This window comes from Callospermophilus lateralis, chromosome 3 (assembly GCF_048772815.1).
Source record: "Callospermophilus lateralis isolate mCalLat2 chromosome 3, mCalLat2.hap1, whole genome shotgun sequence".
In the NCBI taxonomy this organism is placed as follows: Eukaryota; Metazoa; Chordata; class Mammalia; order Rodentia; family Sciuridae; genus Callospermophilus; species Callospermophilus lateralis.
This window is the reverse complement of record NC_135307.1, coordinates 175,526,288-175,670,466: the sequence shown is the minus strand read 5'-3', so window position 1 is coordinate 175,670,466 and position 144,179 is coordinate 175,526,288. Positions and strand designations below refer to the sequence as shown.

General features: G+C 39.8%; 2 protein-coding genes and 1 non-coding gene across 6 annotated transcripts; 1 reads left to right on the top strand and 2 right to left on the bottom strand.

Moving 5' to 3' along the window:
- Window positions 1-32,263: 32,263 nt before the first annotated feature.
- On the top strand, window positions 32,264-51,018 carry Eif2s2 (eukaryotic translation initiation factor 2 subunit beta). The gene is made up of 9 exons (XM_076851709.1): window positions 32,264-32,412; window positions 37,605-37,782; window positions 39,390-39,493; window positions 43,200-43,335; window positions 43,825-43,925; window positions 45,252-45,400; window positions 47,379-47,435; window positions 49,782-49,867; window positions 50,543-51,018. Exons 1-9 carry the CDS (start codon window positions 32,398-32,400, stop codon window positions 50,716-50,718), a joined length of 1,002 nt encoding a protein of 333 aa, XP_076707824.1. The 5' UTR covers window positions 32,264-32,397; the 3' UTR covers window positions 50,719-51,018.
- Window positions 51,019-63,646: 12,628 nt separating this feature from the next.
- Raly (RALY heterogeneous nuclear ribonucleoprotein) lies at window positions 63,647-141,586 on the bottom strand. Of its 4 annotated transcripts, none has more exons than XM_076851706.1 (10): window positions 141,568-141,586; window positions 109,626-109,708; window positions 71,939-72,203; window positions 70,516-70,588; window positions 70,292-70,339; window positions 68,140-68,306; window positions 67,343-67,456; window positions 66,848-67,134; window positions 65,299-65,347; window positions 63,647-64,005 (listed from the first exon to the last, which is right to left on the bottom strand). In XM_076851706.1, exons 3-9 carry the CDS (start codon window positions 72,192-72,194, stop codon window positions 65,303-65,305), a joined length of 990 nt encoding a protein of 329 aa, XP_076707821.1. In that variant the 5' UTR covers window positions 72,195-72,203; window positions 109,626-109,708; window positions 141,568-141,586; the 3' UTR covers window positions 63,647-64,005; window positions 65,299-65,302. The 4 variants fall into 4 exon arrangements, with proteins under 4 accessions (XP_076707821.1, XP_076707820.1, XP_076707822.1 ...); XM_076851705.1 differs by lacking the exon at window positions 141,568-141,586 and adding an exon at window positions 141,123-141,503; XM_076851707.1 differs by lacking the exons at window positions 109,626-109,708; window positions 141,568-141,586 and adding an exon at window positions 141,123-141,506.
- Trnaa-ugc (transfer RNA alanine (anticodon UGC)) lies at window positions 119,597-119,669 on the bottom strand. Its single transcript has one exon. It is a non-coding gene; the product is annotated as a tRNA-Ala (tRNA).
- Window positions 141,587-144,179: the final 2,593 nt, after the last annotated feature.

Sequence of the window (144,179 nt, the reverse complement as noted above, 5' to 3'; positions counted from 1 at the left end):
TCCAAGTGGATCAAACCCTTAGGCACTAGAACAGAGACACTGAACATAATAGAAGAAAACGCAGGCCCAAATCCTCACCATGTCGGCCTAGGATCTGACTTCCTTAACAAGACCCCTAAAACACAAGAAGTAAAATCAAGGATCAATAAATGGGATGGATTCAAATTAAAAAGCTTCTTCTCAGCAAAGGAAACAATCAATAATGTGAGGAGAGAGCCTCCAGATTGGGGAGAAAATCTTTACCACATGCACCTCTGATACAGCATTAATCTCTAGGATATATAAAGAACTCAAAAAACTTAACACCAAAAAAAAAATAATAACCCAATCAATAAGTGGGCTAATGAACTGAACAGACACTTCACAGAAGAAGAAATACAATCAATCAACAATATATAAAAAAGTGTTCAACATCTCTGGCAATTAGAGAGATGCAAATAAAAACTATACTAAGATTTCATCTCACTCCAGTCAAAATGGCAATCATCAAGAATATAGGCAACAATAAATGTTGGCAAGGATGTAGGGAAAAGGTACACTCATATATACTGCAAATTGGTCCAACCACTATGGAAAGTAGTATGGTGATTCCTCAGAAAACTTGGAAAGAAACCACCATTTGACCCAGCTATCCCACTCTTAGGTTTATATCCAAAGGACTTAAAAATCAGCATACTAGAGTAATGAGCCACATCAATGTTTATAGCAGCTCAATTCACAAAGCTAAACTATGGAACCAACCTAAGTGTCCTTCAATAGATGAATGGATAAAGAAAATGGGAGATATATATATATATATATATATATATATATATATATATATATATATATATATTTCAATGGAATATTGCTCAGCTTTAAAGAAGAATGAAATTATGGCACTTGCCAGTAAATGGATGAAGTTTGAGAATATTATGCTAAGCGAAATAAGCCGATCCCAAAAAAACCAAAGGTCAAATGTTTTCTCTAATATGCGAATGAATATTCACAAGAAGGGGGCCAGGGCACTAGAGAAGGATAGAGTTACCTTAAATTAGGAAGAGGGAAGTGACGGGAGAGGAGAGGAGGGGATGTGGGCATAGAAAGGATAGTAGGACAAAATACACATTATTACTTTATGTAAATATGTGATTGCATGACCAATGTGATTCTACAACATGTGCACTCAGAAAAATGAGAAATTTTATCTCATCTATGTAAAATATATCAAAGTGCATAAATGCATTCTATTATCATGTATAACTAATTAAAACAAAATTTAAAAAGAAGAATGGGAAATTTAATACAGTGAAAAAAAGTTCTAGTGTATGCTGTGAATGGGCCACTGGTTCACAGACCATGATACGCATTGTGGATAGTCCTGAACAGGTGTAAATAATATTCCTAATAGTTTGCCAGCAGCATATGTACACTCTGAGTGATTTTCCTTTCTGGAAGTGATCAAAAGCATACCTATCTTCTTTTTGGAAATGGGACGTGTTCCATGCTCATTCCTAAAAGAAAACATCACATAATTATGACATCCAGAAAACAGCAAATCTCAGGTAGATTAGTGAATGCTGTTGTTCTAAATGATATGATTTTAATAGATTTTCTTTAAATATAATCATTCATTAAAATTTATCAGGAAACTCTACATTTAATCAAGTCAATGATAAATGTATCAAAACCCAGGAACACCTGATACTGTGAAGAAATGTCTCTGGCTTCTGGAAAGACAGTATCTCTTCTGTCTAGTTGCATTTGTGCATGACAACCAACAGCTTAGACTGTTGGTCTGTGATTTTTAAAAAAATTTTTTTTTTTAGTTGTCAGTGAACTTTATTTTATTTATTTCTATGCGGTGCTAAGAATCGAACCCAGTGCCTCACACTTGTTAGGCAAGTGTTCTACCACTGAGCCACAGCACCAGCCCTATTGGGCTTTTATTAATTAAGAATATTTTTAAGTGATTTTTTTCATTCACTGGAAAACCTGCCTTGAGCTAGTTATCAGGCATGGTAGAGAACAGTCAGTCCCTACCTTCCAGGAGCTTACAGAGAGTGGGAGCCACAGCTTAATAGACCAAGGAGGAGATGGGTTTTCCCAGACAGGGGCAGCAGCACAAATAAAGGCTCAGAGGCAGAGGCAGCACAGCTCTTTCCACAGTGGTTCCACGTGGCTAGAGGATTGGGGCAGGTGTTGCGCAGAAGGCTGTTGAGGTTGAAGAGAGAAAAGGGTCAGATATGCAGGGCTTAAAGGGTCTTATTTGCCATGCTGAGAAATTTGAATTTTATTCACTGTGATGTGAAGAATTCTGTGATATGAGAGAATCCTGGATATACAAGCCAGAGAATCTTGGGAAAAGATTTTTCTTGCACATCTGAAAAGTTATTTTCGATTCAAACATTACTCCTAAGCTCATCTTTTTGGTAACTCACCAGTAATATTTTCCTTTGACAAATAGGAGTGTGTAGTTCCTTAATTTGGATCTTTTTATATAAGGATGAGTAATGAGACAATGTAAGCTATTCTTCAAATATGATGAATATATCCTTTAACTCCGCATACTCTTTCAGAGGCAGCTTTCTTTGTGTAATAATAAGAAGCAACTAGTTGTCTCCAGTGCATTTCTAAAAAGCAGAAGCTCCAAATTTCCTCATTCCACATAATCCTGAAGTAGTCAGATTTCAGCACATCTAAGGAGGGAAAGACAAGACAGCTTAGAAAGCAAGAAAAACCCAAGATTTCTATTGGACCTTTGTTATGGCGCTGTTGTTGCCCTTCAATGCCCCTGACTTGGCCACAGGAAGAAGGAGGAAGCTGTCAACAGCTCAGAGTTGCCTCAGAGAAGGCACCAGTACAGTGGACAAATGCCTTCAAGTAGACCTTGAAGACCAGCTCTTTGCTCAGATATTTGTTAGTCAAAGAGAATTTCTAGCTGGGCGTGGTGGCACACACCTGTAATCCCAATGGCTCAGGAGCTTGTAGCAGGAGGATTGTGAGTTCAAAGCCAGTCTCAGCAACTTAGCAAGGCCCTAAGCAACTCAGTGAGACCTCATTTATAAATAAAATATTAAAAATGGGCTGGGTTTGTTGCTCAGTGGTTAAACAACCTGGTTTCATTCCCAGGTGGAGAGAGAGAGAGAGAGAGAGAGAGAGAGAGAGAGAGAGAGATTGATTGGATATTGATTCTACATTCCTTTAAAGAGCTGCAGCTTTCCCCTTCTGTAAGGGCGGGAACTACTCCCAGCTTCTAGAGAGGACAAAGTTTAAATCTTTAGACTCCAATATATCAGAAGAAAGGAATATGTCTATACTTTGATGTGTTCTGTTTCTAGGCCTTCCCTACTTGCTCAGAAACTTCATCCCATCCACATGTCCCCTCCAGAGCAGATGTCTGTAAGAAAGAAGGCAGATAGCACAAAGACACTTTTCAAGTGGAAATTCCCAGATGTGAGTAGCCCAAAATGATGAAGTAGAGCCCTGCTGTCACGTTCTAGGACAATCATGCTGAGTTCCCCTGACACATGCTTTCGTGCAGTTTTGACCAAAGAAACCTAAATTAGAAATAAATGACAAAGCTCTGTTCTCTCTACCACAACCTTTTTTGTTGGGCTAACATGATTTTCTTTCCCCTAAATTATACAAGATTTGTGTATGGGTAGTAAGTAGTTCTAGTCTATCTACCTTAAGGCAATGAAAATGTAGGTATTTTATTTTGTTTTATCCTGATATATTGACCAAATATTTCTGTGGAGGAGACAATAAGAATATAAAAATATTGTATACCCTTGCTTGCTAATTGCTATGAAGAATCACTCATAGAAAAACCTGTGAAGTTACCTTTGAAAATGACTGAGAGGGGTATGAGCAAGTGGCCAGGCTATATAATGTCAAGGGATAGGCTAGTTTGTACACTGATCTCAGACAGATTTCTAAATGGTTTCTTAGTAGTTGAGGTTCAAGAGACACTGAAATAGGAATTTTAAATGGTGTTTAAAACTCATTATGCTGATATTCAAGGCCTTCCATGAAAGGTCTTCACCTCTCCAACCTAATTTACCTTTACTACCCTACTCTATATCCGTGATGAATAACTTGTTGTCCACTAGTTTCTCAGTCTAATTTCATATGGAATCTTTTAGTATTCTAGGAACTTATCTAATCTGCTGTGGCACTTTTTTCTTGTCTTACTCTGGCTTAATATATATTTCAGTTTAATCTTTACCATCCTTATGCAAAAATGTCGGCTCTACAAGGTAAGGACTCTATCTGTCTTACTAACTGTATATCCACAGTGCCCAGAGCTATTCAACAATTATATACTCAATAAATATTTATTGAATGAATGAATTAAAAAATGCTTTAAAGCACTGCAAAACTGTGGGATGGGAAGACCAAATGGGTGAGGGGGTAAGTACACTAGACAGACAGAAGAACAAAAGCTGAGCTAACTGTAAGGATGCTGCTTTCCAAGGCCTAAGGGTGAACCAGTTAAGGGGATTCCTTCACAGTGAAAATGTTCAGAATTGAGAAAGGGGCAGAATTAGTATAGTCAAAAGATGACCATGATAGAAACTTGAAGGATAGATTGAGATTGATGAAGCTGGAGAGAGAACTGAGCAGACTGGCATGGTCATTAGCCATGAGAATGAACCAGAGGCAACTCACTGGAGAGACAGTGCTTTACTCTCAAGAACTTAGTGTTTTTGACAAATGACAGAAGAGTCTAAATTGGGTCTAAGGTGCCTGGTCTGGAAATTGTCATGGGGTGATGATGGCAGTAGAAGCATCAAACACAGAAGTAGGGGACAAAGGAATCAGGTCATCAAATCTTTAGAAAATTTTGCACAGTAAAAAGGTGATGTGTTAGAAAAAAATTCAGACAACTGTAGTTTAAGCAGTCCCCCTCTGAAGACATACTGAATAAAGTACAAATATACTAGATCCTGAAGTTCAGTTTATTCTCCCTGAATCTCTTTGTTCTCGCCCCACAGAGGCTGTTTGGCCTGGCCTCAGGGGTAGCTATTTGAACTGTTGGCAGTTGCTTCAGCCTTGACCATATCTAAGACATTAGAAATTAGTCAGGATGAACTCTGAGAATATGAGAAGCAAGAGAAGGATCTTTTTATTGAACTTTGCCTAGATTGACTCATGAGCCTGCTTTAATGAACCACATGAATCTGCTTTGATGAACTCCACAACTGAACTCTTTCCTGTCTCAGGGCTATAAACATGTCATTTCGTCTGCCTGGGCTATTTTTCCTCATTCTTCTCAGGTCTAAGTCTTCCTCATCCTTCAGGTTTCAGTTTAAAAGTCATTTCCTTAGCACTACCACATCTGAGGGATCTGAATGAGGTATACAATTCATAAAAATATGAATTATTATATATAATGACAACTCAAGCCCAAATATCCTGGAATCATTTCTTGCAACCAACAATATTAGGAACAATGAGTTGACATTGACCAGGCATAAACCTTAATGATATTAAAAAGAAGAGCTTCTCTCCTCTCCCTTGAGATTCTTGTATTTAAGAAGGAGACATGAATACAAACTGAAATAAGAAACATTTGGGGAAAGCTTTTGTTTTTGCTTTTCTAGTCTCTTTCCTGATTTCTCCTTTTGTTTTCATATTACCTCTTATGGCTTTCTCTCATTACTTTTTTCAGTGCTTTTGTCTATTTGTTTTCTTCCCTTTGTTTTAGTGAAATTAAACACGTCCCCAAATTCTAGCATTTACTGAAATCAAACCTCTTTTTTCCCCCCTTTCCTGGTAATAAGATTCAAATAGACCAGAAAAGAGCTTTGTTCTTCTCAAATATTCATTCATATAACTAGTAGTTAACCAACTCCTGTGATCTGGGAATCCCTTGCTACAAGAAATGGGTACTCAAGGGCTCACAGCCAGGGCTCATAGTAGCAACTCAATGAATCACAGCCACTAGTATGCTCTGTAAGGAATATCTGCCTCCCACACACACCTATAGACCTAAAAATATCTTTTGGGAATACCAAGTACAATGAATAACAAGTATACAGCTTTTAAAAAATTCTTTTCATGAATAATCTCATTTTATTCTTTTACTAAACTGTAAGATAAGTATTAATTTCATCCTCATTTTATATGCTAGGAAACTGACGTTCACACACACACACACACATTGGTTTTTGTCCATGGTTTTTAGTTTGCAAGTCCCTCCAAAAGGCAGGATATAGAAGCTAGAATTTCTTTTCTAGCTTAGAGTGTCAGTAACTCTAATCTTCTCCCAATTTGGCCATAATGAACTTCTCTTCATGTACCTTGTCTGATAGTAGGCTATAAGATCCTTCTCATTACAAAGGGCTCTTTTGCCATCCTCTGGGATATTCAGATTATTCATGACAGAGAAGCTATAAATAATCTGAATAGATGGGATTTGCTGGATTTCCCCACTCAGTCTATTAGCAATCATGTCTATATAATGAAGTTTCTGTAAAATCCCAAAGGACAGGGTTTGTAGAGCTTCCAGAGAGCTGAACATATGGAATTTTTTGGAGAGTGGCATGCTTAAAGACATCATGGAAACTCTATGCACCTTCACTCATACCTTCACCAGTCATCTCTTCATTTGTGTCCTTTATAACATTCTTTATAACAAACTGGTAAACCTACATGTTTCCTTGAGTTCTGTGAGATGCTCAAGCAAATTCATAGAATCCTAGAGGGATTTTTAGGAGTCCCCATTTATACCAGACCAGTCAGAACCACAGATAAAACAACCTAGGGCTTGCAAGTAGCACCTGGATGTGTGTATGTTTGCCAGAGGGTTGGGAGGGTACTCTTGAAATTGAGCCCTCACCCTCAACCTGTGGGATCAGATGCTGTTTCCACATTGATAGCATCAGAACTGAACTGAATAAGAGGACATACAAATGGTATCCCATGCTGCAGAACTGCTTGCCTGAGAGAAACCCTTATACTTTCTATGGTCACAAAAGTCTTCTGTGTTGATTGTAGTGTGACAGAAGATAGACTGTTTTCCAAACATATCTTGCCTGGAATAATTTCAAAAACCTTGAATAAGGCTCAGGTTTCTTGTCTTGTCCTCCCTCAGGCTGTCCTTCATATTATTGCCAGTAATACTTCTGAAGTATAGAATCTGTTCATACCCTTCCTTACTTAAAATCCTTTACTTAAATCCTTCCTTACTTAAAATCCTTACTTAATCCTGCTTCTGTTTTGAACTGAATTGTTTCCTCCAAAATTCATATGCCAAGGTCCTAACCTTATATCTTATAACCTTATAACAGTATTTGGAGGCAGGGTCTTTTTTAAAAGATATTTTTTAGTTGTCAATGGACCTTTATTTTATTTATTTATATATGGTGCTGAGAATCAAACCCAGTGCCTCACACATGCTAGATAAGCTCTGTACCACTGAGCCACAACCCCAGCCCTAGAAGGTAGGGTCTTTAAAGGGGTAATTAAACTAAATGAGATCTTTAAGATGAGCCCTACTCCAATCTGATTGCTGTCTTTATAAGAAAGAAAACGTGGACACAGACACATACAGAGGGAAGCCAGTGTGAAGATATAGGGAGGACATAGCCATCTTCAAGCTAAGAAGTGAGGCCTTAGAAGAAATCAAATCTCCCAACAACCTGATCTTAGACTTCTTCTTCTCCTTTCTCCTCTCCTCCTCCCCCTCCTCCTCCTCCCCCCCTCCTCCTTCTAACATTTTTAATGCTTTTTACTGTAGTAACATAAGTCAAGGTATATGCACATATTATAAGTACTGAATATTTTTAAAATTTTTTAATTTGTTATATATGACAACAGAATGCATTACTGATCTTAGACTTCTGACCTCAACACTGAGAAAGTACAGTTCCATTGTTTAAGCTACCCAGTCTGTGGCACATTGTGATGGCAGTCCTAGAAGACTAATACAAGTTCCCAGTGCCTACTAGAAGCTAGGCTACATGAGATATACCTCCTCCATTAATGTGTGAGGTCCTGGAAGAGACAGACTGTCTTATTTTCTTTGTATCCTCAGACTCAATCTTACTGGTATAGTAACAGGCAGATATCTATTTATATGTATATGTATATGTGTGTGTGTGTGTATATATATATATATATATATATATATATATATATATATATATATATATATATATATATCTGTTGAACTCAACTAAGGATAGGTGGAGACAAAGGTGGTAAGGGAAACTGTTCTGTGTCTTCATGGTCTCTCTCTGCAGATGAAGAGCCAGATTCATCCTCTTTGTCAGGGCCTCAGCCTGGAAGCTTCCTTGTCTAATATCAAAATTAAGAAAGGGCTGGTCCCTTGGAAATCAGGGCACTGAGACTATGATACATGATTTTCAGTTGCCTCCTTTATGTCCCTTCTCCTCTAGCCTCCAGTTTCTTCTTCACTGGGTTCCTCAGGGTCCCAGTTCCATCTGAACATGGATGTGGTCAAGTTTCAATCTAATTCCTGGAGAAGGCAGGGAGTCTTATTCTCTCCCCCTACTCTCTTTTTCCTCTGTGTGGTTCCTGTTCTCTCCTACCACATAAGGGCTTCCTTATGCAACCAGGGTAGAAAGATATGGCAGTTCAAGCTTTCACAGTCCCATTTTAGCAACCCTAGTGAAAAATATTTCTTTCTTATGAGAAAAGCCTCTAACTTTGGGTCAATGACTGCTCCTTGGACCAACTACTTTTGCCAGGATAGGAAGAAACTATTTGTCTAGGTTTGAGGCAAACTTTCATATTTCTGCCTGCCACCACTCATATTTTTTGGCTAGTGGTGGTAGGGTGGTAGGATCTGCCCAGATTTATTAGCTACAACACATGTTACAGTAAATGTTGATACAGATTCATACATAAATGTCCATAGCAGCTTTATAAAAGCCAGAAACTGGAAATGACTCAGATGTCTATCACTAAGTGTCAACAGGTAATATCCCAGTGGCTCAGATGGCTGAAGCAGGAGGATCACAAGTTCAAAGTCAGCCTTAGGAATTTAGAGAGGCCCTAAGCAACTTAGAAAAACCCTGTATCAAAATAAAAAAAAAATGGCGGGGGGGGGGGTGCAGCTGGGGATGTGGCTCAGTGGTTAAGTGCCCCTGGGTTCAATCCCTGGTATTAAAAAAAAAAAGTCACCAAGACATGTACTTGAAATGGGTTCATTTATTGTACATAAATTATGCCTCAATAAAAGTTATCTTATGTCTGTGTAAAGTGAGGGCTGAGACACTGTGATGACAATCACAATATTGATCTTTCAGGATAAAGCCCTATATCCCTCTTTAGTTGGGACTTGAACTGGCCCTGCAACCCCAACTTTAATGTGTCCTCCTCTCCTGTATCATGGCTTCCCACTTTAAAGGCACTTCCTTAAAAATTCCAAGCTGTCTTTCTGGCTCTGAGTCTCCACAGGTGTTGCTCCCTCTGCCCAGCAGAGTCCACCAGGCAAGCAGCTCTTCCTTTAGGACGCAGCCCAAACTCTCATCCTGCTGCCTTTCTAGATGCCTTTAGGCACAATGTACTAACTCCTCTTCTTTCTGCGTCAGACCCTGAACATCCTATTGTTTTTATTTCTTTGCACATTCACTCCTCTACCAAACTATGAACTCCTGAGGGCAGGCATGAAAGAAGTTTCTTCCCTAGACATAGGCTTAGTGATGTTTGAAACATTTGTAAAATAGAGATTAACCAGAAACTCCTTAATTGCTTATTACTCAGAAGAAACTGTGCCAGCATTTTTTAAATTAATTAATTTATTTTAATTAGATATATACAACAGCAGAATGCATTTTGATTCATTGTACACAGTTGCAGCACAACTTTACATTTCTATAGATATACACAATGTAGTGTCACGCCATTCAGTCATACATGTACCTAGATAATGATGTCCATTTCATTCCACCAACTTTCCTGCCCCCCCATGAACTCTCCTTATCCTCCCTCCCCTTTGCCCAATCAAAGTTCCTCCATTTTCCCCATACTCCCCCCCTTATGGATCAGCATCCACTTATCAGAGAGAACATTTGGCCTTTGGATTTAGGGGATTGGGGATTGGCTTACTTCACTTAGCATGATATTCTCCAACTCTATCCATTTACCTGAAAATGCCATAATTTTATTCTCTTTTAATGCTGAGTAATATTCCATTGTGGGTATATATACCACAGTTTCTTTATCCATTCATCTATTGAAGGTCATCGAGGTTGGTTCCACAGTGAATTGAGCTGCTATGAACATTGATGTGGCTGTATTACTATAGTATGCTGATTTTAAGTCTTTGGGTTATAGACCAAGGAGTGGGACAGCTGGGTCAAATGGTGGTTCCATTCCAAGTTTTCTAAGGAATCTCCATACTACTTTCCAGATTGGTTGCACCAATTTGCAGTCCCACCAGCAATGTATGAGTGTGCCTTTCCCCCCACATCCTCGCCAACATTTACTATTGTCTGTATTCTTGATAGCTGCCATTCTGACTGGTGTGAGATGAAATCTTGAGTAGTTTTGATTTGCATTTCTCTAGTTAGTAGAGATGCTGAACATTTTTTCATATATTTATTGATTGAATATATATCTTCTTCTGAGAAGTGTCTGTTCAGCTTGTTAGCCCGTTTATTGATTGTTTTTTTTTTTTGGTGTTAAGTTTTTTGAGTTCTTTATATACCCTTTATATATCCTAGAGTGTGTGCGCAAGCGTGTACACACACACACACACACACACACACATATATGCTCTATCTGACATGTGTGTGGCAAAATTTGCTCCCAAAATATGGGCTCTTTGTTTACTTCATTGATTGCTTCGTTTGCTGAGAAGAGGCTTTTTAGTTTGAATTCATCTCATTTATTAATTCTTGATTTTAGTTCTTGTGCTTTAGGAATCTTGTTAAGGAAGTTGGGGCCTAATCCAACTTGATGAAGATTTGGGCCTTTTTCCTCTATTAGGCACAGGATCTCTGCACTAATTCCTAGGTCCTTGATCCAGTTTGAGTTGAGTTTTGTGCATAGTGAGAGATAGGAGTGTACTAGCATTTTTTACTTCCTGTTTCTCTGGCGGGGACATCATTGTTTCAGAAAAAAATTAAAATCTGAGAGGACAATCCAGCCATGTTTCCCCTTTCTCAAACAATATCCTAATAATTTATTTTATTATGAAGAGCTTTCCTGCTAATTATTAAGTCCATATGTATTTCAATGAAAATTTAATTCCTGTTTACTTCATTCACACTCAATTCATCAAATTTTACTTTCAAGAGCTTTTTTGATGTTCAAAAAGCCATTAGAACCCCCATAATGCCCATTTTGGAGAAAAAGGATAATGGGTAAAATTAAACAAAACCAAAGTTAATAAAATCCTCAGAGATTAAGAAGAATCTTAATGAGGAAAGCTATGCTACACTGTTTTGGCTTTTTAGACTCCAAGTAAGGCTATGTTGACTGGAGAGGCCCTCACATCTCCATTATATGTTTTCTCCCAAGAGACTGTGAGGAGATGAGAAAAAGAAGAGTTGATAGCACAGAAATGTTTGGCATTCTGTTTCCAGCAGTATTTCTACTTAGATTTTCTGGAAACCCTCTGCTTTCTCGCCCCTAAAATTGCTGACTCAAACATCATAAACATTATTTTAAATGTACATTGAGCTCTTAAGAAAGTAAAAGTTCAGGATATTTCTGCCTGTCTTTCTGTCTGACTCTGTCCAGAGGAAAAAAATACACAGCTACCTAAAACTGGAGGAGAAACTCAAATTGAATCGATAGGGAAGTGAAGGACATTATTTATTAACTAATCAAGAATATGGTATTTGGATAGATATACAGGGATAGAGAATGAAGCAGGGAATTGGAATTCAGATACCCAGGAAGAACTTGAACCTTCAGTGAAAAAATAAACTAGAGTTTTCTATCATCATAGAGATGATGGTGCTTTATTTAACCTTGCTCTGCATAAAAAGATCTTTATCAAGAATTTGTTACTCTCAGATAAGTTTGAAGATCATATTCACATGCTTTTAGAGCCTTCAAGCCAAAATTTTTACATAGAAAGTGGTCTTACATGGAGGCATTTGATAAGAACAAATACTAATCTTCCCTAGAAGAATCCAGTTTCAACCCAGGTCACACAAAATTCAGACAAATAACTACCAAGATGTGTTCTTAGCCATCATAAAATATAACTTAAAAGTGAAAAATCTGTTTGGTGCAGTACTGCATGTCTGTTATCCCAGTGACTCAGATGGTTGAGGTTGGAAGATCACAAGTTTGAGGCTAGCCTTGACAACCTTGTCTTTTTAAAAAGGAGGGGTAGGACTAGAGATATAGCTCTATAGTAGAGTGCCCCTGAGCTCAAGTCCCGGTACCATGAAGAGAAAAAAAGGAAAAATAAAAGTAAAATTCACAACAAAAAATTTCACAATAAGTGAATCAGCCCAGGAACTGTTTATAAATCTGGAACAGAAAAAATAGGAGATACACCTATAATACTTTGTCATACCATCTAGCAAGGATGCAATCAGATGCTTCTAGGATCATGTAAAAAACAAAACAAAACAACAAATTTCTGGGGCCAATGCAGTGGTACACACCTGTATTCCCAGTGGCTCTGGAAGCTGAGGCAGGAGGATCACATCTTCAAAGCCAGCCTCAGAAACTTAGCAAGGCTCTAGGGGCTGGGGATGTGGCTCAAGCGGTAGCGCGCTCGCCTGGCATGCGTGCAGCCCGGGTTTGATCCTCAGCACCACATACAAACAAAGATGTTGTGTCCGCAGAAAACTGAAAAATAAATATTAAAAAAATTCTCTAAAAAAAAAAAAAACTTAGCAAAGCTCTAAACAACTCTGTGAGACCCTGACTCTAAATAAAATCCAAAAAACAAAAAAAGGTCGGGGGGCTTTGGATATGGCTCAGTGGGTAAGTTCAATCCCTGGTACCAACAAACAAACAAACAAACAACTCTAGAAACTGCATAAAGAAGTTCTCAATGAACTTCTTCAACTGGGACAACTGGAGTGTTGATAGAAATAATAATGGCAATGGATTAAAATTAATTCCTCAAGTATACTTAAATTCTTGAGCTCATAATGAAATTTTAAATTTCATTTTATTTTAATTTTTAAAGATTTTTTAATTGGTTCATTATGACTGTACATAATACTGGGTTTCATTGTTATGTATTTGTACATGCAATTACATAATTTGATCAATTTATTTCCATAGTACCTCCCCTTTCCCTTTTCCTGGTCCATTTCCTCTACTTACTGGTCTCCCTTCCATTTTCCTGAATTCCCTCCCTTTTGTTCTTTTTTTCTCTCTAGCTTCCACATAGGAGAGAGAAAATATATGAACCTTGACTCTGAGTCTGGCTTATTTCACTAAACATAATGCTCTCGCCTTCCATTCATAGGTGAATGACATAATTTTGTTCTTCTTCATGGCTAAGTAAAACTCCATTGTGTATATATACCACATTTTCTTTATCCATTCATCTGTTGACAGTCACCTAGGCTGGTTCCATAATTTTTCTATTCCTATAGTATGCTGACTTTAATTCTTTTGGATAAATATCAAAGAATGGAATAACTGGGTAATGGTAATTTTATTCCTAGTTTTTTGAAAAACCTTCACACTGATTTCCATTGTAGTTGTACTAATTTACAACCACATAATGTATAAGAATTCCTTTTCACCTACATCTTCACCCGCATTTATTACATTTCTATTCTTTTTAAAAATGTATTTGTTCATTCTAATTTGTTATGCATGATAGCAGAATGCATTTCAATTCATAGTACACATATAGAGCACAATTTTTCATGTCTCTGGTTGTACACAAAGTAGAGTCACACCATTTGTGTCTTCATACATGTACTTAGGGTAATGATGTCCATCTCATTCCACCATCTTTCCTACCTCCATACCCCTCCCTCCTCTTTGCCCTATCTAAAGTTCTTCCATTATATTTCTATTCTTGATGACTGCCATTCTAACTGGAATGAGATGAAATCTTAATGTAATTTTGATTTGTATTTCCATGATTACTAAAAATATTGAACATTTTTGTTTATGTTCATTGTCTATTTGTATTTCTTCTTTTGAGAGGTGTCCATTTATTGATTGGATTATTTGTTTTTGGTGGTTGCATTCTTTATATATTCTGGATATTAATCATCTGTTGGAAGACTAGCTGGCAAAGACTTCTCCCATTCTGCTCTCTTCACACTTTTAATTATCTCCTTAGCTCTGCAGAAGCTTTTAAATTTGATGCCATACCATTTGTTAATTCTTCTTCTTCTTCTTCTTCTTCTTTTTTTTTTTTTTGGTACTGGGGATTGAACCCAGGGACACTTAACCTCTGTGCCCCATCCTCAGCCCTTTTTATGTATATTTTATTTAGATACAGGGTCTCACTAAGTTGTTTAGGGCCTCACTAAGTTGCTGAGACTGGCTTTGAACTCAGAATCCTCCTATCTCAGTCTCCTGAGCGGCTGGGATACAGGCACGCACCTTCATTTTCTTGATTCTTAATGTTATTTCCTGAGCTTCAGGAATCCTGTTGAGGGATTTGTTGCCTGTGGCTCTATGTTGAAGTGTTGATATTACATTTTCTTCTGATAGTTTGCCAAGTTTCTGGTCTAGTTCCTAGGTCTTTGATCTATTTTGAGTTGACTTTTGTGCAGGTTGAGAGATAGAGATCTAGTTTCATTCTTCTGCATATGGCTATCCAATTTTCCTACCAATTATTTGCTAAAAAGGCTGTCTTTTCTACAATGTATGTTTTTGGTGCCTTTGTCAAGGACCAGATGACTGTATTGTGTGGATCTGTCTCTGTGTCCTCTGCTCTATTTTATTCTATTCCATTGGTTTATATGTCTGTTGTTGTTTTTTTTTTGTTGTTGTTGTTGGTGTTGTTTGTTTGTTTGTACTGAGAATTGAGCCCAGGGGTGCTCTAGTCTTTTTTTTTTTTTTTTTGGTGGTGTTGGAGATTGAACCCAGTACCTCACACATGGTAGGCAAGTTGTATATCACTGAACTACATCCCCAGGCTCCAACCATATTTATTTTTTATTTCTATTTTTGGTACTAAGGATTGAACCCAGGGGCACTTTATCATTAAGCTACATCACTAGCCTTTTTTAAATATTTTTTTTTAGTTGTCACTGGATCTTTATTTATTTATATGTGATGCTGAGAAATTGAACCCTGTGCTTCACACATGCTAGGCAAGTGCTCTACCACTGAGCTCCGACCCCAACCTTTTTTATTTTTCATTTTGAGACAGAGTCTTGTTAAGTTGCTTAAGGCCTTGCTAAATTGCTAAGGCTGGCCTCAAATTTGCAATCTTCCTGCCTCAGTCTCCTGAGTTGCTGGGATTACAGGTGTGCACCACTGCATCTAGCTTATTTTGTATTTTGAGATAAGGCTTATATTGCTGAGGGTCTTGTTAAATTACTAAGGCTGGTATCAAACTTGTGATCCTCCTGCCTCAGTCTCCTGAGTCACTGGAATAATAGGCATGTACCATCATTTGTCTGGATCTCAATTTATTTATTTGTAAAATGTTGAATTTAGAATACATGACATAGAAAGTCTTCTCAGCTTTTTTTAAAATATTTTTTTAGTTGTAGATGGATATAATACCTTTATTTTATTTATTTATTTTTTTAATGTGGTACTGAGGATCGAACCCAGTGCCTCACACATGTAAGGCAAGCACTCTACCACTGAGCCACAACCCCAACCCCTCTTCTCAACTTTTTAATGTTAGGTTTAACTTTAACACAAAAGGTTATACACAATTTTCAGCTACTAGAGTGGTATGTTGGAAACTGTTTAATGATAACTTGCTCTGGGTGGGGGAAACTTCTGTTTTTTGTGTAACAAAACAATGGTGCAGATATTTCTACCAAGGTCAATTTTCAATAGTTTAACAGTCTGTTAGCAAAATTCCTGAGAATTTAACCATCAGTACTCAGAAGCCAGGAAGAGCAGGCTCACTAGATAGGACTCCATTTATTCATGTGATCATTTATTAAATCATTCAACAAACACTCATTGACTATTTCCTCTGAGCAAGATCCAAACTAAATGGAGTGTACAATTATGGGTATGACCTGCTTCTTGTCCCCAAGGGACTTGGACTCTAGTAAGCAGAAAATAAATACAGATAACTTTGATGTTAAAGACAGCATGACAAATAATATAAAGAATGCATAAATAAAAGCAAAAATCAGCAGAGAAAAAGACTATTTCCTACCGAGGATATATGGGTAAAAATGACCTTGGGGAAGGAAAAAGGAAGATTTCTCAAAAAGAACAAGACAATTCAAAGTATTTTTTTGTGTGTATATGTGGTGCTAGGGATTGAACCCAGGGCCTTGTGCACATGAGGTAAGCACTCTACCAACTGAGCTATATCCCAGCCCCAAAGTATTTTTCAGAAGACTTATCTAATACCAGTAATACTGTATGTGAAGAAATACTTAGAGGAAGCTAGAAATAAAAGGACAAGAGGTGATTATATATGTGAAAGAATTGGGGCTGGGGTTGTGGTTCAGTGGTAGAGTGCTTGCCTAGCAAGCACAAGGCACTGGGTTCGATCCTCAGCACCATATAAATGTAAAATAAAGATATTGTATCCACCTAAAGCTTGAGAATAAATATTTTTAAAAAAGAATAATAAAAGCCAGAAGCCTCCACTAAGAACAATCTTAAACTGGAGTGACTAAAACACCATTACAAAGAAATTAAAACAATTTATGAAAGAAGACAGTAAAAGTGCCCATGGTCATTTCAAAGGCACCCACCTACATTTTATAGTTCAGAATTTCATCCCAGGATACTTAAAGGTGTTACTAGTGACATTTGGATTTACTTCCAGGACTCTGTAGGAAATCAAAGAGATGGAGTCTAGAAACGACTAAAGATGGTCCAAATTTTTACATTTCAGAAAATAGTGATCTCTCAGGGCTGGGGCTGGAGCTCAGCAGTAGCACAATTCCCTAGTATGTGTGAGGCATTGGGTTCAATTCTGAGTACTGCATATAAATAAATAAAATTAAGGTCTATCAACAACTAAAAAAATACATATTAAAAATGATTTCTGGAAACAATAGCCCAGTGAGTGACTTACATTTTATGCAATATTATAAAATGAAGCCATGGTTTGGGAACACACTTGGAGAAATATGAAATAGAGAAATGGGTATGAGTTAACTAAAACAAGCCATATCAAATGAATTACATTTCCTTTATGAATATGACTGGTAAACAGATGAAGTATATCCTCCCTTTCATCCTGATTTCAGGTTCATATTTGACAGTCTCCCATGGTAACAATGGAGATACAATGGGTGCCACTGAAGAAGTAAAATGAAATGAATTTGCAGTTGCCTGCATAGTTGATTGGATGTCTAGGAACCTAGACAAAGGTATATTAATGGGCCAAACTTGGCCATATCACTTCAATATTTTTATCAACAAATTTGAGAAAGTCATATAACTTGTGTCTACACAGTTAATTTTTTAAAACAAAGATGGGAGATATAGCTAAAATGGTAACAGAACCACATCAAATTTTTTTTTCAGAGAATTAACTGGTGTTATGATATAGCTACTATCAAAAGAAACAAGGGCTAGGGATGTGGCTCAGTGCTAGAGTGCTTGTCTTGCATGCATAAAGCCCTGGTTTTGATTTCTCACATGAAGAAGAAGAAAAGAAGGAGAAGGAGAAGGAAAAGAAGCAGGGTGCAGGGGGAGTTGTCATATTTTAAATAAGGTATCTATTATCTGCTCAAATTACATCTGGAGTATGATATTACTTAATATCTTTGAGCCCATTTTTCTATTTGTAATGCAGAGATAATTCCAATACCTAATTTACAGGGTTGCTTATGGTAGGAAAATAAGATGTTTAAAAAGGAAGCACTCAAGTACTAGCTACAGGGCTGGGGTTGTAGCTCAGTGGTAGAGTGCTTGCCTAGCATGTGTGAGGCACTGGGCTCAATCCTTAGTGCCACATAAAAATAAATAAATAAAAATAAAGGTATCATGTTCATCTATAACTAAAATATTAAATTTAAATATTAAATTTAAATATTAGCTATAATAATATAGTGTTAGTTGATAAATTGTCGTGCTCTAAAACATATTAAACAACCAGACAAGTAAGTTCTATAAATTAAGACTCCCTTTATAGAGGGCATTTTTATTGTAGTAAAGTGTATTTTAAATTTCCAAAGGTGATCTGCAGTTCTCTAGGTATTGGTGAACACACTGTCTCACACTGTTTATATTTATCAAGATCACAAAATCTCTTACTTATGTACCCCTCAGCAGGCTTTATCTTTCCATGCTATCGTTTTGTTTAGATGGCTCACAGATTCTACTCCACATTTTGTAAGAACATGGATAAAAGTAAAAATAAGAATCAAGGGGCTGGGGATGTGGCTCAAGCGGTAGCGCGCTCGCCTGGCATGCATGCGGCCCAGGTTCGATCCTCAGCACCACATACAAACAAAGATGTTGTGTCCGCCGATAACTAAAAAAATAAATATTAAAAATTCTCTCTCTGTCTCTCCCTCTCTCACTCTCTCTTTAAAAAAAAAAATTAAAAAAAAATAAGAATCAAATTTTCCAAATGTGGGGGGGTACTTTATGCCCCAGATTTACTCTGTCTATACTTTGAATAAAAATACAAATCATTGGGGACTGAGACTATAGCTCAATGGTAAAGCACTTGCCTCTCATGCGTGAGGCACTGAGTTCGATCCTCAGCACCACATAAAAATAAATAAAGATACTGTGTGTTCATCTACAACTAAAAAATATACATAAAAATATTTTATAAAAAGCACAAATCATTAAGACATTCTTTCTTTGGGATGAAATAGACTTTTTTTTTTTTTAGCTCCAATTCAATTATCAGTTTAACAACAAAAACAGAATTTTCCTGGGGCAATATAACTTTTTGTCATTTCTAAAAGGGAAAAACTTAATGGCAATCACTCTCCTCAAAATATCTCTGGAAACATTTAATTGATGCCTGTGAGAAACAGACAACAGGAATATGATATGATACGTGGGAAATTTCAGAGGCAAAGGTATAGTTGGTACTTTTAAAGTTCTTGTAGTTTAATAGAGAAAACATAATCATCCCTAGTTGAGTACATTGGGGCATATTTGCTATTGAAAGGGATTTAGCACACAGGAGTTCTTTTTGGACATTATTAATTGCAATTTAGCTTCTGGGGTAAACACAAGAAATGGGAGGGCCAGAGACAATACAGCTAAGGTCACAGAGCCAATAAGTAGTAGAAAGGGACTTAAACCTAAATTATTGCAATTCCAAATATAAGACAGTCTCAGGACACTGCCTTGAGGAAAACATCTCATTGAAATTTTGTAATATCTATGACATTTATTTAATTCTCTCTCCTACCGCCCCTCCACATTCAGCCAATAAGAATGATTAAAACTTAGAAAACAGCAGCACTCTAACATTGCATTTTGTTTCTCTCATTTTGGGAGGATGACAGCACCTGTGACACCCCAAAATAAATGTGATTTCTCAAAGAAAATGGCATAATTATGGTTTATTGTTCTTGGATATCTGTGGTTGTAAACTTCTAATATTCTACCCCCATTTCTCTTTAAAGAAAATTTATATCATTTTTTTAAATTAATGGTCTGGATGGACACTTAAGATATTCTTCTCCTCCTGCTGCCTCTCTCTGATATTTTAAATATTTATCAAGATAATACTTGTACAAACTTTTTTTTTTTTTTGCATACTGGGGAATGAACCCATGGCCTGTCATATCCCAGCCTTATTGTAAATACTTTACAAAGTCACGATTTAAAAAAAAAAAAGGAAGGAGGAAGAGGACAAAGAGAGAAAAAAAGAAAGAGAAAGAAAAGGAAAGGAAAGGAAAGGCAAGACCCATGGCACTACCAGGTTCATAACAAAAAAATAGCAGGAGTATATTTACCATACCTATACACATATAACCTTACTCACAAAAATGCATGCACAAATTTTAAAAGGTGGGGGCAAAAGCAGTGATCTCCCCCAAACCTGAAACACCCTCCAAAACTCTTTTACTTCCTTGTTTTTTAAAAAAATATTTATTTTTTAGTTGTAGTTGTACACAATACCTTCATTGTATTAATTAATTTATTTATTTTTATGTGGTGCTGAAGATCTAACCCAGGGCCTCATACGTGCTAGGTGAGCGGTCTACTGCTGAGCCGCAACTTCAGCCCCTTACTTTCTTCTTTTAATTTTTACCAATATTTATCAAATAAAACATTTCTATTGCTCTGTTGATTTATAAATATTAAATAAGATCTAATATCAAAGATTTTTTATTAAATCAATGTTTCCCATTAATCTGTGATAGTTTTACAAGTATGGTTTACTCTGAATCCATTAGTCATTATTGTGATTAAACTTCCTTTCTTATAGAATTTTTTGTTCTTGAAATTAATAATTGTCTCAGTTTTTTATTTGACAGATTTTGTATGTCATCATCACTAATTCTTCCAGATTCTCCAATAGAAATGTAAAAATGCCTAAACTATTTTCAACACAAATATGACAGGCATTCTATCAGGTTCACTGGAACTCGCCCTCCAACCCCCAGAGTACTCCATCTTCCAATTTGTCTGTCCCTTGCTAGGCTGACTGTAGAGCTGTCATGTTGGAACTTCTTTTGCTTCTTTCCGACATTGATGTGTTCCCTAAAACCTACGTCTTTTAAAACCTTATTTTAGTAGATCACATCCTTTAGTGGCTTCCTGAGAGAAATTATGTGTATGTGAGGGAGGCAAATTTTTTATCACTGCATGCCTGAAAAGATCTTTATTCGTCCTTCATATTTGATTGATGATATAGCTTAGCAGAGTTCTAGGTTGAAAATCATTTCCCCTCAATTTTGAAAGCATTGCTTCATTGTCTTCTAGCCACCAGTATTACTGGTGAGAAATATGTAACTCTTAGTAACTACTCTTTTTTCAGGTAATCTGTTTGCTTTTCCCTGCTCCTTCTTTTTCCCCAACCACCAAGTTGTTTTTATCTTCTCTTTATCTCTTGTGTTTTGACATTTTATGATGATGTGTCATAGTGTTTGTTGTTGTCATCTTTTTTTCTTCATTATCACTCAGCAGGCTCTGCCAGTCTGGAAACTCATGTTCTTCAGTTATCAGACATGTTCTCAGTTGTTTCTTTAATAATTTCCTTCCATCCATTTATTCCCTAGTTCTAGAATTCTGATTAATTTAATGTTGGACCTATGAATTAACCCTCTCATTATCTTCTTTTGTTTTCTATTTCTGCTCTTTTGTTCTATTTTCTGAGAGATTTTCTCAAATTCATATATTAAGACTTGAATGAATATATTTAAAAATAAATATATTTTTACTACTACATTTGTAATTTCCCAGAGCTATTACTTATTCTCTGTTTCTTTTGGAGCATCTTGCCCTTACCTTATGGATGCATTATTTTCTACTAGCTCTCAGAGGATGCTTATTTTTTAAAAAAATATTCTTCTGCTTGTCTGTTTCCTTGGGTTTCTTTTTTCTTTGCCATTTCTATTTGATGTTATTTTTCTTGATATATATTAAGCATCTGGTAATCCTTTGCTGTCTCTTCTGTATTTAAGAGTGAGTCACCAAATAATTATTTGGAAGCTTTGTGTTAATAGAAGAATTTGTCACTTGGTGAGTTTCCTTGTAGGATAATAAAGTGGAGACCCAGGTGTATTTTAAGGGACCCTCAACTATCAATAGCTATAGAAATTCTCTCTGGGGTTATTCAATTTTAAGTTCCTACTAAATTTATCTCTTATATCCTATCTGGGGAATGTAATCCTTGCTATCAGCTTTCTTAGAGCAAAATGTAGCAAGAGGGTATGGGTAAGTTTCATTGTTCAATATGTAGACAATTCGTCTAATCTCTGTTTTCTGCATAATTTCCTCCTACCTTGGCTTCATTGGCTATTATCCTCAGCATGCTGGTATCTCAGAGTCTGACGCTTCTCTAGTTTGATTTTTTTTTTTCCACAGAAAAATGTCCAGGGTTCTATTAGGAAATGGAAGGAAAGTAAGTAGGATAGAGGAAGAAAACTGATAGTTTAACTTCCTATTCCTATAAAGGCTTTTGGCCAATCCCCCTCTTTTCCACCTTCATATCAACCCTGTCTCTGAAACATTTGCACCCTCCAATTCCTGACATTCTAGTATTCTACAATATGAAGCTGCTTGTCTCTTCTTAGTATGTTCTTGGTATACCCCTCTGAAAACATTTAGAACTCAGTTTTCTCAGCTCAACTACGGCTTTCTGTTTTCTATGTGTTGATGTCTTTCATTGGCTCTTATCTTCTTTTTTACTCTCTTTGTCCTATTAGGCTAGTAACTTTAAAAATATTTGTTCCCCATCATTTTACTGATTTGGGGATGTGAACAGGGATAAACATATATGCACAGCCAGAGTAAAAGATGCTCATCCTTTGCTACAAAAAAGCCCCAAAAAGATCAGAATCAGAAAATGCAGAGATAAAATTTTGTTCCCATGAGGTTGATTTAGAAAAGCAAGAGTCTGAGAACTGCAGTACCTCTGTCCAAGTTCTGTTATTATTTATTAGTTGCTTGATGTTAAATTTTCTTACTTCTTGTTACTTCATCTACAAAATGATAATAACCATCTCTACACAGTCTCTTTTACTTGTTTGATGAAGAAAGATAATTGATACAAATGTACAAATATACATCAAATGCATATCATTTATCATAGACTATATTTTATATAAGTATAGTCAAATATATTTTGAGGAGCAGTATAACATAGTAGAAGAAGTATGGATATCAGAATCATACATATCTGAACCTGTTGACTTCACCTTTCTGATATGTTCTCCTTTTATAAAATAGGTAAAATATTATTAACCTGACAAGTCTGCTCTGAATATCAAATGAGACAGTGCTGTGGGCCTGACACTTAATGGTACTCAACAGATATTATTCCCTTTTAGCCCCCAATTTTGGACTAGCATCCTTATATTAACATGAAAATCTTGAGCTGTATTTCCTCAGTTAATGCTAAACCACATGGATAATTAGCATCTTACATCATTAATAGGCCTCATAAAAGATGTTTATTTGCTGCTTTCCTGGAGCTGAATTATAAGGTGAACAACCCAAATTGAAAGGGTTCAGCATACAAATCCTTTGAGGTGGTAACAAGCTATTGCTGAGGCATCTTCAAGAACATTTTGTTATGAAATAAGACGCGAAACTAGTAATAAATATCAAGAGACACGGGACACTGGAATACTGGGAAAAGTCCCAATCAAAACATTGTCCTAAGAATTGTTTTGTTTTTTTATATGAGTCTCATACACACCCAGAGTTGGCAGGCTTTACTGTCCTGATTAAAGATAAAGGAACAGGGACACTGAGTAAAGAAGAAACTTGCTCAGGATTTACTAGTTGTCAAGGAATAATCAAGAACTCTAATCATGGCCTTTTGAAGTCCTGTTCAGTATCCTTTTAAAAAGAAAATTGTGGAAAAATACATGTACCATAACATTTTTTAACCATTTTTAAGTGGTGTACAGTTAAGTACATTTACATTGTTTGCAACCAATTTCCAGAATTCTTTTAATCTTGCAAAGCTGAAATTCTGTGCTCATTAAACAACAATATCCCTTTCACTACTGCTACCAGTCCTTGGCAACTGTCATTCTACTTTCTTTTTCTATAAATTTTACTATTATAGGTACCTCGTACAAGTGGGATAATATAATATTGTCATTTTATGACTTACTTATTTCACTTAGCATAATGTCCTCAAGCTTTATCCATAGTGAAGTATCTGTCTTAATTTTCTTCCTTTTTAAGGCTAAATGATATTCCACTGTATTATATACCACATTTTGCTTATCCATATGGTAATGAGCACTTGGATTGTTTCTACTTCTTGGCTATTGTGAATAATGTTGCTATGAACTTGGGTGTACAAATAAATACCTCTTAAATACTCAGTTTTCAATTCTCTTGAATATATACCTAAAAGTAGAATTGTTGGATCATGTGGTTATTGTATTTAAAATTTTTTGAGTGGACTGGGGTTGTGGCTCAGCGGTAGTGCACTTGCCTGGCATGTGTGAGGCACTGGGTTCGATTCTCAGCACCACATATGAATAAATAAAATAAAGGTCTATCAACAACTAAAAAAAAAATTTTTTTTTTTTGAGGAACCATCATGCTGTTTTTCACAATGGTTGTACCATTTTACATTCCCACCAACTGTGCACAAAGGTTCCAATTTCTCCACATCCTTAAAACATCTGTCATATTTTGGTGTGTGGATCTTTTGCTTTTGTTTTTACAGTAGCCATTCTAATCAGCATAAGGTGGTATCTCACTGTGGTTTTGAGATGCCAAGATACTAAGTAACCCTGGGTAACTTTACCAATAATTTATAATATTCAGCTCTTACTAGGGCTGCGGTTGTGGCTCAGCGGTAGTGAGCTTGCCTAGCATGTGTGAGGCACTAGGTTCAATTCTCAGCAACGCATATAAATAAATGAATAAAATAAAGATACTGTGTCCATTTTTTTAAAAAAAAAGATCCTACTAGATTTGTAAAAATATTTTTTTCAGTTGTTGATAGACCTTTATTTATTTTTATGCGGTGCTGAGAATTAAACCCAGTGTCTCACACATGCCAGGCAAGTATGCTACCACTGAGCCACAACCCAGCCCCCCTACTAGTTTTTTTAAAAAATATTTTTAGTTATAGATGGACATAATACCTTTATTTTGCTTATTTAGTTTTTTATGTGATGCTGTGTCTCATGCATGCTAGGCAAGTGCTCTACCACTGAGCCATAACCCCAGCCCAGATTCTACCAGATTTAAGACACTGTATGAGACACAATTTTAATACAAGGCCTCTGTTCTCAAGAATTTTTAAACTGAGAAATTAAAAAAAATATCTTTAGTTATAGATGGACCTAACTTTATTTTATTTATTTATTTTTATGTGGTGCTGAGGATGGAACCCAGTGCCTCACATGTGTTAGGCAAGCACTCTATCACCAAGCCATTAACCTGAGAAATTTTTAAAAACATGAAAAGAAGAAAAAATTTTAAAAGGAATCTTAAAATCTTGCTTGGAAGAAAGGAAAATGCATTTAAAAATAAACAACAATGCAAAATAACATAGGCTAAATGTTTATCCAATATTTATCCAATAAGTATTAAATGACAACAGAAAAGGGTAATATTATAATAGGCTAAGTTGATTATAAAAGGTTATAAAGCCATAAATAAGGATGAAATTATATCTGGGCTGGGACTGTAGCTCAGATATAATTTCATTAAAATAAAGGCATTCTGTCCATCTACAACTACAAAAAAAAAATTTTTAAAAAGAATGAAATTATATCATTTGCAAGAAAATGGATGGAACTGGAAAGCATTTTTAAGTGAAATATGCCAGACTCAGAAAGTCAAAGGTCATGTTTTCTCTCATAAAAGTGGAAGCTGGAGAGAAAAAAAGGGATCTCATGAAAATAGAAAGGAGATCAGTAAGATAAAGGAAGGGAGTCAGGGAGAGAAAGGAGGGGAGGGCAAGAGAGGTTTCTGGGGAATGAAATTGATCAAATTATGTTATGTGCATATACAAATATGCCACAATGAAACTCATTATTCTGTATAATTATTACACACCAATAAAAATATTTTTAAAAGGAAAAGGCTATATGGTATGTTGGCATACACCTGTAATCCCGAGGCTGAGGCAAGAAGATTGCGAGTTCAAAGCCAGCCTCAGCAAAAGTAAGGTGCTAAGCAACTCAGTGAGACCCTGTCTCTAAATAAAATACAAAATATGGCTGGGGATGTGGCTCAGTGGTTGAGTGCCCCTGAGTTCATTACCGAGTCCCCCCTTCCCAACAAAAAGGAAAACGCTACAAAGAGGAACTGGAATATAAAAACATTTTAAGAGGGAAGGCTTAAATTATCTGACAGGAGACAGGGGAAAGTTTCATTTTTGTTTTATTAATTCATAAGTCTTTCAACAAACATTTATTGAGCTCCTAATAAGTATAGGCACTGTGCGGGGTGTTGATATTACAATGCCTTTCGAGAGCAAAGGGGAAAGATTAGCAATTAATAGTGAGAATCCAAAAAATTTTTAAAAACAGTGACAATCCACAGTACTGAGTATGTACAAGGTACAATGAATCACTCCTTTGAGAGCCTGCTGATGTCAAGAAGAATGTTATTACCTCCTTTTATAGTGAATCATAAAGGGAATACGTAAAATACATTTCTTTCCTGACTGTGTTCACACTCTATTATTCCAAACAGAATATAGCTGGGAAATTTCCCATCCTCCCTTGGGAAGGAGGCTCTGCTCAAGAAGCTAAGTCTGTTGGCAAGTTAGTTATTAGTGCTCTTATCTCTCACCTCATATAGGTTTTGCTTTCACAAACATGTGCTAGGTGTTGGAAAAGACAGAAAGTTGAGTAAGACACAGATCCTGCCCTCCATGACCTCAAAGACAGCTACCCATGATATGGTAAGGACTGTGATAGAGTAGTAGAGAGAAAACAAGAATGAAACCAAAGCCTTCTTCAAAAGTAACATCTAGCTGGATTTTAAAGGATGATAGGAATTCATCAGATGGAAAAAGCAGGAAAAGACATTCTAGCCAGCGGAAATAGTAAGGAAAAAATTAAGGAGCACAGCATGTTCATGAAATATTAAGGGATATAGTACAGCTAGAACTTAGCATCTGTGAATGGGGAATGGTAAGAAAGATAGGTAGTAAAATTGTAAGGGGAACTGGACATAGAGAGAGACTTGGGCTAGCTATTATTCGGAAGGTAACAGAATTAATTGATTTTTAATCAGGAGAACAACACAATTAGATTTCTTTTTATTTAAAAAACTTTATGGGCTAAATGGAGGATGAACTGGAGTTACAAAGGAGGAGGTCAACTGGCTAACCAAATAATCTCAAGGACCTTTAGGTGGAATACCAGAGTTCAGGATCTCATATTTGGCCTCCAAAATCAGAAATCTAATTTTCATAATGCATGTAGTACAGAACACATACTTGAAGATTGACTCACAATAAAAAAATGCATAAGAGACTGTGGTATAAAATATAATCCTAATTTACTAATACACATTCATTCATTCACCAAGTACTTATAAAGAATCTACTTTGGGGGGATGTGGCCCAGTGATTAAGTGCCCTGGGTTCAATCCCTAGTACCCACCAAAAAAAAAAAAAAAAAAATCTGCTTTGTGCTTAGCATAGTTCTCTAAAGAGCTAGGATGTAACTGTGATGATCAATTTTCTGTCCTCACAGAATTATATTCTAATGTGAAATGCATTTTTCCAGTGACTAGAATATTTACGTTTGTTATCTAAATCATTTCTTTCCCAGTATGAAGGTACCAAGGAATCTAAGTTGATAATCAAAACACTACTTGGGAATGATCAGAAAAAAGGAGGTTGATGTTATTAAGGTCTATTTAATTCAGGTCACAGGTAAAGCATAAGAAATGATCTATGCTCTAGAATAAGTGTATCTCTCTAATAACTAACTTAACAATGTTCTTGGGTTCATAGTTTCTCAATCCTGAACATGCTGGATGGAAAACATGGCCAAATCCTGAGTGTTTCCTTTCTTTCTGGATTCCAGGTGTATAGTTTTAATTTCAACACACACTTTCAAATATACTATAATACAATTGATTTTAATTATGATAGGTAGTTTCAGTCAATTTTACCAGGTTTGATTAAATAAAGGCCTCAACTTCAACTATTTCACTATAAGAATCATGCTATAATTCTGGACTATTAAATTTTCATTGATTAATTCAACAAATATTCTAAAGTATTTATTAATTTCCTATGATGAGCTAGGTCCTCTGCTAGATGCTGGGATTATTACAGTGAACAAGACAGACTCTGTACCTATTCTCAAAGAATTTCTGTATAGTCTAGTAGTAATATAAGATTAAGAAAATCACAAGTAAATAGCAGATCAGTAAATTAAACAAACTGTGATAAGTGTTGTGAAGGGACAAAAGGAAAATATTACAGTATCCAAGAAAAATATGACAATCACTTAGATTAGGCTAGTGGTAGTGGAGACAGAGATAAGCTGTTTGAATTTCAGATTTATTAATACTCGATAATGGATTGGAGGACAAAGGTAAAGGAAAGGAAAGAGAAAAAAGGTAAAGGAAAGGAAAGAATTGAGGGTAACTCCTGGGTTTCTAATACAAGCAACTGAGCAGAGAACATTGCCATTAACTGATGTGAGGAAAATTTAATGTGGGAAATAATAAAATTCTTTTTAAACCTCTGTAAGACAACCAAATTCAAAGTAGGCATTATGTGAGGTTAGAACTCAGAGGAGAGGTCTGGATTGGAGTTACAGATTTGGGAATTATTAACATAATGATGCTATGAAATATAGTATTTCCTGGGCAACTTTCTTAGAACTGGTGATTACTGAATCTCCTCAGTGACACATTTTTAAAGACAATTTTAGTCATTTTCACATATCACTAAATTTGATAATTAAGAATTTATTCCTATTAATCTATTTCTCAAAGGCTAACCCTATGCAAGACTTCTTTAGGGGAAAACTCACTACACCTTCTGAAGTCTACTACATCAACCCAAATATAAATTTAATTTTATAGTTACTAGTTGCTTTTCTTTAATAAATACTATGTCTTTTTTAAAAATACTTTTTAGTTGTCAACGGACCTTTATTCTATTTATTTATTTATATGTGGTTCTGAGAATTGAACCCAGTGCCTCACACATGCTAGTCAAGTGCTCTACCACTGAGCCACAACCCCAGCCCTACTATGACTTTCTTTTCCTCATTAAAGCTAACTTTTTTAAAAATATATGTTTTTTTAGTTGTAGTTGGCACAATACCTTTATTTTATTTATTTAGATGTGGTGCTGAGGATTGAACCCAGGGCCTTGCACGTGCTAGGCAAGTGCTCTACCGCTGAGCCCCAGACCCAGCCCTAAAGCTAACTTTTTAAGACCTCTATGTAATGAAGTACTCAAAAATGGTTGGATAAGTCTGGATTACTATGTGTATTAGAGTTTCTATCTTAATTATTTTTTCTGTAAGCTAAGTATTACCAAGTGAAAAGTGTACTAGACTCAGAATCATAAGATCTGGGTACTAATTCAAGTACTGTCACTATTGTTTTAAGTCAAAGTTTCTATAGGCCTGCTATTTTATAGGTCAAATGAAGAGACTATGGAATATTTTAAAGCCAATAAAATATTGGCTTTAAACATAATTTAGCATTCAATTGAAGTATCATCATCTTTAGCTTACTATTAGGTAGTTGAAGATCTGGGGTGGTGCTAAACATAAAGAATGATCCAGAGTGAAGATCCCTGTAGGCTGTTTCCAGATTTATCACTATTTTTTGTGGACTCCATATTTTGGCTTCTGTATCTATAAAACAGGAAAATCAAAATGATTTCCTTCACAGGTATGAGATGAAAATTAATAAACATCATATGCTTTGTAAAAATTCCTACATGAAAGAAGTTATGAAAATAAAAGTGATTATTTGTGATAATGCTAAGTAGAATCTAGCTCTTAGAAAACCTGAAAAAAACTTAGTTATCATAGCTTTGTGACAATGGCCAGCTCACTAGGGAATCTTGACTTTTCCTGGAACATAAACTACTACCTTGGAAGAAGTGATATCGCTGAAGGAAGACTTCTTTCAAGTAGCCAGTTCAAGGAGGTTATAGCTGGTACCATGCTGTAAAGAAAAAGAAATACTTTCACAAATTGATCAAGACTCTTTGCTAAGTATACCAGCATTTTCCAAATAGGGAGTAGAAGTAAAATAAGGTCTCATTAGAACTCCCTTAGTGTGTTTTTGTTAGTGTGAAATAACTTTGCTAATGTGAACTGAGTGAAGTAAGGCTACATTCCTCGAGTTCCTTTTCTCCATCTTTATCTCTTCTCAGTTCTCCCTTTGCATTTTCCACTTGATTTGTTTTTCCCTTCTCTATCTTCATTTTCCTAGAACAGACTTTTCAAGAACTTAGTACACAGTGTCCTCGTCTCCTCTTCAAAGCCTCCCCATTCAAAGTTATTTGGGGACTGTCAGGTCTCAAATGTTTGTTTTATTTCAAAGGCCCAGGAAGAGATAAAAGGCATATGCCAGTGCTTCTCAACCGGAGATGATTTTGCCCTTCAGGGGACACTTGGCAATGTGTGGAGGTATTTTTTGGTTGTTATTAGTAGAGGGAGATCCTATTAGAATCCATGAATAGAAGCCACAGATGCAGCCAAATGTCCTACAGTGCATAGACCATGACCCCATAATACAGAATTGTTGGTCCAAAATGTCAATAGCACTGCTGTTGAGAAACTGTGATATGTACAGATATCAGTAGCTGAAGATGACAACTGAGGCTTAGTGGCAGCAATTTAGGATCCTTAGGAATTCATATTCTTAAAGTGATAAAGGAACAGTCACCTGTATCAGATTGTCTGGACTTGGATTCCCAGATTTCCTGTTTTGCTGACTGTATATGACTTTAAACTAATTATTCAATGAAACAAAAGCAGTTTCCTAATCTGAAAAAAGGGTTACTAAAATATCCATCTCACTAAACTAGTAGGTCCTTGGAGGCAAGAATCAGCTATGGTTAGATTAGAGAGAAGTATACAGTGAGGAGTGCTAAATATTTATACTAAATGTTTGATTATCAAACACCATTTGTTTTGAAACTAAAACAGAGATCATATATTACATAATATGGAACATAATGAGGAAAAAAGCAGCCCCTGATAGTGGGGTTGGGGGGTAGGCTGGCACCATCACCTAGCATATGCTGACCTGTTTAGTTAAATAATTTCACAGAACACCAACATCTGACAAGGCTACTCTATGATCACAATGAATCCAAACAAAACAAACAAACAAACAAAAAAAAACCCACTCTGTAATCATATTTGAATACAAACAAAAAAGCCTTGTTTCAACCACAAAAATTGACTAAATATTCCCTTATCATCTGTCATATGAAGGAGTATTGCTTCTTCACCAATCAGAGCTTTAGTCTCACTCGGATCTTCTCCCTTTTTATGGAAGAATTATTAAAATACCCAGTCACAGAATTACACCCACCTTCTGATAAACATCCGATTCGGAGAGAAGCCCAGCCTCCTGAACTCTCCCACAAATTACCTGAGAAGCCCAAACTGTAAATTCTAACACTGTCCCTGAGATGTCCTGCTGTTTCCTACAGGTGCCTCCCTCCTTGCAAGGAGTCAATAAACCCAATTTGTCCAGCCCCAGAGGAGTTCTGGGTGATCTGGAGAGCACCGACAGTAGTGACATCGCCCTAAATGTTAGTTAACTATTGTGCCCCAAAGGGAACTGCAGGTGCACCCTGTGCAGTCAAGCGGCGACTTCATAAACAAGTACAGTCCTGCGCCACCTAAGGAAGTTTCTGTCAAGGACCGACAGGACACACGGTGGTGGTCCCACAGGGACATTGTAGCCCATTTCGTTGTGTGATGATGTTCCACGACGAGGAAATTGCCGAATCACACACTTCTCAACATGTATCTGTCATTAAGCGAGGCAGGGCTGTTTCGAGGCTTCCGGAGCCTCTCTCGCCGGTCCGTTTCTCCTCAGGGAACGCCTTCTTTCCTCAGTCCACCTCTGGAGAGGCAGGGGGAGAGGCTTTCGGTTTCCTGTCTTCCAAGTAAAAAGTTAACACGTTAAATGTCTCACGAAGTAAAACCTTCTAGTGAGGCGCGAGTCTCCAGTTCCGACTTAGAATTCCTCAAATACTAGAATACCTCAGGGACAGGGGGAAACAGCACGACGGGTTCATACTACTGTCTCACCTACCTGCCTATCTCGGGAGAAATGGCCCCAAATTCACTCTACAAGCAGACTAGCATAGCTCTACGAGCAATACCGAACTCTCCGAAAGGCTCAGGCAATAGTCACAACAAGAAACCGAATCTCTAGGATAGGCTTGCTCAGACTCCGCGCACCGATTGCAGGACGGTTGCCTCTTCCAGGAGAACTACAAGTCCCGGCATGCCCGCGCCGCAGCGTCCCTTGGTTACTCGCGCCACATGAAGCGCACTGGGTGGGCTCTTCCGCGCGCCTGCGCCTCGGCGAGCTCTGCGCAGGCGCACTTCCAACGTTTGGGAGGAGGGCGGGGTGTCGTTCCCTTTCGCTGATGCAAGAGCCTAGTGCGGTGCTGGGAGAGGTGTTGGTGGGAGCAGCGCTGCCGCCGAGGCCAGGGGCTGACTCGTCTGACTTCTCTTTCCTGCCGAGCCCACTCGAACCGCAGCCATGTCCGGGGACGAGGTGAGGGCCTGAGCCCGGCGCTAGGGCTGAGGACTAAGGCAGGAAGCCTTACCCACCCAGTGGGGGAAACCGGGCCTGCGGCCTAGCGGCCGGCCGCCGCCATGTGGGGCACCCGGGCCTAGGCAGCCCGGAGCGGTGGAGCCGGCGAGGATTCTGGATCCGCATGCTTGGCCGCTCCCGGCTCTCCTCAGAGCCACAGCGCCGGGGCCGGCTTCTTCCTGGGGTCGGCGTTCCGGGAGTGGAGAGCACGCGTTGGGGCGCCGGTCCTGAAGGGACTGATGCCCCGACTGAACGAGATTGGGGCTGGCGATTCCTGCACTCGTTTCCGCTGGACACTGATCAGCTCGCCTCTCTGGGCGCCCCAGGAGCCTCCCTCGGCTCCGATGGAACACTCTAGTTAAAAAGTTTGTAGTCTAGTTTTTCCAGGCAGGTATCCCGCCCTTGTTTTCCTCTCGTGCATTATTCTTCAAAAGACGAGACGATAAGGAAGTTAGGACTCGAGGAAAAGACCCTTCGGCTTCAAAAAGTGAGCAGCCTTCTCGGAAAGTTTCCGGGCGGGTGTCCCCGAGCTTCCTTTAACAGTGCTCACAGCGACCTGAGCGAGAAGTTCGGGCTGCGAAGCTGACTGAGCCCCTTTCTCCAGTCGTGCTTGGATCTCAACCCCCCCCCCCCCGCTATTTATGCTAGTTCATGTAAAATCAAACGACTTAAAATGAAATTGGTGTTAAAAGAGCTCTCACTCGGTATTGCTGAACAGAGGAGGTATAGTGCCCCCCACCAAAACTACACCCCATGTAAAAAAAAAAAAAAGTATGAAGAATTTGTAGTTTTTTCGGTCTAGAGGGCCTTGGAAGGGATGATGAGGAAGAATTCGAGGTTCTCTAAACTAGTGTTGGCTTTTGAGTAGACCCTGAACGATGCTTAGAATTTTCTCCAGCAGTGGGAAGGCTTGATTTATTATAGGACAAGACAAATAGCAATTAAGAGTGCTTACACAGAGTGGAGTGTTCTCCAGTTTGGTTAGAGTTAAGCAATGAAGACTTGAAAAATAGGTAGTGGCTAGTTATTGAGTACTTTCAAGTTAAGAAATTTGTAATTCTAGAGGGGACTTCGTTTTCATTTGGGTCTCAGGATAACCCTGTAAAATTGGTCCTATTCTACCCATTTTACAGATGAAAAACCGAGGTTCACAGTTGTATAATGCCTACTGATCAGATTCTCAGCGCCCTAGCCAGGAGTAGAATTCCAAAATGCTGCTTTCATCTAGGTGATAGGAATCAGGCTTAGAGAAACAGTCTGAAGGAGGTAGATGGTTCTAGCTTGGAGGTCATGGTAAACATGGCTCTCGTTTACTGTATTACTGAGAGGTAGTGTTTCACGCTTATTTTATTTCTTCTACTTTTTCAGATTTTCATAATGTTTAGCAACTGTAGTACTTATGTAGAGCAATGTGCTGTGGGGAATTCTGGGTATGGTTTCAGTGATAAAGTACTCATACTGTCATAAGGGATATAACTGTAATGCAATGTAGAAGAGATACAATAGTAAGATAGCTGTAATGAAAGGTAGAAATTGTCATAAGAAGTAGATATAGGGCCATCAACATAATAATTTGGGAGTGCTGGCAGGATCATTTTTGTAATAGGATCAAGGTGTTTTTTTAATATTTAATTTTTAGTTTTAGGTGGACACAACGTCTTTATTTTTATTTTATGTGGTGCTGAGAATCAAACCCAGTGCATGCTAGGCAAGTGCACTACCACTTGAGCCACATCCCCAGCCCAAGATCAGGTTTTTTGAAAGAAGTGAAATTTAAATACATAACTGAAGGATGAACGAGATTTTGTTCAGCATAGGTAGCAGAATCAGCATTCCAGCAGTGGACTTTGGAAGCTGATATAGTATATGCAGCTTGGCACTTCCTAGACTTACCAGTGCTACTTCATTTTATAGATAGGAGAGTAGGCCCAAGGAGGTTAACTTGCCTTAGGACATGCACCAAGTTAGTGGGACTAGAACCTAGAACCTCTGTCAGGTGGAAGTTAACTGGTGAAGAGAGGTCTGAAGAATGGGGTGTAGGTTCTGGTTCATGTAGTGTTGTTGACAAGATAATTATTAGAAAAGTCCTTTCTGACCGCTTTACAGACTTGTGAGGACCAAATGAAAACGTGCACTTGGAAATGGCTTATAAACTATCAGTAACTTTCTATAGTTTCTTTTTACTTTAAATGTCTCATTGAAATATAATTGCCATAAACGGCACATGTTACTTTTTAAACCTTGTAATTAAGCCAAAAAGATCACCAAAACATGATCCTTTTTAACCTAGTGGAACTATGAAAAAGCAATAACCTAATGTGTTACTTGATAAGGAAAAAAAAAAATCCCCTAATTTGCAGGCACTCAGAATTTTTTACATCTTTTTTTTTTTTTTTTGGTACCGGGGATTGAACCCAGGGGTACTTAACCAGTGAACCACATCCCCAGCCCTTTTTATTTTGAGACAGGAACTTGCTGAGTTGCTTAGGACTTCACTAAATTGCTGAGGCTGGCTTTCAACTTGGAATCCTCCTGCCTCAGCCTCCCAGATTGCTGGGATTACAGGGGTGCATTGCCACACCCAGCATAGAGTTTTTTGTTTTTAAGCACTGTTAATGTCTTCTTAGACTTGCTTAATACTAGACACTAGTCACAAGGTGTTAGAACATTGAGTTTTCACAATATGGTAAGGTGTTTTTCCAAAAGAAGTTTTAAATTAAAAGAAAAAAAGTTTCTGATTAAAAATAGAATGTGTGTTATGCAAATGAAGTTTATAAAACACAGAAGAATACAAGAAATAAAAATTTCCCAGAATCCTGTCACCTGGAGATGAAAAATGCTGTTAGCATTTCAGCCCTGAAAGGAACTTCAGATCAACACCTTTCTTTGCAAGTTCTTTTGAGAATATACATGCCTTCTGGGTGTAGTATGGACAAAAAAGTTGATTTCTTTGTAAGGTATGCTGGAGACAATTTGATGAAGCACTTCAGGCTGTAATCAGGGTAATTTTAGCTGGAATCCTCTTTTCTTGCCTTCTCCACCCAACAAAGATGAGTTGAAAATGGAAATTTTATGCTTTTGAAGGCTTCATCGTAGACTTAGTAACTATTTGCTTCTCAAACCCAAACTAAACAAAACATAAACAAAACATCTGAAATGTAATCAATAATTTGAAAGTCAGATATAAAAGTCTTAAACCATGATCTTAGTCAAAACTGACATGGCCTTATATTTTGGTGAGTCCCGCTTTGGGTGCTACTTCAGAATTTCTGGTTTCCTTATTTGTAAGCTACTTCGCAGGGTTGTGTGAATGAGATGAGGCATTGAGTATTTTAAGTACACAAGTATTAAGTATCCAGAGGTAGTAGTTGAGATGTTAATTATTTCAGCATATGATTCCCAAATGTTTATTACCTTTGATAGGGCCATAGTCTGTTTACCTGTAGACCTAAATAAGAATTTTTTCCTGGGCTAAGGAGGCTGCTGGGAGGTTTCAGGATTTCTTCTATCTTTTGTCTGGCTTGCTGAATAATAATAATTAAAAGGCAGTTAATATTCCAGGGAACCTGAAGCATGAAAAAAAAATTGCAATGAATGGATTATAAACTTTGCCAAAACCAGATTTATAGTGCCTGGAGTGCTGTGTGTCCTTTTGCCAAGTCTCCCTATTTCAAGAATGATGATGAACTGTACCTACCCATGTACAGATTGCAGTATTCCATGTAGGATGACCCAAGGCCCATTATAGGTCAATAGTGGGGAATTCCTTTTCCTGACTCATCTATCCTGGAAGGAATGCTTCTTTAAGTTTCTCAGTTAATGTTCTTCCAACTGACTGCATTTCAGAATTACTCATTTATACAGTTGGATTCAAGAGAATAACTTTGAAATGTTACTATAAAAATTTCCATAATGCTTTGTATATATTTCTCTACTAGATGAGGACAATAGCTACCCTACCTTATTATAGACTATAGCTTAGTTTCCTTAATGTGCTTGGGACATAAAAAGAAAATTAAATTAATTATAATCAGTTTGGGGAAGTTTTGAGAGCTTCATGATACATCTGGCAAATTAGATCACCTGAGTTGAGGATGTTTCAGTGATAGGAATCAGATACCATGTTTTGTGAACTGTAAAGCATTATATAAATTATAATGTAAGGGCTTTATGCTTGCTTATTTGATGCTTGCAGTAACCTTGTCAGGTTTGGTTTTAGTTCAGCTTATCTCCATTTTACACATGAGGCATGAGGTGACACAGAGTCAGAGCCAGAGTCTGGATTTAAATCCAGGCAGTTGTGCTCCAGATCTGTGTTTCTGATCACTACACGGCAGATCAGTGGGCAAAGATTGGTAAGGAGCTCAGGGGAAAAAATACTTGGATTTGAATCTAATTCTGTTTGACTTAAAGACTTTGCTCTTTCTGCTCTGTCAGGTGCCTACCCTGTATGTGTAAACTATTACCATCTAAAATAACTTTTCAAGTAATCAGTGTAGTCTACAAGTTAGAAATTACTTTTCTACTTACTGTATAGTGAACATTTAGATAAAAATAATATAAGCAAATTTTTCGTATTCCACAAACAAAAAGCAGTGTAAATACTTCTAAGGAAATTTCTCAGAGATTTACTGATTTGCTGATGGATTTTCTTAAAATTTAAGGTTTGTCTGGACTTCACAATAAATTTTTTAAAAAATCAAGATCTAGTCTCCACATATAGCCACTCCAGGTTATCAACCTTAATAAGATGTTCTAAACTTTCCAAGGTATTGGTTTTCTCATTTATGAATGAGGGACGTCTGACCATAGCTTGTTGCTAAAGTTCCTTCCCTTAATTCCATGATTCATTCAGGATGTCCAAATTTGCTTATGAAGTTAAAAGTGAAGTTCCTTTATCTTATGATAGATACCTTACAGATTGAAAGGCATGTGCACATGTTTCAGACACTCACTCTCCCTGCACTCCATATTTAGTAGTACAAGGAAGGTTGGATGGACAGTTTTATTTTTTTCCTACCTTTTACCTTTAAGAGTTTGCCCTTTTTTTTTTTTGTTTGTTTGTTTGTTTTAAGAGTTTGCCTTTTGAGGATAAAACATCATTAAGAAATAATCACTTGGTCTCTTTTTCTTCTTTATTGTTTTTTAAACAGATGATTTTTGATCCTACAATGAGTAAGAAGAAAAAGAAGAAGAAGAAGCCCTTTATGTTAGATGAGGAAGGGGATGCCCAGACAGAAGAAACCCAGCCCTCTGAAACAAAAGAAGTGGAACCAGAACCAACTGAGGATAAAGATGTGGAAGCTGATGAAGAAGACAGTAGGAAAAAAGGTAAGTGGTTGATGTCAGAGTCACTATTGTGCTGGGAGCCCAGGTTCTTTTTATGGTTTAGATTTTGTGTATGTAGTGACCTCCTAGCCTGATAAGGCTTTTCCATTAAAGTTAAGGCCATTAGCAGTCTGTTCATTGAGCCTTACCAGATACATGATGGGTTTGTTGCAGGAAATTCTCACTGAATTCACAAGTACAAAAATGATGACACTTCATCCTTCTGGAGCTGGTTTTCCAGCTTTAATGGGATTGTATTTGAGTATGAGCAGAAAGGAATAGAATCAAGGATAGGTGTTTTTTGAAATTTTTTTTTAATAATTTTTTTCAGTTGTAGATGGACACAGTAACTTTACTTATAATTTATATGTGGTGCTGAGTATCAAACCCAGTGCCTCACACATGCAAGGCGAGTGCTCTACCATGGAGCCACAACCCCAGCCCGCCCCCCCCCCATAGGCAGTTTTTGTATTAGCAAATCTGAAAATGCATATAAAATATTAATTAGTCTGAAATGTTTGGGGTTAAGTACTAACTTTTTTTTTTTTCACTCATGTTAGTACTCTATCATAGAAACAATTTGACTATTAGAAATAAATGATTCAGTAAATATAGTTTGTATCAAATATAAGATTCCTGGAGTAGAGAGAACTGATAATCGTTGAGCAAATACCTTGTGCTGTCTTGTACATGTTTGAAACCAACTTTAGAAAGTAAATCATTTCTGTTTTAATAAGATAAAATGAATTCATAAATAGTTCCTTGAAAAACTATGTAGTAGAGGGATCCTAAATACACAAAATGGCAGAGCAAATAGAAAACTTTCTGAACAGAACCTATTCTTGCTCATTAACGATAGTTTCATCAATATTCATATTTGTTGTACAGCCTTATTTTAATTAAATGTGAAGTAATTTATATAAGACCTTTCGATAATTGATTAGTTAAATAAAATGTTGAGGTAGGCACTGGGATTTAGTTGAATTTAGGTTTATCCTCTTAGTATCTAGAAGGGAGACAGGTAAAGCAAGCTTGTAGTATTATCTCAGTATGCTCAAGTATCCTGAGAATACCTAATCCAGTTACAGGCTTAGAGAAGACTTCTTGGTAGAAGTAGCTCCTAATCAAGGTGGTGAGATGGAACAAATTGCTATATGAGAGGGCTCATGGGAATGCTTGAAGGTGAGATTACACATACATTGCACTAGGAATTGGAAGAAGTTCTGTAGGCCTGGAGCAGGGGTTGCGGTGTGGAAGGTGGGATATAGGGCTAAGTAGAAGTGAAGAAATAAAGGTGAAGGGTCTTAGAACTTGTGTGAGAGCTGTGACTTTGTTTTGGAAACAAGAATGATATGGTCAGAGATTACTAAATAAATATTCTTAAAATGTCCCCTAACCAGATTCTTTGCTAGAAAGCTTGGAGTTGACCTGTCATTATACTTTTTAGTACCACAACCTTTACTTTTGTGGAAGGTCTACTGTACTAATTAATCTATCTGATCTCTCTTTTCTGGTGACTTAGTTAATAGTTGGAATGTGTAACACTTAATTTGATGCTTTGCCTTCTGCTAGCTGTTAATAATTGATAATCCTCAATCTGTCTTTTATAGATGCTTCCGATGATCTAGATGATTTGAACTTCTTTAATCAAAAGAAAAAGAAGAAAAAAACAAAAAAGATATTTGATATTGATGAAGCTGAAGAAGGTGTAAAGGTAGTATTGCTTTCTTGTTGAAGGTAAAATTTGACCTCTTGAAAGGTTGCTAAATGGCTGTTTCTCACCCATTGTCTTATCTCTTAGCAGCTTTGCTTTATAGTTGTTAAGCACTTAATCACCACTGTTAAGGTCATTTTCTTGTATCTCTGACCTTTTTTTTGGGGGGGGGGGTTACTGGGGATTTTAACCCAGGGGCACTTGACCACTGTGCTATATTCCCAGGCTTTTTTTTGTTTTGTTTTTAAACTTTGAGACAGGCTCTCACTAAGTTCCTTAGAGCTGTGCTAAGTTGCTGAGCAATCCTCGAACTGCCTCAACCTTCCAAGTTACTAGAATTACAGGTGTACACCACTGTACCTGACATGACTACATATTTTAAAGAATATTATTCTAGGAATGTAAATTTAGGTCTTAATATTATATTGTGTACCATTGAGATGATCATGAAGTGTCCCTGTCTTTAACCATACTGAGATTGTTTGGATGAAGAGAGATTTATCTAAGTGAGAAATCTTATGGAGCACATATTCCTGTGTGGTTTTTTTTTTTTTTTTTTTTTTAAACTTTTGGTAGCAGTAAAGAATAGTTCCCAGGCTTCAGTGTTTAGTAGCTGTTGATAGTGTATCCTGTAGGAAAACCAGAACATTCAGGCTACTTCTGTGGAATTCTTTGATTTCAATTCTTAGGGACTTGAGACCTCATGATTGTCTTGCCACTACTGAATTGATTTCTAGTTCAAATACATGAAAAAATTTTTGAACAGGAATCAGATACATAGATGGTAGGTGAATAAAAGGGTGGATAAATGAGGAAAGAACTGATAGTCTGTTCTTTCCCTCCCTAGAGCTACTACTTTAAAGAACTTTTAGAGAAATCGCTTTAGCAGAGCCCACACATCTATTTTATACACCCCAGCATATAGCAGTTTTAATGTGTGCGTGTGTGTATGTGTGTGTGTGTATTCACAGAGAAGAGTAAGAACACGTATGCACATAAAGACACACCAAGAATCCCATTTTGTGCCTTCTACTGAAACTTTTCTTTAGTAAATAGTTAATTTGCTCAAATATGAGTAAATAATTTCACATGTATCGGATATTTATATCATGTTCCATTGAGTTTTGGAAATAATGTCTTAATTTTGATGGCTGTTAATTAAGCAAATGCATATTAGTGTTACAGTGAATCAGGCATTGTTGGTAATAAGTTTTTTCTATTTTCAGATTCATTTTAGTTCAGGGGTAATTTAGAATCCTTTAGAACAAGATGGTTTTTACCTGGATTTGACTTTTTATCTCGCTGTTTGGAGAGTCTCATTTCCTCCTATTACTGCAGGGGAATTGAGAAAGAAATGCTCATATTGTACTGAACAAATTGGGTTTTAATATCCTGATAACAAGATGAAACATCAGAGATGTGCCACGGAAATTAACAAAGTTCTGTTAGTTCATTTTTTTTTTTCCTCTCATGTTCTGTATGGATTATATTTTGTTATTCACGTCAGTAATGTGTCCAACTTTAATAAAAACGGGGTCATTACAGATGGAAGGACAAAACGCTTCATAGGCTGTTAAAGCAGTTTATTCTTTGAGTCATGAAATGCCCTTGGGACATGAGTGGGCATATTTGTTACTTCTAGTAGCTTTTGTCCTCAAGAGTCACTAATAAGCTCCACTTGTAAGTTCTTGGATACATTTTTTTCTCTGTTATTGAAGTCATAACCTTAGGAAGATGTTACAGGTATCCTGGTCATGAAGCAAGAAAGGCATGGATATCGATCTTGAAGCTGAAATGTTTTTGAGGTCATGGGTTATGCTTCCACCTGAATTTTCTGACCATTCCAGGACTTTTGAACCACCTGAGAAACAATTTTTGCTTGTGTCTGCCTCTTACTGTTTCTTGGCCTTACTTTAGAGGTAGATCTAATTATTAGGATTAAGTCAATAGGAGCATAGGACTAAAAGCTAGCCAGTATGTGCTAATTTATATTCAAATTTCTACATTTCTCATTTACTGTCATCTTAGAGACTAGATCAATATCTAGTTTCCTGTTTTAGTATACCTAGCTAATACAATGGGTTGATTAGTGTGACACCAGATTACAGAACTGGATTTGGGATCCCAAGTCTGAATTTTGTTTACTCATCTCTTCCAACTTTTCTGCTGATAAGATTTCTGAAATTACCATAGCATTGTCATAGTAGTTCAGAGTATAGGTACACAAAAAATAGAATTGTGGCTAATGTTGACAGTATACTTGGAATAGGAGTTAGGTAAGCTGGTGAGAAGAGGAAGTAATTAAAAGGCTGGAGACTGAGGTAGGCCCTTTTTTTTCTTCTGAGGTGTTTATGATTCATCTCTAACATGCCCTATTTAACATCCATACCTATAGCAGCTAATCTTGGTCAAGCTGTACCTTATCTGCATCCATTCATCATATGATCCTAATTCCCTGGGGCGGGGGTATCTTTCCCTCTTTCATGATGTCATCTATAGAAATGCTGATAAGGACTTCTCTAGCCTGTTGCCAAGCTGAAGTGGTGTAATAAAAGAGATATTTGTCTTTTTGGCTCCTGGCATACAACTCCTAAAACTGTTGGCAGTCTTCAAAATGATAAATATCTTTTGTACGCTAATGAGAAGACTGATGACTAGGAGGCCCCAAGATAGCTTGAGATAGGGGCTGGTCATCAAGCAGATCAAGCCATGATTAGAGGATTGGAACTTTCCTTGACCCCTGCCACTTCTGAGGATGGAAGGTCTAGAGATTGAGTTCTTTTGGCTTGCCAGTGGCCATTGATTTAGTAAATCACACATTGTTAATGAAACTTTAAGTAATGGAGTTCAGAGAACTTCCAGGTTGGTGACCTCATTGAAGTGCTGGGAGGGTGGCATGCCTAGAGACTTGCCTTCCTTGACACCTGCCATGTTCCCATCTTCCCACATTTTGTCCCTATGGATTGCTTCCCTTTGGCTATTTTTTTTTTTTTTTTAAGTTGTATCCCTTGTAATAAAACCGGTAAATAAAGCACTTTTTTTGAGTTCTGTGAGTCATTTTAGCAAATGATTGAATTTAGGGAGGGCATTGTTGGAACCTCTGAATTTGTAGACAAGTCAGTGTGGGTAACTTTGGGAACCTGATACTTGTTACTAGCATCTGGAGTGAGAAAATAAACTATGAAACTGAGCCTTTAAACCTTTGGAGTCTGACAGTAACTCCAGATAGTATCAAAATTTAATTGGAGGATGTCTAGTTGATATTAGAGAATTGTTGTGGAAAAACATCACGTATTTGGTTTCAGCAGGAGAATTACCCACTAATTGCATCATATTCAGTCAGAAACTTATTTAAAATACTCCTCAGTCCTTCTCCACTAAAGATTGTCAGAAGATTTTAATTTTCTTTAATCTTTTATCAGAACCAGATGGTTCTGATAGTAGCCTGTTTTGGAAACATGAATAATAAGATCCCAAGCCTGAAGAATAAAAGAGGGAAAAGATCCCACTTAAGTATTTTGAGAAATTTATGGTTTTAATGATAATCCCTGAGCCAATTTTTCCCACTTGTGAGAGGTATTTCTTATCTATAACTTTAGCTTTGAATATTTGATTGTTTTTGCTCTAAAATGATGGTAGGTCACTGTCTTTTTAATTAAAAACTATTGCCCTAGTATCAAAATTGAGACTTTTCTCAATTTCTTAGGATCTTAAGATTGAAAGTGATGTTCAAGAGCCAGCTGAACCAGAGGATGATCTTGATATTATGCTTGGCAATAAAAAGAAGAAAAAGAAGAATGTCAAGTTCCCAGATGAGGATGAAATATTAGAGAAAGATGAAGGTAATATTGGGGACTCAACATCTCTTCTAGACACTTGGCTCTTCATCTCCTTGATTGGGGCTAGGGGACTTCTTTTAAAGTTCAGTTTTATCAGTTTTTAAATACTATAGAGTTTTTAGAGAACTTTTCATATAGTCATCAGATGGGTTTTTATGGATGTGGAAGTTTCTTAAATGCTTTCAAAGTTAAACTCTTCCTTCTAATTATTTATAGCTAGCAATTATTCTAGCAATTATTTCGTTGTATTTGTTAAGTCAAGAAACATTTCACTATGTGTTAACATTAATATATATATATTAAGGGTCTTATGCATTTCATAACATGCTTGCCTTTAAGGGAAAGGGGATTGTTTATGATCCTTGGTCTCTTTATGCTTACGGCTGTCATGAATGCCATAGTGAAAGGGACCACAAATGTCTTTGAAGCCCCCTTCCCCTCTGTTGGTATAATAGAATCCACCCCCATTCTTACAATCTTTGTTATCTGTAGCTGTAGAAGATGAAGATAGCAAAAAAGACGATGGGATCTCATTCAGTAACCAGACAGGTCCTGCTTGGGCAGGCTCAGAAAGAGACTACACCTATGAGGAGGTAAGACAAATTCTCTTACAAGAAGGGGATAAGCTGTTCACTAGAACTTAAAAACAAGATAGCTGGTCACAGTGGTGCACACCTATAATCCCAGTAACTTGGGAAGCTAAGGCAGGAAGATCACAAGTTCGAGTCCACACAGAAACTTATTTAAAATTCTCCTCAGTATTTTAAATAATTTGCAAATGAAAAAGATCCTGTCTCAAAAATAAAAGTAAAAAGTGCTGAGGATGTGGTTTAGTGGTAGAGTGCCCAGATTCAATCCACCAAACCGTCACACAAAGAAAAACAAGGTAAATATTCCTCGAATTGGAAGGGCCCTTGAGATACAGGTTGATGGTAAAACAGAGGCAGAGAGGTCACAGCCAGTTCATAGCATTTTCTGATGCCTACCTGTGGGCAGCCTGCCTAGAATGTGACAGTCATTGTAAGACTCACTATTCCCATCTGTGTTCAGGGACTTCTGAGGTATGGAGCCTGGGGATTAGAGTGGCATTGGTGATAGAATGACTAATTTGGAACCAGGGTAGTCTGGAGTTGCTTGAATCTTCCACAGATCATATACTTTTCTTTAAACATAGCAGAATTAGTTGTGTGCGTTTACTTTGGACAAGAAAGAATCACTATCTGTAATGGAATCACTCACCATCTGTAGTGGGACAGATAGATCCTGGTTGGTGATGAGTTCCTGCCTTCAGGGAGCTTCTAGAACATGTAGTGATGTTTGTGTATATTTAGTAAAAAGTAAAATACGTCCATCTGTGACAATGTGGATGAACTTGGAGGAAATTATACTCACTGAAATAGGTCAGATATAGAAAGATACATACTGCATGATCTCCCTTATATGTGAAATTTAAAAAAAATCAAACTCATAGACATAATAGAAAGGTGGTTGGCAGGGTTGGAGGATGGGTGACATGGAGAGGTGTTGGCAAAGGGGCAAATACCTTTAATTATAATAATGTCTAGAGATCTAATGTATAGCATGATGACTTTAGTTAATCATATTGTGATGTTAACTTGATTTTGCTAAGAATAGGTTCTAAGTGTTCTTACGTGGGTGAGTGGTAAGAGGAAAGGTAAATGAGGTGATGGATATTTTAACTAACTTGACTAGGGTAATCATTTTACAATATATATATCAAATCATCACATTGTATACCATAAGTATGTACAGTTTTATTTATCAGTTATAGCTCAATAAACAGGGTGTACACACAAGAAAAGTAAAGAAATATGCTCCATTAAAGCAGTGACTCAAATGTGAACTTTATACCCCTGCTGTTACTAAGAATGTGCTTAAATATCACTTTATCCCTATAGCTACTGAATCGAGTGTTCAACATCATGAGGGAAAAGAATCCAGATATGGTTGCTGGAGAAAAAAGAAAATTTGTTATGAAACCTCCACAGGTTGTCCGAGTAGGAACCAAGAAAACTTCTTTTGTCAACTTTACAGATATCTGTAAACTGTAAGTTGGTTAATGGAGATCCTCCATCCAAATACCAGATTTTCAGTGAATTTTTCAGGATGTTAAATATCCTTATTGCAGGTAAAAAATAAAATGCACAGGTGTAGGGATTAGGTTGAGGGGGATCACAATGTAGGTCTGTCAAGTTTCAAATCATAGGTTTCGGGGCTTTTTTGTGGTGATGATGAAAGAAGTCAATTCATACTAGTCTATGAGAATGGGTCCTAAACAGATGGAATGAGGAGTGAGGGGCCTGAATGTAGTTCTGAGACAGGAGTCTAGGGAGGTAAAAGTCAGTGGGGCTGGGCCTATCAAGCCAATAGTGAGCTCTGAAAAGTGGCTCAATATGATATGCCTCTTCCTTGGATGGTCTTTGCCAGAATGAGATTTCTACTTTCTTATTACCATCACATTCTATGCCAGTGTCACAGGTGACATTTGGGCCTTGTTTTTCTCAGAGCTCCTCAGCAATGCCTTTCATTGTTCTTAACCTACATAAGAGAGATACATGCTTGCTGCAGTAAAAAGATAACCACTTGTTTTCATTACTTACAGGCATTACTTTTTAAATTTCTTTGTTAAAACAACAGTACTATATACTTACTAGAAAACAAAGACACCCTAAAGAAAATGAAAACTCATTCGAAGTTCACCATTGAGATGGATGACCATAGTTTAATGCACATATCTTTAAATATATTGGTATCATACTGATTTTTAACCTGGTTTTTCCAGTAGTTATAAAACTTTTGCTTATGTCATGAAATAGCATTCCTGTGTTTTAAATACCTTCACAAAATATTCTCATAGTTCTTAAGCTGGACATGGTTGCTCTCAGATTTATATTGTTGGAGGCAAAGCTTCAGGGAACAAAGATGTTCAGGGACTATTTTCATCAACTCTCACCCATTACATTTTGGGAAAATATTCCCTTACATGTCTGCTTATTAAAACACATTTAAATGATGCCAAGTGTATAGATTTAAAAAGTGAAAATAGTGAGTGGCATTGCTCTGCCTGTTATCTGTGTACTTTAGGGAAAAAAGAGACCTATCTTGTTCTAAAAGCAGGATGGTACACCATTGAATAAATGTATCATATATACATTTATGATACAAATATTTCATATTGGTTTGTTTTTGTGCTATTGTGCTACCCTGACAAGCCTACATGTATATATAGTTTCTTTTTATTTTTAAAGAACAGCGTCAAACAAGAAACAGGAATTGGCATAACAAAAATCTAAATAGACATCACCTAGATTTAGTATATTTTAATCTTTTGATACATTTGCTTCAGATTTTTTGCTTCTTTGTTGTTGTTGTTGTTGTTGTTGTAGTTGGATACAATATATTTTTATGTGGTGCTGAGCATCAAACCCAGTGTCTTACACATGTGAGGTAGGTGCTCTACCACTGAGCTACAGCCTCAGCCCTTCTTTTTACTTCTTTAAAGAGAAGTTTTACAGCTGGGCATGGTGGGGCATACCTCTAATCCCTATGGTTCGGGAGGCTGAGACAGGAGGATTTCGAGTTCAGACCCAGCCTCAGCAACCATGAGGCGCTGAGCAACTCAATGAGACCCTGTCTCTAATATAAAGTAGGGCTGAGGATGTGACTCAGTGGTTGAGTGCCCTTGAGTTCAATCTTCAGTACCAATAAGTAAATAAACAAATAAATAGTTTTATAATTAAGGCCTTTGTATCATTTTGATTCCTTTCTTCTTTCTTCCCAGAGAAAGATACTATCCTCAAAAGTTCTTGTTCCGATCCATGTTTTTCTGTATGTATGTGTTCATAAATAGCATATATAGTAGTGTCTTATAGTATATTTTTATTTCAAAGCTTAAATGAATTATGTCCTGAAATTCAGCTAAAAGCTGAGTAATAACAAATTGAAATACTGAACAGGGTGGCTTTTTAGAAGTTTAGTTAGATTTCCATGAAAGCTACAGTTCATGTATTTGATTTTCTTTTTAGATTACATCGTCAGCCCAAACATCTCCTTGCATTTTTATTGGCAGAATTGGGTACAAGGTAAGAAACTGTATCATATTTATGTACTACCAGACATTTCGTAAGAACTTCTCTACTTAAAAAGATATGTAATGTGCTCAGAAATAACATTTACCTGATATCCAGAACTTTTAGAGCAGTAGAAACCACTTCATTTCTATGGAAGAGCTTGGCTGGGGCTCAGTGGTAGCGCACTTGCCTAGCATGTGTGAGGCACTGGATTCAATTCTTAGCACCACATATAAATAAATAAATAAAATAAAGGTCTATCAACAACTAAAAAAAAAAACAGGGTACAGAGTTGACTGGCTCATCTGATCAGGCCCACTGATGTACCAAACTGAAAGCAACAAGTACCCCCATGTTTAGACTTCCCTGTCACTAATTGGAACTCTCAGTCTTTTTTGTGGAGCACATATTAGATTTCAGAGGCACCCATTTTCTTGAGTCAGAACTTTTTTTCTAAACTGACAACAGGGTATTGGAGAAATAGTTTGTAAGGTAATGAGTAGCATAGGAGAAACCATTGAAGTAAGGATCTGAGTTCAGTAGCTACTTCAGGGAAGTAGATAAACCCTACAATCAATTGTATTGATTGTAGGGTTCATCTATTGAAGGCACTGAGCCAGTCCATCCCCATTCAGAGAGGCCAGGATCTCATGGAGCCCAGGCCAATGAGTTTAATTACTATAAGTTCAGGAAGTCCCTTTAAAATAGATAATGTAGACTTCATTTTATAATAATGATGACACACGTAGAGCACCTGTTGTGTGCAGTGCTTTTTGGTTACAATCTCAATCTTTACAATGTTTCTGTAAAGTAGAAAATAATACCAGTGCTCAGATTTGGAAACAGATTTAGTGAAATGGTGGTTCCTGTGGCTAGTTAGTGTTACAGTCAAGATGCAAACTCGGATCTTACTTGTTTCTGGAGCTTGAGTTCTTCAAGGGCTTAATTGCCTGTGCCTTACTGTCAGCACAGAGATAAATAAGGTGTTTTGTGCTTTTACTCTCTAAAAAAATCACAAGTGGAGTTTGCTATACTTGCTGTGGGGTTAAGAACTAATTTATTGACCATGATAGATAAGCAAGCTCTGTTATAGAATTATAGTTTTTAAATAAATTCAATACAATCATTGTTTATTTTTAAGCAGAAAAAAAGTGTGACAGTGTTTTTTCTACTCAGAATAATTAGCATTTTTGTAGAAGTGAACTTGTGGTCATTGGGTTAAATATCTTAGGGTTTGAGAAAATTCCATTTCTTTTAACAGTGCATGAAAAAAATATGCCTACATTGGAGTCACCATAGCTTAGAAATTAAGGATTATAGTTCATGGAGGGTGATATTAAACCCTTATAGTTAAAGAAGAATCACAGGAAATATTCTTGTAAAAGTTAGTTTTATGATAAGATACAGAACAAATATAAACTTAACTCTTTAACTGAATTGTTGTTTTATTGATTTGTAATTTTGGGAGGGAGAAGGGTACCAGGGATTGAACTTAGGGGCACTCAACCATTGAGCACTTCTCCATCCCTATTTTGTATTTTATTTAAGAGACAGGGTAGTGCCTTACTTTGGTTAAGGCTGGCTTTGAACTCTCGATCCTCCTGCCTCAGCCACCAGAGCACTGGGCAAGAACTTTAAAATATCATTAAGTACCATTGACAGTTTGTGGCCTGTAATTTCAAGTATATTTTATTATTATTTTTATTTTTTGTGTAATGTGATCCCACTATGTTGTCCAGGTTGACCCTGGACTCCTAGGCTCAAGTGATCCTCATAACTCACCCTTCCGAATAACTGAAATTACAGGTGGATACCACCACATGCAACTTAGAATTTTTAAAAATACATGTAATCCTTTTCATATTTTTATATTTATAGCTCACATTGCTTTGCATGTGCTGTGCATTCAGTAAAAGTTTGTTTTCCTTTATTTGATGAATGGGCTCAAATGCAATTAATAATTCAGTTATTAATTAAAATTAGTTATGAATCTGTTGTCCCTACAGAAGTATTTGGTTAAAATTAGATTTAATGTTAGGGAAGATAGGTAGGTCATCAGGCTTTGATGACTTGATTAAAAAGAAAATTTAAGGGCTGGGGTTGTGGCTCAGAGGTAGAACACTCACCTACCATGTGTGAGGCACTGGGTTTGATTCTCAGCACCACATAAATGTGTGTGTGTGTGTGTGTGTGTCTTGCTGGGGATCAAACCCAGGACCTTGCACATGACAGGCAGGCAGGTGCTAAATCAACTGAGTTACATCCCTAACTATTTTAAATTGATGAAATATAAAGATGTTAGAATTTGATTCTTTGAGGGAAAAATAAAAATAATAAAGCTATTTTTGTTTTTCTTAGTGGATCTATAGATGGAAATAACCAACTTGTAATCAAAGGAAGATTCCAACAGAAACAAATAGAAAATGTCTTGAGAAGATATATAAGTAAGTGTGTAACTTAATTTTATTACATCATTCTAAACTTCTCATCAGGCTGCTGTGTTTTGGGAGAGCCTTTTGTTTGTAATGAGCCTGGAAAAGCAGTCTTTTAAAAGACCAGCGGGGAAATGATTGTAAAGAGAAAGTTGGACAGAGGCACAAGGGAAAAGGACTTGAATTTCCTAAGGCCCAGCTGATTGAGCCTGCTGGTTGATTCTGGAGCTGAAGGTGAAATCTGCCTATGATTCAGGCTAGGCCTGGCCTGCTTTTGTGACCTTACTAATCACTTAAAATTGCTATGGCATGCCTGTTTCCATGTAGGAAGGTATGGGGTCTCTCATGTAGACAGAAGCAAGAAGAGGCAGCTTCATCCTATCTCTTCAAACTCAGCTTCATCCTCTTTTGCTCCAGGATGAAGAATTTAGAATTTTTTTTTTTTTTTTTTAAGAATCCCCCCATTGCCCAACCCATGTTTTAGTGCCAGGACATTACAGAAGACAACTTGTGTTTTCTGATTGCTGCCCCAATAGCTGAAATTCAGTTAAGCTTCCCTGTCTGGATGCACAATTAAATTGCAGTCTAGGCTTATTGAGTCCAACGTAGATGCAATGTAAATGCAGAGGAGAGCAACCTCTGTTTCAGGGTGGCTACCAGTAATGCTATGTGTTGCTTTTCCTGCAGAGGAATATGTCACATGCCACACATGCCGATCACCAGACACCATCCTGCAGAAGGACACCCGGCTCTATTTCTTACAGTGTGAAACCTGTCATTCTCGATGCTCTGTTGCCAGTATCAAAACCGGCTTCCAGGCTGTCACGGGCAAGCGAGCACAGCTCCGTGCCAAAGCTAACTAATTTGCTAATCACCACTGATTTTGCAAAATGTGTTGTGGAGATTTGGCTGGACAGGTTTACCATCAGAGTGGATATACCATTATATTAAAAACAAGATAGAAAAGCTGCCAAGTTCTTTGGTGAGTGGTTGGTTGATCTGAAATCCTTGCAAGATGCCGATGCTCAAGCTGTTGACATACTCATTGCCTACTTTAACAACTGTCAGACATGATGGGGTAAGGAGGTGCTTTTTTAAAATCGTTCATAGACTTCTGTAAAATGCAAGATAAATTAAAGTTATTATAACAGTGATTCTTTCAATTTGGTTTGTCCTTCAGTTTTCTCTTCTATAAAAAAAATGTACTTGGTGAATTCAACAGAAACAAAGCAGTTTGTGCCTGGGCTCTGTTGAGCTCTCTGGATCTTTGTTCTGAGAAACTGGATACTGGGAGGCACTTCATTCAGCTAGGAAGCCATTTTCCTTCTCAGCTTCTTTGGAGATACAAGGCTAACGTGACATGGCTTCCCATGAGAGGGTGGTTGGAGCATGAGATCTAGGACAAATACGGCTTATTTTCAATGTCCAGGGAATGTCTGTAAAATTCAATTCTTTTCTTTATGTGAGGGTTGTTGCTGCTACCTCACTGCCAGGTCCTCCTCCAACTTTACCACATGAGGGAAATATAAGGTGCTAAGTACCCTCCCTCAGAATTTTCTTCCTTTATGGCCTATAAATCTCTTGTAACTGGCACATTACTTGGGTATCTGTGTTGGCAAGGAAGTGGTGTGGTATATGCAGTAGAGAACTCTTCTGAGTCTAAATGGTGATACTAGAAGAAGCTTCTCCCCTCCATCCCTCACTTAGTGTTCTGGGTCTCAAAAAAGGCCAACCACAAAAGCTTTTCTATTTTCTGTAATAAAGTAACTTTTAAATGGGACCATGAGAAAGAAACCAAGATATGCTGCTGCTGATGTGATGTTTCTGGGGTACCTCCAGTTCTGCCTCCTGAGGACTTAGCTCGAAGGGTTTCTCTGTTGATGCACAGGGAGAAGGCTATCTCATGGGTCTCTGCTGTGATCTTCCTTGCCCCAATCTGCTAAGGATAAGGCATACACAGTACTCAATTTCTTATTGCCAGGCTGTTCCTACTAAGTGGCTAGGAGCAGTTACTTGACCCTGAGTGTCTCGACCATGCTGTATTGAATCACTGTGACCCCTAATTTAAAGTATAGGCCAAGTGTTGTCAAAGTACCTTGGCTATGTAGTGGTAGAGGGAGGCCTCCCCTCCCTCAACCAAGTAGGTCCTGGGGGAACCACACACTGGTTGAGCTATCATCACTGCCATGATGAACCCAACTATTGTTTATGATCCCATTTTCCTTTTTTTGTATCTATACCCACACAATTCCCAATGTTGGATATTACTACGTGAATAAAGCAAGGATCAGTGCCTCTTGTATAATTAGCGCTCCTTTGCTTTTGTGTGTATGTATGTGTGTTCATTTCTTTAGTGGGACCTCTTAAGGGAAGGTATGGGATGTTAGGTGACAGGTTCATAAACAGTAATGATTTAAACTTCTGTTTTTAAACTTCATTCTCAAAACAGATTCTCATGATTGATTCTGCCCCTTTAAGATATTCCAGTTGACATACTGTTTGGTTAAAATTGAATTGACTATATGCCAAAAATGATAGGTTGCCCTAGACTGCTCATACACAGTAGCATCAGCCTACTTCTACTTCTACTTCTTAACACCCTGAGCTCAGTTGGAAGGAACCTTGCCATGAAATGAAGAAAACAAAGGCAATTGAGGGTTTGTTATCAAGAGCTATGTTTGAGACCAGACCATTATTTACAATTCAAATTATATTAAAAACAGTGTTAAGAACTGTTCCTAATTGGGCAGACCAAAAAAGGAAAAGGGGTTCCTTGGTAAAAAACAGCTTGAGAATAAATAGGTTTCATAATTTCCTAAGGAAACTTCAATGTGCTGATAACACATTTTTATCTACATATAAACATGAAGTCGCAGTTGTACTCTTTGGAAAATCCTGTTAATTCCATATCCTTCACCCCCACCTACAGAAAAGCTTAAAGCTTTGCAAGGGTATCCACCAGGTTCTCTTTACACTTCAGGTCCCAGCCTCCTGTGGACAAGATACTGCCCACCCGCTGGCCCACCATGAAGTTAAGCTTTGAGAGCAAGCTTAACTTACATATACCCAGCGTTAAGAGAACAGTACCAAAAAAGCTATAGATGGCTGGGGCTGGGGCCAGGGAGGGCCCAGTGGCAGAGCACTTGCCTAGCATGTGAGGTACTGGGTTAGATCCTCAGCACCACAGAAAAATAAATCATTATTAAATACTTGAGTGTATTTCTCAAGAAGTATAAGATATACAGACAGCCACTCTGCCTTCCCCTGCCAAATCTCTTGGAGGGTGAGTGTTCTGCAGAAAAAATGCTGGGTGAATAACCTGGAAGACATGCTACTAGGTAGCATCTGAGGCCCCTGCTCTGTACCTAGACTCCCCATCCAGCTCCCTTCCTCTGACAGGGCTAAGATTTCACATTTGTGGAGAACATTTCAATTCTGTAACATACATACATATATATATATATATATAATTTTTTTTTTTTTTTTTTTTTTTTGGATTGTGTTGGGGGCCCTGTGCATGCTAGGCAAGCTCTTTACCAAAACTGAGCTATATCCCCAGCCCTGTAACTCATTTCTAGAAGTTAGGCTTTGTAGCAGTCCTACCACCTTACAACCTTTCAGTGTCCAGATCTTCTTTCCCAAGTTAGTACAGTCTTCATAATTTTTAAGACTGAATTATAGTCCGTTTTATGCCATATTTTATTAAATCAATACTTTAATGGTAGGTGCTTGCTAATTCTTTTTTTTTTTTTAAATATAGTTTACTCTTAGATCATTTATTTTTCAGCTTACTTTTTTTGTGTGAGATGTTGGGGATTGAATCAAGGGCCTTGTGCATGTGAGGCAAGCACTCTGCCAACTGAGCTATGCGCCCAGTCTTGCTAATTCTTAATAATGCTATAAGTATGTGTTTTGGAGAGTCCAGAATGGCAGTCCTCTTCAGCCATTGATTACATCTTGTATTCTCATCCTATAAAATGGGAAGTGCCTATCTCTAAGTCACAAGTGAGACAGTATATGTAAAGTGCTTAACTAACCTAGGCCTGCCTGGCACATATAACTACTTTCCTTCTTTGAACATTTTACTTAGGCTGAATTCCCAGGGTTGAATTTCAGGGTCAGAGAATGAGACTTCAGTGGCTGGTAGCACTTGTAACCATATCTCTTTTCCCAAAGGGTGGTACCAGTTGGCCCTGCCAAGTGTGAGCTTTTCACACTAAATCTTGGGGACTGTAGACACTGCTTCTGTTTTATGGTGAGAATGGGATTATTTGGCTTTCTGTTAAAGAAAGACTAATCTTGGGATGGTTGCCTGTCTCAGGGTTCCAAATGAACTCTCCACCCTTGCCCACCCTTGGACACCAAACTCTTGCAAGGATTTGCAACAAAGGCTTAGTGCTTGGAGTTTTGTCACATTAATGGATATATTCTTGAGAGAATAAAGGACCAAATACCCAATTTGGGCCTTTGTAACTGTCCTTTCAAATGTTCCTTGGATGATAACGTAAGACACTCCAGAAACTTTGTAAAACTCACTGCTCCTTCATTTAAAGTTGGCTTACTTTATGAATACATTTGAAGCCATTGGAGGACCAGCTATTTTAAGGGAAAATGGATATTCATATTAAATGACAACTTCTTTTGGTACCAAGGAGTGAACCTACATCCCTGGCCCTTTATATTTTTTGAGACAGGGTCTAAGTTGCTGAGGCTGGCTTTGAACTTGGTGATCCTCCTGCCTCGTCCTCCTTATAAATGAAAAAGTTTTAATGGGCATCTTTTTTTCCCCCCTTAATATTTCTAGCTGTAGATGAACATAATACCCCTATTTTATTTATACATACAGTTTTATGTGGTGCTGAGGTTTGAATCTAGCACCTCTTGCGCCAAGCAAGCACTCCATCACTGAGCCACAACCCCAGCCCCTCTAATGGGAATCTTCAAAAGTTATATTTACCAGCTATAGATTTTCAGGAACTTTTAAAGGTATCAGAAGCCAAATGAAAGCCAAAATATCCAATGGGAAACTGACCAAACCTAATTATGCCATAGGTGACAACAGATTATGTATCAACTATTTTGGTACCTGAGAATTAAAACTCCCATTTTTTTCAGTTTCAAGTGTACCAGTGCACCAAGACAGGTGTTTTTTATTTATTTTTTGTTGTTGTTGTTTTTTTATGGCCCAGAATCTGAGCTATTCTTACATACAGAAGTCCTCACTGTTTGCCAGGCCCTTTCTTGGCACTTTATATTAACTCATTTACATTTCACAGAAATCCTTTGAAATAGGTATATGTTATCTCTCTTTTCCAGATGAGGAAATTGGGACAGGTCAAGCCACTCACCCAAGGTCACAGCTGGTAAATGGTGGAGCCAGGATGTACTTCCAGGCATTTGGGCTTTAGAATATGCTCTTAACCACTCTGGAGTGCTGCCTCTCAATGTCATGTTCAAAAGTGTCATCTGAGTACCCATAATAAAGGGCAGTCCCTGTCCTCCAGAGCTTATAGTCTAGTGGAAATGAGAGTAAATTGTCTGCTGTTAGCTATGAGGAAAGTAGCACCCAGGAGGGGCAGTTCTAATTCAGGCCAGGAATGAGTCTGAGCAGGTGATTTCTGAGCAGAGCTATGAAGGATAATGGGGGTTATCCAGGGGGAGAAGACATGAGCATTTAAGGGAGAGGAAACAGCATGTGTAGAGGCACAGAAGCCAAAGAGCACAAGTCTTTTCAATAGTTCCATGTGGCTTGAGATTAGGAGGTAGATTTTGGAAAGGGAGGTACTAAGCTAGAGAGAAGGGGAAACTAGAGAAGTATTGCAAAAAATAAGATAGGGAATGGGCAGTGGGGTGAACAAGGTTAGACCCATGATATATCATGGAAGAATTTAATAGTTGGAAAGCAAGGAGTAAAGGATGTAGGCATGAGTGACAGGTAGAAAGTAGTGCCATTCCTCAAAATAGGGATTCATAAAGAAAAGCAAAGATGGGCTGGATACAGCAGAGCTCCAATGAGGTCCTTATGGACATCCAAGTGCAGTTGTCTGATGGCCCATGGGGAAGAATGGAATTAAAAAGATGGAGGTGGAGAAATGTGTACCATGAAAAAGTGAGTGGAGAAGGAAGGGCTGGCACAAGACATAATCAACAAAGAACGCCGAGGATTGCACAGTGGAGAACCAGGAAAGAGTGTTGCAGAAATCAAGAGCAGTATTTCAAAGAGTCACTTATGATGAAAGTGGGGATTTATATCATGCTTCCTCCTCCTTCAGGTGACATGAGTTTAGATAATTATTCAACTTCCCAACCTATTACATGGGTTAAGTATCTCTATCCCTGGGGGATTGTTGTGAAGAGACATAATGTGATATATGTAAAGAACTTAGCAGAGCACTCAGGGAATGCTTATATACACACACACACACACACACACACACACACACACTCACTCACTCACTCTCCCTCCCTCCCTCTCCTAAAAAGCCAAGGAGTAAAATTAAGAAGCAGCTGTGGCTGTAGCTCAGTGGCAGAGCACTTGCCTAGTACCTGTGAGAAACTGGGTTTGATCCTCAGCACCACATAAAATAAAGGTTTAAAAATAACACACAAAAGCAGATGTTGGACATATCAGATAACAGACTCCTGGAGGTTTTCATAACCAGGGGGGACTGAGCATTGTCACAAGCCCGGCCTTCATCCTCCACCAAAACCTATAGCCAAGGCCTAGGTGGAAGCTATGCTATAGAACTGGTGACTAAAAAATTTTAATAAGAATTTCAGCAGCCTGACAAACTTTTGAGAAACATGTAAAGATGGAAGGAAAGAACCCAGGTCACCCACTTTCTGATGATGGACCTAGGTTTCCTGAGTTGGGGAAGGTCTCTAGAGGAGGAAAAATGCAGAAGAGCAATGGGTTGGTCTGAGACTCAGAAATGATGATCCTTGAGCAGCAGCTTAAGGTGAGCAGACATTTCCCAGGTAAGGCATGTCTCTGGTGCCGCCCTCTGCTGCCTCATACTAATGAGAACAGCCACATCTGTATCACTCATTTTGCTGGCTGAGGTGGGTACTGATAACCTATGACTAAATTCAAAAGGATCTGCTGTGGCAATTAATTCTTTTGGGAACCTGAAGTGGGGAAAATTAATTCCTTGTGGGAAATAAAAGGGAAAGAGGATAAATTAGGGCATGGTGGACTATATGTAATCTGTGAAGCAACAGAAGTTTGAAGGAACTTGGCCAGGTATTAAGAGCAAATGCCAGACTGGTGGCCCACCATGGGGGCCCCAACTCTTGACCTGAGGTAACCAGTGGGGGCTCCGTTCCTTGCCACCAAAACTGCCTAGAGCATGAAGCACTTGGATGTATTGTGAGGCTGAAGTGGATAGTCTTGCATGGAGGCAGGAAAGGGGTGGTGAGAAGGAGGCCAGAGCAAGCAGGAGCACACACCTCACATTCAGGAATTGGGATTTTTGTCCTGATGATGAGTCGGGCAGTAAAAGCTTTCACACAGGGAATGGGCATGTTTCAGTAATAACGTGATCTGGTGATCCTGTGAAGGAACCTGAAGGAGGCTGCTTGGTAACTCCCAAGACCCCTTTTAGAACATAGCTGAAGAGGTACTGCTGACTCCATTGTCCTATCTTCCTCATGGAGCACTGAAGGTCTAAGTCAATCCCTCTTGGGCCAGATTCTGCTTTTTGAATTGGGTGTTGCATTCCTTTTGCCATCTGGGGTACCTGGATTAGCCTGCATAGTGAGAGAGGTCTTCACTTTTGGTTTGTGGTAGTTGAGTCAATGGCAAAAATTAGTCTTAAAGATAATCAGCAGTGATGGCCATATTGCAGGAGGTATGAGCAACTTCTCAGAATCTGCAGATACGTGGATTCTATCCCTCTTCCTTTTTTATACACTGAGCTGGGAAGTCATTGGTTAAATTGGCTGAGGGGTTCTAGAGCCAAAGCCAGTTTCTGGCGGTTGAGCACTTAAAAGCCACTAGGTCACTTGCCACCAACACATCCTATCTGGCTTAGGCTTTTATCTCTGAGACAGCTAAGATCCAAAATAAAAGTGGTACCTAATTGCTAACCATCTGAGTACTCCTGCTTTCCAGTTAATGTTCATTTTCACATGTGTTAGGTGTAGGTATTTGGCCCTAGAAGGTACAAAGGCTTGCAAAACTGGCAAAATCTTACTAAGGGGTCATTTTATTTATTTTTAATACCTTTATTTTATTTATTTTTATGTGGTGCTGAGGATTGAACCCAGGGCCTTGCATGTGCCAGGTGAATGCTCTACCACTGAGCTACCCCCTCAACCCCTCAATTTTTTTTTTGCCACTTTGAGAAGACTTTTACCAAAGACCATATGAAAAGCTTAAGCTACTAAAAACTACCAACTTTTTTGCTTTATTACCCCGAAGATGAAGAAAGCTAGGTAAAGTACCAAATCCTCAGATCCAGCAGGCATAGAAAATATTTTCTTTGCCCTATTTGAAAATGAGCTGCACCCTGAAGTCAAAAATCTAATTAAGAAATGAGCTAAATTAATAGGACTATTTTGAAACGCTTTCAAATTTAGGATTGTCTAGCTAATTTTGTTCAGAGTGATGATAAACAAGTGATTAAAGAACTGGTTCTCTGAAGGAGGGAACAATATTAAAATAGGCAAATGAAGAATCCTGGCCTGGGACTATAGCTCAGCAGTCCAGCATTTGCCTTAAGGTCCTGGGTTCCATCCCCAGCATGTGCGCACGTACACTCACGTGTACACACATATGCACACACACACACGCTTTAGTCTGTTTCTGTGTTATCAGTGTTGTCCATATGCACACGATAGACTTCTACCAAAATACATGAAACAACTATTTAACTGACTTAAGGAAAAGTTAAAACACTTAATAATTAATTGGACGTTGTGTGTGTGTGTGTGTGTGTACACATGTATACATGTATGAGGCTATAGGTTTAGCCCAGACGCAGACAAGCAGAATGAGAATGAGGTGCTTGATGGACATTAGTTGAGAGAAAAGAGTAAAACGGAAACATGTTGACTTAACCTTTTGTTTTTTTAAGTCTCTCTCCTCTGTGATGTTTTTGATACTTGCCTGACCTGTTGTTGAGCTGAGAATGTGAAGAGCAGCTGCTATGTTCTCTGCGGGAACCATCCTGCTTTGAGATTATGTCTGTGCTTTTAAGGCCCTGAGGTCTGGACAGGTGGCCATGGTGAAATTTGGAGACAAGAATGTTTCTATGGCACCTGGACTGCCAGCCTCAGAGTGGGGCCAGGCTCAGCAAGGTCCCATCTGTTTTCTCTTAGTCTTGCCTCCTGGGCTAAGTCAGGAGGGTTGGAACCTTCAGACACTGTGTTCATAGCTACCTAGTCTCTGTATCTGGTGTGTGAGCCAATGCTCCAGATGGGCATTGCTCTTAGTAACTGTCCTGTGTTCCATGTGGGTGCTCAGGATATGCTTTGGTTAGAACAAAAAATAGTAATAAAGACAATGGCTAGTTTTGTTTTCCAAAGCATTTCAAATAGAGTAAAACAGGTAAATGTAAATGGCATAAACTCTCCAGTTTCTTTTTTTCTTTTCTTTTTGGTCAGGGTAGTGGTGGTAATTTGAAACCTTAAAGGGAAATTAAGTTCTGGGTCATTTCTCAATAAAATTAAAACACTGAAACATCAATTGTTAAGCATAAGTTTAAAATTTGTATTTTTGGCATGTGGTTTTTATATAGTACAAAGAAGCTAAATATATTGGGGTCTTTTAGTAAATCTGTCCCATTCCATCTCTTTAAAATGTTAGGACTGAGCACCTTTTTCTAGAAATTATGAAAATTCTAGAGAATACTGATTCATAATTTGCTAAGGACTTAAATTCTAATGGGTGGTAACTAAAAATAAGGTGGGAAACAACTCCATATACCAGGCCGTTAACAGATGAAGATTATAGACTATGAAGATGCTTTTCAGGGGAAAAAAAAAGAGTGGTTCTTCCAGTATGAGAGAAGAAAAGTATGGGGAAAATGACTAGTGGTTGAAGGAAACTCTGGAAGGTCTGTCTGTGGAAGATCAGTCTTGTAAAAGAAATTTTATCTGAGATCCAGTTGGCTAAGTTAGAAGGGAATTACAAGTTTTTGCAAAAATTAGGCATTAATATAAAAGTACACAGATGCAAAACTATGCTAACAAGATTTTCTTAAGGTGTAGATCTGCTCTTAAGAATTACAAGTTTTTCTTTACTTTTTAGATAACTGACCTACGGCGGGGGTGGGGGGGGGATTCTATGAGAATTTATTGTGCTTTGTGCCCTTGAAATCTTTTTTCACTTTGATTTCACAATGATTCTTTGATCCTATTTAATCCCTGTGATGTTTTTGACAAACTTCCCCACATCAAATTCTGAAACTACACCTTTTTGAACTTGAACTACTTTGGGATTTCCAGAGGGAAGTACAATAGAGATGAATTAGGCTAACTTCGATTTGCTAAATCATATAGGCAGCATTGTTGAATAAAAAATGATCTTTACCTTTTTCAGATGTATGGATTTGTTAATGTGTGCTCCGAAAATTGTATGGTTCCTAGAAATCTGACGTGTATTGGTATGTCCTATTAGTCATGATTCTAGTTATGTTAAATTACTATATACCACAGAGATAAACTCTAACCAGATCATGAGTCATGGATACTTTAAGTTTTGTTGTTCATAGTTAAATTGAAGTGCTATGTCTTTGTCAAGGAGTTCATGAAAAGGATGAAAAGAACTCTAAAAAGCACAGATTTCTAACTTTGGATCTGGTAAGAACTCACAAGTTTTGATGGGTTTATGAAACTGCTGACTACAATCAAACAGTATGATTAAACAAGACTGATGAACTGATGAAAAATAATTATAGGTTTTTACTTTTTAACATTGCTTTTTGTAGTTCACTTTCCAGATTTATGGAAAGTTTCTTTTAAACTATAGTTTACTATAATTTCATAAAATATGCTTTTGTAAATGAAAATTCAAACATTCACTTTTTCCTCCTTATCTGACCCCTCCAGAATCTGGAAGCTATATTTGAGTATACTTATTTATATGGCAATATGGTTATTTGCATAACTTCAAAAAATTATTTTTATAACAGGATACAATTGAAAATACTGGTTGTCACTAGGATGCCATATTTAAGAATATCCATAGAAACCCTGCCCTCAAGGGTTCCCAGCTTTATAACAAGTGAGTAAAAATTATCACATCCTGGGAGGCCTAAAACCCTCAAGATTATATGTTAAGGGGATGGGGTTGTGGCTCAGCAGTAGAGCACTCACCTAGCGCATCGAGGCGCTGGGTTCAATCCTCAGCACCACATAAAAATAAATAAAAATAAAAGGTATTGTGTCCAGCTACAACTGTGTGTGTGTGTGTGTATTTTTTAAGATATTTTAAAAAGATTACAGGGTATTATAAGTCTGAAGTCTGCCTTTGTTTGGCTTTTTAGTCTCAAGGTGTTTTAAAAGTCCAATCTGAAGTTTCTTGTCAAATTTCCAACCAAACTAATTTAAAAAGAGCCATGGTTATTCTGGCTATTCTTATGCATATTATCAGACCTACTATCTATTATGCATATAATAGACCTATTGTGCAAACAAATTGATCTTAATGTGATTACCTTTGGAAAAAAAACTGGGGTGATTATAGACTGAAAAATGTTTCAGGGAAAAAAAAAAGTACACTTACTAATGATTGTAACCCTGTTCATTGCTTTTGGAGTTTTGTTGTTGTTGTTGTTTTATAGCTGTACATGGACAGCATGCCTTTATTTTATTTATTTTTGTGGTGCTGAGGATCAAACCCAGTGCCATAAGCATGCTAGGCAAGAACTCTGCCACTGAGCTACAGCTCTAGCCCGGCTTTTAAGTTTTTATGATTAGCATAGACTGCACTAGTTTCTGGATTCATCTAGTTTTCTATAATATCTGGCTATAACTCTCCAATTAAGAACAAAAACTGTTCAGTTCCTTAAGCCCTATAAACTGAAGCTGGACAACTCAATGTAAATTTCAAGAGATTAGTCTCGTGCCTTTTGTGCAGGCCATTTCAGGTAAGCTGAACTGGCACTGGGTGAAGGCACCTGAAGCTACACTTTGAACCCCCAAGTGCCTAGTGGGCCACATCTAAAATGCCTGATCACGGCCTGGGATATTAAACTACACACCAGATGAGAAAATGATTTCACACTGTGAGCAACTTCTCCGGAGCTGATGGAACAAGAATCCCTACCATAAGACTCTGACCCCACCCTCTTAATTTTTCTTTGCTGATGCTTACCTCTCTAGCTTTGCAGTATGCCAAGAATTTCCCAATAAGTAATTTCTATGGGTGACCTGATGGAGTGTTGGATCTGTCACGTCAAACCCAGATCTTTATAGTCCTAAGAGATCCTTTAGTCCACCTCTCGTATGGACCAGGTTAAGTTTATCGACATCCATAATGCAACCACCTGTTCAAAACTATACTATGGTCTTATAATTTTATAGGGTTAGCATTCCCTGCTTTAATTTATCCCATTCCTCTTTTTTTTTTTTTTTTCCCTTTTCTAATTGGTGCTTAGGATAGAAGCATAGGCAGTCATCTTACCACTAAGCTACACCCCCAGCCCTAACCTACTGCTGGGATGCTAGATGATAGTACCTAGCTGAACAGGGAAGGGATCAGTTGCTGACACTTCTCATTCCATATAGATAAATACATTGGGTACTGCAAAAATGAATGAACAGACTCTACTTCGTTAAAACAGATTTCTCATCTGTCTCTGATCTATTCGATGTAGCTGGTTTGGTTTATGGAGACTGGCTAAGGAGCATAATTCCAAACTCTTGATATTATTCTCTAGTCATAATAGTAGTCATCCTGGTTGTAGCTTCCCAAAGAGTTTTAACTGCATACAGTCATCTGATGAATTTCAATGGTCTCTTTTGGGCTGGAATGGTGAAAACAAAAGAAATGTCTGACTATGAGGACCCTATAACCTATGAGGATGTACTGAGATCAGAAGCCCAAAATAATGGTGACTTAATAACAAGAATACCCTAAAGGTTTGGTACACTCTCACCTAAGGGAGAGCCTGACCAAAAGAAGGGAAACAACTTTGAAATGACCAGTCCACCTTTGGTTCTTTGTTTTTGCTTTCTTCACAGGCTTTTTCTGTCCATGTAACCAACTCTGTTTATGGAAACATTCTATTTTATGGAATGAATTATTGCCTAATTCAAAATCAAAATAAAGCCAATTAAGATTATTGAAAAAAAGTAAAATAGAAAAAACACTATGATGGGTGGTGAGAAATCGCTCAGGAGAGAAGCTGGAGATTGGGAGGCTAGTGAGAAGGCAAAGTCCAAGTGAAAAAACCATGATATGCTAAGGCAGGATAGAGAAGGCAAAGTCGGTAGTAGATTCTAGAATCATTTTAGAGCTGGGAAAGATCAGATAATGAGAAACTGAGGAAAAGATGAGGCCATGATGTACTACTGGGTAGCAAATAGGTCACAATTACTTGGCACTTTAGCTAGCAAAGAGTATCCTGGGTACTAGCATATCCAACCCTCTCCAGCAGCCCTACTGGCCATTCATGTTACCATTTTAATTGAGGAAACTAAGGCCCAGATGAATCAGTATTAGACACCCTAGACAATGTTCCCTGGGAGGGATAAATGAAGAAGAGTGAATCAGACCCTTTCTAGTGAGCAGAAGGGCCAGGATACTGTAATGAGAAAACACAAACCATCCCATCTTACAATAGGTTTGGATCCAATCTCTTTATTATCAGGGTCCCCCTCCTTGTACCACCCACCCCTCCAAAACTATAGAAAATCCCCAAGCCTGGGCTTGTCCTAGGGAGAGAAGGCAGAGTATAGGGAACCCCCTGTGCTCTGCCACCTAGCCTGGGCAGTGCAGTCAGGGAAGGTGCATGGGGAATGGGTAGACTGGTAACTCCACCTGCAGAGGATGTGACACTGGCTGGGATGTGGGGGCGGGGTGAGAAGTGCCTGCTGCCAGCTTTCCTCTGGCACCCACTACAGGTTGGCATCCTTGGGTGGGTGCCCAGCTTGAGGTCTGGGACAGTGATGCCCTTCTGCTGGTGGCCGCTGCTCCTGTCAGGCTGAGAAAGAGACAAAGAAGACACCAAGGCTGAGAGGAAGGGACCCTAGTACTCTTGATCACAGGGGTAGGGAAAATGAATGGGTGGAATGATATCTGCAGACCAAGAGATACCTGCACTTTGGTTCTGACCTCATTTAATTTTTCTGGCCATATAGTTATATGGGCAAGTCCTACCTACTCTCTGTGCTTCCATTTCCTTACCTAACCTGTGAAATAGCTTCACAAGGCAAAATTTAGCCTCCTTTTAAACAAGTTATGGAATTCCAAGAAGAAAGGCTGCACATGAGGCCTTTTCTAAGCTTAATTGTTCTGGAAGTCCTTGTGGTAGAAGTATCCTAAAACATGAATGTGTTATCTATCTAGATACCTCCCTGGGAGCATTAGAGTTTGAGGTCTCCCTTTACCCTAAACCTGTCTTATTCTGAACATGGCCCTTAAGAAATGTGTCAGATAGGTGGATGTGACCTAGTTTTCCTGTAGGATAAGGCAGAGCAGGGCAGTGGACAGTGGTCAGCGAGCAGGCTTTAAAGTTACATCCACTGGGATCTAAGCTAAGATACATCAATTACTATCTTGGGATCTTATAAGATATGTAGTATCTCCCTGCACCCTTCAGTAACTAAGTTTCCACATCTCAACCCTGCAGGGCCAAAGATGTAATCAGACAAAGCAGATGCACCTACTGTCCCACAGGGCATTCCCCCCGCCACACAACAAGATTAAGCCTAAGCCCCTAAATCTAGCACATAGGATGCTTCACAGTCATCACCCTATGATGATGAACAGTGTTCTTTCCCTACTATGCAGAACTGAACTGCAACATGAGAGAGTTCCTTGGCTTCATCACACTCCAAGGACTGTCACAGTGCTGCACCTCTGCTAAGGCTATTCCCTTGGAGTGGAATGCTTCTCCCTTAATCAGGAGCAGGCTCAGCTACACATTGTTTCTTCCTCCATCTAGACTTCCCTCCATTGTTATCCTGCTCATACTGGGTGGCAATTAATCTAGTCTGTATCTACCTCCACCAGACTAGAGGTTCCTCAAGGGTGGAGACAGGCAACATGGCTCAAAGTGTGCTGAGGGAACCCTTGCTGAATGGGTGTGGCTATGCATGACATCCTGCTTCCTCAGCCTGCCAAGCTCCCACCACAGAGTGGTATGGCAAGATGCTGGATGTGAAGGGGCTTTCATTCCTCAACATAGTGCTACCCTTCTAGGCCAGCTCCAGGGAAAAGGCATGCCCTCCACTTCACTGTTCCCCTCCCTCTCCCACCTTCACAGTCCCCATACCTGCTTACTGCAAGGCCCCATCCTCCGCATCTGTGTCCTGGCTGTGCTCCTGATAGGGAGAAGGCAAACAGAGACCACATATTACTGACGGCAAGATCTGAGTTCTGCCCTGATTCTACCTATCCAGAAGGTCCTGGGGCCCAGAGCACATTTGGAGAACAGTCAGAAAGGAGGAGGGGCAGCCAAGGGGAATGACTATGGAACCAGCCAATAAGGCTGATGATTCTGGAAGGACAATATGAGAGCCCCTCAGGAAAAAAAAAGAAACCAGTCATGGGAGCTGTACAAGTGGCAGGGGACAACTTCTCTGCATAGAAAGACCTTGGACTAGAGCGAGCCGAGAGCTTTGAAGATTGGTGGGACCTCATCTTTGAAGGCATCTAAATTTTCATTAGGACCCTTAAGGAGACTACTAAGCCCAATAAAATAAGATGAAGTATCAGGCTCGATTCAAAGAAAAACAAGTCAGGCATGAGGAGGAGCTCTTGACTGTTATGGTCACGAGCCCATCTGTCCTCATGCAAGAGCCCAGCAGTGATAAAAGAAGCTCCAGACCCAGTGAGTAAGTTTGGCCTCCAAGCAGGGCCTGGTGGCGCACATCTGTAATCCAAGCGGGTTGGGAGGCTGAGGCAAGAGGATTATGGATTCATGGCAAGCCCCAGCAAGAGCAAGTTGCTAAGCAACTCAGTAGAGACCCTGTCTCTAAATAAAATACAAAATAGGGCTGGGAGTGTGGCTCAATGGTCAAGTGTCTCTGAGTTCAATTCCTAATACAAAAAAAAAAAAAAAAAAGTTTGGGATCCAAGCCTGGTTTTTACTCCTTATTAACTCCAAGGCCCTAAGGAATTTACCTGACCCCTCTGAGCCACAGTTTCCTCAAAGGTAAAACAGGGGAACAGTAATACTTTGTACAGTACAGAACTGTTGTTAAGAGTATCAAGTTAGAAAGTATGGACTATAGGGTGTGGTGCTTAATGGGCAATCATTAAGTTAATGAGCAACAAGTATATAGCAGGTATCTTATATCCTCTGAGTCTGATCTACCCTCCCACTCAATGTAAGATCCTTGTCAATGGCTCCCTAGCCTGAATATTTCCAGTGTAGATAGGAACTAACTCCCTTATGAGACAGCCTGTTTTATGCTCAAGCAGCAAAGGCTTATGGAAAATCCTCATGTGGAACTGATACCCACCTCCCTGTGGCTTCCCCAGGCAACCCCAGTAATGCTCTCTCTGGAATTCTGAAGGCCATGTATGTGCCCCTTGAGCCAAATTCTCCCTTTCTCTAACCTACAAGGAGAATGGGGGCCAGAACAGGCTTTAGGCTTAGCTGAAATGTGCCTCTGTCCTCAGCAGAACTTAGGACTGACAGTTGAAACAGATAATTGCCTCTGGCTCATTCTTTCCTCCTCCCCAAAGGACTAGAACCTCCTGGGAAGAAGAGGAGGGTCAACCAGCTCAGAGGTTCCCCATCCACATTGCCCTTCTGCCACCAGGAGTGCAAGTTCAGTCCCAGCCCCTCCCAGCCATGCCCCTGTCCAAGACCTCACCAATTCTTCCTCGCTATGTGTCAGCAGGCCCTCCTCGTCGCCATCATCTCGAGTCTGGGTTTCTCCCTGAGGCGTGCCTGCCTCAGAAACTGCATCCTCTTGGGGGGCTGGTGGCCGGCTGATGTTGCCACTGCTACTGCCACTGCCGCTGCCACTACCGCTGCCACCGCCACCGCCACTACCGCTGCCGCCGCCACAGCCACTGCCGCCGCCGCCGCCACCGCCGCCACCGCCACCGCCACCGCCACCACCACTGCTGCTGTTACTGTCATTCTTCTTCTTGCCATCTTGGGGGTTAAGGGTAGAGGAAGGACTAAAATTCAGCCTGCAAGAAATGCCTCTGCATAGTAGGTCCAGGTGGACTGGGACCTGCAGGGGTCTGGGAAAGGAGGCCACCCCAGCCTCTCCTCCCTCCACCCCCGGGTGCACTATATTCCTCATGCTTTGTCCTGTGCACCTGGTCACTGAGCTGGGTGAAAAACATCAGAGGCTGACCTGGGTTGGCCTTTTGCTCCTCAGCAATTTGCTCCAAGCGGCCCAAAAGGGCATCGATGTTGGACTTGATCTGCGTCAGCTCTGTCTTGATGGTCTGCAGCTCACTGCTCTTTACTAGGAGTGGAAGGTGGACAGGGCTGTCACCTGGGGGCTTGACCCTAACAAAACCCCAGCCCCATTCTATCAGCTAGAAAGGTAATTCCTTTTTTGGTTCTTTTCCTGCCCAGGAAAAAGGCCTCTTCCTGAGGCTAACTGCAGGCTATCCCTAGAGTGACTAGCCCACATTTCTCATCCTGGCTGTCTTCCCCTCAGACCTCTTAATTTGAAAGGGACTGGGAATGAACAGGAATGCATTCTGTGGTATGCTCCTGTGCACCTGAGCAAAAACATGTGCCCTTGTTGTGTTAGAGGATGGAGCCTGTCTTTCAAGGTTTGAAAGCAGAGTCTTTTGCTATCAGATTCCCTGGGTGCCTGATTACAGTAAGTAAATATCAAGAGTGAATGTGAAATAATAAGCCTGTGTACACCTGTCCTTGTTTTTACTAGCAGAAAAAACACCATCTCCTCACTGAGCTCCATGCCACAGCACTAGACTCTGTGCCCAACCCAAGCCCCCTTCTTAATTGTTAACCTTTTCCTCTGAGAAATGCATGAAAATACTCACTTTGTTGTGTTAGAGCAGCAGAACTGTGGGAGATTTGTTCCTTTATCTATTTTCCAATGTAAAAAAATGTGATTCTATTATTTTGCTAATGATAAATATATAAAATATCTAGGAAGAAAATTTGGTTACTCACACTTGATCTTGGCTGAGCCAGTGGTGATGGCTGTAGAACGAGCAAAGAGCTTGACAGGTATGGTAGTTTTGACACGACGGACCAAAGGTACTGTGACCCGGGGTCGCTTCACAGGGACTGCCCTGGGTACTGGCACAGGTGACAGGCGGCCACGGTAGTCAAAAAGCCTGTGAGGGCAAACAGGACAGAGGCTGCAGCAATAGCCTGAGACTATCAGGAGTGGCTGGTGAGAGTCTGGGAGGCCTGTGCTACACACCTCTACTGCTCCCAACAAGCCCTGGGGTAAAGAGAAGGACTTTCTGTCCTTGACATTTGCTGGGATCCTCACTGTAACTACCTGTCCTGTCAGCCAGGCCAAGTTAGGGTGAAGCAGCAGCAGGTGAAAATGTTCATATCCCACCCCAAAAAGGAAAAAACAGCTCCAGAAATAAGCCTTCCCTAGAGTACTCTGACACCCAGATCTCCCCTACTACATGACCTGGCTTCTCCTCAGTCAACTGCCACCCCAACCTCTAGTCAAAGCTTACAAATCTCAAAGCAGCACAAATCCCCAGTGGAGACAGAAAGGCATGGAAGTGAGGGCTTGAGAGCTTTCCTGAGCCTCAGTTTTTCCACCTGCCTAGAGGGGAAGGCTACACAAATTCGGTGTCTATCCAAGTCTTCTGTGAGGGTACAGGATAAAGAGAACCTGGTTAAAAACACATATTAGAAAGTGTTATAGGCAAAAAACAGGATAGGAGTCTCCTAGCTCAAGACTCAGACATGAGGCTAGACTCGTAAGTTCTTTTCTGTTTCTGGGCCTCTATAATATCTTTCTTGCTACATTTCAGAGATAGGGAGACCAGGGTCTCAACAGCATATCAAACATGGACAGTTCAATCAGATGCTAGGGCCCTAGACTGTGCTGTTCCCACAAGCACCATCATCTGGCCCTTTCTAGGAGGGCTGCTTTTCCTGCCCACCAGGCAGAAACAGTAGGATGGGTAGGAGTCTTTCCTACTACATCTACTAACACTGTTGTATAGTAAACTATAGCCTTGGTCCAGGGTACTCTTTGGTACTATTTTCCTAAAGACATCCATGATACTTGCCATCATTGGGCAATTCAATACCCCATTCCTTAGCACTCCTTTGTTTAGGGAATATCTGCTCTGGGGATAGTGATGGCTGGAAATGAAGAATCTATGGAAATGGACCCACTTCTGAACCCTGCATGTCTACCCCCAAGGGGAGGGGGCGGCTCTGGCCTTGGTCAGAATCACTGAACCACAGAATCCCCAAACTAGAAGGACCCTAAGAGATCACTTGGCACAGCCCATTTCACAGACTGGGAAGATTTGCCCCAAATCCCATAATCCATTCAGTGGCAGAGCTGGAATTAGCACCTAAGTCTTCTGACTTATAGGTTACGGCACTTTACAACACCACAGTGTAAACTGAAATCACTCACAAATGGAAAAAAACAAGGCTCAGAGGGGTTGTGTTCTTCCTGGGCTGCCTGAGGTCGGCAAATTGGAGACAGGGAGAAAAGCAAGGAGGAAAAGAGATTGGGCTACACTTTACCATAACTTCTATTCAAATGTGGCTGGTGCCACTGAAGTGGGAGCCCACAGCTTCAAAGCTGGAGTTTGGGTAGGCTTGGAGTAAAAGGTGGGCCACAGGGGACTAAATTTCAGACCTCCAGATGGGTCCTATCCTCTTGGCTATAAATATAAGACCAAAAGACTCAGATTAAGCTCAGGATTTCCTTCTGGCTGGTTAGGCACCTCATAGAGGTAGAGATTAAAAAAGCAAATTACAAAGGCTACAACTCCCTGCAACTGGCCTATACCATGTTTGTATTCCAACTAGTTATATTTTTATGTCCCTTGGTTTTACAGTCCCTTCAAGTCACGCTGCAGGACTAGGAGGAGGAAAAGCAATCACAGTGTGACCCAGTGTGATGTGATGGTGGGAGCTCTGGCCTGGGCACCTAAAGAATTGGACCCTAGTCCCAGTTCTACCACTGATTTGTGGAGTAACTTTGGGCAAATGCCTGTCCACACTTCTGGACTTTGATTCCCAACTGGAGGACTGAATGGGGCTGTACCAGCAATCTTTCAGGACCCTTCCAGCTTGATTTTATGCCTGGGCACGCTCCTCCCCTGCTCACCTGTCATAGAAGTTGTCCTGGTAGTAATCATAGCCAAAGCTGTAGCCACTGGAGAAACAAAGGGGAGAGGGCCAGAACTTAGGAATGGCCACTCAGCCTACTCTTCACAGGCCCTCATCTCCAAATGTCTCCCAAGCTCTAGGTTCAGCATTCCATCTCTATCAGCATCTACTCCCTCTGTGGAAAGAGGGACCCACCCCATCCAGATAGACAGAGTGCCCCACCTGTATATGGCAGATGCTGCCCTCTTTAGCCCTTTGGGTCTATTGGGCTTAGGTTCTCCAGCCATGTTGATGTCTGTGAAAAAGGAGAAGGCAAGGTCAAAATATTGGTTTAATAGCAGTGTATCCATACATGTACATATACAGGCATCTAACAAAAGTCTTCACATATTTAGTCCTCAAACTAGGTGCATATTAGATGCATATTCATATCATATGAATATGCCTATTTACATATTCATATACATTTCAGACACACATTCATATTCACAAATCACATGTACATCACACATGTGCATTCTCAAGTATAGTTACATAAACATATAAATCAGGTATATGGAAACACAGACAAATCCTAACATACATTCACATATCTAAGAAAGTCACACAGATAAAATGTGCCCTCTCAAGTACACACAGACTTGCCCCCAATATCATACATGTAACTGCTCATATGCAAAGGAGCCAATGCATATTCTCATGAACATCCCATCAAATATTTTTATGGTTAGAACAGTGCATAATACATAAGAACTCAATAAATATTTGGTAAATGAATATATGCATAAGTGCTTACATATTCAACTATATTTTCACACACATACTAGGACCTATACATACAAAGGTATGTGTCCACATATTCTCCACATGTTCAATTACCTCTGTATACTTAGTATTCACGAACACAATGGGATATATATTAATACACACACACACACACAAAATATATATATATTCCTTCTCATACACACATATATAAATAGAAGTATGTACACACACATTAGATACTCCAAGATAGACTATCAGCATGGTCATATTATCACATGTATGTAGTACCAAGGCCAAGGGGACCTGCCCCGCTTTGATTTTTTGTTTCAATCCCTCCTCTTGGCTTTCAAAGTTCCAGTCTGAGTCATCTACAGATCAAAATAATAGACTATGCTAGTCCAATATGTCCCCTTCTTTGGAGAATATGCATTTTTATTGGAACCATAAAGTTTGTTATTGAGAATATAGCTCAGTTGGCAGAGTGCTTGCCTTGCATGCACAAGGCCCTGGATTCAATCCCCAATACCACCAAAAAAAAAAAAAAAAAAAAAAAAAAAAAAGCCTCATTTGTAGTAGGGATAATAGTTTAAAAAATAAAGCCATTAAAAAAAAGAAGCACCAAGAAAGCAGGGACAGGACATAAGTGGTTTTCCAGAGGTTCTAAAATTCTTTCCTATGGGCATCAATTGTATAATTACTTCATTTATAACTTAAATATAACTTATAACTACTTAAATATAATTTATAACTATTGAATTATAAAACCTCAGAGCAATGAAAGTGTGGTAGGGGATGGGAAAGAGGACAAAGGGGAAGCAAAAGACAGTAACTACTCTGGAGTTATAAACTGAGCCCTGTGCAGAGAGGCTTAACTTACCCAGAGTCTGCCCAGCCAGCACCCTCCCATTCTCTCCCAGCACAGCTGCCCGGGCATGGCGCTCATTGGCATACTGGACAAAGGCATAGCCCTTGTGCACCGAACAGCCGGCCACACGGCCATACTTGGAGAAGATGGTCTCCACATCAGACTTCTTCACCACAGCTGTGTTGAGGTTTCCAATGAAGACCCGAGAGTTGATGGACTTGGGGTCATTCTTGTTGGTTACATTGCTTGTCTGGATTTTCAAGGACATGATGGCAACCTGGAGAGAGAGAAAGAGAGCAACTATGAGACTGGGTCCCAGGGCTGGGCTCAAGGGCTGCTTATGGACACATCCAGACTAAACTGGACTGCTCCTTGCCTTCCTACACAGTTCCACCCCTATTGCATCCAGCCTCCCTGTTTCTGTTATCTTGTTTTCTTGTTATATTACCAAGAATTACCACATACTGGCTGCTGATCTTAAAATGTTCCCTCATTTGGTACTCACCTAAGTAGAACCACAATATTACACATGGGAGGAACCTAACCTTCAGAAGTCATCATGCACTTCAGTAGGGCTGAGATTGACAAGTATACCTGATACAAATTCTTTTAAGCCCACACCTTGTTTAATACTCATCTCAAATGTAACCCCTTTTGGAATCTAAATTTAAAGATGTTCCACAGGTTTCTCCCCTCTGTTCCTTCAATGTAAAACCATAGCAAAGAGGTAATTACAAATAATATTTTCTCTAGAACAATATCATATGCTCACTCTGATCCAGACATGGACGTAGTGACGATGATGACAACTTTACCATAAATGGAGATGCTGGTGAGATCATTAACTTGACAATAACAGGTGCTCAAACCCAGATCAGTTGGCCCATAAAGCTCATTTCTGTCAGCTTCATCACTTTGTTTCCCAGAGTAAAGGCAATTCAAATACCATAGTAAAATGGCATAATTTACCTAAAACTGTTTTAAATATTGATACTTTTTTTATTCAAATTGTGTTCCATTTGGCTTAGAGATAAGTTTGTAAATATTTTCTAGATTTTAGCATGTCTTTTACCCCAAAGGGTCATTCAGCATGGGCTCCAGGGAGAAGAGGAGGAGGTTCAATTTCAGCAGGAAAAGCCTAGAGTTAAGCCTTGGCATTTGTACTTCCTGGATCCCTCTTCTGTTCACTGGCACGAGTAGTTTCAACCCATTCTCAATCTCTCCTAAGGCCATTTCAGAAGGTGTTAGAGCACCTACGCAGAATGTATAAAAATTCTCGTCAGCCTACCAGCCTATTACCTAATGTTTTGGGCAGAGAGGAAGGGTTTTCTTTTCAATGAATTAGAGAAGAATGTAAACTGGGAAAATATGTTTATCTTGTATCCTACTCCAGTAAGAGACCCCTTATTTCTCCTAAATGCTCCCCGCCTAGAAATTAGCATGTTCTGACCAGCAGGTGGCTCTGTTTACAAGAAAATCTACAGAGAATTTCATTCTGAGGAAGAAACATGCCCAGTGGTAGGTTTGCTATTGCAAACTCAAATGAATACACTGGGGTTAGGGTGCACCATTCTTAAGCATGGGACAGGGACAATGGAGGTGAGGTGAGGCAGTGCCATCACTGCTACTGATATAAAGGAGCTAGTGCCAGTTTTGGAATTGACATGGAAAAGACAGAATCTTATTTCTCAGTGTACTTTTACATCCAATCATCAACATTCATAAAGCAATGAGGGAGAGGGAGTGAGGGAGAGAGAGACATGATAGTACAGATATCTGTTGATGAATGCTGATTGTCATTGACCTGGCAAGGATATAACGGCTGTGGGTTTCCTCAGACCTTTGCCAGAACTCTCTAACATCACTGAGCCAGAAGCATCTGCTGCACACCCATGTTAGGTACTATGGAGGGTTCAGTACTTATACATTCACTGTTGAGCAGTCTTTTCTCTTACACCTGGGATTTGGGCAATGTACCTAAAAGAACTCTGCAAGCTGTCAAGTCCTTTATAAGATCTAGTAAATACTTTGACTACAGGTACTTTATTCTAATGCTGCTATTTGTGGGCTCATCCTTGATTAGGAGATCAAGGTCAGATAGGAGCACATTCTCTATCTTGCACGTGTGGCTGCTCTAGGTGAGAAATTTTCAGGGCCAAGGAGAAATGCCCACCTGGAGCATGCTGTAGGTACCCAACCCCTGAGTCTCCCATTTAAATAGCCCTCATTTTTAAAGGCAAAAAACCCTTGGAGGGCAGGCTATGCTGCTGCTAAATAGACTCCCTAAGCCTGAGAGTATAGATTTCTCTGGGATTGTAGAAAAACATGTCCATGAGGCATCTCAAATGAGAGATGGAGCTGGGAGTAGGAAATAAAAAGGAGGTGGGCCCAATACTGTCAGGTTTAGTGCAGAATTCCTAAGGGTCCAACAAGTTTAAATCCATATATGACCTCTAGGTAGTTATAAATATCAGTTTATAAAATTTGAATATAGTTTTCACATGTTTAGACATATAGTACATGGATCTCCATTTGTTTCCTTAGCCCTCCATCTGTATTCTTAACTCTGCTCTACAAAGTAAGAGGCAGACTTGACAGAGCGTGGAGACAGCAAGTACTCAATTAATACTAGGGAGGAAGAAGGGTTTGTTGTGGCACGCCTTAAATGGTTAGGACCACTGGGGCAGGGGTCCCAGGCACATTCTTCCTCTGACTCAAATACCCACCTCTACAAAACCAAGCCCCCCCAACTTCATACACTCCCCTAATTCTTCCTATGTTTAGAGGTGGGTTTAGACCCTAAAATAATATTGATATCTTATTGAGCAAAAGCTGCTTAACTTTTGTAAGCTATTTCCCACCCTATGAGTCAATCTCTTGTCACAGAGATCAACTGTGTAATTGAGAGTAAGGTGTGTGGAACAATGGAGGCCTCTGCTTAGAAATGAGAGAAGACAGATGGATGACAAGATTGTTCTTGGTATTAGTAGGGAAGGAAGGGAGGAAGGGAAAAACCAGATTTGTTCCTAGAGATTTTTATAATGTCAGATAAAGAGAGACTTAGCGAGCATGGAGTTCATATGCCCTCACTCTGAGGAACAGAAGGAAAGGTACTTGGCCACGATACCACAGCTAATGAGTAGCAAGGCCAAGAGTATCCTGAGGGGTCCTGATTCCAAGTCTAGGGTTCTTATATTCCATTTTTCCTTTTAGGCTAGTTAGAGAGAGCCCCCAGGATAGTGAGGAGATTGAAAAAGGCATAGCATCTCAAAAAACTGCTGAAGAAAACTAGGGGCCACCAGCCAGGTACATGTCCTTACCCTTACTGCTGAAGAAACAACTGCTGCATAAAAGTTGGAGCCTAAAGCTAATTAAAACCCACCAGGGGCAAAGATTTTGAAATGCAATTTACAACTCAAAAAGGATGGGCTGGCCTTTCCAGGCTAGTAAGAACATAAGAAATTTGGCAAAAACTAATCATTTTTTCCAATTGAAACATTTGAGATGGAAACTATGTTTCAGAAGTCAAGAGCCAAGCCTCAACATGTAGAAAGGTGACAGAGTTTTACAAAGGTAGAAAAGCCCCAAAAGGCACCTCTACCACTAAACTTTGGGTAAATGAGACCTGGAGGAGCCATCACAGTAAAAAGAACGTCTAATTCCAAGTGCCAATGCTGTGTCAGAGACTTTACACATCTCACCTCATTTAATCCTCACAACAACTTCTGAGGAGGTGTTTTAGATAACTCAAGACTCAAGAGAGGTAGCTAGCTGATTAACAGAACAAAGCCAGAACTGGAACTCAGGTCTGTTTTTTGACAAGATATACAAGGGCAAAATTGCATATGCATAGACACTCATTTGGGTACTAATTTCAATGGTTAGAATACTTACCCTGAGTTAGTTCTTCCCCATTTCTACAATTCCTTATATCTACACAAGATTTTCATAAACAAAGCCAGTTTATGTCTACTATAGTCTGAATATGCACACCTCCTTCCTCAAGTTCTTTGTTGAAACCTAATCCCCAATGTGATGATATACAGGAGCCAGGGCCTGGCAGGTTTAATGAGATTAATAGATGTTCTGTCATCCCTGGCTGCCTGGTAACCAGAAGCCTCTGGACCAAGGAAGCTCTGGACATTGATCTGCTAACTGCTTGGCTATCTCCAGAAATAGGCTTCCCATCATTCATTGATAGCTGTTTTTCCCTCTAAATCACCCAGGTGTCCCCAGGATTATCTAAGGGAAAAAGAATGGGGTCTTTGGGGAGGGAGGTGATTAGGTCATGAGGGCCAAGTCCCTTACAAAAGAGGCCCCAGAGTGATGCCTTGCCTTTTCCACCATGTGAGAACAGAGTGAAAAGACAGCTATTCCTAAACTGGTATGCAGGGCTTCACCAGACAGTAAATTTGCTGGAGCCTTAATATTGGAATTAGAACCATGTGAAATAAATTTCTGTTGTTTATAAACACACAATTGTGTTATAGCAGCATAAAAGGACTAGGACAATATCCTTTATCTTGACATTATTAGTCCTATTTTATGGATAAAAGAAGAAGCAGCAGCAGCAGCAGCAGCAGCAGCAGCAGCAGCAGCAGCTAATGATCAGAAAATTTAAATGACTTACTTAAAGGTCAACCGCCTAGTGAGAGTAGCTAGGTGATTTGTCTAACTCTCTACCAGCCACTGTTTGAATAGATGTCTAAGCCTCTGTCTCTGTTATGTCTCTCCTGTGCTTTCCATTCCTCCCTTCAGATCAAATACAGGCTTTAAACACTGCCCAGCACTGGACTCCCTCCCACAATGCTGATCCCAAAGGAGGAACTGTTACTCTTGGCCTCCAGGGTTGTTTAGAACCTCTCTCTTAGTCTTACTTGACACTTTAGCTTTATTCTCTTGCAAGGAGATGAGAGTCACAGAAGTCTGTGGCCAGTCCTCTGCCCTCAGATAACCCAAGGGACATTTGATTAGTTTTGAAGGAAAACAGATATCAGTAATGGGAAGCCTATTTCTGGAGAAAGCCAAGTAATTTTACAGATCAGTGTCCAGGCCCTCCTTGGTTCACAAATTCCTGGTTACCAGGCAGCCAGAGATGACATAACATCTATTAATCTCATTAAACTTGCCAGTCCTCTACTCATTAGCATTGCCCAAATGATCATCACTGGCCAAAAAGGACTAATTTTCTCAGGAGTGCTCTTTGGCTCCTGAAACCCCAGCTCCCAGCTTGCCACACACAGAGGATTCCTGAATAAGTAGAAATGTAAAGGGTGCAGGCTACAGTCCTAGAAGTCTTGGCTCTGCAGTTCTAAGTTATGTGACCTCACATCATGTAACTTCTCTGGGTCTTATTGTCATTATTCTAAAGAACAGACATCACCTTTTCTCCCCAATTACCTTTCTTACCTGATGCAAGAATCAAACAGGCTAATCAGTGTGAAAGTGCTAATGCATCTGCAAAATGCTACAAAAGGATATAAGATCATACCTATTCCTATTATTGCCCAATTCCTATCCCCTTCACTCATTCAATAAGCATTCCTTAAAGTGTTCTCCTCTGTGCTGGCCCTAAGAGATCCTGGGAAACAGTGCTTATAGGCTTTGTGTACTTGTCAAGAAACCCTCTCTTCAGGAACCTGTTTTTTGACTGTTTCCTAATAAAGGAAAATTACACAAAAAATAGCAAAAACAGCACAGGCTCTGGAGTTATCAGATACGACTGACTTCCAAATCCAGACCTACCACTTAAAAGCTGTCACCCTGGTCATGTCTCCTAACCTGGGCAGGCCTCAGATACCCCAACTGCTTAAAAGAAATTATACCAATCCCCCAGTGTCTAAGATGAATTCTCACAGGGTATTGACAAAGGGAGATGCTATGCCAGGCAGGAGGAACTGCAGAAACAATGTACAAAATGTGTCCCTTTCTTTTTTTGACCCCCTATTCACCTCCCTTCTCCTGAAAGAGAACACAGAGGTAGAGGGCTGGAAAAAGAAGAAATACAAAAATGCCATTGTTGTTATTTCCCATTTCTTTGAGAGATACATACTTATTCTTTTCTTAAGGGAGTACAAAAAGGGAGCACACAATCTAATATGCAACAACTTTACACCAGGTACCTGTTGGAAGCTTTAGAAGTATAATTCTTCATAATCCAGATCAACCTAATGAGATAAATAGTGTCACCTTCATTCTAGAGATAAAGAAACTAATGTTCAGAGAAAGCTCAAATAGTTTATCCACATTCACATTAAGTGGCATGATTAGGATCAAAAGACCCAACTTTTCTGATTTTAAAGCCTGTGCTCTTCCTGTTCCACAAAATGCTTCCAATGCCACCTCCACTCCCATACCCTCCACCCAAGAAGAATGGTTCCTGGCTTTGCAAATGTGCCACATGACCTTGGGTTTTAGACCCTATGTCTACAAAAGGTCCTTTGAGGGCTGAATGAATAAACATAACAAGAGTACTTACTATTTGTACTAAGCCTTTTGCTATGACACAGGTGATGATATGTGCTATGACCATTCACATGAGGAAAGTAAGGTTGGTGCTTAGTCCTACTCAACCCAGGAAATGGCAGAGCTGAGACAAATCTGTTTTGAGTCCAGAACTGATCATTTTAACCTTGGCCCAAAAATGGCTTCAATGCTAGGCAAGCCCTGTACCTGCAGGCTTTAGGCACAGACTCATAGGGCCTTGCTGAGGGTACACTCTCAAATCCAAGAGCCAATCAGCATGTGCTGTGAGCCTAGGGATGGCTCACTCCCCCTTCCTAAGCCCTACTGGCCTGGCTCCTCACAGTGATAATGTGGCAAGATTAGTCACTGCTTGCTGTTGGTTGATTATAGCTATTCTTTTCTGTAAATGAAGTTTAAAAGTCATCAAAAGGTTTGTCAGCTGTGACTTATGAGCCTCTTTCCCACAGGGAAGTCAGGCAGTGACAAATGCCCCTCTCATGCTGCCATCCATTATAAGTCGGAAGGTGCCATGTTCCAATTACTGGAGACTCCGATGCAGCTCATGGAAAACCCTGCTCCAGGCTGCGGCCATTACTCAGGCCTGGCAGGGATACCAGCAGGGCTGCCCTAGACCTAGGCCCCGCTGAATAGGAATAGAATAAGAGCACTTTCCTGACTCTGAACAAGCTCTTCTACCTCTTTTGCTATCCCTGGTGGTTTTCCCTAGATATATTTCACAGCACCATGTGGGCTGTCTCAAGACTGCCTGGAGACAGACATGAGGAAATAAGATGCTGCCAGGTGGATTATGTAGGAAATATGATGCTCCAGAGGGAGGGCAGAGGATGAAGTATCTAGGATGTTCAGAGAAAGCAGACACTGAAAGAACCACCAGAGATCCTCTAATGGCATCAATGGTTTCAGAGCTCAACACCCATTATATGCCAGGCTCTGTTAACTCAGATGCTATATAACTGAAGATGAATAAAATATAGTTCCTGTCACAGAAGGTAGATGAGAAAATTAAGGTCCAAATAAAGGGACTTGCTCAAAGTAACAAAATAAGTTAGGGTCAGTGATGGAGTTAGAAAATAGATTTCTACTTCTGATGATACAGAGAAGTAGGGAGATGGACCTCCTATGTGCTAGGTAGGCTCTTTATATAGCATATGGTATATATTCAAATCCCACCTGCCTACTGACTACATGTTTGACTTCTGGCAAGCTCATTGTACAACCTATACAAAATCTCAGAAAAATGAGGAAGATAATACTTACTTCAGAGGTACAGTGAGAAGTATATAAAATAATATACATACAGAGCGAAGTGGTAGGCACACATTAAGTGCCCAAAGTATTATTTATGATTAAATAATTTCTAAAACAACTCTTTCATTTTACAGACAAGAAGATTGAGGTTCTTTTCCACTTCATCATACTTAAAATAGTACCTCTCAAAATCATTTGTGGTGAAGAACAAGTTTTTTGTTTCTTAAAATTCCTAATTTATTACACATAAATACTGGTCAAATACAATAAAAATATAAACTACTATACAAGTTTCCAAAAGTTGCTAAGTACTGACTCTCAATTTCTATCCTTAAAATGAACTAGCAAAAGTTCATGAACTGGCACCCATTCAGTAGGCTATATTTTTGAGTGGCATGGCTGTAAACCACTCTTGCTCCATCCACCCTGTCAACCTCTACAAAACTAAAGCAAAAAGAAGAGAGTTAATTTCATTTCTTTCAAGTCCCTTAGCTTGATTTATTTTTAAACTTGGTGTTAAGAATTTCTAAAATAATCCCCCACCTCCTTTTTTTCCCTCTCTATCAAAAGAGAAGGTAGGCAGGCCAAGGGTGAGTTTATCCAGAACCTTGGTCATCGGCTCTAGGTCATGTTATATCTCACAAGATAAGATGGTGTAGACTTAATGAAGACTGGAATAACCTTCCTGGGGCCCAGGCATCTGACAAGAGGGCATGCACATTGCTGAAGAAGCTGGTACTCATCGGTCATCTTTCTCTAGAACAGAAGACATGAGGAAACTAGCCAGGAAGGCGAAAGACATGTTGTTTAACTTCTGGTATTTTTCTTTTCTTTCCCTTTTCCTTTTCTCTCTTTCTTTCTTTCTTTCTTTTTTTTTTTTTTTTTGTGTGTGTGTGTGTGTGTGGGATTACTGGAGATTGAACCCAGGGGTCCTTTACCACTGAGCTATGCCTCCAGTCTTTTTTCTAATTTTTATTTTGAGACACGGTCTCATTAAGTTGTGAGGTTAGCCTCATACTTGCAATCCTTCTGCCTCAGCCTTCCAAGTCGCTGGGGTTATAGGCATGTGACACCACACCCGATACTTTTCTGGTATTATATCATGGCTGTTTGTAAAATAGCCTTCTCGATTTTCATCTAGGAGGCTAGAGTAAAAGGGATAACAGATTTATTCCCAAATAGAACTGTACACTAACAGCTGAGAAGCTGGGTAGATAAGTAGTTCTTCTTAACTAGCATTCAAAGGCATGATAATGTACCTTGATTCTTCCAGGGGCATGGTTAAATTTTTGTCAGTGTACAAAACCTTTTTGCTCTAACTGAACTTAAAAGGTGTTATCTTTTAGCACAATCAGAGCTGAGTGGTCATGTGACACAATATAGACAGGGATACAACTTCCTGTGAGTGTAAGTTGAACACATGGCCTTTCTATCAAGCAGGAGCTAAAGCCTAAATCATTATTCCCATATGAGAGGCCATGGAATGCAGTCGAGAGTAACTCTGAAACCAAAATACCTTTATCTTGCTACTAAACTAGATGTCTGATGTGACTTTCAGAAAGTATCTTAAAATCATTGTACTTCAGTTATCTTGCCTGTAAAATGGGGATAGTAATATATATCACTAGAGTTTTTACAAGATAAAATATGTTTAATTCACATAAGCATTCACAACAATGTCTGGCACATTAGAAACTATGCAAATACTTCCTCCCACCATCACTATTATTACTGATGTTGAAGCCTGCAAGAACTTTTCCTTTTGAGTCAAGTGTTACTGTAACTTTAACCTACAGCTGAACTAGGTTATGATGGAGAAAAGGGTGCTATTTACTGTGCATCCATTTTCAAGTGTGTCACCAAAATGCTAGCATTTGGAAACATGCCTTGAACACAATGGTGACCACACAAGTAGATGCTCATTAAATATTTGATATATAAATAAATTAGAGTCCCAAAGAATACGGGCTAAGAAGCAAGACAGGAAGAAGCCCTTAAACCAAAGTTCCACAAAAGGCTTCCATGTACCTTGAAGAGCATGAAGGCAGACTGGATTTCCCTTCTATGTTTAACAGTGCCTGGGAGGCTCATAGTGCACGAAACCCCTACTTGCTCACTATTCTATGTCTCTGTTGGAACTCTACACTCTGTGGCTCTCTATTCTGATTAAGGATACATAAGACTATGTTATGGTAGTGTACATGTCTCAGTACATTATATTAGAGGAAGTAAGTGACTCTCTGAGGAAGACAAAAAGGAAAGCCCACAGTAGGCTTAGCCCTGAGTTAAAATAGTATTTGGGAACTTATTAGCCTTGGATTCCTCTTGCAGGTGGAACCTCCTGATTCCTACCTGTACTACCTATGTGATCCTGGGAAGGCACTTCACTCCTCTGAAGGTCAAGATTTGCTATCTGTAAAACAGGAATAAAAATTCTTGTCCTGCCCATTTGCAGCACAGATTGTTGTGAAGATCAAAGAAGATAGCATGCTGTTATTGGAAATGTGCTACATGGATGTAGGCAGAAATATTCCCTGAGATGGAAAGCTGCTGCAGGTCTTCCTAGACAGAGGTTAGAAGCAGGGGCTCAATGGTACAAAAGCTGGCACTGCAACCAGGTGCTGTGCCCCTCAGGGGTAAGGACAGTTAATTAAAACCCTTTCATATAGAATCAACATTCTTCATTACAATAATCCTCCTCATTGGAAATACCTATCACCACTCCTCACAGTTCCATAAGGCTTGATCCCAAAGACAGTATAAGTATTGGCCTATATATTTTTCCCCTCACCTTTAGGCAAGAGTAAAGAGGACCTCTCTCCAGTGTGTTGATCCAAACATAAGCTTGGTCCCCAGCACAGTGCTACTGGGAGATGGTAGAACTTCTGAAAGGTGGGCCTAGTGGGAGGTCCTTAGGTCATTGAAGATGTGCCCTCAAAAAAGGATTGTGGAACCCAAATAAACCTTTTCTCTATAAGTTAATTATCTTAGGTATTTCTCCTCCACTTTCTCTTTGCTCCCTGGCCTGTGCTATGTTATTTTGCTTTACCACACACTTTTGTCATGATGTGCTGCCTTGCCACAGGCCCAACGCAATAGGTACAACTGATTATAGACTGGAACTTCAAAATCTGGGAGCCAAAATAAATCTTTTCCTTTTATAAGTTAATTATTTTAGGTTCTTCATTATTGTCATGGAAAACTGAGTTACCAGGGTATTTACACATTCCTGTGTTCCCATCAAATATGACTTTATATATAATTGTTCCTGAGTACCTGTAAATACTTAGAGCATAGACTCTAAGCATCATCCCATGGCACCACATGTTTGGTGCAAAGGGGACCACTGAAAATGATGCCATAGTCACAACCACTCAGTCTTTGTCTCTTTGGTAACAACTCTACAAATACGTTTAAGTTTCTGTCTCTTATGTGATCAGACAAATATTCCCCTGCCACCTCCTGTGAGGGGCTTCCCACCACCAAGAACAAGTCTAAGCCCTTTAAAAAGAGTGTACAAGTCCCTTTGTGACTTAAGGCTACCAAATTCATTTACAACAATCCTCTGAGTAACTGTAATTCACATTCACTTTATAAATGAGTAAGCCCTAGTGCACAGCTATTAGGCTCCTTTGCAAAGGCAAAATCAGTTGCCCCAAGTCACAAAGGAAACAAGTCAGTATGAATTGGGTTCCTTCTGAAGGGATGGATATCATACTCCAAAGTATAGATTCAAGTTCAAAACTACCTTCACATGGATTAATCTATGTGAAGCAGGTATTGGGATGGGGCTATCCCTTGCTTCAAGCTGCCAACTTGACTCTTCCCACTCCCATAGTTGCAGCATCATTAATAGACTTGGTTTAAAGACCAAAATGTTCATTTGCATATAATGTGGCAAATATACTTAAGTTTTGAAAACCCCCTGAGTAAGGCCAACCAATGAACCACTACAACTTAGCAAAAACAAAACCAGTTAGTACCCAACATGACAGTAAAACATACCCAATGTTGATCATACTGAGTCATTCACTCAGCTCTGCTGATTTGTTGGCCTCATATATCTAGAATGTGGCACAACCTCTTCATTCTTACCATCACTCTTTAAATTCATCCTCTATTGTCACTAGAATAATATCACCAATTACTCCCTTGCTTAAAAGTGAAATCAAGATCAGAGTTTTGCTTTATTATTTTAAATTGCCATATATAAATCACCTAAACCTTCTATCCCTCCACAGGCCATAACTACTCTTGACATATTGTCATTATTTCCTTCTTTCCTTATCGTTTTCTTGTGTTACAGAGTTGGACTATTCACTTTGATACCCTATTTTTTCCAACTAATATTATAAGACATTTATTTTTTTAATACATTTATTTTATTTGTGTATTTTTATGTGGTGCCGGGGATCGAAATCAGTGTCTCATACACGCTTGGCAAGCACTCTGCCCTCTGAGCCACAACCCTGGCCCCATGTTATAAGACATTTATTATACCTGTTATATCTAACTTTATTGCAGGGCAGTTTTCAATAAGCACCTTTTTTTTTAAGAGAGAGAAAGAGTGAGAGAGCGAGCGAGAGAGAGAATTTTAATATTTATTTATTTTTAGTTTTCGGCGGACACAACAACTTTGTTTGTAATGTGGTGCTGAGGATCGAACCCGAGCCGCACACATGCGAGGAGAGCGCACTACCGCTTGAGCCACATCCCCAGCCCGCACCTTTTTTTTTTTTTTTTATAACTACTATTTAATAGCTTATAATTTTCCCTAAGTGGATTCATCCATAGTTTTAGACTGGTGGGCATTTCAGCTTTTTCCAGTTTCTCACTTCTATAAATAACAGCATCTAAAGGGAAGTTTATTCTATACTAGATTATTTCCTTAGGACAGATTCTCAGAAGTGGAATTACCAGTCAGAATGTATGAGCATGTTTATGGTTCTTGAGATACACTGCCTAATTGCTTTCCAAAAGGGCTATACCAATTTACACTGCTATCTCCAATGAACCTGGCAACCACCAGGTGGTCATGTATTATCAAACTGTGTGTGGGGGTGGAGGGACTAAATTAGACAAAATCCACAAATTGTGGTTCTTACTAATATGTGAAGGGGCTGGGGATGTGGCTCAAGTGGTAGCGCGCTCGTCTGGCATGCGTGCGGCCCAGGTTCGATCCTCAGCACCACATACCAACAAAGATGTTGTGTCTGCCGATAACTAAAAAATAAATAAATAAATATTTTAAAAAACCAAAAAACTAATATGTGAAGATCTTTACTAGCATTTGACTGTATAGGTGTTTTGTTTTTGTTTTATTTTGTTTTAAGTTGTAGATGAACACAATAGCTTTATTTTATTTATTTATTTTTATTTGGTGCTGAGAATCAAACCCAGTGCCTCACACATGCTAGGCAAGTGTTCTACCACTGAGCCACATTCCACAGTCCCTCTACAGAGTTTTGGATGCCACAAAGAAGTTATTGTAGGCAACTAAGCAGAGAGATAACATGTTGAAAAGATTTGACTCATTTATTTGAAAATCATTTATTGAGCACCTATTACTGTCAAACACTTATAAAGTACAGTGGTGAATAGAGAATAATCTGCCCAGGAAAACCAGAATCTGTTTCATGTTGGTAAGAGATATGAAAGGAGCAACTGAGAACTCAGACTCATCACTTACCTTAGAAACAGAAGGGAAGGGAAAAGAGAAAACCAAAGAGGAAGGGGCTTCAAGAAGGTAAGATCTTGTTTTGAGGGACAAAATATGAAGGTGAGAGAGAGAGTATTTAGGAAAAGAGGAAACAGCATATGCAAAGTTATGGAAACATGACAAAGTTTCCATTATTTAGTGATATGTATATGTTCCATTATATGTACTATGGTTTGACCAGTCTAGGATGCAAGAATGCATGTTGCAAGATATGACACCAGAAAGCCTAAAAGATGTCCGATAGGGAGAAATTTGTGGCTACTGAAGAGTCTGGCCATTATGGGAGCCAATAACCATTCCTATGTCATATGCTGTACAGTGTTTAGTAAGGTAGTACCCACAAGTCCCTATAGCTCTTGAGAGTTTAAACCACCAGTTCAATCTCTAAGCAAAATAACCTGTCTAGTGTCAATTCCTCTTTGTTTCAGGTACTAATAGTCTTCTCTTACCAAGCTATATACAGGTTTACAGATATTTTCTACATCATCTAACACATTGCTAGGCACTTGGCAGGGGCTCCAATAACACTCGTGGACTTATTTATCAGAGGTGGCTCATGTAAAAATATGTATACTCACAAAGCTTTGGCATTGCCTTTATCACTCTGAGCAGACACTCAGCCACTGCTTCTCTTGGCAGACGTCTTGCCTCTAAAGCTATCTCCCGCTTCTTGCTTATTCTGCCAAATAAAATAATGGGCCTGGGTACAAGAAGCTATAAAGTATATGATAACTAAGGAGCATATCAGGTGGCCAGAAAGGAGACTTGGTGGAACATAAATCCTTCCCCACAGTATATTCCTCAAGCCAAGGACTCCCTCAGCCTACCAGCAGTTTCAAACACTTCCACCTCCCCCACCATAAAAATAAAATGGGCTTTTTCAATTGAGCATAGTTAAAGTCTCTTTTGAGGAGCTCAAGACCTTCTCTAAGGTATTAGTACTTTCTATATTAATGACAACTGACTTAATGGTGACAAAGATATTAGGAGAATGATTACATTAACAATTAATATAATAGCAAGGCATTCTTGCCTTGCTAGTTGTGGTATGAGATGTGGGCAGCAGAGTCTGATGTGCTGGCTGAGATTCATCTAAGGAGACTATATTAAAATGATCTGTTTCAATGTCATCTCTCCTCCAAGGCTGATTCAATTCTTGGACAGCAGGGACTACAATCTATTTTATCTCAGCATCCTCACTGCCTTTAAGAAAAGTCCACAGTAGGTACTCAGGGAGTATCTACTGAACTGAGTTTAGCTGAACAATGTACCACTGTACTCACCCCAACCCCTTTCCCATGCATGCTTTTTAAGAAAAGAATCAGGAAAGAGTAAGCAAAACCTGAAAAGAAACATTTTTACAGGGGCTCAATCCATTCTAGCCCTGAGGAAAGGAAGTTTTATAACATAAATGATTTCTTTGATTTAGTAATTGATTATGTGGTAGATCATTACTAAGCATCACATTTCTCACTGTTACAACTCTTTTTTTTTTTAAGAGAGAGAGAGAGAGAGAAAACTCCTTAATATCTATTTCCCAGCCTTCGGCCGCACGCATGCCAGGCAAGCACACTACCACTTGAGCCACATCCCCAGTCCCATGTACAACTCTTTTATCACACTTCTTATCATCACAACAAATTTTATCAAGGACTCAATGATCCTTTTAGGGCCTCTTTTAACTTCTGCCTCTCTCTCTCCTTCCTTTCTCCTTCTCTTCTCCCTCTCTGTCCCTCTTTCTTTCACTGAGGCAGGGTCTTGCTTTGTTACCCATGCTGGTCTTGAACTTGAGGCTTTAAGTGACCCTCCTACTTCAGCCTCCTGAACACCTGGGACTGCAGGTGTGTGCCACCACACATAGCTTAGGTCCCTTTTCTTAGAATGATTCTAGAGTCAGACTACTTGGTTCAAATCTCAGCTCTACCATGTTATGAGCTGTATAACCCTGGGCAAATGATTGAACCTCCCTGGGTCAAACTTTTCTTATTTGTAAAATGGAAATATTATAGGCCCCTCCCATAGGCTGTTAAGAGAATTCAATAAGGTAATGTATTAGCAAGTTATTCACTCAGGAATTTTCTAAATGAAAATGGCATTATTACTCTGTCCCCATATAATAGATGACTTCAATGTCACAGTCTTTTAAAAATTTTTTTTAGTTGTTGAAGGACGTTTATTTTATTTATTTATATGTGGTACTGAGAATCAAACCCAGTTCCTTACAAGTGCTAGGCAAGTGCTCTATCACTGAGCTATAAACCCGGTCCCAAATATCAAAATCTTAACAGTAAGATTGAGAGATGCTGTTTCATCAATAAAGCAGGACTGGAACCCAATTTCTGATTTGATAACAGACAAAGGATTTTTCTGAGCAGAAATCTGTTGATGTGATGCCCTGATGAAAACTCCTCAGGACTTGAAAGGCTGAGGCAGGAGGATCTCAAGTTCAAGGCCAATCTGAGCAACTTGGCAAGAATCTGTCTCAAAATTTAAAAAATAAAGTGTGAGGGATGTAGCTCAATGGTAAAATGCCCTGGGTTTAATTCCCAGTACCAAAAATAAATTAATAAATAAATAAGAAAATTCCTCAGCAAATATTTTGTTTCCTACCCCCAGGCAGAGACCTAGCCATTCCTTCACCAGAATTCTGATATCCTCCAAAAAACTCTGCTGTGAGAACATCTGCTGCACTTTTGTGTTTGCATACCTGTGCCTCTCCATTAGATTCTGAACTCTTTGAAAGCGAGACTGATTTATTCATCTCTGCAATCCCACCCTCTAGCACTGTGCTGCAACCAGTAGATGTTTAGTGAACTTCTGCTAAAAAACAGGTGAAAGAATCCTAGATAGGGAGAGTAAAAGCTGGGGGTGACTGGTGTCTTTATTCAACATGCTACCGGGAACAGAGGCTATGAGAAGTTGAGTCTGCAGTCCAGACTGCTGAATCTGGGATTTCTGTGGTGAGGAAAATATACAAGGTTCTCACCAAGCAGAGAGCAGTAAAAGTCAAATAATGCTATCCTTGTCAGCCACCAACATAGAGAGGAAAACCCAGCCTTCCATCTCTGTATAATCTAGTGACTCAGAGATAAGCCCAACAATTGAGTTCCACCATACCAGTTTTCTAGAACAAATACTGAACAGAGTGTTTTTTAAAACCTGAAGTTCATTCCTGAGACTTAACTAATTTTTCAATCAATAAATATTCTTGAACATACTAGTACCTGTGAGCTAACAAAAGAACCTATCCCCAATTTGCTATCCTATCCCCTTGGATAAGTAACTACCCCTCTCCTAGTGTTAATATCCTCATGTGCCATGTGAAAGATAACCTCAATATCACAGGACTGTTTTCAATATGTGTTGAAGAGTCTACCATACAACTTTGCAAATATAAAGAAGGCTTAAGTAAAGTGCAAGGATAGCCCCCACTAAATGCCAAGGGGACCTCCCTCTGCCAGGGTCTGGATAGAAATCTCACAGCATATTCCTACCCTCAGAACATTGTAGTGAAGATAGAAGAGTATCAGTGAGACACATAAAATTTGACATTTCTCTTCAAATGCCTCTAGAGATCTTTGATTACTGGTCAGAGTGGTCCTCATTGGGAGCTACACTGTGGACCTCCTAGATCGAGTTCCCCTGATACAACCCAAATTTCTCAAAGCAAGAATAGAGTTCAGTTTTGTGGGTTACAGGTGCCTTTACAAACACTAAACCAATTATCTGACTCTGGTCCTTTAACTGATTGGAAACACTTGATTATCATTAAGCTGTTTCCTCATGAGAAACTAATGGGACTCCATTTTTGAGAAACCAGTCTCTACCTCAGAGCAAAGCCTGACCAAGGAAGGGGGCGTGACCCTTGTCCTTGGAAAAACCCACAGAGCACTCCTAAGCACATACCCACCCTGCTGAGTTGTTTGTCTGTAAATAACAGGAGAGGTCTGTGGTGCCAGGTGTCCCTGACTCAGTCAGGCTAGGTGAGGACCCATAGCAACCCCCCTAGCAACCTCCAATCAGCATGAGACAGGGAAAATACCTAGAATGCCAGATGACCCCCAAGTAGTTTATGGTGGTTGATAACATGTTGGGAAACCATGTAGTTTAGCACATACGCCCCTCGTGGCCTAAACCAATCAGTTCAAACGAATCCCCCTCTTGTACTAACCAATCACCCCTACGCAACTTGTTCCCACCATTGAATGTGCTAATCAATGTTAAGAGTTGCTGTTTGATTTTCCTGCGGTATGGAATGATTTGCTGTGTGATGTTGTGACGCATAGAGTATCCCCCCAAAACCTATAAAATCTCACTGAACAAAGGACCGGGGCTCACTTCCTGGGATCTCTGCATCAGAAACGGTTGTGAATCCAGGCTTGAGTTTGTAATAAAGACTCTTGTGTGATTGCATGGGATTCGGCTCCTGGAGGTCTATTGGGGTCCCATGAATCTGGGATAACACTCATTTTTCTGCTTACTGGAACAAACACATCAAAACAGAAAGCTAGATGCTAAAACAATGTTGATTAGTGGTTTACAGAAACCTCTGTAATTTTAGGATTTGTTAGTTGGTCAAGTACAAATAAGTGGTGTGGTCCAAAAGGGAGTGAGGCACTTTACGCTTGATTCTGAGATTCATTATAGGTCTCACCTTCCTCCCCTGGATGATGAAAGAACATTAGTCTTGTATGAACTCTTCCATGGAAGGTCACTGTTCTTCAAAATATTAAGGGGAATTCCTCAGAAAAGAGACTCCAAGGTCAAATAAGAACAGAACATTTAGCATACTCTATTCACTGACAGTGCCTCCCAACCACTCCCAAAGCCACATGCCCAGTTAGGCTCTGTGAAGTCAACAATAAAGAAATAATATTATTCAACCTCACCTTTTCCAAATTATTAACATATCTTCTGTGGAATATACAGCTTGAGAAATACACAGATTTCTAGAGTCCCTATCAACTCTAACCTACTATGATTTGCATCAGAAGTATTTAGCCAGTGCCAGAACATCCCTATTTCCCTCCAATATAGTTCTCTTAACCCAGTGAGACACATAAACCATACTCGGGTTAATAGAAATTATGCGTAGTTCATTTTACTGATTTTCAAAGGTTCAGAGTTTAAAACATTGAGAAGGGAACGTGCAGTGACCTCCTAATACTTTTTCTGTACTGTGACAGCAGTAGAAATGATATGATGTTTTACATATACCACTATACCACTTAATCCTTGGACAACCACAAGTAGATGTTATTATTTTCACATTGCAGAGAAAGAAATTGAGGCTCAGAGAGTAACTTGCCCAGAGCTGCACAGCTAGAAAGTGAAGCTCCACGTTTCAAACTCACAACTACTTATCTCAGATCTTGATTATGTTTTGAGCTCCACCACCACAATTATCAGATGGTTAACAAGCCTACCCTAATCTTCCCTGAGCTTTAGTCTCAATTGTCAAGTGGGAACAGAAATCCTTGCACTATTTCTCTCACAGAGCTGCTCTGTAGTTTATAGCAGTAACAGTTACAAAAGAGTTCTATAACGTATAAAGATATGAATATTAGAAATATTCAAAACATCATGAATAAATGTTGCTATTACCTTTCATGATTTATAAGGTCCTTGCTGGGTTCCCAGCCATTCTGCCTCAATTTGCCAGTTAGGATTTTGATAAATAGGAAATATCAATTTCTCTCAGTATTGATTACTCTTTAGGATGTTTGGCAGAATCAAACCAAGCAAAAAATCAGGTTAAGGAGTCAGGGTATAAAAACAGAAGAATGGGTGGGAACCTGCTGGGAGGCCTACAGCCCAAGTGATCTACACAAAGGAGATGCCAGACTGGCTATGGGGCCTGATTTGTTAGCCTTATCTTAGAATATGCCTAGGAAATAGGTACAAGAGGTCTTTTGGGACAGGAGATCTTAGAAGCTCTTGTATGAGGTGTGTCCAGGAAGAGAAGATAGGCACAGGGGGACTAGAGATGGGAAATGCGACCAGATTAGTCAGCTTCACTTTGCTCTGGGATGCAGAATACTCTGGTAAGTGACCTAGGCACAAAAACAGCAGTAGTTCGGTATAAGGCTCTCAACTCATCCTCTAGCTCTGCCTCATCATCCATGCTGCTGTGGCCATCTGCTTTCCCAAGCTTCTGACAGACTAAAGCCAAAAACAACAGCAAAGAATTCTTGGATCTAGGCCCTGGCTGGGGACCAAAAAATAAGTAACCCAAGTCTGTGTTCTCAGAAAAGGAAGGTGCTGCACCAAGATGGTTTGAGTCTAACTAGAGGTTCTCTTGTATAGCTAATTCCCTGGCACATAGGGAATACTCAAGAAATGTCTAAACTAAACTGAATCGAAGACTATATTCTGTGATTTAAGAGTACCTGTTTGGTGTTAAGAGCCCAAGATTGTAGTTCTGGTTCTGGAATGAACAAGTGATTAACTCTGGACTGCTTAAGTTCTGTGAACCTCAATGTGCCCATCTATAAAGCCGGCTCTTTACACCACACACTACTATGAGCAGACAATGAGATAACGATTGAGACAGCACTCTGTAAAGGGCATAAAAGGAACAGCAGGGCACTGTGCACATAGTCTTAAACATTCAGGATCCAGCCTAGACAAGATCTGAAATAAGTTCCCTTTCTTTCTCCCCTGCTTTTCACACTGTAGACATTCTTTACATTTCTAATGACCTTGAAAGGGGTGGGAGGGAACAATTTGCTGCCTAGGTTGGGGACAGTAAGGTCATCTTTTTACTTTTCAAAGTTTGTTTAGCTCCACTGTACTGCAAAACAGCTCAGGATTTGGATTTTTAATCCTAACTTTTGGTAATCAAAAAACCTGTAAAACCATGAATAAGTCTTAACCTCTGAGTCTTAATTTTCTCATCTGTAAACAGGGGGGAAATTTCCTAAATCATAAGACTATACTTAAGATTCAATGAATTAATGATATGAAGTGTCTCAAACCCAAAGAATGCCACACCAACACCAGTCATTACAAAGTTGTTTCCTCACCAGCTCCTGAGCTACACAAGACAATGGCTATTTCCCACCTGACAGGTGATATCAAAACCCAGAGGAAATGTTAAAAGTAACACATTGCTTAATCTTTTTTCCTAATTTTCTTAAACTGTAGATGGACATAGTATCTTTATTTTATTTATTTATTTATTTATATGTGGTGCTGAGATCGAACCCATTTCTCCTATGTACAAGGCAAGCACTCTACCACTGAGCCCCAGCACATATTGCTTAATCTTGACTTCTTCCAACAGAGGTAACTATTTCTTTGATTTATATATTCATTGATTTGTTTGCCTCATTGTACTGAAGATCTCTGAGGAAGGGAACTACACAGATCTTATTCATTTTTTGTACCCCAATGTCCGTCATGGCTCACTTAAAAAACATTAAATAAATATTACCAGAATGATTAACAACATATTGATAGCAGAAACACTTCTGGAACCCAGGATTCTTAATCCCAGAACCTCAGTTCTTTATAACTAAAGAGAAAATTATTAAAACCTCATAGATATGAACTGACTTAACTTTTCATCTTTTCTTCAATTCTTCCCTGCTAGCAAGACTCAACATTCCTGGAAAGTCTCCAGTTCCTCAGCTTTAACATTCTTCATCTACCACTCTGCTGAGTTAATTCTTATCCAGTGCCCAAAACTTGGAGGACTTTCTAACCTCCCCTGATACTGGGGTCAAATATTCTCTTACTCTAGGTCTGTTTTGTTTTATTACAGAATCCTATACACAAAATATGCCAAAATTATCTGTTGAAAGTTGAATGGATGAAATATTGAGTCTAGAAATCAAAAGTAGAAATATTCTTGATTTGGATATCAGATGGCCTGACTGATTCTAATTCTGACTCCACCACTAACATACTTGAGGTGATCTTAAACAAATCCCAATTCTTGTTTGGATCATCCACAAATGAGTTATCATTCATCAATGATTTCAGAAGGTCCTTCCAGTGATGATGGTGAGACTTAAGATTCATGTGAACTCTGATGCAAGCTGTATGTTCCACAGAATAGGAAGCTAAACACCTGCAGCTCTCAGCAGCCCTAGGCACATAGGACTCTGCTGTCAGTAGCCTCCCAACCCACTGGTGTATTTAATTCCTCCTGATGAAGTACCAAGAATAAATTGTAGGGGAGCAGCAGAGCATTTTAATGAGTCCAGAGACTAATGAATCTTTTCCTTCCTGTGTCAATTAGAAATTCAAAGCTAAGATCTCCAAGGACCAATTTATTGGGAACAGAGAGAAGCCTTTTGTTCATCAGCTGCTGCCTGAGTTACCTGCCCTGCCCCCTGTATATCTGCTAGATAACAATTCTTCTTAATCAGGTATGATGGTTGGTGGGATAGAGGCTGAACTGGAAGTTTCCTTTTTGCTCGGTATTTCTGGGGTCTGAACTTGAAGAAGGAAAGGAGGGATTCAGGGCATTCTTTAGGGTGAGCGTAGAAAGTGGGGGTGGTTAAAGACTCAGAGCAGCCCTGACTTTACTGCCACCTCCTAGAGATACTAGTCTTCAAGGAGCTAATAGCAACAGATAAACTTGCCAAAGTTTCAGGTACTGTATGATATTGATTTACCTACAGTATTTTGAGTTCTCACAACAACCTCAAAAGCAGTTAGCAACAGCATTATTTTAAACAGGTAAACTGAGGTTCTGGGAGAAATAGTAAGAATTAGGTTAGGGAGCCAAGCACAGTGGCACATGCCTGTTTTCCAAGTTGCTCAGGAGGCTGATGCAGGAGTATCACAAATTCAAAGCCAGCCTCAGCAACTTAGATCCTGTCTCAAAATAAAAAATAAAAAGGGCCAGGGATGAGGCTCAGCAGTTAAGCACTCTGGGGTTTAATCCCTAGTTAAAAAAATAAATAAATAAATAACACAAATAGTAACAATCTGACAGGGATCTGAACATCTGAACTGATGTCTATTCAATTCCAAAGACTTGGCTCTATCAAAGCGACAGCTGCCTTATCCAGAGGCCAGCAGTGATGTCCTGAATGGCAATTATGGCCCACAGGCAGCCACAGCAACGTGGACACTTGGCAACACATATAGTCTATCCAGGTACAAGTAAAGGTGGCTGTGTATTGCTAGTCCTTCTGTTAGGTGGAGTTAGCAATCACCACCCCAGAAGATAATTCAGTGTTACCATCAACACTACTTTCAATCCTACCCAAGAAATCTTCTGATTTTGTTGATTTGTAAGGAATTCCAATCCTTGATCTAATGGCTCCCAGCATGTAGGGCCAGACCAGTTGCTACTGCTCAGTCATCAGAAACATTTCCCAAGGTGAGTAGGTAAGCAAGTCATGTTTCCAAATGGTTATGAGGTTGAATTTTAGGAAAATTCTCTCGGAAGGAAAAATACAATAGAATAAAGTCCAGTTTACATAGCTAAAAATTCACAAAGCAACAACTGGAACATAGGTACATACTAAATCCTAACCTGGCCTCAGATAAATATAAGAATAACCAAACCTATAAATAATGAGATCCATGCTAAAAAAAAAAATAAATAAATAAAATTAACTTTTACCTTGCCATAATATCCTGCTGTAGATTCACAAGCTAAAGCACTTAACACAGTGTCTAGCACAGAGAAACCTACCCAAGAAATGTTAGCTATTAGATAATTAGAAAAAAGGGAGAGGGCTTTCAGGAAGGGCTTTTGAGTGAAGTAGAGTTTCCCTTTACAGAATACTTAATAAATACACACACATAATACCTTAAATAATCCTTCCAGTAACCCCAGGTAGCAGGTATTAACAGCCCCATTTTATAGATGAGAAAACTGCTCTCCGAACATAAGTAACCTGTTTGAGATTACTTTGTCCCAGTATGTGCCAAAGCTGGAATTTAAATCTAGATATAGCCAATTTCAAACCTAATTCTTCTTCCATATTTCTTCTCTGGAGGTTAAGATGGGCTGGCATAAAGAAGAATGAAATCATGGTATTTGCTGGCAAATGGATAGAACTGGAGACTATAATGCTAAGTGAAATAAGTCAATCCCAAAACCAAAGGCAAGAGAGTACAATGAATCAGACATAACATTCCTTTGTTCATATATGAACACATGACCAGGATAATTCCACATCACGTATAACCACAAAAATGGGAAGTTATACTCCATGTGTGTATGATGTCAAAATACATCTACTGTCATATATAATTAAAAAGAACCCCCCCCCAAAAGAGACTCGGGCTGGGCTTCAAAGTCTGAATACTGACTGGTGGTTAAGAACAGACTGCTAGTTCAGATATGAAGGTAGCAAGAATGAGGGTGGGAAATTAGCAACATGCTATCTTTGCAGAGGATGTAGTTAAATAAAGACAATAGTCAGAATAAGACAGTAAATTCACATGACAAAGCCCAAATAAAAAGGTGAAGAAAAGGAAGATTGCAGGAGGCCCTAGCTGTTCTTGCCAACGAAATAGGTAACAACTTTGTTTTACTGGAGACTAATGAAAGAGATGTAGCATGCAGAAAATTATGACCCAGAGACTGGAAGGCAAGAGAACTGGAGAAAGGAAATTAAGTTCTGCCAATAACTAGATAAATGGTATTGGGCAAGTCATTGCCTTTGGATTTTTCAGAGATTGAACTAACAGATGTCTGCAGACCCCTCTAGCTTTGATCTTCCAGGAAATACTCTATTACCAGGTTATGTGAGCAAATGTGGGTGAGAGAAATGCTGGGAAAGAAAGCTGAGTGTGGGACATGAGAATAAAGATGTTAAATGGGATTCAAGTTAAGACTGGGCAAAAGCCAGAAGATGGCAGGAAGCAAGGGAAGGCTGAACCACGAAAGTATCAATCCTGCCCTTGCTATTAACTTGCTTTGTGGTTCTGACTACATGTTGGCATTATTTCCTCACTGCCCAAATGGACCTTAGGGCTTTGTTCTGGTCACAGCTGCCCCCTCTTCCTGTCTCTTTCCCCTTGCCAGTGCTGCTCTAGTCACACTGCCTGCCTTCTAGTTATTCTACATACTTTTACTTCAGGATCTTTTCACCTGTTCTTCTCTCAGGTGGAAATGATCTTCCTCCTCCTTTTTTCTTCTTATTTACATTTCTTCATTTTCTATCTCCCCCACTAAAATAAGTTCCATAAAAATTCAGTCTTTGTTTTGTTCACTATTGTATCACATCTTTAAGAGCTATATCAAGCATTTTATTGAATGAATGTGCTTGTAAACTAGTGGTATTCTAAGGTTCTTTTTGATTCTTACATGCTGTGACTAACTTATAGGTTTGTGGAACTGAGGAACACTTTAAAGTTCCAGGCCTGGAGTGAGCTTAGGTTTAACCTATCTTTCTGGCTTCAATTTTTGAGATTTGCTTTATCTCAGGAGTACTTCAAATTTAAAACAAACAGCCTAATACACAGTTAAATGCACAAGTAGACAAATAACATTAATTCATGAATCATGAACTCATGAATACATATCATGTAATTCATGAATTCAATGTCATATGCTAAGTGTAAACTGTAAACCCAATAACCTGGAATACTAGGTCTGGCTTAAAGTCTGGCTTACTCTGGTAACTTCATACTCCTATTTCTGAAATCCTATACTCTGGCTACATTGAACTGTTTTCCCTTCTCTGAAACATACACTTAAGTCTCTTATACACTTAGTATCTATGGGAAGCCATTCTCGCCCGTGATTGGGCACCTCCCGGATTGGGTGTGAGGCGTTCTGGCCAAACTGGCCAAACAAGCTTTCCCCACCCTCTCCAGGTGCGAGAGGGGGGTGTGACTGACCACTGACCCTGAGGCCAATCACTGACCCTGACCTTAGAATGCTACCCCCCTCGACCTTCATTGGATGGAATTTTCCCCTGAATTTCTTGTTCCCCAATAAAAGGCCACTCCCTGGCGTGCTCTCTCTGTCTCTTCTGCTAGCCCTGAGTAAGCCTTGCTGCCCCACCGGGTGGTTCGAGGTGAGAGCCAGAGAGGTGAGAGCCGTCTCGGACCTGGTCATAGAAAAAGGTAATTGAGTCTGTGTGTTTTATTTTGATCTCACTAGTTAACTTCTATGCCATGAACCTCTTTAATGAAACCAGTGTGCTGGTTGCCTGGTGGAAGTATCCCCTCCTCCAAGCTCCTAAACCACTATTCATGCTTCTATTATACCAAGCATCACTGTGGTCTACTTACTTTACCTGATTGTCCTCCTTAATGGTTCATGCATTCCAAAGGCCTTAATGGTGTATTTGGCTCCTCCTTACCAAGGACTTATTCCTGTGACTGGCACAAATGTTCACAAAATTTTATGTTAATATAGCCCCACAATTAACAATGTTTCCTAACTGTCACTGGCAGACTTGATGGGGAACTTGTCCTTCATATTATCTAAGTTTCCCTATGAACTGCCATAGAACAGACAGCATGAGAGGAAGGGGGCTAAAGAGGCTGGACAGAAAGGAGAGAAAGAGTCTTTGCAGAATTTTGAATGTCATGCTGAGGAGATGGGAATGATCTTAACAGGTTTCACAAGCAGGGAAGTGATAGGAGTAAGATCTCTTACAACCCAGGAAAGAGAAATGAGTTATATTACAGGGGCAAAGATGGGAGTGAATAATAATTTAAAACAGTCCCAGTGAAAAATGATATAAGATATGTAATTGGTAGTAGCAGTGGAGATGAGAAGATGGGCAAAATATGTTCAGAGATAAAACAACATAATGAAAGCAGGTGCCTACTTTACCAATGAGTGAACTGTCTCTATGCACAAGATAAACTTCCTCCAAATGAACTCTAACTCTTTGCATCAAATATGGCCCCAAGGGCAACCATGAGCAAATAAAAAGCCTTTTTGGCCAGAGAAAGGGGAAGAAGTCAAGAATTAGGAAAGAGCAGCAGCCCCCAGGGGCTGGGGTTGTGACTCAGAGGTAGACCGCTTGCCTAGCATGCTGAGGCACTGGGTTCAATCCTCAGTACCAAATAAAGTAAAATAAAAACATTGTGTCCACCTATAACTAAAAAATAAATATTTTTTTTTAAAAAAAAAAAAAGCCTGCAGGCCACTGAGTAGGGTTACAGGGAAGAGAACTCAAGATATTGCTGATATTACCTGCAGAAACTTCCCAAAAGAGGCCAGTCTGTGTCCTGAGCAGGTATCTTCCTAGGTTGAGACAGCTTTAGCCAGGTTTAATACAAGAGGCTTTGATAGTTTAAGTGGTTCCATATTAAGGAAAATTATTCAAAACTTGAATGTAAGGCAAAAAGATGATTGTATGGCCTTTTGGGACATTCTTTATTATGCATCTAAGAGCCATTTGACACTTGGAAAAGGGAATTTTGTTTGACTTACTCACAAACCAATAGGGCCCAAATGTTTTAAAATTCTGCAAAGTTAGAGGTTAATATGCAGAAAACTGACTTTTTTTTTTTTTTTTTTTTGAGGGTAACTGTATAGGTTACATTTTCAGGACATTAAACAATTTTGGATCTAGTTTAACAATTTTATTACAGTAATCCTTTTTTCACTAACAACCTAAATCTAGTTTCTCAGCTGTTCTTTTTCTCCTGGTTTCCCTATTAATTAAAACCTGATGCATGGTCATTGGGTGTACGAAAATTATGCCTTAACAAGGGTACCAAACCCACAGGCTTGCAAATGTCACAGAACAAGAGAAACCTGAAACCCAGGCAGAAGATGCCATGAAGTGTCACAGATGGTCACTTAGGAAATGACACAATGACAGAAAGCCCAATGTAGAAGAAAGGGCTCTAGGCTAAGGGTCAGAACATCTGCCATTTGTTCATGGTATGATCCTGGGCACATTACTGCCTTTTGCTGGGCCTCAATTTCACAATTACAAAATAGGAAAATTGGTCACAATGGTGGTTTACAAACTGTGTTCCTGGGAACTCTGCAGGTTTAAGGGATATGCCTCAGGGGCTGTCTTTGGGAAGAGTAGTAGGGAGGCTGACCCATTAAGGTCTACTGCTTTTGTTTCAACCAGAGATGCTCTATTATGTTACACATTTAAATAAAAGGTTCCTCTGTAAACCTGATGATTGTCAAGTAAGATCCATATTTGATATCCTAAAGTTCCAAAATTTTATGGCAAATGATGCTGAGAAAAATTTAAACACAAAAATATCTCCTCTCACCCTATGCCTCAAAAGACATCATCTAAAGAAGGCTCATTAAGTAATCCCTAGCAAAGCCAGGTGCAATGGTGCGTGACTATAATCCCAGCAACTCTGGAGGCAGAGGCAGGAGGATTTCAAGCTCTAAGCCAGCCTCAGCAATTTAGCAAGGCCCTAAGCAACTTGGTGAGACCCTATCCCTAAAAAAAATATTAAAAAGGGCTGGGGATGTGGCTCAGTAGTTAAGTGCTCTTGGGTGCAATCCCTGGTACAAAAAAAAAGGAAAAAGAAATACCTAGAGCACAGAGGAGGGCTTGGAAAAGGGAAGAGAATAAGGGACTGCCCCTTTTGCAACTGAAGTGGGTAGGCTCAATACCGAAAAGAGAATCCTCTTAGGGAGGACTTAAAAAGTCTTCCTCATTATCAAGATTGAAGTTTTGTACTCTAGCCCTGGTTCTAGCACATAAAGGCAGATTCCTTCTGTTTCTTCATACTATGATCTCTGAAGGTAAAGTGCTTTGTAAATTGAAAAGTGAGTATGGACAGAACAATTTTATTCCTTAAATCTTTTACATGTGTATGTCTCATATGTCTCATCTTCCGCCCAGCCCCTAGAGGACATTCATCAGGTTGAAATGTACAGACCTCCTTTTTCTTTTTCTTTCCCTGTATTTCAGAAGTGGGTACAGAAATAGTGGGCTTAATGCTTGAAGTATTCCATCCATTCAACTTAAAAATGACAAACAGAATTTGCTTTTTACTAGGAAATCTGTTTTCATGTTGAAGATGAAAAACTGGTCTCTCAGCTTTTGGATCTCTAGGCCCCACACCTAGGTTCTAGAGAAGGTATTTTGAGATAAGGTAAAACAGAAACTTGGGAAAATGCACTAAAGGCATGGAAGATATTTTTATTATGCCTGGATCACCAATTGTTCCTTTTTGGGTACTTCTGAATACAGCCCAGAAAGACTGCAGCCAAAGACCAGGGAGGCAGTACAATACTCAAGAATGAGTTCAGCCTATAGGGTCAGGAGGGCCTGAGTTCAAATTCCAGCTCTTTGACAGACTAGACATTTAGACAGTAAATTTATTTAGTTCACTCTGGAGCTATTGGTACTTAGAGAGTTAGCAAGATTGAAGACCTATCATAAAACTAGCACACAACAGGCACAAAATAAATGTTACTCAAGGGGAAAAAGAGCAAACTAGTACAAAAGACTGAATGTGAATTCACGCATCAGGTAAGGAAGACTTAGGGAAACCCTCGTTAGCAACAGACCAGAGTTGTAAGTTGATCAGAATGGGAAAGAGTTGATTGGGAGAATATGTTGTGCTATTCTAACAGCATATGGATCTTGTACCAGCCAAAGCAAATCAAACATGAGTGTTTATGGAGCACTTGTTTCTAAAACAAGTATAGGGCTGTGTTATTGACACACGCCACAGGAGATTTGAGAAGGCTGTTGGTGGAGATGTTAAGAAAGCTGGCATGCTTTCAGTTCTAATCTTTGCTACTGCATACTTATGGGTGCAATTGACCTTGGCCCTAGAGAAAAGAAATTGTGGAATGAGACACAAGAAACTTGGGTTCTGGTCCGAGCTCGAACCTGAGCAAGATACTTCATATTTCTCAGGCCTCAGTTTTTTCTTTCGTGTTCTAAACAATAATTCTCTATGTGCCAACTCGATTATCACTATCCCCACTTTCAATCAATTGTACTATGGTTCACAAAGATTTAGGTAGTACTTGCAGGAACTGGAATTCAGAGTTTACTATATTGTCTCTCAGTATTAAATGAGGGGGGTGGATCAGGTGAACCAAAGCATTTCTAGTGTTGAAAACTAAATGATTCTTGGTGGCTTAAAACTGGAGTTTCAAAAGCATTCTAAACACTCAGCACTAGACAAAGCCTATCTACTTAGAATCTCATTCATAATAGGCAAAGCCTAGCTGGATGAAAAACCTTCTCAAATAATTCTCCACACTCAGGGCAAAAGCTGGAGTACAAATACAACTTGAGGGTCCTGAAAGAATAGAAAATGAAATTCATAAAGTTATCCCTGGATAGGCTCTTGGAGAAAACTCTAACTTAACTTACAGATGGAGATAGGGAGGCCACAAAAAGAGAAATAGCTTGGCTGGAAACAGCCAGTAAATAAGTAATGGAGCACAAACTGGGTCCTATGCTCATGGTTTTCCTCACAGTTGCTAGCCACTTGGTCTTCAATCTTTCAAGCCATTTTGACCTTCACTTTGATATTTCTTTTCCAATTGGTGGGTGACAGTCACTGCCCCTAGAGCAGATTACCAGCCTCTGCCAACACCTTTTTACTATAAATAATGGCTCCTTCTTTGTAACTGCCCCTGGTATATCCTTTAGCAGGACTGAAGTTGAGGTTTCTTCTTTTGCCTCTCCTGATGATGTCTCAGGACAACAGTGTGCCTTTGGAGGCTAGAACTGGAAGGGACATCAGGAATTACAGATCAACACTTTCATTTCATTCCATCCTTGAAAAGCTGAGGAAACAGGTGGGAAGGATAGCTCAGTTATGGAGTGTTTGCCTAGTATGTATGAGATCCTGGGTTCAATTCCCAGCACCACAAAATAAAAAATAAATTTAAAAAAAAAAAAAAAAAGCTGAGGCCCAGGAATAAATACTTTCCCAAGGTTGAATTAGTAGAATAAATTTCAGAGTCTGATATTCTCCTTTTTCAATCTAACACTAAACACATGGTTTCATAATTTATTTCAATCACTGGTAATTGAACACCAATCCAGGTTTTTTTGCTTATTTGTTTGTTTTGGCACTGGGATTAAACCTAGGGGTGCTTAACCACTAAGCCACATCCCTAGCCATTTTTATTTTGAGACAGGGTCTCCCTACATTGCTAAGGCTGGCTTTGAACTTGCAATCCTCCTGCCCCACCTCCTGAACTAATGGGATTACAGCCATGTGCCGCCTGGCCAGGTTTTTGTTTTTGTTTTTTGATTTAAAAAATATTAGCATCAAAATATCCACAAAAAGTAGAATTGTTCTCATCTTGCAGCTCAGAGAAATTAGTGGGAAATACAAGAACAAGCCAGATCTTGGTAATCTGGCTCTAAAGCCCCCCTTTCTCCCAACATCATATGGCCTAAGGTTTTAAAGAGTATACATAATGGTGAGGAAGATGCAGCTAAATAATCTTCCCAAAGACCAGCTGTACCATAGGTATCTTTGTCTCTTGCCCTATACATTTAGTTCAGTTAACTCGACAGATGATTCTAACTGAAGAGATGGAAGTGGGTCATGATGAATATAAGAGTGGAGAGCAGAGATTCAGATAACACAGATAATTCCCAAAGAAGCTATTTGTTTTATGTTAATTGGGTACTTTATAGAATATACTTTTCCCCCTGCATTTGCCCAATTAGACAAGTCTCCTTCATTTATCTCTTACTCATCTCAGGATTCTAGCACCACAGTTGCTGATGGACCTTGGTTTCCTGAATTATGGTTTCCCATTCTCCTAACTTGGTTTTTGATCTCTTACTATATTCTTAAATTCAGGACTCTGTCTCTCTGCCACAGCCAACATCCCTAGAACTGCCTTCTAGCTGATCTGACCTAGAGGATCTGTCAGTCACTTCAATATTTGATTGATCTTCTGTTCTTCCAGTGAAAATCAAGAAAGATCCCCTTAGTTTTAATGAAAACAGGGCGACTCAGGACCCACTAAGGCACAGAGCCTTTTTTTTTTTTCTGCATGCTATTCCTTTCTAGGAAACAAGCTGGACCTTATTGCTTTGCTGTGACAGCAACCTTCAAGAAAGCCAGCTGTTTCTCAAACCAAAGTAATAAAATATGGCTCAAATCCCTGGGTGTGGAATGAATACAGACAGCTGTTTCTTATGAGTTGCTCTGGCAGTCTCCCTCATATTCCTCCCAACAGAATTCTCTAGTCACCATGATGCTTATACTGGCAGACAGTGGGCCTCCTGCCTTTTAAGGAACTAATGCCACTTTGATCAAACATTCATCTCTACACGTTGAAAGATGATGATGCACTGCTACTGCTCCTGGATCTTTCTAGATTCTGTTTTCAAGTCACATCACTAGAATTACTAACATTAATAGTCCCTTACATTTGTACAGTATAATGGCTTTATACAGGACTTACTAGAAATGTGCCTTAAACAAGGCTGGGCAGAAACTATTATTCCTTGTTTATAGAAGAGGAAACTAAAGACCACAGGTAAGTAACTAGCAAGCCCAGGCATTGCTCACAACTCTCCCTACCTCAATGTTATCTAGAGGATCTGCATTTTAAACCTTATTTGTATAATGCAATCTAATATCTACTTAGAATCTCATTCATAATAGGTAACAGAAGTATTTAGGCAAGGCCCCAAAGTCATCCTGAAGCCTCTGTATCAGTTAATTTTCCTCAGATCTCTGATTTGCTGTATGCCACCACACTCATAACTTCAATTTAAAGCTCAGGCCTGCCCACTTCTGACTTGGGGCAGGCAGGATCCAGGCTGCTAAGCACTATGGGTCTAGCCTTTACCCCATCTCTGTGGGTAACATACACCATGGACCACTTACCTCCCCTCGTTATTTCTGAAGTAGACCCTCTTTGAGGCTCCAGAGGCTACTACTACATTAGAGGGAGCAATCTGACAGCCAACGGGTCTAGTCAAGTCTGAAGAAGAATTTGATTTGGGCTGCACAGGGCCTCAGAAATCAATAGCCTAACCCTTAACCGAAAAAAGAAAAGCAAATTAAACCCAAAACAAGTAGAAGTTAGGGGCTGGGGCTGGGTCTCAGTGGTACAGCACTCGCCTAGCACACATGAGGCACTGTTCAATCCTTGGTACAACACACAAATAAAGGTATTATGTTCACCTACAACTAAAAAATAATTAAAAAAAAAAAAGTTAGAAAATAACAAAGAGGAAATAGATGGAATAGAACAATGAAACCAAAAATTGGTTCTTTGAAAATATCAACAAAACTAACAAACCTGTAACTAAGCTAATTAAGAAAGAAAACACAAATTACCAAAACCAGAAATGAAAAGGGGAATATTACCACTGATCTTATAGAAGTTAAATAAATTATAAGGAAATACTATGAATAATTTTAAACCAACAAATTAAACAATTTAGATGAAGTGGACAAATTCCTAGAAAGACAAAAATTATCCAAAGTGACTAAAAACAAAACAGGAAGTTGATCTATTATAAGGGGGGGGGGGACTTAATTAGTAATTTTAAAATCCCCCCTCCCCCCCAAAAAAAAGCCCAGGCCCACATGGCTGCATGGTGAATTCTATCAAATATTTCAAGAAGAAATAATAACAAGCCATTACAAACTCAGGAGGAAACACTGTAATTCATTCTATGAGGTCACTATTACCCTAATACTGAAACCAGACAAAGATACAAAATACTATGGACCAAGCCTGACCTGGTGGTACATGCCTGCAATCCCAGCTAACTCAAGAAGCTGAAGCAGAACCAACAAGTTCAAGTCCATCCTGGGAAACTAAGAGTTTGTCTCAAAATAAATAAAAAGAGCTGGGGGTCAATCCCCAGTAATTGTGGAGAAGGGGGCGGAGAGGGAGGAGGGAAGATACTACAGATCAGTATCCCTCAGCAAATTTTAAAAGAATTTAATTCATTTTTAAAATTTAAAATCAATTATATGCTACAACCAAATTCTAGGAATGCAAAGTTGGTTTAATAACTAAAAATAAAATTTATATACCATGTTAGTAAAACAAAAACATAGAATCTGCAAAATCTAATACCTATCCATTATAAAACTCTCTTAGCCTGGTATAAGGCGTGTTCATTCTCTCTCTCTCTCTCTCTCTCTCTCTCTCTCTCTCTCACACACACACACACACACACACACACACACACACAATCTTAATGATGAAAGACTCAATTCTCCCCTTACCCCCGAACTAGAAACAAGGTAAAGTTGTCTCTTCTGACCACTTCTATTCAACATTGTATCAGATTGAAGACTAAAGGTACCAGTTGGTGAAACCAGGCAGACTTAAAAAAGAAAAAAAAAAAAAGATGTATCATTATGTCACTAATAAGCAGATTTTTTTTAAAAAATGGATATCTGATTATATCACTTCTCTACTCAAAATTCTCCAATGGCTTCTTACTTCACTCAGGATAAAGCACTACATGATTTGCCCTGTCTACCCTTGTGACTTCTTTTCAATATTCCATTCTCCCCCTTGCTTACTTACTCTCTAGTCTTACTGGTTTCCTTTTACTCCTAAAATACAATAAGCATGCTCCTGTTTCAGGATCTCTGAACTTCCTGAACTCCAAACTGCCAGAATGTTATTTCCCAAGATACACATATAGATCACTACTACAGTTCCAGCATATTCCTGGGTAGATCTTTTCTCAGGGAGGCCTTCTTTGATAATCAAGCTGCTCACTATTTCCTTATCTTGCTTTATTTTTCTTCACGTTTATTCATTTATACACTTCTTTTTTCTTCTTCTTCTTCTTCTGTTTTTTCCCCCAGTAACAGGGATTGAACTCGGGGCACTAGACCACTGAACCACATCCCCAGCCCTCCCACCACACTTTTTTTTTTTTTTTAAGTTTTGATTGTTGTTTTAAATATTTTTTTTAGTTGTAGATTTAATTCATTCATTTATTTTTATGTGGTACTGAGGATCAAACTCAGTGCCTCACACATGCTAGGCAAGCGCTCTACCACTGAGCTATAACCCCAGCCCCCAAGTCCTTTTTTATATTTTATTTAGACACAGGGTCTCACTGAGTTGCTTAGTGCCTGACTTTTGCTGAGACTGGCTTTGAACTCATAATCCTCCTGCCTCGGCCTCCCTAATCACTGGGATTACAGGCATGCGCCATCACACCCAGCTTCATTTATATACTTTCTTCCATGAATATAAACTCCATGAATTAGAAACACAAGGGAACTTTCTTAGCCTGATAAAAGCCATCCACAAAAAAACCCCAATGATGAAAGACTACATACTTCTCCTGCCCCAACAAGAGAAAACTATTTTATTCACTGGTACATCTCAAATACTTAAAATAGAACCTGGTTCATAGTAGAAGTTCAACAAATACTCAGTAAATGAATCATGAACAAGTACCTTCAAAAAGAAAAATTTATATTGGAAAATGACAAGAAAAAATTTGGAAACAACTGGCCCATGAGGTTGAGAAGGACAGGGTTTTTAGGTCATAAAAAAAGAGCCAATATAGGATAACATTAAAAACTTAGTTCTCTGGAGCTAAATTCTTTTGGGTTCTAAGCTTAGCTCTTCTGCCTACAGGTCCCTAAGTCTCAGTCATTTATAAAGCAAGAATATCACCACCTACCTCCTAAGTTGCTATGAAAATGAAATTCATGTACAGTATTCATTATACTACTGATAATATAATAGATGCTATAATTAATTAATGCAACATTTTCTGAAAATTCTGGCCTTCAAAAAAGAATTTAAAACAATGGTAGAAATTATATAGCTCCACCCCTATCTTACTGATGCACATAGATGTTTGTAGGACTACTGCCCTCCAGTCTGCTATTTTAACTTCTCTTTCTTATCATTTTCTTTCACCCTTCCCATTACTAACAGCTTTCAGTACCACCTCCAGCAGCTATTAATATAGTACCTCCTCTCCCTTTTTTAATATGTTGCTTTTAATCATATTGGGGGTTAGAAACCAGAATGATAAATTTATTATTAACAACACATAAAAACAAGAGTTAGCACCGGCTTAAGGATGACAACCCTTTGCTTCCCTCTTGTTTTTTATTTAGGATCCGGAGAAATGAGGCTGTTAGCTGAATCTATTATAAGGATAACTCTACATTATACATTTATTTATATAGAAACTTTTTGTACTGGGAATTGAACCCAGGGGTGCTTTACCACTGAGAGACATCTCTAGTCCTTTTCTTTTTATTTTGAGACAGGGTCTCACTAAGTTGCTGAGGATCTCACTAAATGGATGACCTCCAAGTTGCAATCCTCCTGCCTCAGCTTCCCAAATAGCTGGAATTATGTGCCACCACACTCACCTTTAAACCATTCATATTTTAAAATAGTAGTCAAACTGTTTCAGGAAAAATATGATCTACCCAGGCCATGGAAAGGCCAGAAACTGTAGAAGTTTAGACTACCAAGATAAAAAGAGGTGTCAACAAGAGCCTGGAAACTCATAGTATGAAGAAAAGGTTGGAGTTGGCTATGTGAAATCCAAGAGCACCAGGTGCAGATGAGACTCCTCCATGGCTCCTCAGGCAGAGAGAGGGAAAAACAAAATGTCCATTAGGGAAAGAGCAAGATGACAGGAAACTGGAATGACTATGGCTTTCAATAAGATATGCAACTACAGTATAAATGCCTTTTTCACTATAATTTGGGTAAGGAAGGGAAGGGGGCAAGAAATCTGATCAAAATAGGAATAGCTTTCTCCTGAGATGACACTAAGGAAACAAGGCAACTTCTCAGAAAAACCATTCCGTGAGAACAGACTTACACTAGGATAGACTCTTGAAAACTGCTTTAATATCTATGCCAGCAGTGGCCTTGCAGCCAGGGCATAAATGCATTTAAAGCCACATTCTGCAACCTGCATGCTGTAAACTGCAGCTGTGAATGCTATCTGGCTTTGTCATCTGTGCTCTGGAATGCTTTTCCTTATGGAAAAACTGAGCTGCTGTGGGAAGGGTCAACAGGAGAAAGGAAGGAAGAGAAGGTATGGGAGATGTTCTACAACAGAAATTCCCAAAGGAAAACCTTCCCTTTTACTTTGGTAAGTAGTAGAGTGGCAAACAAGTCAGGGGCTGAGATGCTACAGATAGTTATAATGCTTTCTTCTCATTTTCTTCTTTCTTGTTTCTTTCATGCTGCTTTATGGTTCACAATGTGGCATTTCTCATTAGCTTCTCTACAACATCCCCACATGGTTGTCAAACACACAAAGGTTGCGGGGCAGGCAGGCATTCCAATTTTACAAATAGGGAAATAAAAGTTGTCGAAGGGCACACACTGAAATAGATAAAAACCCAGGTTTTCCAACTTCAACCCAACTCTCCAAGTCCCCAATTTGTGTCAGTCAAATGTTTATGGGATCTATGTATTGGACATTTTCTTCTCCTTTCAGGCCTATTTAGCTGGGTTTCTGCCTACATAAAGGTTTTTCCTATCTCAGTCTTTGAACACCTTCCCTCTAAAAAATGTTGCTCAGAAGGGATCACTAATTCCTGACTGCCCTTCTGAACCTCTCAAATATAGAATTCTTAAAGAGGTCTGTCTTCGTGAATTTTCTAAGAAAAACCAGGATACTAGAAAGATTAGCAGTGCAGGAAAAGCCATCAAATCAGGAAAAACAAGGGTATTATTTATATTTAGACTGAACTAGGTACTACAATCAGCTTTATGGGGTGTCAGACATAAAGCCTGAAAAATTTTTCAGCTTCCTAAGCCTCAATTTCCTTATCTTTAAAATGGAATTGTCTAAATAGATTAAAGGAAATCTAACAAAATAAGTTCTTAGTATGTTGATTTCCTTCCCTTCACTATCTGTGGTCCTCCTTCTTCTTTCCTGACTTCCCATTCATATAGCCTTACTATATAACTCAATCACCACCACTACTATCACACTTTTCAGGACTAAGAGAATTATAGGATTTTCTAAGGCTAACCTAGGCTCTAGGTAGGTCATGGCAGAAACTGAAGTCAAGAAAGCCTCAGAGTTGTGGAGGTCATATTGAAAGAGCTTATGGGAATACAGGCAAAACTGCCAGGTCCCAGGATACCCCCCAGCAGAAAGCAGCTGGCAGAAGCAAGAAAGAAGTAAGCCTGCTTTGCCTTACTAATAGTAAATTAAAATGATACCAGACAAAAGTTATCTCAACACTACTCCCAGACCAGGAGGCTACCTATCCCAATATCCAATCTTTTAGTCATGGCGTAGGAAAGTAATCACCTGTAAGTTATCTGTACTAAGGGTAAAAATAATCCCCAAACTTGTTAGCCTGTATCTTAGCCCTAGCTTGCCCAGAGTCTGACCAAGAACTCTCACTCACCAGTATTGAGGCTGGACTTAGCCAGTTATTTCCTCCTTTGGGTTACAGGGTTAGCAGCAACTGCCTCTGGGAACAGTCCTCACCTATAACAGAGAGAGAAGTCCATTAGGGGTCCTGTTCAGAATAGATATTAACTTAGTTAGGATAGTATGGGCATTCAAAGTTCCTACCCTCATACATTTTGCACTTTTTTTTTTTCCAGATAGTGCTAAGTGCTATTTAAAAAAAAAAAAAAAAAATCAAAGCAGGGTAAGGAAGGAAAGAAATAACGAGGAGAAAGAGTAGAATTCTATTTCACATAAAATAGTCAGGGGCTGGGCATGGTGGCACACGCCTGTAATCCCAGCAGTTTGGGAGGCTGAAATAGGAGGATCATGAGTTCAAAGTCAGCCTCAGCAAAAATGAAGTGCTAAGCAACTCAGTAAGAATGTTTCTAAATAAAATACAAAATGGGGCTGGGAATGCGGCTCAGTTGTTGAGTGCCACCAAGTTCAATCCCCAGTACCACACACACAAAAAAAAACAGAAGGTGGCAGAAAACATGTTCTCTAGGCTCTAGGTGATATGGCTCAGAGCTCCCTACCCATTTACAAGCTAGCCTAATATCCTCTCCATTTACTTGCAATTCAGTATAAAGACTAAAGAGTCCTTTAACTTGTGTTTTTACAGAATACAAGTTAAAGGACTCTTTAGTCTTTGAGCCAGGTGGTTCCAAAGACTTCTCTAGTCTATAATCTGTAGCTTCTGTGAGGACCAAACCACAATGAAAAGAGCCATTTAGAATAGCCACTATCATTTACCTCACACTTGGAAATAGATTAGGTTCTAAGCTAAGCACCTTATATGCACTATCTTGTTTCAGAGAAGGAGTGAGAATTGTTTCAAGATATAAATAGAGATATGGTAAGGGGGGACTCCACATCTGGAACAAAACGGCAAAAACAAAGACCTGAAAGATATCTACAGGCCCAGGTCAAAGGAGGGCAGGTGGGCGCATGGACTGAACTAGCAGCAGCACCTCCAACTCCACATGTCAACAAGGTGAACTCATCTTCTATTTCCCAGCCTCCAAGGTTTAGCAAGTGGTATAACCATTTCCTCATTTTTTTTTTTTTTGGTTGTAAATGGATCTTTTATTTTATTTATTTATATGTGGTGCTGAAGATCAAACCCAGGGCCTCACACATGCCAGGCAAGTGCTCTACCACTGAGCCACCACTCCAACCTCTTCTCTACATTCTTAAGACTCTAAATGTTCATACTGTCAATCCCACCTTTCCCTTTTCCACAACTGCCAAGTCCTTGTGTTTTATTTTGGTTTTCCCTCTAAGGGCTGTATATTCACATGTTTTTTCCTTATTTCCCTACTGTGTTAACTTCTTTTTCTTCTTGCCTATCTACCTACCTACATACCTACCTATCAAGTGCTCAGTGGGTATCAAACCCAAGGCCTCATGCAAGACAGGCAAGCACTCTACCACTAAGCCACATCCCCATCAGCCTTCAACTTCCTCTTGATTAAGGATCGAATCAGCAGGGCTGGTGGTATAACTGAGAGGTAAGGTACTTCCCTTGTATGTGGCACATGTGAGGCCCTGCGGTCAATCCCTACCACCAAAAAAAAAAAAAAAAAGGATCACATTATCTCCTCCACTATTGAAATATTTTTTAAAAATTACTAGCATTACAAGGACAGACTATCATAGTAATCTCCCATCCTACTCCAATCCACTGCATCCACACTGTGAAATGGTCCTAATGCTACTCCCCGGCTCAAAAAAAAAAAAAAAAAAAAAGTCAAGGTTCCCTATCACCTCAACCTTGTTCTCTAGGTATGACATGATCTGGTCTTCATCTGTCTTAACCTCTAGTGAGCATTCCAGCTCCCATACTTTTGTCCATGCTGTTGTTCATTTGTACATATTCAAATCCTTCTTAATTTTCAAACTCTGCAAAGCTATAAAGTTATTCTGAATATTTTCTCACCACTCTATGGCCTTACTATACATACATGGTTCTGAGTTAGCGCTTATGGAGAATGCAAGGATGATTGTGAATAGTCCTCATCCTTAGGCATCTTGCAGTTCCAGTGTATCAAACACCCACAAATGACTGCTAAGAATATTAGGCAGGATCTAAAATTGAAAGAACTTCATATATTTGAAAGTGGATAAAGAAATCAGTCTGACCAGGTCTCTCAAGTTTCACAGAAGTGAAGATTTAAACAAGGTCTTAGAACAGGGAAAGACACTACTATGTCCAGGCACTGGGCTAGAAGTTAAACTATTAATCCTCATAATATCTTATAACACGCCCGTTTTACAGCCAAAGTAACTGAAGATAGGTGAGGTTAAGTAAGTGTGTCACTCGCAATCAAATAGCCAGAAAGTTGCAGAGCTAGGATGTGAACTGAGGCTTTGCCAAAGCCTATGTGTTTTCTCTTACTTTATATAGGTCCACCTTACTTCATTACAGAGCAACATGAAAGTAGGACCAAATAAAACTCTAAAGTTCCTTCTACCTCAAAATTCAAATTACTTGTCTTAGGGAAGGGGATGCCTTTTGCTATGTATTCTCTGCAAAACTTTTCTTATGGCAGGATTAGGGTCTTATTAAATATAACAGCTCAAGCACCTGACATAGCCTAGCAGATAGAAGATATTAAGTATTTGTGGAACACATGTTTGGACAAACCCTGCCCCATCAACTTTTGTTCTGAAGACTAAAAGAAAGGTCCAAAAACTCAACTTCCATGTTCTGTCAGCCTCAGAATCTACACCAATCTCAAGTACCTAACAGTCTATTGATTGGAGGTATCCTTTTCTTATTTTCAAGAGTAAGGGTAAAAGTGAGGAGAGAAAAAGATAAGGGAAGTTGGGCAGGAGTAGAAAAAAAGAGAGGAAGAAAAAAGTGGTGAAAGGAAAGAAGGTAAGGAAAGAGACAAAATGAAAGAAAATGTTGGGCAGGATTGAAATGTCTGAGGCCTCGAGATTGAAAAAGGTTTCCTTTATTTTCTGGTTCCAAAATCAAGGTTTTGTTCTGTTTTTAGATTGTTTTTAGAGTAGTAGTAGAAAATTCCTTTTTATAAATTTTAAATGAAGGGAACTTGCCTATCTAAATCCCAGATCAAATCTGTCAGCAAGAGGTAAAGTGAAACACTTAAGCTTCCCAGGATTCCCATCCCCAATCCTCACTAACTGTCCCAGCCAACCACAATCTGGTTTAGGCTGAAGATAGAAGTCAAAAGACCAAAGTTCTTCCTCTATAGTCCACTGCTTCCTTCTTTACCAAGTTTATCTCAGACTAGTAAGACCTGGGAATCTATCTTTTCTTAAGGATACGCAGACACTGACGTGACCTGGAGGCTTCCCCACAGTTCCATGTGATAAATACTTTCTTTGGGAAAGAAAGGTGTTTCTTTCTGATTAGTTCTTCAAAAGTATACAAGTAAACTGGCAAAGTCCCTTCAGAACTGTCTAGGTCCTGGGCCTAGACCTAAATCTCTCTCTTTTTTTTTTTTTTTTTTTGGGGGGGGGGGGGCATTTACAGGGAATTGAACTCAGGGGCACTCTACCACTAAGCCACATCCTCAGCCCTATTTTGTATTTTATTTAGAGAAAGGGTCTCACTGAGTTGCTTAGCTCCTCATTGTTGCTGAGGCTAGTTTTGAACTCCCAATCCTCCTGCCTCAATCTTCCAAGCCACTGCGCCCAGCCAGTTCAATTCTTTTTAGGCCTGATCTTCACCTTATATACAGGTATCTCTTCTGCCTAAATCAGAGGATACTGGGCTGAGAATCAGAAACCCTACAATCTAGCTCCAATTCTTTTTCTAATTCGCTGTGACTGAACAAATAATTTCACCTTCTTGGACCCTAGTTATCAGATCTGTAAAATTAGGGTGATCATATTTGCTCTTCTGAAGGACCAAAGATGACTTACAAGAACAAGTTAACTGTTGACATCTATGGCAAGACATGAAGTGGTAATGAAGGAAGACGGGAATGACCTCTATAATAACCTTTTCAGTTAAAAGAATCTTCTGAGTGAAAAGAATCAGGAAACACTAGGGCAGACAGACTCACTATCTATACCACCATCAAAATTAGGCACCCTCAAGACTAGAAAAAGTCCAAAAACTATATGCACATAATCCCAATAGGTACAAGCAGACAGAAATTAAGAACCAGTAGAAGTCACAGATTATTCAGGGAAAAGTGACAGAAAGGTAAAAATAATCAACTTAGTGGTAAAGAGTCTATGCTCTAGATTAAGAGACATCTGGGTTTGAATACCAGCTCTGCTTCACTGGCTTTGTAACCTTAGGCAATACACTTATTTCCATGCCTCAGTTCCCAACATCTGATTTAAAAGGTTTCTGCTTCAGAAATGTGTTACCAAGAAAAAAATGATATACCGTGGGAAAGCCCTATATCAGAGCCCAGCAATAAGTACTCAATGATAAATACTGTTATTCCATTCAAGTAACACAAAAGGATAAATACAAAGCAATAAAAAAGTTCTAAGGGAGAAAAATGTAATTTGCTACTACTACCTATGTATAATGCCTTGTGCCCAAAGCCTTAATTATTCTCATTTATTCCTAATGACCTTTTAATGCCACAAAAATTATCCCCATCTTACAGAAGAGGAAACCAAGCCTCAGAGAAATAGAAATACCTTGTCTAAAAACTACATAGCTGGAAAGTAGAAATGACTGGCACCCAGATCTGCTCCAAAGTGTCCTTTCCCTATATCTTGCAATTTCAAGTGTCCTTTCCCTATATATCTTGCACTTTCTTATTCCCAAAGACCTCCTTGCATATCAAAATAGGTGCCAATGACAAAGTGTTAGATCAAATTGTCTCATTTTGTACTTGGTTTTGCATGCCTGGAACAAAGATGGGCAGGGATGAAATCCAAGTACACCAACAGATAGGGCTTGATAAATCAGGTCCTCCTTAGGAGACCTCCTAAGGTCTCTCTTATTGAGAGCTTACAGAGGCTTTTACCACAACCTAAAGAAATGTTACAAGTAGGCCTATTCTGAAAGAAAACACCTGATCAAAACACCTTATACACCAATATGGACAACTTTCCAAGCATGAGCAAATACTGTGTCCTAGGTATTCACTCTGTCCACATTTCTGGGAAGCACTCTACTATGGCCCAGATAAATGCCAACTTAGTCTAAAAACAAATGCTTCTCCCATGGCCAGGTTATTATATTCAAGCATTCCATCTAAAAAAATAATAGGAACAGGTTCTACAAGAATACAAGGAAATAGGAATCTATAGTTGAAGGTTAGAGGAAGAAAGCCAGGAAGTGAACATAAAGAGGACTTAAGACTTTCAAAGGGTAGGGAATCAAGCAAAAGGTCAGGGACAAGAAAAAGGGAGCACTGCAGGGGAGAGAAGAGGAAAGACTTTGACAGAAAAAAATATATATCATCTACATTTATAAAACTTTGTTTAAAAAAGAAAAGAAAATGAAGATTAAAAAAAGAAAACAAAAAAACCCTTGCCGTTCTAGAGCCTGCAGAAAGACTGGATGAAAGAGGTGTTACTGGAGTGGCATCTTTCTCAGGGAGGGAAAGGAAAGGGGAAGCTATGTTTTCTAGTCCTTGTGGTGGTAACCAAGGCAAGGGTGAACAATCGCTGGAAATCATCATAACCTAACAGCTCCAGGCTCCCACAGGCAGGGGCTCACCACAGACATTTCTGCTATAATCAGCTCTGCGGGCTCACAACTGCCCAGATGCAAGGAGTAAAAAAATGACACAGATCAAACAGTCCTTGCTTGTCCCAACCAAGCTTGCCATTCAATTTGCTAGTACTATACCAAGTATCCTAACCTCTTAAGTCTCAAAACTGCCTCAACCCTTCTATGAGGCCTTCTTTTCCCAGAACTGACCAAACCCTCTGATCTTGTCATTCTACCAGACTCCTCCCACTCATAAGGACACCTGACCTTGACTTTTTTGTCTAGAGTAATATACCAACTGGCTGTGTTGTCGTGTGGGTTAAAAACATGACCTCACAACATAATAAAAATGCAGCCAGGTCACAAAATGGCTCGGTAAAATGCTACCCTACTCCCCAACAAAGACAGGTGTCAGGATGCCCAGCATATCATAAAAGGAGACCCAAAAGGGCAGCTGGTTTCTTAATGACAGGAGATGTTAAAACTCTTGAGCCCCAACTCATGTCCACATACGAGAACATAATGCATGCCATAAATAGATGAAACTCAATCCAGACAGTCTCCAGGCTGCCTGGAGGAACGTCCAGAGAATACAACAGATGTGTTAAGACAATCATTCTTGCCTCTGCAAATTCTGAGCACTAACAGCATTTTTCCTTCCTCAGCTAAAGTTATCTCCAGTTTTCCCCTCCTCCTTCTCTAGAAGAACCAACCCTGCAGGAATTATCAAGGGAGGCACAAGTAATTACTGTTTTCTTTTCCCCATGCTAATGAGACAGTTGGATGGTTCCCCATCCCCCTCTTGAGCTGGAAGGGAGAATCTAAAGCTTTATAATCAGTAACAACACACCAAAGCTGAAACCAGACAGTGCTCTGTGCAACTGAAACTGTGTTGGAAGATAGCATTCTGTCCCTGATGAGGCTAGAGCTGAAAAGTTCCTACAATTTATAGAAAGGGAGTTAGACTAGGGCAGGGAGATCTTTCAAGTCAGAGGGAAGTCAATGGCAAGCCAAAACCAATCTCCTTACTCCCAACCAGGGTACTTCCCAAATCACCCTATAATATAGAATGACTTTGAAGTTATTCTCATTGTGCAGTCTGGCATTGCAAGTTTCAAGTTCACATATCAACTTCTAAACAGGTATTTAAAGCAATGACAAAACTGCAGATGCAGACTCAGCCCAAGAAACCAGGTCTGAGGTGGAAGGCCAGGGTATAAGATATGATTCCGATCTTATCCCCAAAATTAAAATCACAAGTGTACTACTGTGCCCACCTCCCCAAAAAAAATCTGATTTTTAGGTGAGATTCAGCTCAGTTACATAAAGACTACGTACACAAGAATGAGGTCTGGATTTATCCTTAGGAACGAACTTCAGGTCTGGTGGATAAAGGTTCTCTGGAGTACAGACCACTAGGACCTCAGTCCGCTATTCCCCTCAGTATATAGATAAAAAAAAATTGAACCCAACACTCTCAGGGGATTCAGACAAGGGCCCAAGATGAAGCAGGGAGACTGAAAGACATTAAAATGAGAGCTAGCCATGTCCTGCCTAACTATGGTCAAAGAAAAAGGAAGATATGATCTCTAGAAAAAGGAGCCAGCATTTGCACATGCTGTGCTGAGAAAAAAATGGTTTAAGTTTTTAAGTTGGAATAATTTATAAAATTTAATAAGTTTTGTTTTTTCAACCTGAAGACAGGCTCCTATAGTCTCTTGCCTTGCCTCTCAATGACAACCCCAACTCTACCATTTCAGTGGGATTCAGCAACTCAAATTGTTTTCAGACTAATTATAACTCCAGGTGGAAAAAAATTTAAATCAGTCTTACCCTTAATTCCCATCCCCTACCCATATATAAGCCAACCCTTCCTCCTTGTCATCTCCTACACTGACTGGGGCTCTTGTGGTACTCTAGCATATGGTCAGTGCTGACCACCAGACTTCGCCTTCCAGAGGGAACAAAAAACAGGTGCTTCATTCTACAAATGGGCCCAGGTCCATGTGAGAGGCCCTATCCTTGGTCAGCTGCCTAAGATTTCTGACCCCTCCTAGGACTACTCCAAGGCCATGCTTCTCAACCAACAGTCATTCTCCAGAGATTGCCTGCCAGTCAGGACTTCCACCCTCCTGCAAGGAAGGCAGCATGGTATGGTAGAAAAAGCATGCAAAAACACCTGTAGTTGAGCCCTGACTTAGTCATCCAACCTGGGTAACAATAGTACTTGGATCACTCTATTTACATGTCTGTCTCTTTTTATAACAGGCCAGCTTTGTTAGTTCTTCCTTATCCAGAAGCCAGAAATATTTAGTTGTTCCTTTGTATCCTCAATGAGCCAGGCACTAACAGTCCCTGTTTATTTAATAATACTCTGAGGGGCTGAGGTTGTGACTCAGCAGTAGAGCAATAGAGTGCTCGTCTTGCACGTGCAAGACCCTGGGTTCTATCCTCAGCACCACATAGAAATAAATAAGTGAAATAAAGGTATTGTGTCCAACTACAACTAAAAAATAAATATTAAAAATAATAATAATACTTTGAAAGTTCTCATGTGTGTGAAATGGTGATAAAATCACTCTAAGCTGGGTGAGATGGTGCATGCCTATAATCTCAGCAGCTCGGGAGGCTGACACAGGAGGATCACAAGTTCAAAGCCAGCCTCAGCAAAAATCAAGGCGCTAGGCAACTCAGTGAGATCATGTCTCTAAATACAAAATAAGGTTGGGGATGTGACTCGGTGGTCAAGTGCCCCGGAGTTCAATCCTAAGTACCACCCCCCCAAAAAAAATCACAGGGTTATGAGGACAAAAGGGGGGTGGGATTGAAAGTTTATAAACTGCCTAAAAACTGCCTATCTGGTCCTTCTTCTAAGGATGTTGGATGCCCAGGGCCAAGTGTTTGCCTATATTGAACCAGACTGCCCATCCTGGAGATGTCATGCTTTGTTGAAACTAAGGTCAGCAGGACGTGGCTCCCAGGGTCTATTCCTTTCTAGTAATCAGATCGACTGCAAGTGCCTAGACCCCTGCCAATAAAAACAACTAGAGATAATCATGATTACTCTCTTCACAGTGAATGGCAGTGAATTTCAAGCAAATGTGTAGACATACAGTAATATCTTAGAATGAAAGAAGTGGGGAGCTTTGGGGGAAAATAAAAGGGAAAAGGCTATGCTCTAAAATTGAGGACTTAGTGAAAAAAATTCCAAAAAGCAGCCAAAGTAATCCTTACAAGTTTACATGTCTGTCTAAAGGGCACAAAAACCAGGTGCTTCATTCTACAAATGGGCCCAAGTTCATGTGAGAGGCTCTACAAGGGCCAGAGATACAAAATGAATTAATTGAAATCACACAGTAAGCCAAAGGCAAAAATAACGTTGGAATTCACCACTGTGGTCTTACCACCTAATGCTTTGTTCCATCCTACATGGCAAATGTACAATGCTATCGGAAAAAAGGGAGTGAGGTACAGGGACTCAGTGATGTGGTAGAAGAGGCATACAGTAGCTCCCCACTACAACAAACTTTTTTGTATAGGGCCAGATAGTAGTTTAGGCTTGGTGTGCTACAGTAGGCTCTGTAGTAAACTTTACCACTGCAGTGCCAAAGCAACCATGGACGAACAAATAAGTTCCTTGGGTCTATAGTTGTAAACCAGTAAAAACTACAAAAAGGTAGTGGGCTACCTTCAGTTCATGACCCATAGTTTGCTGACATCTGTTCTAACTAGTCTACTGTCTCCAATCACATCTGACAATCCACTATATACAATGTACCACAACTCTGCACCCTCAATAGATCCCTTTTGCCTGCAGGATAAAGTTTAAATTGTATCTCATCCTCTACCATATCCCTTCCCTGCATATTATACTCAAACCACACTAAGCTGTCACCTAGTTGTTCCTACCTTTTGGCCATGCTATTCCCTAACACCTGTAATGATCTTCTCCATCCTCTGCCAATATCTCCCATTCAAGAACAAGCCCAATGCTAAAACCTGTGGACTTTGACAAAGACCTGCACCACCCGAGGAGGTATCCTTCACTCTTCCTGATCCCCCTCCTCCCCAGATAAAACTTTCTCCCCCCACTTTTTTTACTGGTGCATTATAGTTGTATGTAATGATGGGATTTGTAATTACATATTTGTGCATGCATACAACAATATGAGTTGGTCAATAATTCCCCAGCACTTCCTCCTTCCCTCCCTGCCTCTCACCACTAGGTCCCTTTTCTCTACTGATCTCTCCCTTTTTTTATTTGTTTTTGGTGATGCTGGGGATTGAACCCAGGGCATTGTGCATGCAAGGCAAACACTCTACCAACTGAGCTATATCCCCAGCCCCTTCCTTTGATTTTTTTGAAATCCACCCCCATCTTTCTTTTTCCTCTCTGGCTTCCACATGAGAAAACCATACAACCTTCTGAGTTTGACTTATTTCACTTAACATGACGGTCTCTAGATCCATCCATTTTCCTACAAATGTCATAATTTCATTTTTATTCATGGCCAAATAAAATTCCACTGTGTACATACACATTGTCTTTATCCATTCATCTGTAGATGGACACCAAGATTGGTTCCCAGGTAAAACTTCATCTAACACACCCTCCATATGTTCTTGTTACAGCGAACTTTCACATGCCTGCCTGTCCTAAAGTAAGCCCTTGAAAGTAAGTACTATGTTTGATACATTTACATACTATTTTCAGTACCTGATACACAGTAGGCACTCAAGCTTTCCATCCACTGAATAAAGTTTGTTCTGCCTTACATAATTTGTCCCTCACTCACCTGCCTCCCGACTCACCACAATTCTAAAAGTTTCTCAGAAGCAGGGACTTTGTCTTATTCAACTGTATTCCTTGCAGTACCTAACACAGCAGCCAGTGTGTCTGCCAACTTAAAGAGGCTTCTAGCCTGAGAGTGTATTACTAGAACATAGTATCTTTGGTTCTAGGAGATTCACGAGATGATTCACGGCATTAACAGATCTTCAGTTCACGTCAAGGGGTTGACTCCACCTCCCACCCTATCAGGTTCCTCAAGGCTAGAATATGAGCTCTGTTCCATAAGGAAGAATCCAACCCATCAAGGCTAGTCAGGGAAGCAAGAAGGGCCAAGATCAGTTATCTCTCAAGATGGTTCTTTCTGGCCTATACTGAGTTAAAGAAACTGGATATATATTAAGAGAATAGGGTTATTTTCAGACCACCTTGTCCCACTCTTAACACTAGCTGTAAACTAACCATAGATACAGAGTTAGCCCTAGACCAGCAGGACAGTCTTCTAACAAATGCAGATCCTTGGTTCCCCAAGGCAGGGACTTTCACTGAAGGGAAAGCTGGAGCCTAATCTCAATAGAAAACTCAGAGGTATGTGCTAAGAATCGGAGTATCACCTCTGGTACTTTTAGAGATTAGGGGTCCTGGGTAAATCTGTAGCCCACAAATACAGCTATCCTAGCTTTGTGAATCTATGGGACCAAAGACTAAGAGGCTCATGGGGAAAACAAAAACAATCAAACAAAAGAATTTTTCTCCTAAGCCCAGAACAGAACAACATTCCATCTGGGTAAGCAAGCTTGTCAGAAGCGTGGGGTATTTAGCATATCTGCCATTCCAAGATTACGGCTGTCAAGTTTTAATTAGGGTAATTAGAGTTAAAAATGTAATTTCATTTCAGGAGTATTTTGAACAAATTCCATTAATTTTTTTGGGAGGAGGGGGGTCGGGCAAAGAAGGGGCAGGCTATGTGAAACAAACATCAGAGACGCCAACCCATCTGCCCAGGCCAGAACAACTTTCAAAACACTACCAAGAACCCATCACACTTCTGCAGCTTGGCCCAGAGGACAGAGGTCTGCTTTCCTCTCCTCTTCCCCACAGAATTCTGTTTCAAATGACATCTGCTAATAAAACTACTTCCTCCTTCCTACCTGCTGCTTCTGCATTACTACCATCCAATGGCTACCAATACAGTCTGAAATCTGGCAAAGGGCAAGGACTCAGGCAGTCATTTCAATTTGCTACATGTTAGTGATAGTTCTAAGGTTTCATGCTTTTGTTTGTGCTATTCCCTGGTCTGGGATATCTTTCCCTGCCTTAACTCTTACTTCTTCAGTGCTCTAATCCCAGAGTCCCTTGTACACACTTCTATTAAGGCACACATAACATACTGTGGTTTGTATCCTTGTCTTAACTTTGATGTTAGATTGTGAGATCGTCTAGGAATCCTTAGAACTAGCACAAGCCCTGACACATACAAGATGCTCAGCAAATATTTGTTCATCAACTACAGGAGGAATTTGGTCTGGCTACACTAGCCTCTGGGCATATTAAGTATTCAGGTTCTCCAATACCTAAAAATACCATCATGAGTCCCTTCCCCCTCCTTGCACAGGGCCAGTTCAGAAAACTGATTCTGCACTCCACATAGGAGAAAGCCCTCCCATTGATTCCAAATGATGATTGATCTCTCCCATTAGAGCCTGCTCATTCCTTAGGGACCTTGGAAAGGAGATGAGAAAGCAAAAGCAAACAGAGAATCTTTCCCTCCCTACTCCCAGCACCTCTCTCACCACTGGTTTTAAAGATTTCCTCCAGTCTTTGCAGGGCTCCAGGGAGAGGGCCTGACCTCCACTTCAGTCTAAAGGAAGGTAAGGGAGAGTCCTGACACAAAACAATTCATCAGTTAGAACTAATGTTGCAAATGTTATAGTACTATAGAGAATATGCTATGTAACACTGGGCAGCCAAGTCATTTCACTTTGACTTCTCTCAGCTTCACTTTCCTTTTCCCACCTACTCCAAATAAACATACAAAGGGGCTTAACTCAGTATTTAATGCTTAGTAAGCATTAAATTAGTGACTGTTCCATGAGGAAGGGGCTTATACTATATACCTAACATCATATATGTATGAGTCTATAAAAAAGTAAGGAGAATATATTAAAGGGAATTCAAGCTAACCATTTCCCCCACTTGCTCAGAGCAGCCCTGCCTGCTGTTCCCAGAAGAGGGCTATACCAGCAAAACTGTTGTGTTGACAAGTGTAACCAGACCCATTTCGTGGTAATCAGAATCTCCCCGACTATGAGCATTCCTCAGACCTCCTCCCAGGTTCCCCAGGCCTGGCTGTAGGCCCACATTGATCCATTTCTAATTAGGAGATATGTCAATGCTTCTGACAGAAGGTCAAGGCCCAGACTGCCTCTGCTGGCCTCTATCCAAATGCCCTGAAATGCCCTGCCCTGTGAGGTAGATATCAGACTCCCCAGTGATGTAGAAAAACATCCCAGACTAAACTCTTCATAAAACAGCATGAAATTTTAGAACTAAAAGGGTCCTTTATGAGCATGGGCTTTGTTATATTATAGTAGAGAAAGCTGAGGTCCAGAAAAGATACTTGTCCATGGTGTTAGAGAAAAATAATGCAGATCTTCTTCTAATTCTTTCCTCTAGATAAGTATTTCCCAACCTAGTTACACAACAGAAGGACATAGGAAATGTGTTAAAAGTATTTGTTTGTAGATTACATCCCAAAGACACTGTTTGGAACACATTCAGTGACTCTCTCTTTTGCTAAGTATGTGATCATCTTCCAACAGAAATATACTCTGAAATCAATGCATCTGGTTTGGACCTAGGTTCAAATTCACCATAGGTCATAAGAATGCCATTTAGAAGCAACCCACTATTGTCTGATTCAACCCTCCCTCTCCCTGACATTGTAGTGATGCAAGACCAAAGGATTTGTCATAATTGGTTCAGACTGCCTAACAGTTCACCAACTTGGCTATGTACCTAACATCATATATGTATGAGTCTATAAAAAAAGTAAGGAAAATATATTAAAGGGAATTCAAGCAAAACTAGTTTGAAACTTATCTGATATACATGTCTGTTACAAAGACAGATGAACTTAAGGTAGAGGGTAGTGTAGCATCTGGATGGAAGCAGTATCTGGGAGATGCTATTGTATGAAGCAAGTGGTACCTAGGGCATGGGCAGGGGTGTAGTGCATGTGTAGGCTTGTGTAGAGGGAAGGATTTGTATTATATGTAAGGGGATGTGAACAGTGTGGTGACTGAGATAGACTTGCAGGCTTTTATAGACAGACAATTCCAGGTATCTGGGTAGAAGACAGTGATTGGGGTATAAGGAGGTAAATATGTGCATATATGGAAAGGGAATATAGATGACTTGAAAATGTAAAAGAGACAGTATGCATGTATATGGAAGAGAAGACACGTATTCATCAGTGCCTCAAGAGTATGAGTGTGGGAGTGTGAGTCAATCTATCTCTCTCTCTCTATCTCTCTCAGGAATATAAGCCTGAAAGAGATATATATATATGTATCTGTATGGCCTATATACCTGTATGTGTGAGAAAAGAGCAAACAGAGAATCTAGGAGCATTTCTGACTCATTCAGTCCTTGCTTTGCCTGAAGGCTTGTGCCACTCAAGGGCAGGCCTGTCTGCAGAAATTTCTCATTAAAACTGACATTTTGACAACTACTAAAAAATAAAATAACGACATCCTCAGCATCATGGGAAGTTAAAAAAAAGTCAATGCCAATAAAACATGAGAGACACATGAGAAGCAATTATGCCACAATTACTTCTCAGTTTCACAAGGGGTGGTGTTATTTGTAGTAAAATATTGTATGGTTGATTCACATCCCTACCCATAGGCCTGGATTTCCTAGGAAGAGGATAAGAAAAAAGAAAGAAGGTAAACAATAAAGTATTTTTAAAAAAAAATAATTGGGAAGATGAAAGAAAGAGTTAGAAAAAAAAAACAAAAATAAAGAGCAAGAAATAGTTATAAAAAGTAGGGAAAAGAAAAGAAAGAAAAAAAGATAGAAATGACAAGAGTAAAGAGAGGATTTCCTTTATGCTAGTGTAGGGATATTTAGCACACACTCTAGCAGGAATTGTGGATGAGAGGATGCATAGATTAGTAGGTGCGGCCTGACCTCTCTACTTCCTCACTGGTTTTATTTCAACCATGCCCTCCCTCTGGAATTACTTCCCACATCTCTGCCAGCTGAACTTCAGAAACTTCAAAGATATATAAAATGCTATGAGCCTCCAGAAGCTTCCAAAACTTCTCCCAGTTAAAAGTTATCTCGCCAGGCTTGGTGGTGTACACCTGTAATCCCAGCAGTTTGTGAGGCTGAGACAGGAGGATTGCAAGTTCAAAACCAGCCTCAGCAAAAGCCAGGTGCTAAGCAACTCAGTGAAACCCTGTCTCTAAATAAAATACAAAATCGGGATGGGATGTGGCTCAGTGGTCGAGTGCCCCCCGAGTTCAATCACCAGTAACCCCCCACCCCACCCACCCCCGAAAAGTTATCTCTTGCCATGTACTTCCCAAGTGTGAAGCTGGCCAAGATCCTGTCTCAAAATAGAATATTTTTAAAAGGACTAGGAAATAGCTCAATGGTAAAGTTCAATCACCAGTACCACAAAAACAAAACAAAACAAACAAAAGTTATCTCTCAAGAACTCCAGTCACTCTAAAAGCACTTTGTTGTATTTTATCTATAGCACTTAACATTCAGCTTTATACCATGGGTTATCAGTACACATACATTTCTATCATTCACTCTATAAGTACTATTGTGGCAGGCCTACTATAAAGACATAAAGGAAACAGATATAACCAACACACAGACCCTTGCCCTCTAAGATCTCAATCTCATTAATGAAAAGAGTTCAAGGATGATACAGCACTAAAGAGCAACTATAGAAGATCAAGCAAAGTACACAAAGGATTAAAATTAATTCTGTTTGTGCAGTGATCAGGAAAAGCTTCAGAGAAGATGCCTGGAGTTAGGATAAAAAGATGAACATAAGTTTATCAAGTGAAGGGGGCATTGAGATGAGAGGGCTTAGAGGAAAAAGTCAAAACAAAGTCATGACAGAGGCTGTCACATCCAAGGAATTTTCTCCGAGAGCAGAAATACAGGGTAAGCACCACACCACTGACACAGAGAGCAAAGAGAGGTGGTACCAGACTCTATGAGCCTTGCAGTCAAGGCCAGAGTTTAGATGTTATCCTTTTCAACCTGGCAAAGCAGGTAGAAAAGAAGACAGTTTCAAGAAGTCTCAATCTCCTCTACTTAATTACCCTACTTTACACAGAACCCTCAAAAACACAGAAAATAACTCTAATCCTACACTCTGCCTATTTCAGTGGCATTAGAAGAAATTTCTCAGCAAGAAGGGCAACAGTGAGAGTAGGAGAGGAAAAGGATGAAGAAGGAAAGGCAGTAGGGCTCAAAAAGTAAAGATATGAAGAAAAGAAACAGAAGAGGCAAGAAAGACACAAGGAGACAGATTGTTGTCAGCACTGGGGCTCCTTGTTGCTGAGCTGTTTTCTACACCTTTCTAAGTAAAACAACAAAAGGGGAAAAAAAGTCAATAGTGACAGAAAACAATCCCTTTGCACCAAGGAAAGGCTGAGCAAGTTACCACCACCTTAACCCTTCTCCCCAAGGTAACAAGACCATATAAGTAGTGTCAGCCCAGCTTTACCACTTATCCCCAAAGTGTGCCAGAAAGTCTTCTGCCCTATGCCTTAAAGAATGTGTGAGAGGGCTGGGGATGTGGCTCAAGCGGTAGCGCACTCGCCTGGCATGCGTGCGGCCCGGGTTCAACCCTCAGCACCACATACAAACAAAGATGTTGTATCCTTCGAAAACTAAAAAAAATATTTTAAAAATTCTCTCTCTCAAAAAAAAAAAAAGAATGTGTGAGAAAGGAGGCTGGGGTTGTGGCTTAGCAGTAGAGAACTTGCCTAGCACATGCAAAGCCCTGGGTTCGATCCTTAACACCACATAAAAATAAATAAATAAAATAAAGATATTGTGTCCAACTACAACTAAAAAAAAAAAAAAAAATTTAAAAGAATGTGGGAGACAGGAGCATCAGAGATCTGGAGTTTGAAATGGGTCCTGTTCAACCTGCTCAGATCTTATAGTGCTGCTTAAGGTCCCAGAAGAAAGCTCCAGTTCACTCTCTAGACCTTAGTTTCATGTACAAAATAAGGTAGGAATAAATAAGGCCTGAGACAGCATGTGAGACTACAGAAGTTGCTTCGCAGAGGGGAATGTTTAATATGGGAATTTGTCCTACCCTACCAAATATCTTAGCTTCATTCTTTTCTACTCAGAGCGAAGGCCTATTTGAAGTCAAGAAGGAGCCAGACTCAGAACAGCAGCCATTCCTGCCACTACCACCCCCAATGAAAGTCTAGTTCCTGCCCAGACCTGTATTTATTTCATAGGCAAAAATCAGATATTCAGACCCAAGGATGGGTCTTATCTGATCAACCTGATTTGCTTAAAGACTTTAAAGTTCATTGCCAATATTCAAAATCAAATCTTGCTTTTTAAAAAGTTAGATTCCCAGTGCTGAGTACAGTGACACATGCCTGTAATCCCAGCAACTTGAGAAGCTGAGGTAGGAGGATCACAAAGTCAAAGCCAGGCTCAGTAACTTAGTAAGGCCCTGTCTCAAAATAAAAAATAATGAGGGCTAGGGATGTGGCCCAGTGGTTAAGCGTCCCTGGTTTCAACCCCTGATACCAAAAAATAAATAAAGATATAAATAATTAGATGTCCAGCTGCTCTTTAAAAAAGTTGAGATATGGTACCACTCAACCCTCTAGGGTAGAAGTCAAAGGGCCTGCTACAATCCTAATTTGATGCCTTCTCATTTTACCTCAAAAATCCATGCTAATTTATCATCCATTTCATAATATAATTAGTGTTAAGAGCAAACTTTTAAATTATCAGTTATAATATTTAAACTAATCTAACTCCAAAAATAATGAATACACTAACACTTCAAGAAAATATGTTTATCCTGTGATTTCACGTCATCCAATATGGAGTCATATGTCCCACCCTGAGAAAATACATCACAAGTTTACTCATTCACCTCAAAATTACTTAGATCCTATAAGCAGGCACTGAGAAAACATTGTTAACAAGACAGACATGGTTCCTACCTTCATGGAACTCACAGTTCAGCAAAACATAATGGAAGCCAGGTATGGTGGTACACACCTGTAATCCCAGCAGCTTGGGAGGCTGAGGCAGGAGGATCACCAGTTCAAAGCCAGCCTCAGCAATGGCAAAAACTAAACAACTCAGTGAGATCCTATCTCTAAATAAAATACAAAATAGGGCTGGGGATATGACTCAGTAGTTGAGTACCCCTGAGTTTAATCCCTGGTACCAAAAAAAAAAAAAAAAAAGGAAAGTCATAGTCATACAAAATAGGAGGCACAGAAAGAAACTAAACAGGATATAGAATTTATTTCACAACAACCTAGGCAAATTGCTTAACCCCTTTGAACCTGTTTCTTCCAGAAGAAGTCGGCCGCGCAACCAGCACGCTAACTTCATACTAGAGGTCCTAAGCATAGAAGTTAACTAGTGGATCAAAATAAACACACATAAACTCAATTTACCTTTTTCTTGACCAGGTCTGAGACGGCCCTCCCTGGTTCCTGCCTTGAGCCACCAGGTGGGGTAGTGAGGTTTACACAAGAGACTAGCAGGAGAGAGGAAGAGCACGCCAGAGAGTGGCCTTTTATTGGGGAACAAGAAATTCAGGGGAAAATTCCATCCAATGAAGGTTGAGGGGGACAGCATTCCAAGGTCAGGGTCAGTGATTGGTCTCAGGGTCAATGGTCAGTCACACCCCCACACAGATGGGCTTTCGCACCTAAAAAGGATGGGGATAGGTTCTGACACAGCTTGGCTAGAACGCCTCACACCCAGTCAGGGAGGTGCCCAATCACTTGCAAGAACGGCTTCCCACAAAGAAGAAGTTTAGTTAGGCAGCTGCTGCTGAAAAGTTCTTCAAGTTCAAAACTCTAATCACAGAACCTTCTGAGGTTCTAAGACTTATTAGCTAGCTTCCTCTCTTTATTTGGGAAATCATGATCAGTTGTCATGGAAATTACCATGGTGCTCCACATACTGGATGTCAATGTTATAGTAATTATAAGAAGTCAAAGGGAAGAGGCAGTAAGAAAAGTCACTCAAAAGTTACCTACTTTCAATACATAGTAGATACTGCTCATTGCAGCTAGAGGGAAAATAAGACCAGGAACTAACTCCTAAGTAGAACAATAGCTTTGATTTTAATTAGATGTTGTGATTTCTTCCACCTTAAATCAATTCCCATCCCTCATCTAGTTTTCAAGTATCAGGGATGGGGGTGGGGGGGGACGGACACACGACACGACACTTAGCAAGATACACTGGCACACACTTATAATCCCAGTTATTTGGGACACTGAGCCAGGATTCACCTGAGCAATACAGCAAAACCCAGTCTTTGAGGAAAGGGAGGTGGGGGAACAACTTGACAAAGATAAGGTCCATTAAGTCTTGGCTAGTTTGCTGTCCATGTTGAGTCCTAAAACAAACCCAGACACAGACCAAATAGCCAAGAGTGGCACCAAAATGCATTCACTTAGTTCCAGGGGATTTACCAGCACTGTAACTAGAGAGTTCCATCTAGAGCTGGGTTGGTCTGGAGGCTAAGCAAGTAGGAAAACAAAGTGATCAAGTATGTCAAGAAAAAAGTGCTCATCTGGTGATAAACAGCAACTGGCAATGGGTAGGGGTATGAAAGAGATAATAGAAATGGTGTGGCTTTGACTAAACTTGAGAACAAATATCTTCCTATCTAGAGGAGCCTGACAATAAGCAAGCAATAAATGGAAGAAATGAAGAATGTGAGGTTGTAAATTCAAAGCTTCTGCTAAGTTGAGCTGATGCTCCAAAGGGTTGCCCAAAGATTCCAGATATGTTTCTCTGCCTCAGAGTCTCCCCCCCACCACCATTACCACCACGACAAAAAAAAAAAAAAAAAAAAAAAAAAAAAGCCAGGCTACAAGCTGATTTAAACATAGGCATACCAAGAGTCATAATATAATATAATATAATATAAGGAGCCCCAGTAGAGGGCTTGAGAGTGAAGCTTTCTGAAAGGGAACAACTAGAGGTTGCCTATTCCCACTCCTGTGACTAGAAAAATTGTTCATGGTCAACATCAGGTTCTAGCCTCCATTACTTCTTCAAATATTCTCCTCCCTCTTTACACGAATATCAGTCACCTCACAGCACACATTCCAGAGCTATCTCCACTAAAGTAGCCCCAATCTTCCCAGGCTAGGGTCCAATTCAAAATAAAAATACTATAGGCCAAACAAAATATGTACATAGGCCTAACAAATCCCAAGGGGCTGCCAGTTCTAGTAGGTAAGACAATCTGAACAGATCTGGAACAAAAAGCATTAGGAATCCCCATGTGAGATAAAGTATGAGCAGCTTGGCTCCCCCCAAAAAAGTTACCTTTAAAACTCTTCTCCCCTGAACTTTACAACTAAAAATTTCTTTTCATTGCAAAAAAGCAAAATTGCCTCCATTACAATCAGATGCCATTGGAAGCAAATAGTAGTACCAACACTAAATGTTTGCTCACCCTTAGAGCAGGATGGCATTCTATGCTTCACTCCATCATTATTCTCCTCTCCAGATCCCTTCATCATTTCCATAAAAGCCATACCATCTTTGCCAGACAGAAGAGAAAAAAGATTAGTCGCCCTTGAAATAGTAACTCAATATAAGGAAAAAATGTTTATTCTGGGGGAAAAATTTTTGTTTTTTATTTACCAAGTCTCCCCAGTTAGATGTATGAGCAGGGAATACACACACACACACACACACATATATACACACACACACACACACACACACAAAAGGCACCTAAAAATATCAACAGACCTATCAGGGTTGAGGTGAGAATTAAGTAAGATTTTTCATGTATAAAGAATTTAGCACATAGTAATCTTCAGTAAATATTAGGTTAATTAGCATGAACACAAGGTACTAAGAATGGTATCTTGACAAAATGGGCACCCAACTCAGGAGAGCTATTATTAATATAAAAGACAGGTTTAGAACCCAGGTCAGATTTTTAATCAAGTACTCAACTTGACAAGGGGCCTAGACACCCTCTGATGACTGTTTCCAGTGACAGCTCAAGCACCTTCAGTCTCTCTGAACAAACTCCCCAGGACCTGGCACAGGATCAGGAGCTGACTATTTAACATGAAAGTGCTGCTCCCTGGGAGTATCCAGGGCCATCTTATTTCCCCCACTAGGTAATTTAAGGTACATTTTCTAATATTTGTTGAGAGAACAAAGAGAAAGGCTCTAAGACATGATCAGTGTTCATGCCAGCCTTCAAAGTGATTTGGTAAAACTACAGAAAATAAACACCCAGCTAGGTCCACCAGCAGGATAAAAGCTAAAAAAGAAATGGCAATTTTTCCCTGAGTAAATATACTAGTAATAGGTGAGCTGTGAGAGACTAAGCTCTTTAGGTTTTGGTATTTCCATCCCTTCTCCATGTTAATGAAAACAAATTTTTTCCACATACTTCAAGTATGACTGCTGGATTAATTTCTTCCCAAGATCATGTAATTATAAGCACTGATCATTTAAATACAAACTTGATTCACTACAGTAAGATCTTCTGCAGTTGTTCTTGGACGGTATAAGAAGGCATCACCCTCCCACAAAGTATGGGACACCTCTTTAGCCCCTGCTCATTAGCAGAAATATAGATGCTACTCTGTCTGGTCATCTATATATATCTCTGCTCAAGTTGTGCCCATTACACAAAATGTCATTTCTATCTCTGTAGCCCAAATTTCCTATGACTTTGTGGAAAAGAGAGAGGAGACAAGGAAGAACATTAACTGAGAAAAGATGGGGTGCTTCTGGGTAGTCTTGAGATAAAATACAGAAATGGAAACACTGGCATTTCATAATTTATAAGCTCAACCAGACAGAATATTAGAAATTAGGGTGATCCTAGACAACATATAGTCACTATCCTTATGTTACAAAGCCTACCCAGCTCAAACAATCACTATCTTATTCTTTTTTTTTTTAAGTTGTAGATGGACCCAATACCTTTATCTTATATTTTATGGGTGCTAAGGATTGAACCCATGCTGCACACATGCTAGGCAAGCACTCTACCACTGAGCTACAACTCCATCCCCACTCCCTTATTTTTTTTCTCAATTCCATAGACCAGATCTTATAACTATTCCTGATCACTAAAGCCCAAAGAGATCTCTCCACCTATGAGAAACCCTGCCACTGATCCATCACCTCTGACAAATGACTAATGGATTCTTCATATATAAAGTGCCTCATATTTCCCATATGCTTTTAGAAACATTATCTTATTTATCCCTTACTACATTGTGAGGAAGGCAAGACATGAGGTATTAATTCCATTTTACAGATTAGAAAATGCAGGTTGAAAGAGAAAAAATTACTTCTCCAGTTTACTTGGCCTTCTCTTTTTTTTAAAGTTTTTTTTTGGGGGGGGGGAGGGTATAGATGGACACAACACAATGCCTTTATTTTTATGTGGTGCTGAGGATCGAACCCAGGTCCTGCCCGTGCTAGGAGCACGCTCTACCGCTGAGCCACAATCCGAGCCCCTACTTGGCCTTCTGAATGCCAGGATAGACCTTAGTCACCTGAACTAAGCCCCACAAACTGATTTATCAGCTATATCTCCATGTCTTATCTCCCCAAAGACACTATAAGGTCCTTGAAGACTAGAGTGTGCCTAACTCACTTATTTATATCCCTGCCCCCCAGCCCCAAGTAAGGCACAGTGGGCTCTAAATAGTTTGATCAACATTAACCCCAACCTTCAGGAAATAACATAGGCATACTTCCTTTCTCTTCTTTTAGACCCCATAAGCAATGCTAAATTGTTGGAAAAAATCATGAACACAACATAGCTTCTCAACAAATAACACTTCTCCTTTAAGGATACAAAGAAGGGAAAAGTCTTTCAAGATTAGGGCATCTTCAATGTTCCCTCCACTTCCATTTCCTAGGGCTTTATGCAGCCACCTGTTCAAAGAAGGATGGTATGGGCAGTAAAAACAGGCTTTGAGAACCACAGTATAACCATTAGTAAGTTGCAAATTGATCAAATGCCAAAAACCACACCGTGAATAATTCTACTTGCAAACAAAACAGGTATTTTGTATTAAAACTGTATAATAAAATTTAAAATAATTCAGTATAAAACTTAATTTTATTCATTCTCAAATAAGCAGCTAGATAATACCAAATCTTTCTGGAAACCAGTCACAGAACATGAGAATAGGAAGGCAATAAGCAGATATGAACATTTAAACCTGGAGGACAGGTTGGTCCCTACACTAACATTCTTGACTTTACATATTGGGAACTGGATACCTTAATACTAAAAGGTAAGCAGCTATTATATCAGGGAGAAGAAAAGGAAACAGGAACAATACCAAAAATAAGTCTAAGTACTAGAAGTCAGACAATCATACACATTGCCTTGCCTAGAGATAAATTCATCAATTATGCTATTTCCAGTCCAAACTCACAAACCAAATATCTGTGCTATAGCAGCAAAGATAGAGAGGGACTAGGATTTATCTGTTTCCCTCTCAATGCTGAAATAAATTTGAGGGCAGGATTCATGTCCTGATTGATTTTTATGTTCCCCATAGGGAGAATACATAGTAGGAACTCAAAATTACTGGAAAGAATGGTTGAGTTTAGGGATGATAGATTGTTGGATTTCCAAGTGTCAGTAATCCTGGCACACTAGCTAAGTGACCTACTCAGCATGGTAACTCTACCCCAAACCCTAAGTGTAGTAAGGACTGATTTTAATTGGTGTGAAAATCAATTTAGGATAAATCTTTAAGGTTTAAAGAAAAGTTATTCTTGTATTCAACTGATTCATGCACAGCCCTAATTATGACAGCACCACTGCCCTCATTATGATATTGAGGGCATCATTCCTCAGTGCCAGCTTAAAGCTAACTACAAGAATAAAGTCCAAAAGTCTCATAGTGGTCTTGTGGAAGCAGGGAACATTTCACTTTTCAGTACAGCATGATCATGTCTTACACAAAGAAAACCCAGACCTATAGAAATGATGAGTTACCAAAACGACCCTTTTAAATCTACTGCTGAGTCTGCTTTCACTAGCACAAAGAATTACTAAGGAAACTAAACAAACAGACCAAGAGAAACCATGTAAACAGCACCTTTAACAAGCTAACTAAAATCATTAATATAACAAATAAACAAGAGACAGCTATGGGGCTAGGGATGTGGCTCAAGCGGTAGCGCGCTCGCCTGGCATGCGCAGGGTGCTGGGTTCGATCCTCAGCACCACATAAAAATAAAGATGTTGTGTCCACCGAAAACTAACAAATATTAAAAAAAAAAAAAAGAGAGAGAGAGAGACAGCTAAATACCAGATAAATGCCTCTGGAATGAAGAAAACCTAGCCAACAACATTAAGCCTCTAAACTTGGCCTTCTAAAAGAGAATACTTATTTGGAATAAAGCAATGATTCTTAGCTTGAAAAATAAACAAAACTATTCAGATTCTACATATGGCATTTCAAGAGCCAGGTAATCTACCTCATATAAGGCAAAAGCTTTAAAGAGGGCTGGGGTTGTGGTTCAGTTGTAAAGCGCTCGCCCAGCACGTTTGAGGCCCTCAGGACCACATAAAAATGAACAAAATAAAACTATTATGCCCCAACAAACAAACAAATAAATGCTTTAAGGAAATCCAAGTTCCTGGTCTAGTGTTGTTCCAGGCCTACTACAGTTGAGAAGAATCTTATTGTGTGTTTGTTTTTATCCTCTCTCCTTCTTCATGTGATTTTAAACAGTTTGATACATATTTAAATATGTTATAAGTCTTAAGACTCCAAAGTTTATCCCATGGGACCACAGCTCCAAGTTTATAAAGGAACTCAACAGACAATTTGATAAATTTTTCTCACAGGCAATTTTTTAGCAATCTGCCCACTATAAAAAAAAGCAATATCTATCTGTTTATATACTGAAAGGTATTGTCCATGAACCTGGAATTTAACCCTCTGAGATACTCTCAATGTCCTAGTAAAAGTCCTTTCTCCTTTCAAAGATGAATTATTACTACTTCCAAAAAAAGAGAGATTCAGACTACTAAAAGATATAGAAATATCATCCAAGATTATCTAGCCCAAGCCTGAAGCAGGAGGAATAGTGAGTTCAAAGCCAGCTTTAGCAATAGCAAGGTACTAAGCAACTCAGTGAGACCCTGTCTCTAAATAAAATTCAAAATAGGGCTGGGGATGTGGCTCAGTGGTTAAGTGCACCTCAGTTCAATTCCCGGTACCAAAAAAAAAAGATCTAGTCCACATAGCTCAGTGATAGAGCACTTGTCTAGCATGCTCAGCACCACATAAAAATAAATAAAATAAAGATATTATCTAGTCCAGCACCCTTGTTTTACAGACAAGAAAACTGATATTCCAAAGAGTATTTGGTAATCACAATTAACATGAGCTTGGCAAGCATCAAAAGCCCACTAAATGCCCCAGTGGAACGCACTGGGTATGTTGGGAAGTTAGCCAGATTTGCACTTCAGTCAGTAGAGCACTCCTAATACACATGCCCTCTAGCAAATCTGAGCATTCAGACAAAACCCACCTTCCCTACCCCAGCTTTGAGAGGAGAGGGCAGTGGACAGCTTGAATGGCTCTTTTAGAGGTGGAGACTAGAGCCTAGAGACAAAAATCCCATCCTTTCTCTTTCTCCCAGGAGGTACAGCACCATTATTTATTACTATTATAAATGACAACACACTGAGGAAAAAAGAAGGGCTGTGGATACAGAAAAGAACTAACATTGATACTTGGCAGATTCACTTTTCTATTTAATCATTAAGGGTAGGGAGGGCGCTCCAATTCTTTTTGTGGGTTCACTTCCCAAACATATACTCTTTGAACCTATATAGAATTGCAGGGACCTCCTGGATTACTTTATGAGAAAACAGGGCCAGAGAAGGAAAGGGACACGGTCAAGCCCATACACTGAGTTACTAGCAAGGACCAAACCAAATGATCCTCAGGCCACTGAGAAAATTTCCAATTTATCCCATTACTCTCTCTTCTAAAGTCCTAAGGGTCTGTGAGCTGCACCCTGAGCACAGGTCTGAAACTTTCCTTAGAGTACCCAAGGGAAAGCAGAGTGACATTACTGCTATCATTTTCTCCCCTCAATTATACATTTTATACATTAAGTTAAAATTGAATAAAACTGCCGGTTGCAGTGGCATACACCTGTAACCCCAGTGGCTGGGAGGCTGAGGCAGAAGGATCACAACTTCAAAGCCAGCCTCAACAAAAGCAAGGTGCTAAGCAATTCAGTGAGATCCTGTCTCTAAATAAATTACAAAATAGGGCTGGGGATGTGGCTCAGTGGTTGAGTGCCCCTGGGTTCAATCCCAGGTACCAAAAAAAAAAAGAAGAAGAAGGAAAAAAAATGAACAAAACCAGATTTTTACACTCATGTGAAAACCTGCTTGCTATCTCCATCCCTACCCCTACCCACCAACACTAAGAAAGGAGGGAGAAATACCTACCTCTCTTAGAGATATATTGTCTAAATCATCATCTAGAATCATAAAATGTTATTGCTAGAAGGAACCTTGGGGGTCATCCAGTCATTATTTCCCTTCTTAATCAGATGAATAAACCTGAACACTTGCCACCTGACTAAAAGACTGGAGCCCAGGGCAGGGTCTCCGGACTCCTATTTCTAATAAAGAATCCCCATTCTGTCCTGCTCTGCCACTACCCTCTCCCTGACTCCTCTCCTCAACTCCTAGCTACTGTATCTAGCACCCTTTCGGAATATAAGGTCCCTCAGGCTGTTATATTCATATTTGTTTTCCCAATTCCTAGCAGAGAAGTACCTTAAGACTTACAGAGAGGGGTTGGGGATATGACTCAGTAATAAAGTACTTGCCCAGCATATACAAGGTCTCAGGTTCCATCCCCAATAAGGCAAAACAGAACAAAAGAGAGGGATACAGTAGTATATGTAGGGGACATTATCTGGAGAAAATCTAAGTTTTTCTAGGCTTAATATAAGCAGTCTTTGGGGTTGTGCAGGAATAGGAATAAATGTACCTACCTCTCAGGGTGGTTATGGAAAGAAGTAAATTAACCTATTAGGTGTTTAGAGTGGAGCATGGTGGCCCACCTCTGTAATACCTGCAGCTGAGGCAGGAGGATGGGGAGTTCAAAGCCAGCCTTAGCAAAAACAAGGCCCTAAGCAACTCAGTGAGACCCTATCTCTAAATAAAATACAAAATAGGGCTGAGGATGTGCTTCAGTGGTTGAGCGTCCCTGAGTTCAATCTCCAGTAAACCTCCCCCAAGAAAAGATGTTTAGTATAGTACTTATTAAATATAATGAATAGCCAAAAATCTCACCTATTATCTTCACTATCTCTGGACTTGAGGTTCCCTCTATCAGAACATTTTTTTTAAGTTGTTGCAGACCTTTATTTTATTTATTTATATGCGGTTCAGAGAATCGAACCAATGCCTCACACATCCCAGGCAAGTGCAATACAGCCGAGCCACTGCCACAACCCCTATCAGAACAGTCTTATTGCTGCCTCCCCACCTCTTTTCCTGGCTTACACCAATTTTCTTCGCAGCTTCTAGGTTTAGCCAACTTCTCCAAGGAAAACTTTCCTGGTCCCCCAATACTGGGTTAAATATCATTTCTCTGTGCTCTCATGATGCTGGTCCTTTCCACAACACTTCTCATATGCATATTTTCCTTGGCTGTCTTCCCCACAAGGCCGTATGCATCTAAATCCCCAACTTAATACCATGCCTGATAGATGCTTTAAAATTATTTGGTGAATGGAAAACTTTCCAGTAACAAATGAGGCATCCATTGAAACAGAATCTCAACAAGGGAATTTTAAAAGGTTAAATGCAGCATCTAACTTCACCTTAACCACCTGCAAGCAGTAAGAATCCACTGATACCCTCTTAAGAACCCAAATGTTAATCCCTCCTATGCACCTTTATAGAAAGAAGGGGACACAGAGAAGGAGCACATCATAAAAGTAATCCACTAATCGGCCTCTGAATAGTTTTTGATTCATGCTGCTGTCATAGATAGCACTGCTATTCCTGATCACTGCAGCCCCATGGCTGCTTTTCTGATCCTGAGTGGTCAAAAAGCAGGTGCAAACAAGACCAAAAATGGGGAGTTATCTGAATTGTTTCAAGGGTAGATCTCTTCTGAAGATACAGAAGGAACTAGCAGATCCAAAAATTCCTTCAGCAATAAGGAACTTCAACCCCAGAGGAGGAGGGGTTAAAACATACAACCAGGCCTGGATTCCTGCTCTAGGGCTTAACGCCACACCCTATTGCAGATGAAAATAATCATTTTGCATTTACAAATACTCTAGAGATGAAAAAAGGCATTAAGAGTACCAGCTCTGCCAGTCACAAAAGGACAAGGAGTCTATGATTCCATTTATGCAAGTTTCCTAAAGTAGTCAAATTCAAAGACAGAAAGTAGAATGGTTGTTGCCAGAGGCTAGCAGGAAAAGGGAATAGGGAGTGTTTAATGGGTAAAGTGTTTCAGCTAGGGAATGTAAGAAGTTCTAGAAATGGATGATGGTGATTGATTGTAGAAAGTGAATGTACTTAATATCACAGAATAGCACATTTAAAAAATGGTTAAAATGGTAAAATTTTAAAAAGTGTGTAGGGCTGGGGATATAGCTTAGTTGGTAGAGTGCTTGCCTCGAATGCACAAGGCCCTGGGTTCAATCCCCAGCACCACACACACACACACACACACACACACACAAAGTATGTGTAGGGGGCCAGAATTGCAGTTCAGGAGTAGAGTGTTTGCTTAGCATGTGTGACACACTGGGTTCGATCCTCAGCACCACATAAAAGTAAATAAACAAAACTGTGTCCATCTACAACTAAAAAAAAAAAAATTAAGTATGCCTACACACACACACAATTTTTACAGCATACCAGTTTAAAATTACATTGTCTGCAGTCTGAACCCTGGCTTGGCCATTATTGATTACAGGGTCCTAAGCAAGTCATGTAACCTCTGTACCCAATTCATAGGTTGCTCTAAGGATTAAATGACATGTTCCACATAAAGTCCTTAGTCCAGTGACTGATAGTACATGTTAAGTACTCAACAAAGCCCTTTGACATCCATTTTCTCATAGACCCACAACAATCCTATGAGACTTTACACATATGGAAACTGAAGCTCAGAGGGCCACAATGAGTGGCTCAGTACATGATGCAAGTTCGAATCTTCCATCCATGAAGATATCCTATCTTCAACACTTGTTAATTCCATTATCTAAGACAAGAACCCTAACCTTGCTATGTATGTCTCCACTGTTACAGTTAAAAGGAGACATAAGGGCTGAGGTTGTGGTTCTGTGGTAGAGCACTTGCCTAGCATGTGTGAGGTACTCAGCATCACATAAAAATAAATAAATAAAATAAGGTATTATGGGCTGGGATTGTGGCTCAGCAGTAGAGCGCTCGCCTAGTACAGGCGGGACCCGGATTCGATCCTCAGCTCCACATAAAAAAAATATATAAAATGCATTGTGTTGTGTCCATCTACACCAAAATATAAATATTTTTTTAAAAAAGGCATTGTGTCCATCTATAACCAAAATAAACATAAAAATTTTAAAAAGGAGACGTAAACCATGCTCTGCAAACTCACAAAACTAGAAATCAGATAATGGTAACAAAAGAGTACTGTAAACTATAAATAATGTAAAAGTCACAACTTAAGACTGGTACACCTGTACAAAACCTGACCTTTTAATATATGGCACAGAAAGTGGGTGTAACTACTTGGTATTTCCATATTCAGGGTTTCTGGTCTTAAGCCCTTAATAAGTAGTTTAGTGCCTTAGGTTGAAGAGGTGGTAAGGTATATGAGAAATTTAAAAATTACTGGACTGGGAGCAAGACCACTAGAGATTCTGGTTCTGACTGTCCCTAAGGCAGGCTATGAATTTGGACAACTTACTTCCCAGTCCAAGGTTCAATCGGTAGGAAGAAGAGAAAGATGAAAGTTGGACCAGTCTGTAAGAAGTTGTCTGTAAGTAAATGATGTGACCTAATACTAAGTCAAAATATCTTCTCTGCTAAGAAATGACTTATACACCATGAAATAAAAAGTACAGCATCACTGTTTGCCATTCTGTGGCTACTTTGAGTTGAAGAAACTCCTATATGCCACCTCCTATATACCATCACTCCTAAATCTAGAAATCTTAAGCAGGGGGTGGGTGTCCTGTAGCAGACCAACCAGTGGCAAAAAAAATAATACAAACATCAGGAGATTCCTCACGATCTGGCAGAAAAACTTCTCAGCCTACTTTTTAGACACTCCCCACAACCAGGATCAAACACACTGGAAAATTGGAACACTCGCCAAAGCTAATTTTAGTTCACTTTAACCCCTCTGGGCCTTATCTGAAAATAGGAGAAATTTAAAAAAGAAGACTTGAGCTATACCCAACCCTTTCTCCCAACTAGGATCTACAAATCTAAACCTAGATGACACGCAAGGCTTGGAAGGAAAAACAAGCCCTCAGCAAAATGAAGGAAGGACTTCACTGTTTACAGACTTTAGCCAAATGCTGGAGAGCTTCAGTTGTGTCTGAGATCTGGAATCCCCTACATCCGTCAAATTATACAAGCAATACCAGCAAGAAACCATTCACACCTCCTTTCCCTTGAAGCTCTAGTAGCAGCAAATTGGGATTTCATCTATAGTACAGTGGACACCGGCCCAGGAGTCAGAGAAAACCCAGAGTTTTATCTCTAAATGATGTGACCTAACAGTAAGTCAAACTATCCTTTGTACTTAAGAGATGACACATACACCAGGAAATAGAAGTTACAGCACCACTGTTTTGCACTTTTGTGGCTACGGTGAGTTGGAGGAAATTAACTTCTCTGCGCCTGTTTCTGTAACTGGGAGCAATCCTGAAAGGCCACCGTTAGCATTAAATGATACAGGTTTATGAAGTTCCTGAGTCAGTCTCATTAAATGTTACCTGTTGGTATTAAACACTTCTCCCACATGTTAGTTTCCCTCCCTGAATACACAACACTGTGAGGCTAATTTCTCTCTTTACTCCATTTCACGGAGGAGCAAACCCAGGCTCCCCCGCCAAGAGGAATACGTGAAGTGCGATCACCGCCCCAGCTCGTGGGCCTGTTGTTCCTCTCAGATCCCGAGATGTGCAACGTGCCCAGGACAGGCAGAAGTACGGGGCAAAACGCTCAGACCCTTTAGGAACCAAGCAGGGGCAGTTTTGCGCGCCTTGGGGAGCTGGCTGACCCAGCTCGGGCGGGAAAGCCGGAAGAAGCCCGGGGCCGGGACCAGGGCCTTCCCCGCCCGAGGCCTCCCAGACGCGGCCTCCGCTCAGTTCCCTCCTCCCCTCGCCGGGCGGGGCGGGGCGCGAGCACAAAAGACTCCAACTTCCGAGCGGCGCGGGCCCACCCCGCCAACTCCTGGCCCAGGCCCGGCCCGCGAGAAGGAAGCGGGCAGCGAGCGCCACGGAGGCCAAGAGCCGGCACTGGTGGGCCGGGGCCGCCAACCCAGAGTGGCAGACCCGGGAGGGGGAAGGGGAGGTGGGGGCCTGGAGTTACTCCGGCTCCCGGGACTCCCCGAATAGCCGTAAAAAGAGTTTCTAAAAATAGGCAGCGGCGCGTCTTAAGAGGTGGGCGACAGAACTGGCACAAGGAACAATCCCCCGCACGCTGAAGAAGACGCCCGCTGGCCCCCACTCACCCGCGCCGAGAGGTCTGGAGGAAGACGCGCGGCGCGGAAGGAGGCGGTGCCGCCGCACTCGGGGGCGGAAGGGAGGGAGGAAGGAGGCGGCCCTAGCCGCCGCGCGAGGAGACCGAGCACACGCACGCGAGTCGCCACCGCGACCGCCCCCTCAGCTTCCCGGCTCTGCGCCCTGCGCCCGCGCTACTCGCGCGCCCCGCCGCACTGACAGCGGCGCGAGCACCGCAGCCGTGAGTCCTTCCCTTGGCTCGCACCACTCAGGCGCGCGGAGATAGGGGCGTCCAGAGCGGCTTCCCTCCCTCGGCCCTGCCTGCCGCTCCGATCCTAGCCCTGGGCTCTCCCTCCCTCTAGCTTCTGTTTCCCGGGAAGGACACGGTGACATAAACACAAGGAGTCCGCAACCCCTGAAAAACCCCGGCTCCCCAAGCGCAAGAACTCTCCCCACCCTCTGAGTCTGGCTTTGGAAAGGTCCTGAGCTTCGGCGGGGAAGAGGAGAAAGGCGGGGCTGGGGCGGGGCCTGGCGGGGGGGGGAGGAACGGAGGTGGGAGGCGGGGCTAGGTGGGGAAGGGAGTCGCTTACACCAGTATGAAGCTGAAGGCGGGGCAGGCGAAAGGGTGGTGATGCCCTGGGAATTGGGGTGCCAGATAGGTGTAGAAGATCTCCTGGGAGACCGAGGAGCCAAGGCAGCGCTCCACAGGAGGAGGGGCAGTAGGTGGAGCTAAGAAGAGAAAGTGCCCAGAGGAAGAGTCCGGAAGGGGGCGGGGCCTCTGAAGGGAGGAGGGTGTGGGCGGAGCCGAAGAGAAGCTTTTGGGGGGATTGAAGCTGGCCTGGAGGAGGCGGGCCCGGAAGCACAGCAGGGAGGAGGGGGTCTGATGTGGCCAATCTGGAGAGGAGCCGGAAGGAGGCGGGCCCTAAAGGGGGGATGAGAGGGTGGTGCTTGGAGTGGGCGAGGCTTGGAGAGAAGGCCCTAACCAGTAGGCTGGCTGCGGTGCGGGAGGAATCCGGAAAAGATCAGGTGGGGAGAAGCGCCAGGTCCTCTCACTTTCAAGGAAGCGGTTCGCCGACTGGGTGAGGATTGCTCCTCGCTGCCAAGACTGGGGCTAGGTGGAGAGACCGCGATGAGGATGGTCCAGGGAGGAGATTCCACTTACTTTAAAAAAAAAGGGTGGTGATGTTTTATATGACCGAGTGGTAGTGATTCTTCCTAAACACTCCTAAGCATATCCCTGTAGGAATCTCATTTGAAACAGTTCCAGGCTCTAACATCTCAGAACAGCTGGAGGGGTCTTCTTAAAGTACAAAAGAACCATTGCCAGCTATAGACCCCGTGAGGGCTGGAAATGGACCGTTTTCTTCATACCTTTTCTGACCTGTGATTTTCTCCATGCGTCTACCCATCTGTAGTTTCATGATTATATTTTTACATTGCCTCTCCTAGAACCTGCCTAAGATGTGAAATTCCTGAGAACTGAATTGAGAATTGAATTGAGAGTCCTGACTCTGGCAAACCAACAGTAGTAACTGCCCTTCCTTTAATTGATGACCTCCATGTCCTATTTAAAAAGGAAGAGAAATCAAATTAGAGAGATGATGATATAGAAGAGCAAGGCCCAGAATATTCTTTCCCCAAGTCTCTGATTAAATATTTCTTCCTCAGAGAGGTCTTTCCTTCTAAAGATGTTCTCTAGTTTGACATTTTGTTCTGTCGATTGTCTATTTATGTATTTTTGTCTCTCCACTTTTAGAATGTAAGTTCCATGAGACTAGGAATTTTCATCACTGTGTTCCCAGAACTAGTGCAATGTCTAGCACATATCTAGTGTTCAATAAACAATCAATTAAAGTTGGCCCCTGCCAGCCTAGTCTGCCTACTTTCTGGTAACTCCCTGGCTCTTCCCTTGCTCACTAGCCTTACCATTTTTAGTTAAGTACATCACTCTTTCAGCATTCTCTGCTGTAAGCATTTTCAGTACTTGAATTTCTCCTCCCTTTCTGCCCAGATACCTCTAATTCATCCTTCAGCACTCAGTTTAGGAACCACCTCCTCTGAGAAGTGTTCTCTGACCTCCCTTCAGCCCTACCACCAGAAAACTTAAGGCTGTCACTTTGCTCAGTTTATGGCCTTGGTTACAAAAATTTGCCTGTGTAGGTGATGCCCTGTCCCTAGCTGGCACTGAAGATTATGTTGATATTCTACAAAATCCTGTGTGATCTGCTACTCTTTGATTTTATCCCTATTAGTCTTACCCTGCCCTACTCTGCTCAAGCCTCTATCCCATTTTTTATAACAATGTAGGCTTTTTGCCCCAGGGCTTTTGCACTTGCAATAGCAAGTATCTGCCTCAAATTCTGTTTTCTAAGACATTGGTATGGCTCACTTACCTTAAGAGGCTTTCCCTGGCCCACATTTAAACTTGCAGCATCCCACTGGGCATAGTGGTGCACATCTAGAACGCCAACTACTCAGGAGGATCACAAATTCAAGACCAGCCTGGGCAACTCTCAAAATTTTAAAAGGGCTGGGGTGTATCTCAGTGGTAGAATGCTTGCCTGGGGCATGTGCAAGGCCTTGGGTTGGATCCCCAGTACCACAAAAATAAATTAATTAAATAGCAATACTCCATGCCATACTTCCTCCTACCCTTTCCTGCTGGATTTTTCTTCATAATCCTATTGTGTGTATTTCTTTATTGTCTCTCTCCCATCCCCACCTTCAACTATGATGTAATCTCCACAAGGACAGGATATTGTCAGTTTTGCTCATTCCTCAGAGCCCAAAACAATAGTCCTTCTTTTAATATTTGTTGAATGATTAACTACAAATTCAACAGAGAAATGTCAGAAAGACTTAGTGTTTCCAGAAGAATCTTTGAAGATTACAGTATAAAGGGAGATGTTTCTAAGGAAATACAGTGGCAACACAAGCCAACATGTATGGGGCATTTACTAGTTGCTAGGAAGTCTGCTAACTGCTTTTCAAGTTTATTTAATTACTACAACAGCCTTGAAGAAGATGCTATTATAATCGCTATTATACGGATAAGGAAACCGTGTCAC

Coding starts and splice junctions, on each gene's coding strand:
- Eif2s2 (XM_076851709.1), top strand. Junction 37,783..39,389: donor AGAAGACAGTAGGAAAAAAG/GTAAGTGGTTGA, acceptor TGTCTTTTATAG/ATGCTTCCGATGATCTAGAT. Junction 39,494..43,199: donor AAGCTGAAGAAGGTGTAAAG/GTAGTATTGCTT, acceptor TCAATTTCTTAG/GATCTTAAGATTGAAAGTGA.
- Raly (XM_076851706.1), bottom strand. CDS start 72,194: ATGTCCTTGAAAATCCAGACAAGCAATGTAACCAACAAGAATGACCCC. Junction 68,307..70,291: donor CAGGACAACTTCTATGACAG/GTGAGCAGGGGA, acceptor TTGCCCTCACAG/GCTTTTTGACTACCGTGGCC. Junction 65,348..66,847: donor CACATAGCGAGGAAGAATTG/GTGAGGTCTTGG, acceptor TCTCCCTATCAG/GAGCACAGCCAGGACACAGA.